The sequence below is a fragment of the Staurois parvus genome, unplaced genomic scaffold (assembly GCF_062004578.1).
Source record: "Staurois parvus isolate SC_StPar_1 unplaced genomic scaffold, SC_StPar_1.0 ptg000657l, whole genome shotgun sequence".
Lineage (NCBI taxonomy): Eukaryota > Metazoa > Chordata > Amphibia > Anura > Ranidae > Staurois > Staurois parvus.
In genome coordinates, this window is record NW_028318453.1 from 7,263,509 (window position 1) to 7,407,687 (window position 144,179).

Here is a 144,179-nt window from a genome sequence, read left to right on the forward strand (position 1 = left end):
AAGAGTAATCATATACAAAATTAAAGGGTTTGTAGTTTGAATCTGCCATCTTACCCAGCTTGATAAGCTTCAGGGCAGAGTAGTGAATAGAAGTCAGTCAAGCAAGCAGGGGACCAGCAGTCTGACACTCCCAGAAGTGTCAATTTCTCAAAATAATTTAGAAGAAGATTTCCCTTCAATAGAGTACTCTGTGGCCTCCTGAGCAATGCGAGAGGTACGTATTTACTATCTTCCTGACAAGGTTGCTTTAAAGATACATTTCAGCCAAAATATAATATACACCTTTGAGATATATACAGGGTGTACTGCTTACTTGCTTGAGGCTCAGTTTTTCATCCAGGCAACTCTAATGTATGAACAGGAGCCAGGCGCTGTGTAGTTTTGTGATAAAAGTAATACACCTTATATGGAGGTGTGCCTTTAATTCATATGGTAAAAAATAGATAACCAGCCTGTGGCATTAAAAGGTCAGGTTCCAAGTTGGATGGCCCATCCGCTCAGAGGGAAGCAGTGGAGAGTAGAATGCCTGTCAGTGCAGGGACCACGTGTATCCAACGCCCCAGCGTCCCGGGTGATGTTTATCAAGAGATTTGATAAAGTGCATGCGTGAGAAACATGTTGTCCCAGCAACAGCTTCCTTCTAAAGCTGCGGCTCCAGCGAGAGTTCCCCCCCTCCTTCTCTCCACATCGTGGTGACGTCACCTGGGACGCTGGGAAGTCGGATACACGTGGTCACACAGAACATGGAAATGCAATTATTTCAGTAAATATAAACTGCAAAATACCTTTCCTTGTCAGCAGTATATAGCAGTCTTCTGACTTCTATCAGTGTCAAACCAAGCACTGGTTAAAACTTGTAGGAGGAGTTTTCATTCTGCTCTGGAAGAATGCAGAACCCCTGACTTCTGTCTGGACAGTGCTGATGGGCCCTATGCTGATCACATGAACTCTCCCAAAAAAAAAAAAATCCTCTCTAGCAATACACACTAATCTGAACTTATGCAGCGTGATTTCACAGGATATGTCTTATCAGGAGATAAGAAGGGGGCACTGGAAGAAGGGGAGGATCAGAGAAGTCAGGATCAAACAAAATGTTTACACAATGCAGAGGATTAACCCTTTAGGTTCCACAGTGAGTATAACAAGCATGCTTTACTGTATATACAGACTGATATTACTGCTGTAGGTTTAGTAACACTATAAGTTCACGTTCTACTTTTTAGTGACCCTGTTAGGTGCTTTCTGCATTCTGGTTGCATTGCATTACATACAGTATAACTCAATTTAAGATACACTGAGTTCACTTTCTGGTTTTAGCTTATGCTGGATAGCATTTATAGCTGATTGGTTGAATTGCTTTGTTACCTGGAATTACTCTTTAGGCCTCATTCACAAGTGAAATTTGTATATGATATGTATTCCAGCAGCAAGAATCTTTTTTTTATTTATTTCAGGTACTTATATAACAATATCATTTTATGCAGAGCTTTACATATATATTGTACATTCACATCAGTCCCTAACCCTCAAAGGGCGTACAATCTAAAGCCCCTAACTTACATTCATTCATACACATACTACGGCCAATTTAGACAGGATCTAATTTACCTACCAGCATGTCTTTGGAGTGTGGGAGGAAACCAGAGTACTTGGAGGAAAGCCACACAAGCAAAGGGAGAACAAGCAAACTCCAGGCCAGTGGTGCTGTGGTTGGGATTTCAAACCAACAACCCTAATACTGCCAGGTGGAAGGACTAACCATTTATCCACTGGGCTGCCCGGAATCTGCAGATTCCTGCAACTGCAGTGAAAGGTGTGTGCAAACAGCCTAACTGTAGGTAACTGTAGGTAATTCCTGCCTGTGTGAACAGATGCTAACAGTCACTGACAGCTGAAGCTCTTTTCACACATCTGTCATTCAAGCCACAAGAGTCCTCAGATTTTTGTTGCTAGAATTTATAGTGTGAAGGAGACCTCAATGTGCATTTTGCAACATAGCTGTACTATTATATTATTACAGTACATTACAAGGGTCAAACAATGTTCTTACAGACTCCAATTTATTCAGTTTAAAGGTACAAATGTTAGAGAAAGAATCTATGCCAAGTATATTCTTGATCAACATCTTATTAAAGTACTAAAGAAGAGCTTTGTTAGCTCACAGCTCGAATACCACAGGTTGTTGCAAACCACAGGTATCTAACACACGTATGTATCATATTATCTAATTACTCTTTTCGATACAATTCAGAACTTCATCAGTTTCACAAAGGGCATGAGGATGATTAATTGCATTCTGTTTGCAAGAAGAATTATGTTTAGACAAAATACTGTGTGATATTTTTTACACTTCCACTGACGATTGACCATGACGCTACATAAAATGTAAGATATCTAATTTTTTACCATCAGGTGTTAATTGCTTGTTCAATTAATCCTCAGCTTATCAGCTGATCAGTTTTGTCCTTTCCAAAAAGTCATATGATTAAAGTATCTAAACCCTAATTGGATGACATTTAGTTTGCATACGCAATATGTACTTTGTTTTTCAGGTATAAACAAAATTATAAGCACTCAATAATCTTACATAACCTGAGAAAAAGAAATAATTAAAACTCTAAGCACTTTCCTCATCACTAAGATTGGGCTTTCACCACTAGTGATGAACAAATCTGCCTGGGTTCGATTTGTGGGCCATTCATTTTACACCAATCTGAACCCCAATGAAGTCTACTGGGTAGGGGGCAGGCCTTGAAATCGAATTTTGGAAATTTTCAAGACTAATAGACAAAGTATTGTCAAACAAAGACTATGGGGAGCTGAACACTGCTATGCAAGACATTTAAAACATTACAAGAAAGAAAAAAAAAAAGTTTAACAAGTCTTAATTTTTTGAAACTTTGAGGATTACATGGGAAAAATGACCATTCTTTTTAATGCATACGTGGAAGATACCTTCATGTTGTATGAGATGCTAATGAACAGTACGATTTTCATGGATATTATGGACATGCAATTCATTTTTTTACTGTTACATTATTGTTTGGTTTAATATAGCAGTAGCACCCCAATCTGATTAATTCAACTTGAAAAAAAGGTTTTTAGGTCATTTTGGCTGTGACAGTTGGAAGTAAAAGCCACAAAAAATAAAACTAAAGCCCACAACTTCATACTGATTGGCCAGTGGCAAAACGTCAGAGACAATAATAAAGTCGCTGAAGAGTAAGAAGACAACATAGACTGCAATTTAAAATGGAGAGACAAGGCAGTTTTTTTTATCATCAAATCAGACCAGGTCACAATTAAAGAAGAGATAACGCAAGTTTTATCATAAAATACAATTTTGAAGGTATTTCCAAGAAAAAAGTCAGAAATATTGCACAGACTCTTTTCACACTATGTCAGTCTCCTTACTAGGCTGTAATTTGAGAGGCAGTTGCCAGGCAGGTTTTATCATGCTATAAAAACTAGTGTGTGTTATTTTAAAGCAACTGCTGGAAACATTGTACAGACTTCACAAAGAGCACTGAAACCTTTAGGGTAGGCCACATTTTGAAGAGGACATACAGCATTCAGCTCTTCAGCCAACAAACCCCACATTAAAGATTAAGTTTAGCAATCAACATCCAAATCAACACAAGGGACAGTACTTACATTCAGTGGGAAGTGTCCCCTGTGCAGCAAATTTTACCTAGGTTTAAAGCGATATTGAACCCAAAATCAAAACTGTGATTTATTGCAGCTTACCGATCATCAGATGTGGTGGCTGCATTTGTTTTCTTTTTTAGGCTTTTTTTCTTTCTGTTTTCACCTTGTGATCTGATCAGTAACACACCTCCTGTATTACAGTGCCTCCATTCTGGATGAAGGCGCACAGGCATATTTGGACAGCAGCATTATCAGTTTGAGGGGAGTGTTAGAAGCACTAGCAGATTTAAATACAATAACAAATTGAAGCCAAACTTCAGCTAATACTGTATAGGCAGTTACAGCAAGCTGTTTTTTTCCTGTTGGGATAAATGTTTTACATAAATAAATAAAAGAGAATCATTGTAAGCACCATTGTCAGTGGTAAATGGTTTGTCTCACATACATACTGTACATCTTCAACAGACTTTCTGGCCAGTTCATCAGATGAAAATAAGATTAAAAAAAAAAGCCTAAAAAACAAAACAAAGCCATCACATCTAAGAACTGGTATGCTGCAATATAATAAATATTTGCTTTTGGGGTTTGTACTGCATTAATTCCACTCTAACAGCGTCTGATCTCCAGAATACAACAGAAACATTGACACACAATGCAGAAAATATTACAGTGTATGCAATCACATGATCACAATGTCAGCAAAGCTGATATGAATCAGTCTGACTCATAACAGCTTTGCTTCCTTTCACAGCTATTACATGGTACATGTGCCAATCACAGCACCCTGTACCATGTGATTAGCTGTAGCCATTCACCGATCACTATTATTTTGAACTGCCATAAACTTAAAAAATATATATACCGTATATTTAGAAAAATTTTTTTTTAAGGTTTTTTCTTTTTAACTACTTGCTGACTGCTCACCCACAATGTGCCGGTAAGCAGTGGCTCTGGGCAAAGTGATGTACCTATACATCGAAATCTATTTTAGAGTGTGTATCTCCCGCTGCCCCCTTATCAGTCCAGGTTAAAAAGAGAAAACACCACACCTTAAGTAAAGGCACTACATTTTACACATGCATGTGAGATTAATAGATTTAACCCTTTGGTCATCCCTATTAACCCTTTTATCACCCCTGTCACCAGGTCAATGCCTTTAGACATTATATAGAATTTTTCACTGATCACTGTTTTACTGCCACTAGCGATATCAGATAGAGTCCACGTCAGTTAGCGCCCCTCCCAGCCAGGATCAGCTAGCCTTAGATTGCCCGCATACTATCGCACTCATGCTATAGGTCGCTGATCACTACCATTACTAGCATAGTGTTTGTACAGATCAATATATTTTTCACAAACAGAACTATACTTGTTCCCCCATAGTATAGTGTCCCCAAAAATGCAGTGTTAGCAGGATTAGCCCGCTGTTTTTATTAGAAGATTTGTATCAATGATTATATTGATTGTGGGCCAAAGAGTTTTATATGCACAATACATCGCCGCCCACCCAATCTCAGCTCTTGCCAGACAAATTGCATGGAAACCTATTACGGTTTCTGAATTTAAAACTTTTTTGGGCACAACCCTTAACACGGGCATTACAAAAAAGAATGAATTGCAGCCATATTGGTCCACAGATCCAATTCATCATATGCCCATGTTCTCTGCTGTCATAGCTAGGCATAGATATGAAATAATAATGCATTTAATGCATATCACTGATAACACTTTCATGAAAAGAACTTTACATATATGCCTAACAAGGACAAGCAACATACTGGTACATCGCTGGACTTTAAGTAGTTATACCAGGTTAATTCCTGAAGCTGCAGGCATCATACTGCTATTGTTTATTTCAGCTGGTAGTCGGCTTTCATGTAAAAACAATCCAAGTGACTAATTAGCCACTGGATCACTTTTAAAAGCAGCAGGAAAAGACGACCCTCCTTCCGCTGCCTACCACAGCTTTTTTGGGCTCTGCCGTCCCACACAGGGAACCCGAGAATGCAGCCAGCAGTTCCACCAGCTTACCATATAGGTGAAAACATCTGATCATAGCAGTCTTGGTGTGATCAGATGCTTTAAGGGCAGAGGAGAGATCTAGAGTTGAATAGACCCCAAATTTCTCAGAAAATTTCTGTGCTGCCTATTGCTATCACCAGGAATATTTAAATTCCCTGTGATAACAATAAAAGTGATCTCAAGAAAAAAAAAATGAAAGGGACTGCATCATTCATATGAGGTATCACCATGAAAGTCAGATCAAGGGCAGTAATTGTTGCACTAGACATTCTGCGTAAAACTAAAGTGGTAAGCGGTAAAGGCTTTTACAGCGCCACCTATTGATATAAAAATGTATTGTCGCCATAGCACAGGCGTGCGCAATTTTAAAGCATGTCATGTTTGGTAGCTATTTACTCAGCATAACATCATATTTTATATTTTATGAAACAATTTGGCAATTTATTATGTTTTTGGCAATAAAATTCAAGAAAGTGTATTTTTCCAAAAAAATTGAGTTTGAAACATCGCTGGGCAAATACAATGTGACATAAATAAATAGCAACACAGTTTTATTCTCTAGGGCCTCTACTTTAAAAATGTATAATGTTAGAGGATTTAAAGTAATTTTCTAGCAAAAAAATTTTTTTTTTTCATGTAAACAAAAAAATGTCAGAAAAGGCTTGGTCTTCAAGTGCTTAGAAGAGTAGGTGATGTGTGGCTGACATGATGACTGAATGGATAGCATTACATCTGTGTTCAGGCAGCTATACTAAACGGTAGCCAATTAGTGGCTCTGTTGAGCTACAAATCCTGCTCCCTGCCATGGCTCTGTGGCTGGACCAGAGCCAAAAGGAGACAATAGCAGCTGGTAAGTAAGCATTAGAGTATTTTTTTTTTTTAGAAGTGGCGGAGGTAGGCAAAAAAGTAGAGGGGTTTGGCACCCCAAATGCATCTCTCAAATGTAGGCACTAAGTCACACGTATACAAAGAATCACCACGCAAAAAATTGTGAGATAATTCCCAAATAAATGCTGCTGCTCCTTAGTGTAAACACTAATAAAATAACAAAAAACATCAAAACAGCGCAAATAAATACTCAAAAAAATATATATGATAAATAATAAAAATCATACAAAAAACTTATAATACAGTATATACAGGTGAAACTCCAAAAATTAAAACTGCACCTTTTCATAATATTGCACCTTTTCACAATATTCTAATTTTCGGAGATTGTGGATTTGGGGTTTTCATAAACTGTAAGCCATAATCATCACAAATATGACAAATCATGGCTTGAACTATCTTGCTTTGCATGTAATTAGTCTATCTCATATATTAGTTTCACCTTTTAAGTTGCATTTCTGAAATAAATGAACTTTTGAACGATATTCTAATTTTTCGAGTTTCACCTGTATAATATTAATTGAATAGTCCCACTCCAAAAAAATATTTTTGAGATGAATATGTTGAGTAGAGTGAAATTAAAAGTCCATATTCCAAGACCCTTGACCCGTGTTCACACCCATTTGTGCTCAGATCACATATCGCACTCACCAGATTTTGGTGGAAAAACAAAACGCCTTAATTATGGGTTCTGGAATCCTAGACCCATTCAACTCAGCCTCCAATCAGCAGGTTTAGGTGGAAATCCTAGAATGCAGGTATAGATATATGCCTCAGAACCCCAAACCGTAGTTAAAATCAGCCTCCAACCTCCAGGACCACCAGAAATCACTCGCCATAAAAAGATGATCGGTACAGAGCAAAAATGTATATAGTGTAATACTGCAAGACTCAAACAGGATGAATGCAAACGTACCACGTCACTTCCGGTGAGTGGAGCGCACGCAGGCGTACGGTGCTCTCAGGGGCCATCTTGGTAGAGGGCGGATTCTTACATGCTGTCATCTACTACTGACTGGGAGATCTTTACCCTGGGGATGTTGGTGTTCTGGCTCCAGATAAACAATAAATGCTGATTATATTCTTTTAAAATGTGAGTGGTTTGGTATTTGCATTCATCCTGGTTGAGTCTTGCAGTATTACACTATATACATTTTTTCTCTGTACCAATCATCTTTCTATGGTGAGTGATCTCTGGTGGTCCTGGAGGTTGGAGGCTGATTTTAACTACGGTTTGGCGTTCTGAGGCATATATCTATACCTGCATTGGAGGATTTCCACCTAAACCTGGTGATTGGAGGCTGAGTTGAATGGGTCTAGGATTCCAGAACCCATAATTAAGGCATTTTTTTCACCAATATCTGGTGAGCGCCGTATGTGATCTGAGCACAAACGGGTGTGAACATGGGTCAAGGGTCTTGGAATAAGGACTTTTAATTTCACTCTACTCACCATATTCATCTCAAAAATATTTTTTTGGAGTGGACTATTCAATTACTATTATATATATTATACGTTTTTTTATATGAATTTTATTATTTTTCATATATGTTTTTTTAGTATTCATTTGCGCTGTTTTTATGTTTTTTGTTATTTTTGGTTTTTACTATGTCATATGGTACCACAGTATCATGTGGTTTGGTGCAGTGTGTTCTAAAAAAGTAGTTCTTGTGCTACCTTCTGCACTTTCCATTCAAATAAATGGGCTGCAAAACCATGCCCACTTTCATACGAGCATGTTCCAGGGTGACTTGACCCTAAAAGTAAATGTGTTCAGTTAAACTGCGATTGATGTCATTGCCTGTAACTAGCATGCATTCTGAAAATCATAATGTGACCTCTGCTAGGGAAAAAAACGGTACAAAGGTGTTTTGAATCAACTTTTCCTTTTTAGGAATCTGATTTTAAAAAAAAGGATTTTGCACTTTGCCAAAAAAGTGATGGTCTTTACATTTTATTTATTGTTACTTCTATTCAGTCAGAGGAGGACTGGGAGCATGAAGCTTCAGGAGCAAACAAAACCAGCTGATTTTGTATTGGTAGAGACATTTTCCTGCACCATAAAAGTGGGCTGTGGAAGTGGTAAGTGGGCATGGCAAAATTAAGAGTTTTTGCAGGACATAATTACCTGTGACACACTTGTTAGCATGCTAGATATGCTAATAAAAAGGTATCATAAATGATAAACTGTAAACAACAAGGTACATTATGAGCCAATCAAGATGACTGCTGCTCTTTAAGTATGAAATTGATATCACCACAACAAATTATTATCAATAAACTTCATTTTTCACCCTCGAGCACAGCATATTTCACTTGTTGAATGACAAAATCATGACACATAAAAAAGTATTTTTTCTAAGAAAGTCAACTATACAGAACATAGTGATATATGCAAATTCGTTTCCGATAATGACATTGTATATTACGCAGAGAGTACAATTTTTGATTTAAGCAGGCCTAAGATCAGAAAATGACTTTTTGTCCACTAGCCCTCCATGCAGCTTCCATTACAAAAATACCCACAAGCCTCTCTGTTCTAAAACCATTGCTTCACTTTCCATTACCTCTGTTGCTTAGTAAATGACCAAATCTTTGTGATGCTAAGGCTAAAATGGGTGATTCTATATCTAGGATTGTGGAAAAGAGGGAAAAGGGAAGCAGTGGGTCTGGATAGTGAAGGGGAATAGAGAAGAGGCTGATCAGCAAGAGGGAATTGTTGAGGGGCAAAAAAAATGTGTAGGTGCGAAGGAAGAGAAGAAACTGGATTGTAAAGTAGGAGAAGAGAGGAGTGTGCTAAATCAGATCCTGGAGAGGAGTTCAGTGGAGCCAAATTGCAGACTGACAGCTCATGGGGGCCCCGGGTAATAGGGTATCATGAGGCCCCTGTGTCCTTGCTCACATTCAAAGCACACCCAAAAAATTTCTATAAAAAGGTACACGGGGCATTTCATGGGGCCCCCTACTGACCTTGGGCCCTCAGGCAGTGCCCGAGTGCTCGAATGGTCAGCCCGCCCCTGCAAGCAGGTTTAATCAGTTTATTTTTTAGACAAGAACATTTCTTTAAAGAGTGGTATGATGGGAATCCCTGTTAGTGTCATTAACCAAATATAGTCATGGTCATATTTGGTCAATGGTATCAGCCAGTTTCCCTAGCACTGCTAGGGAACTGTCAGTTGAGTCAAGAGTCCATTGGGAGATGATGGACATGCATAGGTCATCATGTTTGTGTCAGCATGTCCTCTCTGCATCGCTCATTGCAACTGGCAACATGATTGACATAAAATGTACATCAAGTTTTTTAGGGTGTTGTTAATAAAATACTTTTTACATGGTGTCTCTGAGTTTATTTACATTGTTAATTTTATCTAGTGACTGTGGGATATTGTGTACCCTTACTAATTCATGTACAGAGGACTGGGTATCTGAGAGACCCCCTTTTTTTTTAAAGTGCTTCCAGATTCTGTAAGTTCCCACTGCATACCCCATCCATTATGTCAGGGATGTGGACATAAGGCCTTTGTTACTATTTTGGGGGTACCCTCTCTTTCTTGAGAGCATGTTGCTTTGTATGGTTTGTGCCTGTGCATACTCACTGCCTCTCCCTTTTCTGAACAGCAAGGATGGTATAGGTATTGGGGAAGACCTCGTGCCATTTTTTTTCATGTTGTGCTACTTACAAATCCATGCCAGACCACTATGTAGGATGAGGGTCTGTTAGTGTGTTAACTGCCACCCTGTTCCTGCACTTCTGCCAGCCTGCCATCCGCCAGCTGCTCCTACACTTCTGCCAGCGCACCATCCTCTAGCTGCTCCTACAATTCTGCCAGTGTGCCATCTGCCAGCTGCTCCTGCATCCCAGACACATGTCAATATCCATCTGCAGAAGTCCTACCAGGCACTTGTGCACCTCTGTGCTCCGGTGCTCCCTGTTACTCTGCCAGGGTCCCCTAGCCAGAGCTCTAAGGGAGGCTTTCCTCTGCACTTCAGGTGCTCCCACCAGGTGTGTTACACCGCCACCTGCCACAAGGCTCTACAGCTCAAAACACTGGTGCCAGCACACAAGTTTACTACATTTTGGGCTTCAGGACAGTGTGGATGGGCCTTAATTATTTAAAGCATAACTAAACTCTGCTCTCCTTTACAACCAAGTTAGCTGCCATCTTAGCCTCTGTTTGATCACTAGTTAACATGCCTCCACACGTGTGGTCAGTTATGACACCTACCATTTGATTGCACTTTGGTTTGTAAGGAGGTGCAGTCAGTTTTCTCCACTGTTGAGCTCAAACCTGAGTGGTACCACAGCCTTGAGAGAAAGTCAAGAGAAACACATTTTCTCTATGATTTCCTGGCTCAGTAGAGCAGTGATCTGGTTGGCTACACTGCAGCCATTTTGGGTTATTGGGGTCTATATAAGTCCCTGCCCCTGGATTTTGGCACGCTTTTCTGCAAGTGGCTAGTATAGGGAGAAAAACCCTGCTTGCCATGGAAAGTATTTAGCGGTAGGTAGAGGTTCCAGACGAGAAGGGACAGGTTAGGGACTTGCTATTCTGTAGGGATAACCTCCCCACTTGGGGCCAGACTGGCCAGGCTGCACTCCTACCTCTGAGACAGATGCTGTCGGCATCTCTCAGCCACTTTGTGGATTACACTGAACTGTGTTTCCCTAAGCGTGTTTCTTCTGCTAGCATTTTTGTAATTTTGGCACGATACTCAATAGCAGTTTCAAGTTAATTGCAAATGGACTGTGATTACTGCTGCGGCACCATGCTTCACCCCTCCACAGGTAGACAGCATAAGCAGCTGTGACAGTCATCATTTACAGCTTGCCTTGAATGTTTTGGGAATCAGTTAAATCCAGGGGTTTAGGCTGGGCATAGACAGACCATTTATTGTCCGAATTGTCTGCTGATAAATGAAAAATCGGTCATCGCCGTTGCCGATGCTGCCACCAATGTCTACGAAAAATGGCAGTTTTTCGTGGATTTTTCAGCATGACCGATAAAAAGAAACGTGAAGATCCGCGAAAAACGGCCGACAGCATTGCCCCACTAACGGCGTGAATATCAGCCGATTTGTTTGTGCAGACGAAAATTTGGCCGATAAACAACCCGTCTATGGCCTGCATAAGTTCTGCTTTTAGTAATTCATTATCAATGTAATCTATTGACTAAGGAACACCATCACCCTTGTGAATAATTAGGCATATATTTTCAGTTTCACCCACAGTACTGCTCCATGCTGTTTCTAACAGATGATAATTTCTTGCTTTCTTTTTGGTAGTCTAAAACTATCAGTAAAGCCTAGTACAAAGTATTAGAAAATCAGAAGAACGATCCACCAATTTTCCCCAAATGTTTGTACCATGCTGAAAACAAGAATTCCATTAATGGTACAAAAATTCTTGAACAGAGGAAACCTTCTCATGTAAATAGCTACATTCCAGTGTAGAATCGGCAGTGATGTAATGTGCAAGTGACCTTTTGTTGGCAAATAAATTAAGTAAAATCTAATTACAAAGAAATGTTGAATGCCATAAAAAATTAAGGAAATTCATCATAGAAACAATATTAATATTAATTATAATATTTAGCTCACTTAAGTTAATTTAAATAAAAAATAGTAACAGTAATAATAATCATAACAATAATAATAATAACTATTATAATCACTATTAATCATAATCTGAATACTGGTAAACTTGATACTGCTGTTCACTTATCACTATCAGAGAAATTTCATCTCCATAAAAAAATTATTTATTATTCTACATATGATCATTCGGGTCCAGGGGCGGACTGACAACTCATGGGGCCCCCGGGCAATAGGGGATCATGGGGCCCCTGTGTCCTTGCACAAACTCAAAAAAGCCTATGAAAAAGGTACCAGGGGCATCTCATGGGGCCCCATACTGACCCCGGGCCCTCGGGCAGTGCCCGAGTTTCCAAATGGTCAGTCCGCCCCTGTTCGGGTCATATTTTGTTTCCAATCATGTGCAGTCATGCCCATTCAAATTTTTTTTAAGAATGAATACTGTACTAACTAAAGGAGATCTATTCTGGTAACTAAAGAGAACAATTTTCTAGCTTGTCCCTTCAGAAACTTTCATCTAAACAGGCCACATAGGCTCTCAAAAGCAGTATACTAACAAATAGAAAATCAAACAATCGTTCAGAATATGGATATTTTTGCCCAATTAATAATGTGTACTAGGATTTAATATATCAGAAATTATCAGATTAAGTGATGTGGCTCAGCTTTATGATTTATGTATAGTTGTAATGTTTCCTGAATAGTGTAAGCAATTTACTGATTGACTGCAGTGACTTTATAAGTGTTATCTTTTCAATGAACAGTTACAGTACAATCTTTAAACCTTCAACTAATAATGGGCCTTGATGTTCTCCTCTACAAAAACAATACACTAAGATGGCTAAAAGAGTATAATCACATTCAAGCTAACATGTTAATTAATCTCTGACCAGTCATGAATCCAATTGTCCTTTAAGTCACTGCTTGTCAATAAACTATTAGTGCTACTACATAGTGATTCATTTCTCAAAACCTTTAAATGTTAACTATTTGCCTGGTTGCATTTTATGCAGGAAAATGGTGCTACAGTTTGGATGATAGTGCCACAGTGTGTTTTATTATTTATATAGGTCTGTCAGTATGGATCATGATTTACAGACATTATGTAATTAAATAATTCAAGAATAATGGTAAATGGTACAGTAAACAATCATTCAAGTGCAAGGAAACAAAGAGACAGTCTTATCAAGTGTAAAGAATAAACAGTGTAAAGGCAAGTTCTTAAAACAACAATTTCTAAAATAAGATATTGTTAAAAATGAACCTGGATGGCTACAAAACTAAATTTTCACCCAATTTCATAATAATTTTTAAGGTACAAAAACATTTATAGTCCGCATAAGGTAAATACAATAACCCACAGCAAAAGATTAGAAAGAAATTTCTGCTTATCTGAGTGCTATAATCCTGGATTAACTTGCTAGTAGCACACCTGATCTACGAGTCAAAGGTAGAGTGATAAAAGAATTAGCTACCTATAGTTTCGTTTGACTTCCTTGATGCTTAGGGAACCACAACAGTTGAAGGCTTCTATAGGAAGCTCTATGCAGGTAAGTCTGCCCTGCAGATTGTGAGAAAGTTAGGCTGCATTTAGGGGATGTCACAAAGCTGTCATCAGTAACATTTGGCATGTTGGCTTGGTGAGTGATAGGGATCAGGGAATGGAGGAACACAAGCAGTGAATGCCAGACCTAAGGAATCTCTATACTGACCTACTAGGCTGTTCTATTTTTCTGGACTATAGTTAACTAATATGTCTTGGCTTGTTTTTGGCGTCTGTTTCTGTCTATAAGTGTTCTGACTGGTAAGTGTTGCTGGGAAATCCATTGTTTGTTTGCGATGTGCATTACCCTTCCATGTGCACCTTACTGCTAAGGCTAGTTTTAGGTTGGGACGGTTGCCATTTTTTGTGTAGTTGGCCAATTTGAATGCAGGGATGCACTGGATGCCTTGCTGTCATTTTGGTATAGCTGGGCGTCATATGGGTCCCTGTATGTTTAAGGAGGGATGGGTTCCTCCAGGCACACCTGCCCTTAACCTATCTAGTGATATCTGTGCTCCTACTATGGTGGCTTTGGAAATTTTAGAGTTAGGTCCACAATATACAGAGGACCTTTGATGTGGGAAAGTGGCTAACACATGTATTTGCAAATATGTGCAAACAAGGCCCTCTGTTTTTATCACAAACTGTTAGACAGGGCCAAATTGGTGTTTTGCAGGCTGGCTGGTAAGTGTTGCTAGGAAATCCTTGGTTTGTTTGCGATGTGCATTGCCCTTCTATGTGTACCTTACTGCTAAAGCTGGTTATAGGTTGGGACAGTTGCCATTTTTAAGGTAGTTGGTTTCAGTTTGTAGTTTTCACAATTTTCTCAATAATTGTGTTTTTTTTTTAATTTATTAGCAGGTTTAGGGCTTTAATGTTGATCAGGGCAGCAGAAGTGGTGTTCCCACCCCTGCCCTAAAGGCCACAAAAAATAAGTCAGGGCGGTCAGTGGGGAGCATGGAGGAGAGGTCACATACCCGAACTCTCTCCAGTGCAATGAACCTGCAAGTGCTCTGCCCTGAGCACATCTGGGTTCACAGCTGTAATATGACAGCAGACTTTGTACATCACAGATCAAGGACTTTCTGTACTTGATTTTCTAAGGGAAAGTGAAAACCCCTGATGTATTTATAAAGAGGGCCTGTCATCTGCACAATGCTGTAACATAGAGGACTTGTATGTTCACTTGTGTAACGGAACCGAACCCCGACTGCACTAGGGTATTTCCGTTAGACTTCCGCTTCCCTGTCCGAACACAGATCCACGGACACCACCGCTGACCATACAAGAGGAGACAGCACCAGACTTGAAGGATTTCAGGAGATAGACTGCTTTATTTTAACACAGATACAAGATATATACACGGGGCGGGGCAATACATTTAGTAACAAGAGACACACAGCAGACACCCCCCACCAAGCCAATAGACAAACACATACATCCCATAATAGTTTGCTCCCAAGCAAGACACACAGGGACAACCACATGGCATTAAACAATGAACAACCCCCACCTATACATGTCTACACAATAGCAGGACATTCCACCCTGTACCGCTAACAGGCACAGGGTGACTTACACATAAGAGGCATATGGGTAGCTGAGACAGGGGTCTCCCCACCTCTCTAAAGGGGGCTGTGTTCCATGGGCCCCCCAGCCAAAGTGACACCCGTCACAACTTTTAATAGCAATACTGACAAGTACCTCATGTAGTGCCCACATTGCTCACTAGGTGTAAACCTTACTGATGATGTTGCTTTTTTGTGGAATTGAATTTGGATATTCTGACTTAGAATTACAAATCAATTAAAACTTCAACTTTAGTGCTAGTCATATATAAGTAAAATCTGTGTGTGTCAAAACAGTCAGAAATATAGACTCTCTGCACTAGCATCAGTCAAATGTAAACTCTGTTCTCCAACTCCTCTAATATGTAGACATGCATCAAAGTCCCAGGTACCTACCATATATATATATATCCCTTCTTGAGGATGTCCAGTCACAGATGAAATGCAGTGAGGCAGTGTTCCTCAGCTGATACGTCATGTCCGATGACATTATATCCGTTCCCTGGAGCACAAGTCGGCTTATGGTCATAGGGCGGTTGCGTCAGTCGCCTTAACCAAAAGCGCTATATATACCCAGTTCCAGTTCTTAGGTACATATACTATACATGTGAGTATGGTGTAATTATAAGACTTTATATGGTTTAATAAAGTTGGCTGCTTTGCACAATGATCTTTTTCCTGAAGTGGGAGGGTATTAACACAGAGGCAAAACCCGATGATCTCACTATGAAGAGGCTGTAGACAAGAGTATGGGGCCTGCATTATCAATTACTCTTTATGCTACCGGTAATATGAAGTTCCAGGACACATACACAACCTGCTGTGTCACTAATGTGCAATAGTAAAAAGTAACAATCTATTTTGCTTTAGGAGATAATGAAGCAGGGAACTGCTGTCCTCATCCTTAAAGTGTATTTCAACGTTTGCAACAAATTGAGATAACACCTACTTTATATTTGCTACATGCCCCCATTCACATAGCATAACTTAAAAAAATTATTTAAAATTTGCAGCTGCTGGGCTGGGTAGCTGTGTTTTCCATAATTAAGCCTGTTTGTACTATGTAGGCAATGGCATATATTATCAATTGTAACTACATCTGGTCCTAACAAAGGTGTAGAGGCTGGGCTTCTTGCATTGTATCCACTTCCTGACCGAAGGATGTCCATGGACATCCTGGGTTGAAATTGTTATACTGGGATGATGCCTGCAGCTACAGGCATCCTCCCGGTATTAAAATTTACACCAGCTGACTCTCTTCTATGCAGAAGTGATTCAAGTGGCTAAACAGCCACTTGATCACTTCTGCAGGCAGCGCAAGTGTGTTCCCCCCATGCCGCCATTGCTGCCTATCCCGAACATACCTGTCCAATAGCGGACCACTGTAACTGATGGCGACATTACAGAGGGACAGCGGTACTGATGTTATTCCTCCCTCTCTGTGACCCCAGAAACCGGAAACAACGAGATTTCGTTACTTCTGGTTTTGGCTCTTTGTTTACCTGGCCATCAGCGGCCAGGAAAGCAGCTGATCAGACCAATCTGTGTCTAATAGACTCTATATCTCTCCATAAAGAGGACCTATCATGGCCCAGGTTTTCACAAGGGATGTTGTTCATTAAATAAAAAAATTAAAGTGACACTAAAAAATAAAAATTCAAAATAAAATAAAAAATTCAATTAGAAAACAAATTTAAAGTGCTCCCCCCTGTATTTACACACACATGAGAATGCATAGGTAAGGCCTGCATGCATATGTAAATGTTGATCGCACCACACTTGTGAGATATAATCGCAAATGTCAGAGCAAGAGCAATAAGTTTAGCTCCAGAACTCCTCTGCAACTCTAAACTGGCAACTTGTAAAGGCTTTTAAAGCTTCGCCTATGGAGATTTTTAAGCACAGTAGTTTGGCGTCATTCCACGGGCGTACACAATCTTAAAGTGTGGCACGTTAGGTATCTATTTACTCGTAATATTATCTTTTATATTTTAACCAAAAAAAATTAGGTATTATATTGTGTTTGTGTGCAATAAAATTCTTTAAAGTGACTTTTTTTCCCAAAAAAATTGCATTTGAAAACTGCTGCGCAAATACTCTGTGAGATAATAAATTACAACACCCACCATTTTATTCCCTAGGGCATCTGCAAACAAATTTGTGGGGATTCTAAGGTATATTCTAGCAACAAAAAAAAGCAGATTTTTATATGTAGGAGAAAAGTGTCAGAATAGGCCTGGGCAGAAAGTGGTTAAGTTAATGAGGACAGTCCAGGGACAGTCTCATTCAAATATTGTTCAAAAAACCGTGCAGTTAGCCGTGACACATCTTCCTGAGAAACATGTAAAAGGTAAGAAATATTATACAACAATAAGCACTATGTGTGATTGGGATCACATAACAAACATACATAGTAAGTTTTTCTCAAATTTGATGCAAAAATGAAAATATGTTTTAAAGGTATTTCAGAGAGGCCCAGTTGAAGAGTATCCCCTGGAGTGCCCTCTTGATGAAAACAACGATGGCAATCAAAAACATTTGACACAGGTTCTTCTAAACCCTCTGCTAGTAAGAAAAAAAACATTTTGCTCCCTGGGTATCCACTGGAGACGTTTTCCCTACCGCTAAACACAGTCCTTGATTTTATCTCTGACTTTGAGCTCCAATACACCAGTTTTGCCATCCCACGTTTAGTAAAGGTACTTCTGCTGATATCTGACAGCTTTATTGAATTGTGAGATTATCTCTATGACATCACATGCCAGTGAGGAGGCCCTAGAGTCTATTGTGTGGGTTGGATACAGGCAGTTCTGTCCATTTTGTCAGTCCCTTTTAGCTTGTCATTTGTGGGTTGGACATAACTTTGACAGAACAGGATGAAAAGTTCTGAAAGAGTCCTTGGGGATCCTCTGCTTCTGGGGAGAATGTGGCTATTGAGGAGGTTGTATGTCTGGTTTTAGAAGCCTAGTCCTAGAGGTTATTTCTTCTATGATAACTCAGACCATGGTTCCCAAAAAATTGTCTGCTAAAGTCATTACTAAAAAAGTTACATTTAAAGCTCCTGCTTTTTGGGGCTGCACTGTCTCAGGTGAAGTTCTTTGTTATGCTATTGGATGCTATGTCATATCCAGTGACATTTAGCCAAGGAGCTGTAGGAACCCTGTGTAGATTTTGGATATTTCAACTCCAAACTATGGTCTGTCCTACCTGCCGGGTTTCCTTTACCTATAAGCCCTATAGATGGGGGTACTTGAGATGGAAGAAGTGCAGGACTTTTGCTGTTAAAACTCCCATTTAGTGGAGACTCGGGATCAGTGCATGTCACTGTAATCTCTTAAGAAAACAAAATTCCTGCAGCACAAAATTTTAGTGATTTGGCCATTTGAACGTTATCAAAGTTATTTCAGTGGCCTTAGGTTCTACAGAAAATATGCACTAGAATCATAGACAAATATGTAATATACTTAAAAAAAAGTAATAAGTAAGTTTATTTCTGCCAAAATAAAATAATTGCAAAAACAATTATGTTTATACTAAGCCTTGTGGATAATCCCTAATCCACAACATTGCGTGACTGAGTTTAAATGATCAAAAATAACACTGAACCATTATTTTTAGCCTCGTATGCAAAAATTCAGCTTTGAGGATGCCAACAACAATATTTACCTGCCAAAATTAATATTTTACATAAAGCTTTGCTTAAATGTCAATGACAACTGTGTTGTGTATTGGTATTAAAATAGACATTTAGAATTTTAAACATCTGAGTATTTTTTTTGACATATGGTTATCTATCTATTACCAAAAATGACATGCCACTCCCTCCATCCTTAGAAGACCTTCTGCCTGAACCAATAAGCAAAATGGGAACTGGCGGCCACTGCATATGCCCAATAAACTTAAAACTTTATAGATATATCCAATAAAGCCTCTGGTTGTGTTAATGGTTTTTCAAAATATAAGCATATATCCTTGTGTAACACCCCCCTAGTGTAGGTCCTAGGATTTGTATAGTTAGGATGAGTATAGTTGTGTGTTTTCTTCTTAACAGAGATCCCAGTCTAATTGGGTTCGCTGCTTAACAGAGTGCTGTGATGGATTAGTCAGGTCTGCTCATGATGTTCTGGTGCTGCAGAGTTTTCCTTGAGTTCAGGAAGCTATGGGAGCCTTCCAGAACCTGGTAGGGAACTAGGCAAATGAGCAGCATGAATATTGATACAGCCCTGGCCAATTGCAGGGGAGGGTGGCCCCATTGCATGCTGGGAGTGGTATTTATGTTCTGTGAGCACATGGGTTCAGCGTCTTTCCCGGGAGCAGATTGAACCAAGCCATGCAGGCTTGCCTCTCCTGGCACTTGCTGCCATATGGGCCTCGGGTGGGCGACCTGAGGGCCTGACGTTAGGAAGAGTGACCCTGGTTCTACTCTGAGCTGACTGAGGGGAGTTGTCTGTGAAAGATCTGTCTGGTGTCATCGAAGAGAGTTGCTTGGAAGATTGGAAAGAGGGTACCATTCTGTCCTTGGACATGTGAATACAGACGCTGACAGATCTTGGCGACTGTGCACTTTGCTACCCCGTGGTGCGGTCTAAGATAAAAAGGGAACACTGGCTGGTGTCCTGAAGAGCTTGTCCAACTGTTGCTACTGCAAAAGGACTTTGCTCAGTTCTATTACTCCTGGACTGCCGCAGTCTGCCGTAATAGGCCTGTACCTTAGGAGCTCAGCCCTGCAACTACTACTACTGCTGAAGAGACTTTGCTCACTCCTAAACTACTTGTTACTACCATTTTAAGAGAAGTCTGCTATCTGCTTTAAGCCAGGGCTTCAACAATGCTCAACTAAGAGATCAGCTAGATGTACACAGTGTGAAAAGTTCTAATAGTTCTAATTTCGGAGTATCGTACTAAATTCTCCATCCCTATCCCCCAGTTCTGCAATAAAACTCCAAAAGCAAACATCCCCTAGACTGGTCATTGAAGACAAGGAACGAATGTGTGTGTGTACCTGGCTGTGGAAAATACTGTGTGCCTGGCTGTGGGGTGAAGAAAGGGGAGATCTGGGCAAAAAATACAAGTGGCTTCTATAAGGGTAACACTACACTTGGATCAATGAACAAAAAGACTGCAACAAATCACATATATTTCTTATATTAGAGTTATGTAGTGTGTCCATACACTTAGCTGTATGACTCCCTTGTGTCCTAAGGCTGAGAGATGGGAGAGCATCATAACTAATTAGCATCCTGACCTACCCAGTATCGCCCAGCTCACTGGAGTACTTTAGCTTGCAGCAGGCTAGATCCTCAGCATACATTGCCTATTGGAGACACCATCTCTATATCCCTGCAGCCAGAGACATATCTACTGCGAGGAAAACAAGGCGTTTGCTTAGGGCGGCAATTTTTAGGGAGGTGGCACCACCCCCCAGGAAGAAGGGACCTGATGACTAGCGACAGACAGAACCATGCAGGGCCACCATCAGAGGGGTGCCACTGGTACTCCTGTAGGCGGCCTGGATTGCAGGAGGATCAGTGTGGTGGGGGAGAGCAGTTGTAGACGGATGCACTGTGTATCTCTCCCTCCAGCAGCTGAAAGCCAATTTGAGGATTCTCCCCCTTTCCCTCCCACCGGCTTTCTGCTGCTGGAGGGAGAGACAGACCTGGCCAGATGGAGAGGGTGCCCTGGTGTCCCTGAGTGAACGCTCTCCGCTGAGCTCCTGTCCCCCGCCCACACTCAGAGCTGGGACCAGGGGACAGCCTGGAGCAGGGAGAGAAGTGGCGGAGAGGAAAGAGCCCGGAGTAGGTGAGCTGGAATGTGTTCTCTGGGCTCTCCCTCCAGTCATCCATCCAGCACATGATATACTGATAGATCGTATGGGACTGCACACACATGCACACACTATGATTACCATTCCCCTTGCCACATTTCCTGCTGCCAGGAGATAAGCAGCCCCTTGAGGAGGTGGGGGGGGGGGTAATCATACTGTGTGTGTGTATACAGTCCCATACAATCTGAGAAAGAGAGGGAAGAGAAAGAGAGAGGGAAAAGAGAGAGAGAGAGAGAGAGAAGAGAGAGAGGTAAGAGAGAGAAGAGAGGGAAGAGAGAGGGGAGAGAGAGAGGAGAGAGAAGAGAGAGAGGAAAAAGAGAGAGAAAGAGAGAGGGAAAAGAAAGAGGAAAAAGAGAGAAAGCCCAGCTGAGAAAAGTCAACCAAAAGAAACCATCCAACAAACAATCCAATAAATGATTTGACAAAGAATGCAAAGTATTGAGGAACACCTTACAGTCTCAAATAACAAACACAGAGACCCCCAATAACACTGACCTAAGGATGGCCCATGGCACCCTACAGAAAAAATGCAAACAAACCCTTAAAAAGAAAAAACAAAAATTAATCTCCAACAACCTGCAACAGTTAGAAAAGGCACTTCAGGAAAACTATTTCTGGGAGATATGGAAGAATATTGGCTCAGCACCCAGATAAAATGAACTCCACGTCCAAAATGGTGAAACCTGGCTCAATCACTTTAAGCCCCTCTACAAAGATATTCCAGAAAAGGTGATAACTGAGGAACAATAAAGGCATCATCAAAAGACTAAATGATATGTAGGAAAAAAATCAAGGACTTTCAAAGCCCCCTGAATGTGTCAATTACACTACATGAAATAATGAAGAAAATTCAACAACTGAAAACTAAAAAAGCCAGCAGAATGGATGGAATCCTGCCAAAGAAGATTAAACACGGCTCCCTAGATATACATGCTGCAATATGTAAAGTTTTCAACCTAGTCCTGAGTGCAGGTCACTACCCTCAAGTATAGAACCAAGGCCTCATAACAACCATCCATAAGAGTGAAGACCAGTATGATCCAGCCAACTATAGAGGAATATGTGTCAGCAGCACACTGGGGAAACTATTCAACAGTATCTTCAACAAAAGGATCCTCAACTTCCTGATGCAACACAATGTCCTCAGTAGAAGCCAGGCAGGGTTCATGTCAAACCACCACACTACAGACAACATCTACACCCTGCGCAGTCTCATCAAGCACCATGTCCACAATAAAAAACATGGAAATATATTTGCCTGTTTTGTGGACTTTAAGAAAGCCTTTGACTCAGTGTGGCACCCAGGCCTGTTCCTGAAACTATTAGAGTGTGGAATAGGAAGGAAAACATATGACGTTATCAAGAGTTCATAAACCAAGAGTAGCTGCAGCATAGAGGTGAACGGGAAAAGAACAGAGCACTTTCAGCAGGCCCGTGGAGTCAAACAGGGGTGCAGCCTAAGTCCAACCCTCTTCAACATCTACATCAATGAACTGGCCACAGCTCTACAATCCTCCCCAGCACCTGGACTGACTCTAATTGACACCACGGTGAAGTTCCTGCTGTATGTGGATGACCTCCTATTACTGTCACCAGCAGAGAAAGGCCTACAAGACAGCCTGGAGAAATACAGTGCCACATGAGCACTACCTATAAATTCAAAGAAAACAAAAATCATGGTTTACCAAAGGAAGAACACAAAACAAACTAAGAGCCCTTCCTTTACATTAAACACATGCACTCTTGATGATTTTCACAACTACACATACCTTAGCCCTGAAATTAACCAATCAGGAAGTTTCAAGCCAGCCACTGAAGCCCTAAAAGACAAGGCATGCAGAGCCTTCTATGCCATCAGGAGACAGCTGTACCACCTAAAACCACCAGTAAGAGTCTGGCTTAAAATCTTTGACTGAATCAGCATGGACTGAGAGACCCAACACCCGCTGTGAGATGGTGCTCACCTGATCCTGCTGCATGCCTTCAATCCACCTGCCACTGCTGTGGTTGAGAGCTGTGGTTTTGGAGCTTTAGGGTGGCTGGTGATCCGGGGAGTAGAGAAGCGGTGGAGAGAAGAGGAGCTGAGGGATGGCTGTCGGTCAGTGGGAGGAGAGGGACCCAGTAGATGAGCGGAGCACTGGGAGAACCCACGAGACAACTCAGGTGACTGAGCAGGGAAGCCTGGGGGCTGACTGCCGGAGTGGGAGAACAGAGTTTCCCTGTTTCTCCCCCTAATGAGCTCCAGGTCTGTATCTCCTCCCAAGGTGGCAGAGATCTTGCTGAAGAGTCTGGTGAGACTGGTGCCAGCAGCAATACAGGACCCAGGGAAAGCACGCCACAGAGTTGGTTGGAAACTACAGAGAGAGAACTCGAGACTGGGACCACCAGGACTGGGAACCCCTAGGTGCCGAAGGAGAGCCAGCGTGTCCCAAGAAGAGAGGAGGGAGATACGGACGGCCAGCCACTGTGAACAACACATAGGACTGGGTGAGTGGCTGGGGGAGGCTATAAATCCCCAAAGTCAAACATTTGTACGCTATTGTGAAGGCTGGGGGACAAGTGGCTAAGAAATCAGTGTATTGGGGTTCTCAGAGGTGGACGGGACAGTGTACCCTTATTTCAGTCTGAATAGTAACTCTGTATTTAGAAGCAATATCTACCATATACCATGAGAAATATGAAGAGTAGATCTGTCAAGGGAGGGGGTGAGAAAACTCCTCAGCCTAACTTAAATACAAGTACTATAAAAAAAAGTATATGTCTCAACAGGAGAAAAGTTCAGAGGAATTAATATCAGAAAGCCAAAAAGAGGAAAGCGGTTTGGGAGGTCAGGTGAGATTATACTTTGAGATACTGGAAGGACATTAGCTGAAAGAAATATTAAAGTCGGAAAAAGAAATGAGAAAAAGAAAGAGGAGCAAGAAGTAAGGTCTCAAATGCCCCAAAAAGCAGAAATCGGCAACATGTTTGCAAGACTAGAAAACTCAATAAAAAGTGAAATGGCGGTGTTATACCGCGATATGGGACAAGTTCTATCACGAGTGGAGGAGACGGAAGGGAAACTGGAGAAACAATCACAAGTAATAAATAAATTGGAAGAGCAAATGGAGAAAATGAAAAGAGAACAAAGATTGTTATCCTATAAATTAGAGGATCAGGAAAACTGTGATAGAAGGAATAATTTGAGGATCAGAGGTATACCAGAAATGTTGCAAAGAGAAGATCTAAGGGATATCATGAGAAGATTGTTTAACCCAATAATGGTAAGAAAAGAAACGGAGTAATTGAAGACAGAAAGAGTGCACAGAATAGGAAGAACTTAAAAAGTATCACCAGAAATCCCTAGAGATGTGATAGTAAGACTAAACCATAATGAAGATAGAGAATGTATCTGGAAAAAGCTACACAGGATGCCAGAAATAAAATATGAATGAAATATGAAGACACGAAAGTGCCAAATTTCAAAAATATAGCACAGGAGACACTTGCAAGAAGATTACTGAAACCACTGCTAGAGAAGATAAGGAATAAAAATATCCACTATAACTGGAGATTCATGTCTGATCGGGTGGAAGGATGAAAAATCGGCGACACTGAGATTTCCAGAAAATCTAAATTACTTTTTTGAAATATTAGACTTACAGACTTTAGAAATTAAAGGGTGGTCCTTAGGAGAGAAAGAGAATATAAGTTTAGCTGAGGAGAACTGGCAAACAGTCTCTAAAAAGAGATAGGTGGGTGGGAGTGATGGCGGTGTGGGGGGAAGGTGGGAGAGGAATGGGAGATGGCAGACCCATGACGGGTGCCCCCTGTCTCTTTTAATAACATTTTTTTTGTTATCTCCTTTCTCTCACACTGTCTCCCTCACTGCCGTATTCCTCAAACACATTTGGTATCGTTGCAGAGGTGGAGTCCCCATTTTTTAAATAATTTTATATAAGGGGCTCTAGGGATAAGGAAGGCGTGTGTAGGGAAGGCAAGAAAATTGTCATAAAGAGGATTGGGCAGGGGGGGAAGAAGGTGAAGCACCGGGGTGGGTAGTGGGGAGATCAACCATGCTGTTAAACCTCAGACCCAAACAAGGGAGACTGGGGCCTGGGAGGGTGTATGTGGTAGGAGTCTTACCTAGAAGAAGGAATCAGCTGTGGCCATGGGTCACGGCTGATTCAAGGACCAAAAATAGGTCAATAGGATTCTTAGGGGGAGGGGGGGAGAGGAGGAGGAAGCGGGAAGGGGGGATAGGGAAGTATTTCATATTATAAAATCTTGTTTACTTATACCCCTACAGAGGAGGCAGGAAAGAAAAAGGTTAAAGTGGGGGGAGGGAACAATGTAAAAGGATTAAGCATTCCAACAAAAAGATAGAAGGTTTTAAAGGAAATACAGCAAAGATCTATAGAAGTGGTGTTTCTTCAGGAGACACATATATCCCAGGATTCAAGTATTAAGTTATACTCTAAATTTTTGCCAACCTGGTTTTATGCAGACTCCCCAATAAGATGGGCAAAGGGTGTGGTGATAGGTTTTGGGAAAATATAAAACTTATCCTGGAGGAAAAGATGGTAGATCCGGATGGCCGATATCTATTTTTAAGAGGAAATTTGCAGGGAAAAGAGTGTACACTGGCAAATATATACTGCCCTAATACAAAACCCGACGTTATACCTGGAAAGAATACTGGCAAAACTTTTAGATTTTAAAAGGAGTAGAGTGATAGTGGCAGGTGACATAAATTTTTGCATGCAGCCAGGGATGGATGCATATTCATGTGCCAAGAGAGAGGGAGATAGAAGTTTAAGAAATATTTAAAAAAAACTACATCAATGTCAGCTGATGGATACTTGGAGGGTTGAATAACCAAAGGAAAGGGACTATACCTTCTTCTCTGAGGTGCACAGGATGTACTCAATATTAGATTATATTTTGATTGAACACAGACTCTTGGGCCGTGGTTTACTAAGAATTGAGTTTATCAGCAGACGCTGGACATTCAGGCCGACTCAATTCAATCACTTAAGACCTTTCAGTGTTCAGAAAAGCGCCTAGCAAGCTAATTGGAAAGAGTCTACTTTATAGACACTATCCTGTTCGTAAATACGAAACCAGCTTGGGCGTATTTCTAGAAGCAATGCCTATGGTTGCTAGGTGGCGTACAATCGTGGACTTTGTCCCGTTGGCGTTTATCCGTCTGCATATGAGAATACTTATAGGTGTGCTTTTTATTTTAAATTATTTATTTTATTATTTTTTTGTTGCTGCTATCATGGTTGCCCTTTTAATTTTAATTAAATTTAATTAATTTCCTTGCCTTTTTTTCTCCAAAAATGATTGGCCAACTAATGAATTTCCTAATGAATGTTACAAAGTCATACATCCTATTTTCAAATGTCAAACATTTTCAAACTTATATCTCTAATAATTTGAATGTCTAGTTCTATTTTCCCAATATAATTATATATCTTCACTCTCTTTAATCATGTAACTATTCTACATTCCAGCTCAAACTCTGTTACAGTGGCTCAGTGGTTAGCACTCAGGGCTTGCAGCACCTGGGTCATGGGTTCGAATCCCAGTCATGGCCGCACCTGTCTGGAGTTGGCATGCTTTCTCTGTATGGGTGTATTTCTGCCAACACTCCAAAGACATTCTGCTAGGTTAATTGGGCCTAGTATATGTCTAAATTCCTAGCCATAGATTATAAGCTCCTTGACATTTGTGAATGCCCAAAATATGGAGATCAATTTCCAGGGTGCTGTCAGTGTCAGGAATATTGATCAATCAATGGGAGTGAATCTTACCTGTGTCCTGTTCTTCTGACAAGTTTGAAACTTTCAATTTTTCTTCTGTTTATATTTTATTGCAACTTTGTTTCTTTTCTCTTAAACCTCTCTCCTTATACAACTTGACCCCCACCCCCCTGTCATCACCTGTTCCATATGCAAATCTAGGTATCACCACCCCACTCTTTTTATTTAACTATTTATTTACTGATCAAGTTAATGTGTCTCATTTCCTATCACCTACAGCTCAGAACTAGCATTATTATAAGATTCCTAATTGTATCTCACCACTAGTCTGATTGAATTCACAATTCCTGGTCAGTCCCGTTCCCTTACCTATAATAACCTTTAGGGCCAGTTCACACTACATATGTTTCAGTTGCTTTTTTCTGCACCATGATGCAAACTTAATTGCACCTCCACACGTCTAGTAAACATAGATGCATTCACAGCCACCAAAACACTTGGCACCACACTACTGTGTGGTGAGCTGCAACACACTTTTAAAATAATATGCCTGCAGTATTTTTGCATGTCCCCACACATTAGGTAGTCCATTGAAATTAATGGGCTGAGGAAACAAAAGTCAAAAATGCCACATTCACACAGGTCCTCTGGCCTGTACAGCATGAATGAGTGGGTTGTTCATGGGACACAGCAGCTGTATGAACACAGGTTTTAATCTGACAGGTGTGCAGGCATGGAGAAGTGGCCCTGAATGCTCACTATCTGTGTTCAGGGCTGTACACCTACACCCATATGCTTGTCAAATTAGGACCTGCAGCATTTCTATAGTGTAACATAGGTTGCCTGCAAACGGTGACAGCCACAAAAACAAACCACTGATTCACACTCTACAGGCCACAGCACCTTTATGAATGAGCCCCAAGACCTCAATTACACACACAGTTTTATTTATTAACTCAGTACAGTTTTATCATTTAGATTTAACAGGAATTTGGTTCGGACTGCGTCCATTAATAATGTTTTTAGTGTATATTTACCATAAATATAATTTTAATATTTTCGCTGGTGGTGTGGAGCCTGTCAGGTAGGCTGTACGGGGCCCCGTGATAGCTAACAGTGGCCCTGGGTGTATGCTTGTGTCTGTGCCACCTGTATAGTTAGGAAGAACAATAACTTCTTCTATGGAATACCTTGAACCTATGTACCTCAATGCATCTAGGAATCTGACACGTTTTCAACTGAAAATACAACAATTACTAGTAATGTTTCCCCTGAGGCAAGCATGAACTAACCCCTTAGTATTATAAAGCATCCCAAATTCTAATTTTCCAGAATGTACCCAATTATGCATAGGCCAGATCTGTGTGCCCAGATAGGACCTCCCAGTGGCTATTCTATGGACAAGGTACACTTTTCTTTATGCCTGAACTTTGTTGAGCTGCATTAGTCAATACGTTGCAATGACCAGAAATATTTGGACCCAAACCACATGAGCTCAGGTATCCAAATGTGAAAGTGCCTTCATAGCAAACCTCCATTGTGTACTGTATGGGCCTGGCCCACTCAAAATTAATGCATTGTTCTGGTAGGTCCTCCTATTACAGACTTTAGCTACATGTTGAGGAAATTTCACAGACTTTTCATCAGATTGCATATTATCTGGCCATCTTAAGTCTTGGAAATAGAATCAAGAGGATATGACACTGTTTTAAAGAACCAAAAAATAGTCTTTATTCGACAAAACACAAAAAAAGGCAAATACGTGGCCTGATGGAAAGATATGGCTGCCAGCTCCCAATTTTTGTGCAAACCAAAAACTGGCTCCGCTGTTTGCCAGCACATGGCTCAAACATATCTGGAAAATATGGGGACTCCAATATAAGGTGCAAGTTCATTGAGGAACGAGAAGAAATAGTGCACCTTCAAAAGCAGCATAGAGGAACGGGATGGTCAAGTTGCTGTGCTGCTTCCAAACCACCTCTGGCATGCCAGGGTGTTTATGCAGGTCCTTGATGCCAGTTCTTGCATGGTGCCACAAAATATCCACTGGCCACAAATGAAGGTGAGTGGAGGACATGAAGGTGGCTTTCTCCAAGCTTGACCCACCAGCAGGACTACTCCTGTAAAATGAGAGCAAAGAATCATTCACATCATCATGACAATCACTTCTCAGTGCAAGCTAGCTAGAGTGTCTTTTTCATTTTTTACCATTTCAGAAGGTGAGTGGAGGCCATGAAGGTGGCTTTCTCCCAGCTTGAACCGCAAGCAGTACCACTCCTGTAAAATGAGAGCAAATAATCATTGACATTTCATCATGACAATCACTTCTCAGTGCAGGCTAGTATCTTTTTAATTTTTTACCATTTCAGGAGCTGAAGTAAACATTCTTGGAGCATTTACTGTGTTTGGAAAGGCACAAGGTCCCCCCTCCCCCAGGAACACTAATGCTTACTTGAAGTAGAGCCCCATCCTGATTCCCTGATGTGCTTGAAAAGCTTGGCTCTCTGGGCTCTGTAGCTCATGAGTGAGTCTTCTTGGGCTCACACCAGAACAAGGTGCTTGTTCTAGGGGCACTGGACAGGAGAGAGGGGCCAAGGAATGCTGGTGGGGGAGCAACGAAATGAAGGATCTGGGCTGCGCTGTGGCAAACTACTGTGCAGAGCAGGTAATGCAGGCCATAGATGGGGAGAAAAACGGCAGATTTTTCTTTTAAAAAACGAAAAATCGGTCGTTCAAGCGGCCGACGTTACCATCAATGGTAAAAAAAATCAGCCGATTTTCATCCCGTCTAGAGCCGGCAAAAAGTGTCCCTGCAGAGAGCTCTGCTATTTCTTTGACAGTTCTCTGACAGTTCCTTGACATTTACAGAGGTTGCAACATTGTATCTATTTGTTTCCATTTAGGATACAGATGTTTTTATTCGGAAACAAATAGATACAATGTTGCAACCTCTGTAAATGTCAAGGAACTGTCAGAGAACTGTCAAAGAAATAGCGGAGCTCTCTGCAGGGACACTTTTTGCCGTACTGGAATTCCTCTAATTTTTCATTCTTCTTCTTCTTCTCCTGCTTCATCATCCTCCTCTTCTTCTTCTTCTTCATCATCATCCTCTTCTTCTTCTTTTTCATCATCATCACCATCCTCTTCTTCTTCGTCATCATCATCCTCTTCTTCTTCCTCTTTATCATCATCATCCTCTTCTTCTACTTCTTCTTCCTCTTCATCATCATCATCCTCTTCTACTTCTTCTTCCTCTTCATCATCATCATCCTCTTCTTCTTCTACTTCTTCTTCCTCTTCATCCTCTTCTTCTACTTCTTCTTCCTCTTCATCATCATCATCCTCTTCTCCTTCTACTTCTTCCTCTTCATCATCTTCATCCTCTTCTTCTTCTTCTTCCTCTTCATCATCATCATCATCCTCTTCTTCTACTTCTTCCTCTTCATCATCATCATCATCCTCTTCTTCTTCTTCTACTTCTTCCTCCTCTTCTTCTTCTTCATCATCATCCTCTTCTTCTTCTACTTCTTCTTCCTCTTCATTATCATCATCCTCTTCTTCTTCTTCTTCCTCTTCATCATCATCATCATCCTCTTCTTCTTCTACTTCTTCTTCCTCTTCATCATCATCATCCTCTTCTTCTACTTCTTCTTCTTCCTCTTCATCATCATCCTCTTCTTCTTCTTCTTCCTCTTCATCATCCTCTTCTTCTACTTTTTCTTCCTCTTCATCATCATCATCCTCTTCTTCTTCTACTTCTTCCTCTTCATCATCTTCATCCTCTTCTTCTTCTTCTTCTTCCTCTTCATCATCATCATCATCCTCTTCTTCTACTTATTCCTCTTCATCATCATCATCCTCTTCTTCTTCTTCTACTTCTTCCTCCTCTTCTTCTTCTTCTTCCTCTTCATCATCATCATCCTCTTCTTCTTCTACTTCTTCTTCCTCTTCATTATCATCATCCTCTTCTTCTTCTTCCTCTTCATCATCCTCTTCTTCTTCTACTTCTTCTTCCTCTTCATCATCATCATCATCCTCTTCTTCTACTTCTTCTTCCTCTTCATCATCATCCTCTTCTTCTTCTTCTACTTCTTCTTCCTCTTCATCATCCTCTTCTTCTACTTCTTCTTCCTCTTCATCATCATCATCCTCTTCTTCTTCTTCTTCTTCTTCCTCTTCATCATCTTCATCCTCTTCTTCTTTTTCTTCTTTTTGTCTTCCTCTTGCAGGTCACTGCTCATGCGCAGATTTTTTATCGGTAAAAAATTGGCCGATTTGCCCATTATTGCCGCGAAAATCGGCCGATTTTTTTCCAACTTTACCGGAAAAAAAACCCGGCCAAAATACCGAAAAACGGCCGACCAAATCGCCCACTAATGATCCGAAAATCGGCCAATTTTATTTTCGGCCAAAAAATCGGCCGATTTTCGACCCATCTATGGCCTGCATAAGTCTTACATTATTTTATTTTGAAACAATTGTTAAGATCACTTTTCCAAACCCACCTGTGATGCCAGACAGCTGATCACAACAGGCTTCCCAGGGTCTCCCTCTGCCTTGTACTCCAGCAGTTAATCTGCTGAAAGAAAAATAAAAACATTTAGATAAATAGCAGACGTTCTTTTTTCTTCATAAATCTACAGGTGGCACAGACAATAGCCAAAACTGGCCAGCTGTTCTACTCCCATGTATTCATGTAATGTTTGAGTGGCCAGGACAACTTGTTGTCATGTTGACTACACACTGGCTAAAATGGCAAGCACTGCTTTGCACCCGCCCTATAGTTTTGGTCTAACTGCACTCTTGGTCCCAAATGTGTGGACTCTGAAGATCAACTTGCTGAATAATATCTCCCAGGATGACCCCTCCAGATAACCGCCTAAGGGTCATCCGTAATTCCTCATAAACAAAAGCTCAACATAGTGCTTTATCCTTTAAAAACTTTTATTGCACAATAAACGATAAGAAATGAACTCACATTCCAGAGGTGCATACCGCACCAGGTATGATGAACATCCAGTAATGTACTTCTTAAGGCACAAGATGGCAGTATCATCCCCAGCAGCATAGACCAGTCCAGGGTCCAAAACGCCAACACACTGTGAAATGCAAGGCAAGGGCCCATGTGATTATTGCCATCTTGTGCCTAAAGAAGTACATTACTGGATGTTCATCATACCTGGTGCAGTATACACCTCCAGAATTTGAGTGCATTTCTTATGGTTTAAAAGCATTGTACTCTAACTCACTACACTAACGCATTATACACTAACGCACTGTACACTCTAACGCATTTTACACTAATGCATTGTACATTAACGCACTGTACACTCTAACGCATTGTACATAAATGCATTGCACACTAACTCACTGTACACTTTAACGCATTGTGCACTAACGCAATGTACAGTAATGCACTGTACACTCTAACACACTGTACACTAGTGCACTGTACACTCTAACGCATTGTACACTAACGCATTGTGCACTAACGCAATGTACAGTAACGCACTGTACACTAACGCATTGTACTCTAACGCATTTTATACTAACGCATTGTACATTAATGCACTGTACACACTAATGCATTTTGCACTAACACACTGTACACTAACGCACTGTACACTCTAATTCATTTTACACTAAAACAGTAAAATGTATTAGAGTGTACAGTGCATTAGTGTAAAATGCGTTAGACTACAATGCATTTGTGTACAGTGCGTTAGAGCACAATGCATTTGTGTACAGTGCGTTGGAGCACAATGCACTGTACACCAACACATTGTACACTAACACACTGTACACTAAGGCATGGTATGCAGTATACATGTACTGTACATATATGCAGAGATTAAACATGAAGTTCTAGCTGCTGGGATGGTTAATATCGGTGATCCATCAATACCCACAAGCTAATATGCAGATAAACAGGAAGTAGCATGTGTATGCAGATGTGCACTAAGTGACATGCGCTATCCCCCCAAAATCTGCACATTACCTGTTAAACAAAAAAAAGCATAAAACTATCACATAACCCCCCCACACATGCTATGAACATAGTTGCAATGGCCACACTTACTTTGCAAATGAGGATCAGCTCCTCAGTCGAGAACAGCGATCTGGCCATGTCCAGATGTGGTCTGGAATTCCACAAAAGAATGATTAGCAAAGCCAAAAAATAGATTTGCAAATCACCACTAAACTCTCCTAACTACACTCCCATCCACTAACACTCCCCATTACCACTTCCGGGTGTGCGCGAATGTCCTTCCGCAAGCGTGATGATGTATTTCCGGTATGACAGCTTGGCGTTTATTTGTGCACCATAGCAATTTTCCATGCAGCTCCATTGTATATATAACATTCACGAATATATGTTTGCAGCTCTATTGTGTATTTGGCTTTGGCGAATATATGTTTGCCAGTAAAAGCCCAAAGTCAGCATAAATTGGGGGTCTAATTTATTACTGTTAAGAGGATTGTAGAAAAAGAATAGCTAGCTGCACATTAGACACGATCTATTCATTGGTACATAACATTGTCTTGTGGTGCAATAGGGGGCTTTTGGTTTGTTAGTTTGGACATACTTGCATATAACAAGCTAGATTTGGGCATATTATATAGGTAGCAAAAAATAAGTGTTAGAGGTGCTAGTATATTGAACTTGAAAATGAAATAATCCCCCAAAAATACACAGTCCAAACATTTACTGATCAAATACATATTCCACATTTATTTGGACAGCAGCAACAAATAGGTACAGTCAACTTCTTGGTGGGAAAAAAAAAGCATGATTGACGTTGCTAAAATAGAATGGTCCTGCTCTTACAATCCAAAAGATTATACCTTCTAATGAACAGTGATTTCACAGGTTTTCAGCAGGAAACAAACAGTTAATATGAATCAAGCAACATTTTCAGGGCCATAAAATTAACACACACCATCACTTAGTAGGATTATCTATCCACAAAACAGGCCCCAGATCAAAATATCAATATAAAAATACATAAGAAAGTGCCAAAATAACAAACACCTCCCACTTCCCCAAATCCCCCACACCTACAGTTGTGTTCAAAATAATAGCAGTGTGTTGAAAAAAGTGAATAAAGCTCAAAATCCTTCTAATAGCTTTTATTTCCATACACACAAATGCATTGGGAACACTACACATTCTATTCCAAATCAAAACATGAAGAAAAATATATCAAATTTGTGTTGTTCCTCTTTACAAACTCAAACATTCGCTATATAAACTGAAAAATGTTTGAAGATTTTGCTTTCCTTTGAATCACTTAATATTTAGTTGTATAAGCACTGTTTCTGAGAACTGCTGTACATCTGTGTTGCATGGAGTCAACCAACTTCTGGCACCTGTGAACAAGTATTCCAGCCCAGGATGATTGGACTACATTCCACAGTTCTTCTCTATTTCTTGGTTTTGCCTCAGAAACTGCATTTTTGATGTCACCCCACAAGTTTTCTATTGGATTAAGATCCGGGGATTGGGCTGGCCACTCCATACCGTCAATCTTGTTGGTCTGGAACCAAGATGTTGCACGTTTACTGGTGTGTTTGGGGTCGTTGTCTTGTTGGAATACCCATTTCAAGGGCATTTCCTCTTCAGCATAAGGCAGCATGACCTCTTCAAGTATTCTGATGTATTCAAACTGATCCATGATCCCTGGTATGCGATAAATAGGCCCAACACCGTAGTATGAGAAACATCCCCATATCATGATGCTTGCGCAACCATGCTTCATTGTCTTCACAGTGTACTGTGGCTTGAATGTTTGGGGGTCGTCTGACAAACTGTCTCCGGCCACTAGACCCAAAAAGAACAATCTTACTTTCATCAGTCCACAAAATGTTGCGCCATTTCTCTTTAGGCCAGTCAATCTGCTCTTTGGCAAATTTGGTAACCTCTTCAGCACATGTCTTTTTTTCAACAGTGGGACTTTCGGGGGCTTCTTGCAGATAGCTTGGCTTCACATAGGCGTCTTCTAATTGTAACAATACTTACAGGGTGCGACTTGACATACGATTTGCAAGTCGCATGTCATGCAAATTGCATGCCAAGTCACTGTCGATGTGACCACTATTAGAGCGTCATATCAGTGTGGTTCAAACTTGGTCGGAGCCGCAACGATTTATAAAGTAGTGAATACACTACTTCTCGTGCGATTTGCAGAGAGATCTGTGTCAAATGTCTTGCAAATCGCACTTGAAATCGGAATGTCCCCCGACTTTGAAATCATGCGACTTCACTGTAAGTCACATGCTTTAAAAGTTGGGCTTGATGTGATCGTGGTGTAAGTCGCACAATTTCAAAATCCACTTTAATGTGACCAGGGTGGCCCCCAGTCACATCGGGAGTGATTTGGCATGCGATTTGCATTCCAGGCAACTTGCAAATCATAGACCAAGTCGCAACCTATTATCCATTATAGGCTCAGTTCACATCCAATCCAATGTTGAAATCGTGCGACTTCACTGTAAGTCGCACCACTTCAAAATCCGCTTTGATGTGACCAGGGTGGCCCCAGTCACATTGGGTGCGATTTGGTATGCGATTTGCATTCCAGACGACTTGCAAATTGTAGGCCAAGTCGCAACCTATTGTCCACTATAGGCTCTGTTCACATCCAATCCAATGTTGAAATCGTGCGACTTCACTGTAAGTTGCCAATCTCCAAATCGGATTAGATGTGACTGTAGTGTTTGGCCCCGGTCACACCGGCTGCAATTTGGCATGCGATTTGCAAGTCACAGGGTATGCAAATCGCATGCCAAGTCACCAAGTCACATCCAGGCCTGCCGCGATTTCAGTTGGGAATTTAAATCATACCTGATATCGGATCTAATGAATGTGAATGTGAGTATCTCAACATACGCGACTTGCTGCAGCACGATTTCAAAAGTAGTTCTTGTCTAACTTTTTCTGCATTTTGTAGCGATTTTACATATAGACTACAATAGAAATCGCAATGCAAAACACAATTGAAAATGCAATAACTCGTTGGGAAATCTACAGAAAACACGATGAAATTGCCAACCAAAAGTGCAATTTTAAATCACATCTAGTGAGAAACAAGCAGGCAATTCAACAAAGGAAATAAATCTTTAAAGGCATGTGGTATCTGCATGCTTGGATAAGGGTCTGTTATGGATTGGGGGGGACCCCACGCCATTTTTTTAAAAATTTTGGCGTGGGGATTCCCCTCCAAATCCTTTTCTCTCTCTCAGCTCTTGGCTTGACAAACCCTTCCCAAAAGGGGGCAGAGTGCAAACCAGCATTATCAAATCAATCGTTAGTCCAGGCCCTGATCTGACCCCATCATTTGACATTCACATAAGGTGCAGCTTTAAAGGTGTTTGAAAAGGCAAGGTCTCATTCTAATTCACATTCTGGGGATCATTTAGACAGAAAGCAAAGATGCTGCCAGCACATCTATGTTAGGGCAGCCGCCTAGTGAGAACATGCAACTTTATTGCTGTGGTTGGGATTCAAACCGACAACCCTAGTGCTGTGAGGCAGCAGTGCTAACTACTTATCCACTGTGCTGTGACACCCATCCAGCCTGCATTTCTGTGGTGTGAATCAACCCTAAATCCCTGGGCAAAGACAGTGTAACAAGCCAGATATCTCAAATGTGACATAAATGTTGTGCTATGTTGCCAATTCAGATGTATGCTGGTTCTATGTATCCCAATACAAAGGATTGCTAATACTAATACAGGTGTACCTCGGTTTAAGAACACCTCGATTAACTTAATTTTCAGTTTACAAATGAAAATCCATTGAAAATAATGCCTCGGTTTACACATTTTTTCAATTATTTTTTTCGCAACACGAAGTGTATGTCAATGCTGATTTTTAAATGCAAATGCCAGATTTTTTCTTTCACTTTAGTTCACAAGGTTAGCTGTCACTTTCCCCAGAGTTACAGGAAACTGTGTTTCTTTTAAGAAACTAAAAGTAAACATTGTTTCTTTTAGGGGAAATAAACTCAAAGAAAACTTTCTCTTTTAGCTGGGGGAAAGTGACTGCTGACTTTCTGAGCTATAGTGAAGCCAAAATTAAAAAGAAATGGCATGGGGTCCCCCCAAAAGCCACCCTGGGACATCATCAGAGTAACCCTGCCCCATGTGACATCATTGATGTTACATGGGGTGGGGTCACATGCATGATGTCCCCAGGTGGCCACACCCCTTACATATTTAAGAACTCTCAACCACCGAAGCTGTCACAAGGCGGGAACCATTGTCGAGAACTGAACCTTTTTTTTTTTTTTTGTTCGGGTTGCCGGCGAGCATCGTGATTGACGTTGGATATACTTCAGGGGACATTCTTTTAGACTTTTCTTTTAATAAAGGACTTGTCAAAGACCGTGTCCTGTGGGAGCCATTGTCGGGAACTGAACCTTTTTTTTTTTATTTTTACTTTGTCGGGGCGGCGGCGGTGGTGAGCATCATGATTGACATTGGATCTACTTCAGGGGACATTCTTTTAGATTTTTCTTTTAACAAAGGACTTGTCAAAGACCGTGTCTTGTCTTTTTTTACACTACACTTTTTGTTTTTTGTGAATGAGTAGGGGTACCTTGTACCCCATATTCATTCCCATGGAGGGGCCGGGATCTAGGGGCCCCCTTTTTAAATGGGGCTTCCAGATTCCGATAAGACCCCCACAACCACCGGCCAGGGTTGCGGGGAAGAGGCCCTTGTCCCCAGCAACATGGGGACAACGTGCTTTGGGGAGGGAGCCCCCCTGCCCCAAAGCACCCCCCCATGTTGATGGCATGTGGCCTGGTATTTTTCAGGAGGGCTGCATGCTCAGATAAGGGTCTGGTATGGATTTTGGGGGGAACCCCATGCCATTTTTTTAAAAATTGTGGCATGGAAGTTCCCCTCTAAATTCATACCAGACCTGAAAGGCTTCGTATGGATAGGTGGGGGGACCCCAAGCCGTTTTTTTTTTTAAATTGCCGACATTTATTTTTAGATTCAACTGTCAAAATATATATTATCTAGATCTTCGAAATATGTAAAATCATTACAGAAATCATTATAAAGGATAAGAAACAAAAATAGAATCAATAGAACTAAGGAAATCAAATTAGAATACATAAAGGTATGCCTAGTTACAAATAGAGCTTTTTGTCAAACACAGTAGACGGGCTCGATTGCCATCTTGCAGAGGACTCCACACAGAGGTTTACTGTTAGGCAGCATCTAAAAAGAAAGCACCCACAGCAGATGGCTAAATTGTGTCCTGCACATGCGCATTTGTATCCATGTATAGACATTGGAAAAACGTCCAGTTCTTGACTGTCATGAATTCCCTTAAAAAGCAATTTTTTACCCACTGAAAAAAATGTTTTAAATGTAATATATTATTTAAAGTGAAGTCCAGATATTTAGGAAAGCAAATTTCAATGTGAACATGTCTCTGCAGTGATTTTTCGTTTTGTTAGATGTGCTTCTAGGATGTCTGTTTTTTTAAACTGATTCTTGTATTGTACCTATTAGTAAATTCACTTTCGAGTCTACTTGTTAGACTCTTTCTTTAGTAATTGTCTTTGCCATCTAAAAGTAGACGGATTTCAATGAAAAGTAGACTTTAGCCCATGGAAATGTGCCTAGATGCCGTCTAGGCACATTAGTAAATCAGGACCAGAGTGTCAGGAGGCTTACAAGGTCAGGGCATGCATTATCCCCTGTAGGGGTAGTGCTAGAGAGCTATCAAACCAAAAAAAAAAAGTTAAAGTTCCCGAACATATTATTTGAGTCAAAATCAAAACAGCCAAAATCTTTTTTTATTTTTGATAGAACGAGAAAGCATTAAAAGAGACATATGGGAAATAAAAAAACAAACTGCATACTCACATAGATGGATGCAACATCGATGTGATGCTGCATATCTCCCCAGCTGCCTTTAGCACTGAGAATCAAGTGATCAAAGGCTACTGATTGCTTGGTTCTTGGTCTTCGGTGAGCAAAGAGCCGGTGACTGTCCATCACCAGCTCTCTGCTCTGCTCCTCCAGTGCTTACTGGTGTGCCAGGCTGTGGAGGGGGTGGGAGTAGCTGGCTCAGCCTCTCAATGGCATGCTGAGAGGCTGAGCCAACTGCTGGTCCTGTCATCAGGGAAGATCCTGACTTTAAAGTCAGGATCTCTTCAGAGCCTGACCATCTCAGTGATGGCAGCCAACGGTGGATTTTAGCCTACTGTCGGCTAAATACGGGTAACAGAACCCGGTAGGGCAGTACTAAGTGTAATTCTGTGACCCGCAGTAGAAGTAGGGCCAAAAGAGATTTGGCCCTACTTCTCCTTTAAAGGTTTTTGTTGCTGTCTTTGTGTCTCTATTGGGTCAATTTTCTCATCACTTAATGCCAGGACAGAAAGTAATGGTAGTTTTTTTCATCAGCGACACAGACAAAAATAATCCCCACTTATAGTAAAGTGAGGAGGGGTTAAATGCCTGAAAATATCTTTAATGCTGTTTGTTCATTTTTGGTGGGGACAACTCCCTCCATTTTTGTATAAATGTTATGCAAAATATCCACAATGAGGTCAAAGACAGAAACAGATGCCTGAGAGAAATTATTACTCTTCTCCACTCCACCCAATAGGCTGGAGTTAGACTTTAATTATATTAACAATATTAAAGCCCAATTCCAGAAATTAAATTTTCAATAGTTTTATATAAAGTGGGTCAAGTTTAGAACCTCTCCCATAGTTTTACTACTCTCTGTGTTTTTTGAGCATTTTTTCCCCACTTTGTCATTTTCCAAGGGTTAGATTGAAGTGATAGTGAGGGTAGATCTCCCTATCAGGATATAACAGAAATAATCACAATTTTCCTAGTAGACTGGAGAATGTTTAGGACCTCTGTCAGGTATTTATTGCTCCATGTGTTCCTGTTTGGGAGATTTTGAACCACTTTCTGTCCAAGTCATAGATATCACACACTGTAGGATGTGAAGAGGAATATTTTCAATAGAAACACAAAACAACATTTAAAACCTTAAAGAGAATTGAACTCCTCGTTCTATCAAACTTTTTTTTTTGGCTGATGATATGCTTTAAAGTTTATGTCAGCTCTGCTGTAGAATAACTTGCCCCTCTGAAAATAATTAAAGAATTTCAAAAGGAAAATGACCTCTATTCAGGACTGTATACAGTATATGGGCTCTAAAGGGCGGGATTGCAGACTGCTTTTGAGTGCCAGTGCTTTTGCATGGCATCCTGCAATTCCCATTGAAAGCAGTGTTGCCAACCATCCATTATTTTACAGTACGCTTGTAAAAACCAGGCATTTTTCTCCTGTCTGTAAATGTCCTTGAAACTAAAAATATGGCTGTGACTGTTGGTACAGAACTGTGAATGCGCAGTTGGTGGACTGTCCAAGGCTCCATGTGCTGCTACTGTGTTCCAGCAGCGGTCTGGCCTAGGGGAGGTGGTGCCTCAATGTGATAAGAGAAACAAAGTGCAGCACTAAAAATAGAAACACTAAACAACCTGAATAATATTAAAAAATGCCGGTGTTAAATATACATATTGTATGTCCAAGAGATAAATGTCACAGGCAATAATAAAGTGACAAAGTGTCCAGTGAACTCAAGTCCAAATCAATAATGATAGCAGGTGTCTCAGCTATCTTATCTCTATGTGAGCAAATGGTGATCCGGTGAAGAGCGAAATGGTAAAAATGCGCACTCACCGGAAGCGCAATCTTAATGCGCATTGATCAGATCTCCTTTTGATACAGCCTGGTATAGAATCTCCTCCTCTGTAAATGGGTTGTCACTCAGAGGGGTCTGGTCAAAGGCTTCCCTCCTTGGATCTGGACAGGTCACCTGGAGTCCTGGGATGAGGTTCAATTGCTCGGTGTGGAGCAAAAGACAAAAACGCCCATAGTGTAGTAGGTTAAAGGTAATTTATTGATAAAAATATTAAAAACTAAACCCCGGACCATGAATGGTTCCAGTAAGGATATAGGCATTAGGCAGGCTATAATGGTATGGAGAACTGCTCACATAAGCATAATAGCAGCAAACCGGGCTGCTCCAACCTTTTGAACATACAATAGCACTAACCAGCTGGTTTGTTATGATGGCCGCCGGACCTCCGTGATCCGGCGGCGTGACTTCACGGCGTACAAGGGCCCCTCCTAGACTCCTCCCACCACCACCACCGCCATAAAAAAAAAAACAGGAAGCCAGGACTGTAGCAGAGCCTTGTGGTGATCTATGGATGGGAGATGGGCCGGAAATGTCTGGAGCAAAGCCCTCATGGTGGAGAGAGACTATCACTGGAGAAGGTGAGGTCCTCATCATCTGCGCTACCTACAAGTCAAATTCAATTTCATGTGTGCCCTTTTTTGCCCTCCTGTCCCTGAGCCAGCAAAGGGGGTTGCTTGGGGGCCTGGCCTGCCTGGAGACACTGAGGGGTTCAGTCACCTCTTGTATCATGTCTGCAGTCTCTGACCATCAGTTGTATCATGCCTCAATTTCCTGACCATCTTCTGTGAGACGTGTGGACTGTGGAGAGGAGCATATAGGATGAAACCAGAGCTGCCAAGCTGGAGCCTGGAGAAAGCCGTCTAACTGAGCCCTACACAGTGCACATTAGAGAAGGTCAGTGACTGCCACCAGGGCAGTCTGAGGGGAAGGGTAACTGATGTAAAGGGGGAATGAATACAGTAAGGTAAGGGGGACACTGTCATAAAGGTTCCCCCTTATATCAGTAACCCCCCCTTACCTTAGTGTATTCATTCTGCGGAAGGTAGTCTGTGATCACCAGAGTCTCCCCATCCCCCCACATCAGAGTTCCTGGTGTTCCCCCTTAAATCAGTGTCCTCAGATTTTCCCTTTACATTAGAATCTGCAGGATTCCCCCTTACAGGGAGGGAAATCTGCGGCCCTGATGTAAAGAGGAACTTTAAATGGCAGCACTGCAGACCCTGATTTAAGTGGTAAAGGGGGGCTCTGGTAACCAGAAACCACCTTATATCAGAGTTCTCCTTTACACCAAAATGTGCAGCATTTCCCCTTACATCATGATCCACAGTGTTCCTCTTTACATCAGACTTCCCCTTTACTTCAGGGTCCGCAGAGTCACCACTTGCACTTTAAGGGGGAATCCTGCAGATGCTGGTGTAAGGGGGAACACAGTTATATTAATCTGGCCTTCATGGAAAAGGATGTTTTTTGACTTTTGTTATAACTTAAACACATTGCTAATCACACTAGCTACATGTTTGTAGCTTAAATATTGATATTCACGCTGGGAACGATCATTTTATGTACTTTTTTGAAGTGTCTGTAAAAAAATTGCCTCTTTTAGTAAATTTCATGAGTTTTGCATGTAAAAAATGTTTTGTGTCCTGTCAATTAATTTCATTTCAGGAGGCTGGCAACACTGGTTGAAAGAGCAACTGCGCATGTCAGTCATTGCTACCAAGGAGTTAACATTAACCCCCCTGGCAGTATTCCAGATTGTAGCTCGGGGTAAAGTTTCAGTACCAAAAGCGGTAACCCCAAGCTACACTCGAGTTTACCATGCGGCGCTGCTCCGAGATCTCTCGATCACTTACCTTGTCCTGCGCTACCGCGATGTCCCTCCTGCAGTGTCCCCTATAATGTCCTCCGGCGGATGCCGGCATCTGTCATCTGGGTTCTGTCTCCTGCAAGCATTGGGACGTATGGGACGGAACTGTGGGAAATTTGAAAATGACAAAAAGTGACATTCACTAAATTCACTAAAATCACATAGTATAACATTACTGTATCAAACCATTTCACATATATTTTGTCCCTAGTGCTTTGTCCTGTGCCCTGCCTGCATTTTTACTGTTCTTTCTGCCTGGAAACTGAGAAATGTCCATGGCGTCCAAAAAGCATCCCTTTAGGTCAAAAGCGGTTTTAGACCAGATAGAGAACAGCGATAGTAAATCAGAACCACTTGCAGAATGGAGTGATAATGATTTGTGGGGAAATTCGTCATCAGACACTGGAAACAATTTTGCGACTTTGCTCAGTGATGTGCGCTCTATTTCAAATTTCAGTGTTTTTGGATGATTATATTATTTAATTAAATTTATTATTATTATATTATTATTTATTATTATTATTTATTAAATTATAATTTATGATTTCGTGTTTCAAATTGTAACATACCCAGAATGTTTACTAGACTCTTGTTCGGACAAATTTCAGTGAGTTATTCCTAAAAATTACAGGCCTACAATAAAAAAAATATATATATTTCCATGCAAAAAAAGTACCGCTTTGGACATAATCAGACCGCAAGTGGCAGTATTCAGTTTTTGTACTTGTACCTACAGGTAAGCCTATAATAAGGCTTATCTGTAGGCACAGTAAAAATCTCCTAAATGTGCACTGGTGCATGCACTCTGAAGGAACGTTCTAAATAAAGTGAGTCCCACGCGTATGAGAGTCACTTCATCACGGCTTGGCCATTCAAACCACTGGAGCCCGCAAACCCTGAAGAGGGACTGAGTGAAGATGGAAGCCCTGTCAGCGGTGACAGCGCACCACCAGAGGGCTTTATTTTTGAGGTAAGTTTTACATAATGTGCTAGCACATTATGACATTGCCTTGCAGGGGAATTTTTTTTTTTTTTTTTGCAGGTTTACTACCCCTTTAACAGAGTAGAAATAAAATGTTTACAGAATTAAAAGATACATAATATTAGCTTCAATTTTTAAAGCTTTAACACACTAATTTCTCAAATCCTATTGGACTCATCTAAAAAAATGACTTTTTTGAAAACAAGGATCCTTATCCTGGCATGTCAGCTTTGTAATTTAATTTCATATCTCAATTAATCTCATTTAATCTTTGTGTTATCATTTGCTATGTAGCTGCTATGTTTCTTGTTGTTATCCATAGTTACAAAATGCTGTGCTACAATAAAGCTTCATATATTTCACAGTGTACTTGTCGAATACCTGAGTGGAGCCTATTTTGCATGTTATTAGCATTAGTTGTTGTTCATTGTGGGAAAAACAATGATTAGTCCCATAATTCTTTCTTATGCATACAATTTGTCTTTGTAACACATATGAAGTTTTTTAGTCTTTTATTTTATAAACCCAGATTTTGATGGGCCCCTATCTGGATTGGAGAATTTTATTTAGGTTGTACAAAGAGCTTTTTACAAAGTGGGCCATGGTGAAAAGTGGGAGCCTGTCATAAAACTGCCTAAAAAGCCTGCCATGGGGAAAAACACTTGCATCCTGAACTGAGAGATAGGAGGAGAGACTGCCCTGAGAAGAAAAGCACTGGTCTGGAGTGTGAAGAAAAACTGCTCAAGTGAGTTCTGAGTACCAGAGCTGTATCATATACAAGGCAACCTAGGAATTAGATGAAGGCCTGGTGGATGTCAAGGGACCCCAGCCACAACTTTCATGATCTCACAGTAGACCAGAGAAATAGCACATCTGTCTGTAATATCATAATGGAGGATGCATTTATGGGTAATTGATGGGTAGAGGCCATGCCAGGACAGACAATGCAAATCAGTGTTATTCCACTAGAAAGTCAAGCAAACCTCCTTCTTGCCCTATTTCAACCCCACACTACTTTCCAAAAAATGCAAGTGCAATCTTCGATCAGCATCTTCTGCCTATATAACAGAACATAAATACCCACGCTAACGTGACAAATCATATATAAATTTCATCGGTATTATAAAATAAAATATGATGTTGCTGTTCATAAAGTGAACATCACCTTAAATAATGATAAGTCAATAATACAGCGCAAACAACTATTAATTTAAATTTGTGTGAAAAAAAAGTCCAAGACAAACAGTGCTTTAGTGCTACAATGCACTGGAGAGAAAATATAGGAAAACCAAAGTCTCAAATAAACAGTGCTTCAATAAAAAAGAATTTCCCATAATATCCAAACAGGAAGTGTTCTGCAAATGGTGTCTTCCCACAGTGCTTCACAATCACCACTTAATACAATCCACACTCACCAGATTCGTTGGACTCCCAGCTCGTACGGCATAAGAGTCAAAAAAGCTTAGACTGGTGAGATGTGTTCTTAGGCATAACCAAGACTCAGACAGGTAAAACTCAGATTCCATATGCTTCCTTAGTACTTGACCGTAATCTTCATGCATGCAGGAAAGTTATGAAAAGCAAGAGGAACACACATAGTATAACTCTGTAATACTCTTTATTTAGCAGTAACCAAATAAGTATTGCACTCACATGTTTAAAGAAATTTCAAGCTTTTAGGTAAAAAACATTGTTCCTCAATCCCCACTCAATAGACACAGAAAATAGATCCGGAGTGCCGCACACAGCATGCGCTCCACTCACCGGACGTGACGTCACAAAGTTGGACCAGATCCAGAAATTACGTTAATGCATTACACCCCTCCTCCTATATTTTCTCTCCAGTGCATTGTAGAACTGAAGCACTGTTTGTCTTGGACTTTTTTTCACACAAATTTAATGTAAAAGTTGTTTGCGTTGTATTATTGATTTATCATTTAGCATCTTCTGCTTGCATGGTGTCAGAGTATTTAATTTTTATTTTTTCTTTATATTTCTCTAGTGGTAAACCATGGGAGATTTTAAAAAGAGTAGGTTCACATGAAATGTCTCAAAGCTATGATAAAATGCCTTGTTGAGATATTGAGATACTGCTGAGCACAATATCCCAAGACAATGGAAGGAATATAAACAGTAAATAACCCAGTAGTCCTGGATACACTGAGACGGTTTCAGCCAACTGGACATAGTTTTTTTTTCTTTATTATGAACAGGACAAAAGTTGAATATTCTGGTCAATGTTTACAAAGGCCCTCAGGTTTCACCAATGTGTATTGTGAGCATTGTTCTCATGCTGAAGGTTTCTATCAGAATTTTCACCAGTAAATCAACAGTATAGAAGCTGTCTGAGAACATTTTAAGATATGAAGATTAATTAAATTAAATTAAATTAAAATATCAAGACACTTGTCAATCCATAAATGTACAGTATATCCATGAGAACATATCTTAAAAAAGGGACTCAGCCTTTATGCTATTATACAGTAGTTAGGTTGTTTGTATTCATTATCAGTATTGTTTGAAATGTATGTGTTATAATGTATCCATACTCAAATAGTTGTTTAAAGTGTTTAAGTTGTTTTTATGTGTATCATCAATATTTTAATTCATATTTTAAACACTACAGTGCCTTAAAAAAGTATTCCTACCCCTTGGATTTTTCCACATTTTGTCATGTTACAACCAAAAACGTTAATGTATTTTATTGGGATTTTATGTGATAGACCAACACAAAGTAGCACATGATTCTGAAGTGAAAGGAAAATGATAAATGGCTTTCAAAATTTTTTACAAATAAATATCATAAAATTGTGGCTTGCATTTGTATTCAGCACCCCTGGGTCAATACTTTGTAGAACCACCTTTTCTTGTTTTCCTCCTCTAAAATCTTGGTTCGTCTTTTGGTCATGTGCATCTTATGGAGCAAAAAATACGGTAAGTGTAAATAACAAGATGTATGGTATTATCAAAAATCAACACAGGAGTGAAAGAGATCATTTAACATTATAAATGAACATGCCTAGTTATTGCAAAATTATTTTCAACCTAAATTAAATTATATACTTATAAAAACACAAACTGATCAAGAAATATACAGTACAGGTATACCTCGGTTTTGGAATTTAATGCGTTCTCCGGGACGTTTCGTATTGCGAAAAATTTGTAAACCGAAACGTGGTTTCCCATAGGAATACATTGAAAATCAACTAATTCATTCCGGAGGTCAGAAAAAACTAAAAAAAAAAAATTGCTGTCACTATAGGTAAATGCCGGTTTTTAAATGTCATTACTGGCTTTTTTTTCTTCACTATAGCTCAGAGAATCAGCTGTCACTTTACCCCCCAGCTAAAAGAAAGAAAGTTTCTTTTTAGTTTATTTTCCCGAGTTAAAAGAAACAATGTTTTCTTTTAGTTTGTTTCCCGAGATAAAAAAAACAAAGTATCCTTTAGCTCCTGGGAAGTGACAGCTAATTCTGTGAGCTATAGTAAAGAAAAAAAAGCCAGCAATTGCATTTAAAACTCGGCACCGCCATACACTTCGTATTGCGAAAAAAATTTGTAAACAATTCGTAAACCGAGGCATTATTTTCAATGGATTTTCATTCGTAAACCAAAAATTATGTTAACCGAGGCATTCGTAAACCGAGGTACACCTGTATATTGCTTTACATATTTGGCAGCTTTGATGGTGATCATATAAGAGAAAGGAAATCTTGATCTACAGTAGTACACAACTGTTTTAAAATAAAATGGGTAATTTTTTATAGCACACTTTACAGTTCACTTAGCCTACATAAACTCTTTGTGAGGTTGCTACAAATTTGATAACTTCTTTCAAGAAGTGTTGTATTTCCTGCATCCTGACCATGGACATGCTATTACCTCCCCTGTCTAGATAAAGCCTCTTAAAGTGGAGTTCCACTCACTGTAAAAAAATAAAAGTCAGTAGCTACAAAAGCTGTAGCTGCTGACTTTTAAAAAACAGCCATTCACCTGTCCCACGATCCCGCGGTGCCCCCGCCACAGCCCGTTTTACAGGCCATCCTGTATTCCATCTTCAATGTGGGCACCCGGCTGTAACAGCTTGTGGCTTCACAGCAGGGTGCCCACTGCGCATGCACGAGTAGCGCTGAGCTTCCTGAATGGCCCCGTCGTCTTCTGGGACCAGTCACGTGTCCCACAAGACTATGGGGAGGGAGGGGAGGAGGACAACTTCCGCTTCCGATCGCCTAGGCCAGTGGTGGGCAACCTTTTTTTTCAACTGAGCCAAATCTCGCCAAAACCACGATTGAAATTTATTTTGAGAGCCACATTTTTAAAACTGAAAATACATCCCCCATATAGTAATTCATCCCCCATAGTAATTCATCCCCCATATAGTAATTCATCCCCCATATAGTAATTCATCCCCCATAGTAATTAATCCCCCATACAGTAATTCATCCCCCATATAGTAATTCATCCCCCATAGTAATTAATCCCCCATATAGTAATTCATCCCCCATAGTAATTCATCCCCCATATAGTAATTCATCCCCCCTATAGTAATTCATCCCCCATAGTAATTCATCCCCCATATAGTAATTCATCCCCCATATAGTAATTCATCCCCCATATAGTAATTCATCCCCCATAGTAATTCATCCCACATATAGTAATTCATCCCCCATAGTAATTCATCCCCCATAGTAATTCATCCCCCATATAGTAATTCATCCCCCCTATAGTAATTCATCCCCCCTATAGTAATTCATTCCCCATATTGTGTCAATTCACTTACCTTTGCTCCGCGTGTTCTTCTCGCCGTGTTCCCGCGCCGTTCTGGTCTTCAGGGCGGACTGTGAGAGGAGAGGAGTTCGTCACGCTGCCCCGCCTACATCCTGGCTGCCCCGCCTACATCCTGACAGCTGCAGAGTCCTGACTTTTGGGGCGGCCGCCCAAGAGGAGAGAGGGAAGCGGGCGCCCGGCACACAGAAGAGCCGCATTTAAGTTTGTAAAGAGCCGCATGTGGCTCGCGAGCCGCGGCTTGCCGACCACTGGCCTAGGCGATCACAGCGGAAGTGGGAGTGGGTACCTGTCAATTTCAGGTACCCGCTCCCCAAAGGTGCCAATCCTTAATGGGAAGCGGGGGACCAATCTTTAAAGTGGAACGTCTCCTTTTGGGTGGAACTCTGCTTTAACTGCCTTTACATTGCTTTCAAGTTGGTTGTGAGACATCCGACTACAGCCTCCAAAAGTGCAAATAGGTCCCCCATTGGATTACAGATTATTGGGTTTACAATAGGGTTTAATGTTAGGGTTAAACATTCAATAAGGCTTAGGCCTAAAATCCGGACTTCACTAGCAGACTGAAGGAATCTAATGCAGTGGTTTTAGTTTCAGATGTTTGGAACAGAACACGGGTTTATTTTAAAGGATACTTTTTACCTGCCATTGATAATGTCCTTTAAGCTTGTATCTGTCTGGCTATCTTTGAATTCAATTTCTAACCCTTTGACATAAAACAAATTACCTTAGTGTGTATGTAATTTTCAGACAGCTATTTGTGCACATTAAAATATCTACAACAGCAAAGCAGCCTTCTGTCCAGATATGATGTAAATACAGAGGTAGAAGTGCATATATCCATTATGGACATTGTGAACATGGCCTCATACTCAGCTATGTTTATGACAAAAAAAGCATTTAAAGGATAGATTCACCTTTTAAAAAAATAAAAAATAAATGCACATATTTTTGCAGGTAAAAGTGTGCATTTATTAGAAACATAGTTTAGTGAAGCTTAAGATGTGGTTGCCATCATCCCTATTTCCATAGTAGACAGAATTATATCTTACATTTGATGGGACGTCAAAATGATGGCCTCACTTCTGGAGGGGATTCATCTCCTGACATAGTGAAACATCTTCCTTTGATTATCTGTGGTGGTTATGTAAGTTATTTACCTCACATGGTTGGTTTAGCACTAAATAATTACAAAATGTTTGCTAACAACTGACTATTAATAATTATTATTATAGAGTGGTATCATATCTCTGAGGAAAAATCTATGTAAATGCATTCAAAATGCATTGGGTCCCAGGCTGAACATATCTGCAGTCAAACTTTAAGGTTGCAAGATGGATATCAGCTTTGGGGGATTCCACCGGATACATATTGTAACAACTACAATCTTGTAAAGTGGATGAGTAGTCAAAATTGCTGTGCTATATATTTGGTAATATGTAATGACCATTTTGTATGTGCTAATAAGCAAAACAAAATACATTTTAATGACTTGAATAAATAAAATGTTGATTCTTGTTTTAAAAAAATTAGGGGTTTCTTGTGTAATCTAAGGTTACGTTAAAAATCCCATCAAATATAAAATGTGCATGTATTATTTTGTTTTACTGGAGCCTGCAGAGCATTGCACCCATGATCAGCAGATCATGGGTGCAATGTCAGTCTCCTGCACAGCCTTCTTTTAGCTTTGTGCCAATATCTCTATATGGGCCTTCAGTTAAAAAGCTAAAGGAAGAATGAATGAACTACGAGCATGCTGAGCAGCATGTTTGCAGCCTGTTCAAACTGCAGTCCATCTGCTGTGGTGGCAGATTGTACTTGTAGTTTTTTTCAGTTCACAGGTCTCTGGGAATGAATGCCAAAGCTGTGTAGATGGAGCCTTGCACAGCTGCACTGTTTTCAAAAAGTGACAGAGCCTGTGGGGAGAAGATACATAACCCGCTGTTACAGAACAGGGAGTGCTGGGGTTGAGTACATAGGAGTATGTTACCCTAACTATAGGTGTAAGGTAACATGCTCCTAATGGGGAGCTTATCCTTTAAAGTGTAAATATAGCCAACACTTTTTAAAATTCTGTCTTAGTGAAATTAGTCATCAGGACAAATATAGGGGTGAATTTCCCCAGCGGGGGTCACATCCAGCATTAAAAACTTGACATTAGTTCTAACTGCTCCCTACTCTATCCAAAAGAAGAAAAAATAATGTTAGGTTATCAATACAATTTAAAGTGGTAGTAAAGGCTCAAGGTTTTTTACTTTCATGCATTCTATTCATGAAAGTTAAAAACCTGTGTGCAGCCGCCCGCTAATACGTACCTATGACCCATCTCGATCCAGCAACATGCACAAGAGCAGCAGCTCACCAGGAACTCTTCTTGCACATTGGCTGAGACATCAGCAGATGTCATTGGCTCCCGCTACTGTCAATGAGCCAATAAGGAAAGAATGGGGGGTGGGGCCAAGCCATGTTCCTTGTATGAATGGACACACAGAGCTGTGGCTCAAGAGCTATCCTGCTAGAGTGCCCGAATAGCAAGTTGCTTGCTATGGGGCACTTGGCAGAAGGAAGGGGCTGCTCTGTGCAAAACCACTGCACAGAGCAGGTAAGTATGAAATTTTTTTTAACTGCCTTTAATATCACTTTAATTTAATAAAGTACAAGTATTTCTTCACACCACTTTTTAAAAATGAACTAAAGTTTTGTAAAATGTTTACTTAGTGGAGGCAATTATCAAAAGACAGTACATGACAAATCATTTGCTAACTTGGTTTCTGATTCTTTCCCAGATTCCCTCCTGAGAATATGCTAATTGGGCATGAGCAGCTTTCCAGAGAGGTGCTGGAAACCACCTTAGCATGTGCTCTATAATCTTGGCTCACTTTCCTCTAAGCTTACTTCATGCCCGGGAGTTTTTTTTTTGTTTTGTTTTTTAAGATAAATCAGTAGATAACATCTGCGGATATTTGTGTTTTTTAGCTATTTTTATAGTGATGAGTTTACGCACATATGCTATCTATGAGAAAGTAAAGTTGAAGGAAAAATTAGTACAGTGTAAATGTTCCCAATAAAAACTTGAAATATTGCATATTATTCATTGCATATTATTCATTATGTGGGATAGATTCGTATACCACTCACAACTATGTATGTGACATTCCATACCCTATTATAAGAAGTGTACATATCATTTACTGGTATGCTTATCAGGTAATAAAAAAATGTTACGAGGGGAACTCAAAAAAACAAAAATTGATGTTTTGTTGCTCATGACAGACTGCATCATATATGTCATTTTTAATTTTGCCCACAGTTCCACTTTCACAGCGCAAAAATCTTGGGAACTACGTTGCCTTAGCACCACCTGCACAGACACTGCAATTCTTCCAGCCTAGGAGAAAAAAAAGCTGTCTTTTTTTTAAAGATATCTGCTATTGTAATTTCTTGTGATTACCTATTAAATGTGGCTCTAACTACTCTTTCCCACCTTGATATATCAATAATAATAAATACTATAAAATTATTTCCTAATCATATATGAATTAATTGCTGTTAAAATGCTCAGTGATTAATATATATCTGTAGGTATTGATAGATATCTTAGCTCAAAACCAGTTCATGCTTATATTTGTGAATAGCGTGCTGCATAAATCACCGTTTCAAACAAAACCTAAGTCCATTGTATGTAACTCTTCTGTGTTCACTCCAGCCACCACTCCATTAGATTGATACACCTCCTCCTTCACCTTGTGCCTCAATTTGTAGAGCAGTGGTCTCCAAACTACAGCTCAGGGGCTGGATGCAGCCCTTTGCTTGCCCTTATCCAGCCCTTGGGGCACTTTTTCTCCCACTGATACAAGACATTATTCCTCTCACTGACACCAAAAAAGGGGCATAATTCCTGCTACTGACAACAACAGGCACTATTTCTCCCATTGACAACTGCGATGGGGCACTATTCCTCCCATTTACACCAGCAATTGGGCACTATTCATCTCACTGAAGCAAACCATGAGGCACTATTCCTCCCACTGACACTAACAACGGGGCACCATACTTCCCACTGACACCAACGATGGAGCACTATTTCTCCAACTTACACCAAAAACAGGGCACTATTCCTCCCCCTAATGCCAAAGATGCATTGTTTACTCCCAATGATGCCACAGTCCGGCCCCCTAAAGTCTGAAAACTAGTTAACTGGCCCTTTGTTTAGAAAGTTTGGAGACCCCTGGTCTACAACAATGTTTCTCAAACTTTTTTTGGTTAAGGAACCCTTTAAAATTATGCACAATCTCAAGGCATCTCATTCTAAAATGTAAAAAACTAAACTAATAGTTTTACATAATGCAGCAACATTCACAAATGTAGGACAACCAACATTAGAGGTGATATATTTCTCTAAAGCAAATACACCTTTGCACACTGGTACTGACTAGAATTCCAGTGTTTCTCTTCTCCCTCAGTTTCTTTCCCTCACTCAGCTAATGTGATTCCAGTGCTGATATAGAGGGGCAGAGGAGGGCAAACAGGGATGCTATGCAGGCACCTGACCGCCTCCTTATTAACCGATTACATCTTTGGTTGTTAGGACGCCGGAGACTGGAAGGTTGTAGTGGTGCACAATGGAAACCTGTGACTTTGTGAAACTAAAAAGCAGGCTTCATCCACCTGCTGGCTTGTATACAATTTTTGGCCATTTTATCAAGACGCCCATGAAAAAAACCTAATGGCTTTCCAGGGCTCCTGGGCACCCTGATTGAAAGAAGTTGGTTTATAGTACATAAAATGGTTCCTGTAAATACTGTAATTTCATTTAAGAAGTTAGGTTACATCATGCACATGCACATGCAAATAGTATAGTATAGTACTACTATAGTATAGAATGGTATAGTATAGTATAGTATAGTATAGTGAGGTTTCCTTTACTAGAAACTTTTAGCCTTTTCAGACGTATGCATCTTAGGTAGTATGTAATAAATAGGAACTCATAGATTTTGTACCTTTTTTTTTTCCATAATGTTTATTAGAAACAAGAAAACAATACAAGTCAAGAGTACAGCATAAAGGGGATATCATATAGATCACAATGGTCAAGGCATGTAGAAAGGCACAAGCTTTTAGGCTATACATTTAGTCCGAAACACTCAATCAATATATAATGTGGAGAGAGGATGTAGACTGCAAGAGATTACATCCAGACTAGTGGAAGAGCAAATCCAAACCAAGATTTGGGTGTAGGGCTCTGCGTAAGGGTATAGATGTCCATCTGATCTGAAAGCCTGATAAAATATCCAGGATTCATATGAGGATCAATAGGGGATGAAGAGTGGCACGAAACCAGGTAAGTATACATAGGAGGGGAATGCAGATCAGAATTTCTAGAAACTGTATGTCAAGCCAAGGGGTACATATTATGTTTTCAGAAATGATATGTGTGCCTGGCAATATGAAACGGAAGAAACTTTTAAAAAGTGTATACGGGAGGAAGCTAACGATGGTGTGATTTGTAGGGCAAGAAAAAGAGAAGAGAAGAAGAAAAGGGAAATACCAAAGAGAGGGAGATGGGGGAAAGCATCACCAACAGGAGGCAAGTAGGGGAGGGGTAGGGGGAGAAAGATGGGGCAAAAGTAGGGGAGGGGTGAGAGAGCAGGGGAGGGGGATAAGGAGAGCAACAGGGAAGGGCGAGGATACAGAGAGGAGGAGACAAATAAAAAAAAAAGGGGGGGGGGAAGAAGAACCCCCGGGGGGGTTGGGGGGGGGTGGACAGGGCCTAGGGAACAACTCAAGAGGGTCGAGACTGGGATCCAGTCATCAGGGGCCTAGTAATAAGGCAAATCGCAATTCCTCTGAGAATGAAGAGAAGGGCGTGTAGATCCAAGGGGGAAGGTTGGGTAGAACATGCACTCAAGCAAGTGATAATGGGCTTCAGGAGCGGTGGCTGTCAGGGAGGGAGGCCCATGATGGAGCGATACTCGGGAGTCATTTGGAAGTGGATCCAACAGGCCCAAGTGTGTGAGAATTTAGTCAGATTATCGCATGAAGATTCGATGAGTTCCTCCATTTCTGCTACTCTATTCAAACGGATCATCCAATCTCGAATCGATGGGGTCGGGATGATCTCCATAGGACAGGTATGCTTAATTTAGCTGCGTGTAACATATGCATAGCTAGCAATTTGAAATAGAGGTGCCTAGGGATAGAGTTATGGTGGAGTAGACAAAGGGCTGGGGAAAATTCGAGAGGTAGCGAGGAGACTGACGAGGTTATGCGATGAACCTCTTTCCAGAAGGGTTGGATGGCCGGGCAGGACCACCAAATATGAAGGAGGGAACCTTCCTCAGAATCACATCTCCAACAAGAATTGGGTAAGATCGGATTAAAGCGATGAAGTCTGGAGGGGGTCCTATACCAGCGGGAAGCCAATTTATATCCATTTTCTTGGGTTGAACCTGTATGCACAAAAGTGAATATTTGGTCCCAATCTGAAGAAGATAAATCGAGCTCCAAACCTCTCATCCATGCTCAGCAGGCCGGGAGTGTGCAAGGGATTTGGCCTCCAAATAGAAGATATGTGGTGGAAACCAAGTGCCATTGGGGTTCCGTTTTGGAACAAATGGTTTTGAAGGGGGTGAGAGGGCGAGTACAATTGTTGTGGTGGGCTTTTGAGTGGAGAAAATGTCTCATTTGGAGATATGCCAAAAGGGGAAGGTGCGATCCTTCATGGAGGGGATAAGTGAGGCTAGGGTCTTCAGTTGGCCTTTACAAAAGAAGTGTTCTGCACGCACATGTTGGTGAGGCCAATGCTCAGCTAGAAAAGATGGGTGCAAGCCCGGTAGGATATCCGGATTCATGCGTAGGAATGTAAGAGGATAAGAGGCATCTGAAATGCAAGCGGACTTGCACGCCAACCGAAAGATTTTCAAGTTCACTCCTCTTTGCACCTTAAATAATTATACCGTTTATTAATACTTTCTACAATGTACAAAGGCATCATCAATAATACAAAATGATTAATTTTTATGCGGCATATACAGAGGGTTTTGGAAATTTTTTATACCAAGCCATATTTCAAATTTTTTTTACACATTCTCACATATTAGGCCTCATGTACACTGGAACTGCTGCAGACGTTAACTCTACTGGCAGCAGAAAAATGCTAAACTCAGCAAAAACGCTGGTAAACAAGGTACTGCATTTAAGAAAAAGAGAAGAGGTCCCGTTAACTGTATATTGCAACTTGAGTCCTGTGGTGCTTAACCGCTTGCCAACCGCCCGCTTACAATGTACTGTGGACAGGTGGCAGCTACAGGCAAAGCGACGTATCCGTATTTCACTCTGGCTGTAACACAAGTGGGCACTCAACGCTCCCCATCCATGACTGCTGTGTCCAAGAGACACATCAGAATGAAGATCCCGGTGACAGGAAGATCCTGGGACCCAGTGATCATGTGATCACGATCACATGATCACAATGTAAGCAAAGCTGTTATGAATCATTCTGATTAATAACAGTTCTGCTTTTCTTCCTGGTGAGCTGTGATTGGCTCACAGCTGTCATATGATACATGGTGTAATGACTTTTGGGGACTGTTTATTAAGAAAAAGATATTATCCCAAAATTGGGAATCCCAGCTGACTGTCATGGGTTAACATCCTCAGTTAATTTCAAGTGACCTTCCAAAAAAGTTATACTAAACAAAGAGTGAAAGAGACTTGTTTAAGAGACAATGAGAGTCAAACACCACTATTTGGAGGTCTGCAGGTGAGCATATACGAGGTCGGGAAGTGACAATAAGGTAACCAAACCTGATTGTCTGAGAGCTCACACAAAACCTTGGAAAGTGTGATGAACAAAGAATCTTCTTGAAATGTGACAATATGCTATTGAATAATGAGTTTTAACTCCAGTCCAGTCTATTTACCCTAATTCCTACACAATAGGGCAGGTAAATAAAGGTTTTTTTCCCAGTCATGTGAACCTTGCGGTGAGAGCTGGGTCATTGAAAATATAAAGTTTGATACATATCAACAGAGACATTATCAAAAGGCATATTACCAACACTTTTTATCAAGGGAAAATATCTTTGAGAAGGTTAGCTATTGCATCCCACTCAACTAAGTTTGAAATAATGAATAATGATTTGTGAATTGGGGTAAATTGTACATTTCCAAAAGAAATCAGCTATTCCAATACAGTTTAAATATCAGGAAAATGAGTAACCAAATGTATTTACATCTTTCTATGGTCCTTATCCAAGAGTTAGTAGTAAAATAAACTATACTTGAATAGGACATATATATTTGATACCTAAAGACATTTTGTTTCAATCAAAGTATGAGTCATCGTTAAGACCACCAATTTTTTTTTGATACCTGACTGTCCCCAGTGGACAGCTGAGAAATATTTCTAGGTACGCACACTTCTCGACCAGCCAATCAACAAGACTGTTGGGAGGGTCCCTTGAATCAAAGGATTGTATGGTATAAATATGCCATACACCTCAGGGAAAAAAAGAGACTTCTACACTTCTTCTATGACACTTCTGATCTAGACTTCTGATTTAAACTTCTATCAACTCGTCTATGACTATATTGAACTACTTCTTCTGATATACTTTACTTATATAATAGCTACACTCTACTCTAAACACTACAATCAAGACTGCTATAACTTCCAAAATATATATCTATCCTATTGCTAACACCTACTGCACTATCCCTCACTTGCTACCTGCGGCCATTTTGCTGAAGGAGTTCCAGCTGCCATTTTGTCTTGAGGACCATTTGAAGGCCCAACTGCATCCCACTAGGGAGGCTTCAAAATCAAGGTTTTGGGAGTGGTGAGACTGCTAGGATATTGTATTTTATTTGATATTTCCAATTTTCCAAAGACTTATAGCATTTGTATTGTGTGTTTAGGAATATATTAAGGTTATACATATATAATTATCACTAAAATTGTTTGATTTTGGTATCGAGATTATATATTGCATATTAACTGATTTGTAGTTTTGTTGTAGTGCAATTTATCAGAGAATACTTTCTTATATTCCTATGGCCACGGAATATGAGAAATAATTTCTGAGGCACTATAAGGTTACAACTTATACCTAAATTTGGTTTTTCCTATATTTACCGTTATCTGTAAGCGTCTATTGTTTGATAACATAGAAATTAGAATATCATATTTTTGATTGTGTGTACAAGTATACATTTATCACCAGTATTTTGCGTTTGTATTAATATATATATAAATTTTGTATATAAATAAATTTATTTATTTATTTATCAAAAAGGCAATTTTTGTGTATATGGTACGAAATCATACTGGCTAAAAGGACTCAAGGTATATTATTAAGTGGTGATCAAATTATTAAGGTGTCCAAATTATTGGTTCATTAAATATTTGCCGTATTTTAACGGCTGGAGGCACTGCAATATTTTATTTAAGGGAGAGGACACCGCCCTACGTATTTAGAATAAATTATTACATAAACCACCACAATGGGGCCAATGACAGATCCCTGTACCATGTGACCAGCTCTAGCCAATCACAGATCACTATTATATTGAACTGTCATGAATCTAACTCATTCATGACAGTTCAAAACAAGATTTGCATTTCAGACCAATGATCTTCATTGCTCATGCAATGCAAAGAGTATAAAAAAAATCCCTGATCACCCCCCCCCCCCCCCCGACACACACACACACTATGGTAACACTGCACTACTTTGATAAAAGTATAAAAAAATAATAATTTAAAAAATTTAAAAAAAAATACTCCCCTTCCTGTGCTTATGCGCAAAGGCGAAAGCAAGCAGTAGTCCCATGTCGGTATGTAAACGGAGATTGCACCATGCATGTGAGGTATCACCACAAACATCCGATCAAGGGCAGTAATTCTAGCACTAGACCTCCTGTGTAAATATAAAGTGGTAACCTATAAAGGCTTTTAAAGCATCAGCTATCGATATTAAAAATGTACGTAGTTTGTTGCCATTGCATGGACATGTGTAATTTTAAAGCATGTCATGTTTGGTATCTATTTATTCACTGTACCAACATCTTTTAAATTTTATCCAACAATTGTGCAATATATTGTGTTTTTGTGCATTAAGATTCAAAAAATTAGCGTTTGAAAAATCACCGCGCAAATACCAAATAAAAAATTGTAATACCCACCACTGTATTCTCTAGGGCCATTCCTTTAAAAAAAATATATAATGATTGGGGTTCAAAATAATTTTCTAGCAGAAAAATGGTTTTTCATGTAAACAAAAGGTGTCAGAAAAGACTTGTTCTTCAAGTGGTTAGAAAAGTGGGTGATGTGTGGTAGAAGCTTCTAATGTTGGCCCTGAAATGCCAAGATAGTAGAAGCAACCCTTCCCCCCTCAAATGATCCCTTTTTGGAAAGTAGACACTCTAAGATATTTGCTAAGGGACATGGTGAGTATTTGTTGCCACATGTTTTTGAAAAATGAAGAAAGAAAACAAAAATTAATTTTTTCTTTCCTTTTTTTCTTTTTTAAAACCCTGTGGCAAAAATTATATCTGCAAAAAAATACTCACCATGCCTCTTATCAAATTCCTTGCATTGTCTACATTCCAAAAAGGGGTCATTTGGGGGGGGGGGGGTGTTTGTACTATCCTGGCATTTTAGGTAACCTTATCTCCACCGATCTCACTTGATTAGTGGACCCCCCTCTGGACTTTTGGGTTGGCCTTCAACTCTGCCACTTCCTCCACAAGCACTCCAAATCTACAATATTCTCATACCTTCATACCGAATTGTAGAACCTGTTTCATACCTCTTTAATTTATCCAATTTCTCTACGAAGTCTCTCTGGTTCTCTAAACTAAATGAACTCAAGGGCATGAAAGATCTTACATCTTACAGCTATTCTGCATAATATGGAAGAGACTTTGCGGGGATAAATGGAGACCCTGCCAACACTTTGTTTACACTGAAGATTATTTTGATGAGCTCACAGAACCTGAATGATTTTCTATGTTCTTTATTCCTCCCTTCTGTTTCTCTGTCCTCCATCTTTCCTTCACTATTCCCCCTTCTTCTCCTTCCCCTCTTTCTGTCATACCTTTCCCCTCCTCCCACGTACCCAAATCTGTCCCTTCCCTTTCTTTCCATTGTCTCCCTTTGTTGCCCCTACCTCCTCCAGCCCTATAGTCTGACCTTATACTCTAAACATCTTCACCAACTTTTTTTACCTTTTTGGCAGCCTTAGCTGGCATCACCAAGCCCTGGTCCCCTATTGCTTCTCATTATGAAAATCCCATCATATCTTGGCATGCATTTCATCTTGAGAATGTTACTCCATTTACTTTGTGCAAGTGTACTGTTATTTTTTCTTTTGTTGCCGAAACCTCTGAATATGGAAATGTACCACAAATTCTTGCTTGCCTTGGGTGTTGTTCCTGTTATATGTTCTCAATACTGAGACTGATCTATGTCTTAGCACACTGTGTTCTATACATCAATGCACAGTGACTAATTTGGGTAAATAAAGGAATTATAAAAAAAAATAATAATTTTGCAAAAATGACACAATAGTGCAAGAGAAAAAAAAGACTGTGTTTTAACGGATGATTTAAGTTAGTTTTCACCTCATGTCAGAGTTTTGCCTCATTCTCCAAGTTATATGAAAATTCCCTTGCAAAGTGAAAATTTCCCTGCAAAATGAACAACCTATTTACCTTTAATAAATCAACCCCACTACCACAAACACCTACCTTGCCAATAACAATTTCTGAAAGTTTACTAATACTACAGTTTGGGGTAGTATGCTGCCTACTTACAGTGTTTGTTGTTTCACTTGGTAGCAGCATAGTTTAGTTTATTAGTTTCTGTTCTGACAAGGGTGGTCAGGGTTGCTGATATATAGTCAACAATCAAATTTGTGATAAGGATAATTGCCATTGCCCAGAACAGGTTAGTACTGTATGCCCATCCTACATGGCCTATCACATAAGTAAAAATCACATTGTATTATTTAATTAGGCCACAACAAAATTATTTTGTGTGAGAACGGTATATTAGGAAAAACGCATCAGAAAACTAGTTTTGTCCAAAACTTTACAATTATCTGAAACAAAATATTTAATGTAATTACCCCTCTTTACTTTTCATTGATAATCAGACCAAATGGTTAATTCTCAACTAAATAAAGCTTCTTTTTTTTTTTTTTTTTTTTGAAGACTTAAAAAAATAAACAATTTTATTTTCTAACTGTCCATTTATTGTTGTTGGTGAACCAAGAGGTATCTTTATAAAGCAGTGAATATGACATTCACCAAACATGCACTATAGGTGATTCGTCCTGGTATATCTGTGTTAAATTACAAGAAATTTTACACCTGCAGTGAATGTTTAGTGTACAGTATGTCACATTTATGGCTTTATAAATATAAGAGCTTCAAGTCATACTCCTCAAAGAAAAATTCCAAATTCAGTAGAGTTAGAAGTAATTATTTTCTTGAAAAAAAAAAGCATTGGATAAGACTTTCATGTATTATCCAACTAACTCATTTCTGAATTGTGTTTTTTGTATAAAAGAAGGTAATAATTAGGTGTATTTATCACATTTCACAGATTTTTTGGCTTTTTTATTTAGAATAACAAATCCATTTAACTGAAACATAGCAGCATAGGGTACAGCAAATGTCGTACGCAAAAACAAAAAGTCAAGTAGAGGTAAACTGAACTCACTGGGCCCAAGTGTAGACAGTGCTAGATACAATTATTGAACAGTTTCTTGTGTACACAGCAAAAATATACCGCTTCCTCATTTGTTTTTTCCTTTTAAGGGGGGAGGCAACACTAAATTCTAGTGGAAAAACATAAAGTGGGAGGTTAAGGGATAATGAGGGGAATAGGGAGAGAAAAAAATTCAAGTATTTAAGGCTTGCATTGGCTTTCCTGTTACTTCATGAAAGGTCTGATTTGCATCCTTTAAAATAAAGCAGCAAAGCAATCTGCTACGTATTGATTGGCAACGTAAATGCAAACCACACTACAAACACATTACCTGTGTAGTATAATCAGCCTTTTTAAATGGAATAATGCTTGTTTCAGTTTCCCCTGACTGAAGCTTATAGATAAGGGCATTGAAGAATCCTTAATGAGGAAATTATTTATAAGTGTCATCATAAGCAAGAAATTCCCAACACATTAGCATTTGGCGATTTCAATATGAAAAAAAGAGACAAGTTAACAATAAGAAAATGTCTATATGAAATGTCACCATATAAATAAAAACATAGAAAGGCTGTTTGTATTTTGTTCTGCTGTTTCATTTAAAAGAAAAGACAAAAAGATTTGTGATGGCACGTGGGTGGTTTTTCAGAACACTTTTCCAATTTCTACAAACATGGAAGAAATCTGGAAAAATCTAATCTATAAAACATGCATATTACCCATCAAAATTTAACATTGAGTAAATTGAAATGTACAAATAATAAGTCAGTCTTCTATTTTTATTACATTTAATGAGATCTAATAAAGTCCACAACACAGCTATTTTCTGTTTTATTCCCTACACCTCTCTGATCTACAAGAGCTATCAAAATAATAAGATAAAATAAAAATCAATTATGTTTTACATTTAAATATTTGTAATTTTTGCTTTCCAGAGTATAAGAATTAGCAAAAGTAAAATCTTACACTGTCATATTGAACTATATTCAACTATATACTGAAAAAAATAATTTTCACGAATATGAATCTTAGCGAAAAACTATTTTATTAGTGTTGGGTAGTATTTTCCTTTCTCCAATGGGAAGGTTAAACCTCTCTGTGGTCATTGTCACCTGGACTTGAAGTGAGAGAAAATTTAGGATTTTGAGTTATCACCTGAACAGAAAGAGAAAGGTAACCTTCCAAATTAAATATTTGTTTCAAAACCAATGGTCTAATAGGGCATTGCCTTAACTTTTGAGAGAAACCTTCCATTGTGTTTATGGGGCCGTAAAGGGAAAGTAGACCTTCTCAATAAGAATTTTAACCAATTCTCTGTTTAAAACAAAATTTGGCTTCAGAGACACATTAAACTGTGTTTTATATGGGCCTTAAAGATAAGCGCAAGCCTGTACCTTCATTCTAAAGAAAATTAAATTTACATTGCCCAACCTGCCTGGAGTTTATTACCTCTGCTACTCCCAATTCACTTTTAAATACTGTGCACACATTAGGTTGAAGAGATCTACGACCATAAAGAATTTTGGCATTTGCCCGATACATGCACCAAACTAAACATTGGAACTGCTGTTATACTGTTGATCACTTAAATATGCACCTTTTATCCTACCTCTGCATGAACCATAGGCAGGTGCACGCAAGAATACATGTGGTTGTACACATGTGAGTGCTCAGACCTGCGTGCACACCCAGAGTCACCATTGGAACCAGACAGCCTATTTAAGGGATGGTCTAGCTCAATGTCAGAGCTGGTCTTCAGCATGTTCCTTGTTCCCTGACTTTTGTTCTGCATGTGCTTTCCTTTTCAACCTTATTTCCTCCTGACTTGATTTAGATACTGCTCTGCACTTTTAAATTCCTGACCTCAGCTTCATCCCGACCTTGATCCAGCTCCTGATTTAGTATTTTGTTGCCTGCTTAGTGCTGACCTTGGCTTGATCTTTGACTTCACTTTTGCCTCCAATTCTGTTCCACACCATCGTCGCATGACTTAATTCCTTATGTGCAGATGCAGCTGCCTGCTTCTATGCATAGTCCCGCTCCAAGCCTACTGGAATCATCCGTGAGCACTGTCATTCTGCATTTTCAGACAAGACACAATTCTCTTTTAACTTCTGTTGATTCTCATGCTGAATCTTTGCTTGACACTTCTGCTTGCACGTTCCGCAGGATCTTCCTGGTTGACATCTCAAATTTGAGGTTTTGCAAGCTAAATTCTCCAGCACTTTTGTCCCTCCTGTTCCTTTGCACACTCACCTTCAGGGATGCTTGGGCAGGAGATACAAGAGGGGCTGCCCTCATCATCTCAGCCTCCTATCAGGTATGTGACAACACCTATCCTTTAAAGTGGACCTATAAGGACAGTTACCATGTTCATAAAACATATAGTAGTATGTGTAGAAGACTCTTTCTCCCATATTGCACAATTATTATGAGCTTCAGCTATTTGTACACTATATATCCACAAACAACAAAGCTAAACAAGAGATGCTACAGAGCTTAAAGTGTATTTAAAGGCAAAACGTTATTTTAAGTATTGAATAAAGTAGGAAATGTTTAGGACCCCTGTGAGTTTTTTGTCCATCAGGAAAGATTTTCTTTACTTCCTGTCCCAGTCCCAAAAATACAGCAGAAAGCAATCTCTCCAAAGTTAAAGAATATCTCCTCTTAGACCGTTGTCACTAAACAGGTGTCCCTTTTCAAAGATCACCTCCCTCCACTTCTGGTTCGTATGACAATTCAAAACATTTTTGTTTGATGATTACTTTGTACTACTTGAGACAGTGGTCACCAGAACAAACAGTGAGGATGAATGCTTCTAGCTGGACATACGTTTTTAACTCTTTCCTACTCTATCCAAAACAAAAACTAAAAAAAAAAGTTTTGACTTTACATAAACTTTAAAACTTAACTATAGCCATCCAGAAATGGACATGGATGTCATGGTAACTTTTTAAAAATGACTGATTTTGTTAAAAATCTGTGTATCCAGGTGCTGGACTACGGCAATATAGAGAAGGAGGCTTTTATTCTTCTCTCCCTCTACTGAGATACTGATGTTATGCTGCACCATTCTACTCCAACCAACATAGGGAGAGCTAAAGCCAAGCAAGCCCATAGACATCTATGCAAAGTGCTAAGACTCCCGGGATTTTTAGTTTAAGATGACAGCAAAATAGTGGGACAAGCAGACTCTTTACACTACTGATACCAACAAGCACTGTGCAGTAGGAGTAGTGGAGAGAATATTTTTATTAAAACTGCCCGGGAAAGTTTTATCTCTTGGAACCAAGGGAGTAAGAGAGTACCTCTGTCTGGATATTCGCCTTGCAGAAGGAGACCATACCAGAAGAGAACCAAGCTTGAGACTGGGAGTGAGGACATCTGGGGGCAGTGTAGCATTACCAACATCATCTGCACAGCAAGAGGTCACCGCAGCATCCCAGAGAATGGTGAGACACCAAGTGTACCCAATCCATATCACACCCATATTGAACTCTGTACTGCACTTATTCCAAACCTATACATTACCTATACCAACCCTGTACCGCATTATACTGAACCTTTACCACATATGAACCCCATCTACCTTGCGCCTGTGCTGAGACTATACCATACCTATACTGCATGCAGGTTAACTGAGACTGTAGTTAAGTGCACTAACGCTCTTGAAGAACCCCACTGTTAGCCAGCAGAATAGCCTCTCAAACAACTGTCTGTCACATAATAAATATTCTCCATGCCCTCTTTGCTCCCCTGCTCACTCCACTACCATCTTCCTTTTCTTTTGAATGGTGCATATCTAGTCAGTCTAGGACTAACATTGCTGCCATAAATGTGCTCTGGCAGTAAAATTCCAGCACTCGGTATATTAAAGTTTACTACTACTCACTGCTGTACTTGAGGTGGACTTGCAACTGTTGCATAGTTACTATTGATAATCACTTTGTATGCTATGCATGTTATTGCCATTGGAAATCCATTTTATAATTGCCTAGTCACCAATTATACTTTGTGACCATATATTAAGTTTGTCTTTATACCTGGTTTGGTGCCTGTTTTCTTTTATACAGCACTACAATTGGGTACTACATATTACTTTCAGTGAATTCCTGAGATATTGTATGTTTGTAGACTCAACCTGGTGTACCAGAGGGGCTGAGGTTCTTTAGAAGGTCAAGGCAAAGAAGAGAGTGGGTAACGCTACATCTGGCTAAACTGCTTAGATGTTATCAAGCCCTGAAAGTACCATATCTGTTGGTAAAAAAAATATTTTCACTGCTTGCAAACAAATTTTACAGAAAAACCTATTTTAGGATGATTTTATTCAGAGCCATTTTTTAAAAATGCCAAATCCAACCCAAACATCTTCTCTCATTCTCCAAATTGTAATTGATAATTTAAACTATAATTTCACTTTCATTTTGATAAATACATTAAGACAAAAGTAAGGTACCTGAAAGCTGAAACATGATCCATCTATATTGCTTACGTTGCATAAAGCATGTCCCCTTTTGTAATTGAATAATTTAAGAAAGTACAAGGGTACAGTGAAAGTACACAGACTTGTTTGGGTATATTACATATATGAGAATATTAAATTCACAATTTTCCAGTACATTATTCCCTGAGGGAAATTGTGAGAAATGTAACCATGTGTGGAAACATACTTCAATGATTATATTTGTGTCTTATTTATGATCTCTGTCGGTATCACAATTCCAGCCCACAGACTCTATACAGACTTCTATAACGATCCCATTCACAGTAAGGCTCCTCTAATAGGACAACTAATCTACTTATTTGACCTGCATAAGTGACTGATTATCATATTTATTCTGCAGTTACTGAATGTATTAACAGTTTCATTGAAAAAAAAATGTATAAAGCAAGTGCTTGCACTGATATAGTAACAATATCCAAAGAAAAAAAAATGCTGAATATCAGAATAATTTATTGCTACTGTTAACATAACGTGTGGTCATTTCCACTCCTTTGATGACTAATGGCCATCAATGCAAATCAGTTAGAAGCCAGGGGAGACACAATTGAGAAAATGTCCAGATAGCTATTTATTATAAGTACATTTTTTAAGTACACCACCAGGTACCAGTATTAAAAAATAGCTATTGGTCTGACTGTGAGTTGTATGAAGAGGTGCCAGTTTTTAAAGAGAAACTCCAGGAAAAAAATAATAATTTTTTTGTTCCAACAATATTTTATTGGATAAATAAAACATGTTACAATTGCAGTATATGAAAAACAAGACAATACATAAAGCATTTATATCAAGATTAAAGTATTTGTATTATGACTTATGATCAGCAATAGGTCCTCGCATCCAGAGAGAACCCATATTGACTTATATAGAAGAGGTCAGATATCAGGGTGATCAATAGAAGTCTTATGCTTGGTAAAGGCTGGAGCCTCATTCCTGTAACGCATGGAAGAGTAGCAATATGGGAAATTAGATCTGCCAGCTAAAGCATGGATCAAGGAGGTAATCCACCTCCTATATGTAGACGGTTCTGGAGGAAAAGGCCTAATGCCAGCATATGGAAAAGAAAGAAAGAACAAGAAAGAAAAAAAAGGGGGGGTAATAGAGGTAAAGGGATGGCAATCCTCCTCAGCCTCTTATCCCAGTAGGGAATAAAAATGTTTTACAGTAGATACTACTGTATGTATTAGAGGTATCTTTGTGTAAAAGAGGGTCATACAGTATATGTCAAATTGGCATTTCTCCTAAGCATGGTCCCTCCTCTACTATTCCCTAGGGTAAGAGCGTAAAGTCACCTATTCCAAGGTAAAGGTGTTGTAGAAATGTGGTGCTCTTTGCTGAGTTATTGGATACTCGAGGTGCTCAATCAGGAGGACAGTCCTATGAAGAATTTGTACCATGTCCGTTGTTTGGAAATGGGTCCAACATGCCCAGGTGCGGGAAAATTTAGAGTGGGCATCTCTAGATATGCAGATCAGTTCCTCCATCTCTGCAATCCTATTAATACGTGCAATACATTCTGACATGGACAGTATATGAGGCAAGCCCCAATGCACAGTTTGGCAGCGTTGATCATGCGAATGGCTAATGATTTGCGATAGGACTGCACAGGTAAGGAGGAATGATGTTGAAGAAACTGTGCCGGGATGTGTTCCTGAGAGTATGTGGAAACTTGCGAGGTTATTTCGTGGACTTGAGACCAGAACTTTTGGAGAGATGGGCATGTTCACATGATATGCAGGAGTGAGCCCAGTTCTTTAGAGCAATGCCAACTTGGACATGGTAGGATTGAATTTTTGAAGCATAGTAGGAGTTCTATACCATCACAATAGTGTCTTGTAGCGTGATGTTGATGGAGCCTTTATGGGTAGCAAGAAGGATGCGTTCCCTTTGTTCTGTTGCTCCAGTTGCAGATCCGTTTCCCATACTTGACATGCTTTACCAGAGTTAGGGAGTTTGGATGCAAACAACATATTATGACGGCAGAGATCACATGCTGTTGGGACAAAGATCTGGAACATAGAGTTTCAAAATGAGTGAAGGAACAAGAGACTGAAGAGGAACAATCAATGTCATGAATGAAGTGGTGGATTTGCAAATATGTCCAAAAAGGAATCTTGTGCCCTTGCATATGGGTGGACGAAGTGTTGAGATCTAATAGTTTACGGTCTTGGAAGAACTAATGAGCTAGTACACTTGACTTGGCATGATGCCAATTCTCTACAAGTAATTGGTTGGACATACTGGGGGGGGGAGTCTGGGTTAAGTCGCACAGGTGTCAAGGGCCCTGTGTAGGAAGATAAATGGAGTTTTGTACAGACTTCTGTAAAACTTCTTAGGGTAGAGCCAATGAGAGGGTATTCTTTAAGTGCAATAGGAATGTGGCGGTATAATATCCAAGTGGTTTTTCCAAGGGGGAAAAGGGAGAAAGAGCTTTTGAGACTCACCCAATCTTTAAGTCGCTCATGCACTTTCCAGTCTACAATCCTGGAGAGGTGGCATGCCCAATAATAGTTGCGCAGGTCAGGCAAGCCAATCCCCCCCTTTCAACTTGGGTATAGTAAGTTGTCTGTAGATTATCTGTGAATGTTTCTGTTGTCAGAGAAATCAAACGCAGGAGTGTTTATACATCTGAAAAAAGGTAGGGGGGAGGCGAATTTGCATCATCTTTAAATTGTATTGAAGACGTGGTAGTTACATAGTTAGTATGGCTGAAAAATAGACAAAAAAAAGTTAAAACCCTATACCCCATAATTGATCCAGAGGAAGGCAAAAAACCAAGCAAAGCATGATCCAATTTGCTCCTGCAGGAAAAGAAAATCCTTCCTGATACCCTGAGAGGCAATCAGATATTCCCTGGATCAACTTTACCTAAAAATGTAACCAGCTATATTCTGTGTATCCAAGAAAGAATCCAGGCTTTTTTTAAAGCAATCCACTGAGCTGGCCAGAACCAACTCTTGAGGGAGTCTATTCCACATTTTCACAGTTCTCACTGTGAAGAAACCTTTCCGTGTTTGGAGATTAAATTTACTTTCCTCCAGACATAAAGAGTGGCCCCTTGTCTTCTGTGATGACCTCAGGGTGAATAGCTCTACACCGAGTTCACTATGTGAACCACTGATGTATGTTGATCATATCGCCCCTTAACCTCTTCTTCTCAAGAGACAATAAATTCAGTTCCTCTAATCTTTCCTCATAGCTGAGCTCCTCCATGCCTCTTATCAGTTTGGTTGCCCTTCCCTGTACTTTCTCCAGTTCCCCAATGTTCTTTTTGTGAATTGGTGCCCAAAACTGAACTGCATATTGCAGATGAGGTGTTACTAATGATTTGTACAGGGGTAATATGATATCTCTCTCTCTGGAGTCTTTACCTCTTTTAATACAAGAGAGGATTTTGCTAGCTTTAGAAACCACAGCTTGGCATTGCATGCCATTATTAAGCTTGTGATCTACCAGAACCCCCAAATCCTTCTCCACCATTTATTCCCCTGCTTGTACGCCCCCTAATATGTATGATCCATGCATATTCTTAGTCCCCAAGTGCATCACCTTACATTTATCAACATTAAACCTCATTTGCCACATAATTGCCCAATTAAACAGTGCATTGAGGTCAACTTGTAAGTTGCAGACATCCTGTAAGGACGTTATTCCACTGCACAGCTTGGTGTCATCTGCAAAGACTGAAATGGTATTTTTAATCCCAGACCCTATATCATTTATAAATATATTAAAAAGTAAGGGAAAATATTTTTTTCCAGCAAGAACTCATCTATGTGGTCTTTTATTAAACTCTCCAGTATCTTCCCAATTATAGAAGTTAAACTAACAGGTCTATAATTACTTGGTAAAGATTTTGACCCCTTTTTAAATATAGGCACCACATTGGCCTTACGCCAATCCAGTGGTACTATGCCAGTCATTACAGAGTCCCTAAAAATGAGAAACAATGACTTTGAAATGACAGAGCTCAATTCTTTAAGGACTCGTGGGTGTATGCTATCCGGTCCAGGTGCTTTATTCACCTTTATTCTGTCTAAATATTTTTGGATCATATCAATTGTGAGCCAATGTGGATCATCTGGAGCTGTGTCAATACCATGCTCATTATGGACAATAGCTCCCCCATGCTCCTTTGCATACACAGAGCTGAAGAAGGTATTTAATAAATTTGCCTTCTCTTTGTCCCCATTCACCCACTCTAGATTATTTTGCAAAGGGCCTACATGCTTGGAATGGACCTTTTTACTATTAATATATTTGAAGAATTTTTGGGGGTTTGTCCTGCTATCTTTTGCAATCTGTCGCTCGTTTTCCATTTTTGTGGCCTTTATTTAGGTGATAGCATTCCTTCATTTGTATATTTAATAAAAGCTCTTTTCTTATTATCTATAGGTTTTTTAACTTTGGCCGTAAGCCACATAGGTTTGATTTTTAGCCTTTTAAACTTGTTGCCCATGGGAATATATTTTGCAGTGTGTTCAAATACAGTCTTTTTGAAGAACTCCCATTTCTGTGTTGTGTTCATTGATGCCAATATTCCCTCCCAGTCTAAGTCTTGGAGAGCATCTCTCAGCCTTGGAAAATTAGCTCTCTTAAAATTAAGCATTTTTATTTTTGCTGCATGTGCTTGCTGTTTACAGCTAACAATAAATGAAATCATGTTATGGTCACTGCTACCCAAATGTTCTTTTTTTTGGACATTCGTAATAAGCTCTGCATGGTTTGAGATTAACAGGTCCAGCAGAGCATCATTCCAAGTTGGGGCCTCTATGAACTGTATCATAAAACTGTCCTGTAGTAGGTTTAAAAATGTTTGCCCTTTAACTGTTCCTGCAGTACAGTAGGATATTCATTTTTAAAATTGCCACTCTTCCAAATCATCAAAAGAAGGGTTTGTCCCACTTACGTAGGTGTTCGAAAATGAAGCAGAAAATGGACAGGTGGTTTTTAGATTAAAGGTCTAATAGGCGGGTAGGTAATTGGATGCCTAAGTATGTGATCGCATTTGACTGCCAATTGCTTTGGCATTGGGCAACCGCCACCGCAGGGAGGGTGATGGTTGAACGCATGCGATTTTTCAAAGTAAATTTTTAAGTTGGATTAAAGACGGAAAAATTCTAAGTATTTTAGGAGGTTCAGGAGGGTCGTGTGAGGTCCCCTGAGAAAGAGTAATATGTCATCGGTGAATGCCACTAATTTGTAGGTGCCATTTACAACAGTCAATCCCTGTATATCTGGTTTGGCTCGAATACGATGTAGGAGCGGCTCTAGAGTAAGTACAAACAGAATCGGCAAAAGTGGACATGCCTGCTGTGTGCCGTTATGGATGTAGAAGGCATTTAACAGGCAGCCGTTAACTCATACTTTAGTAGTTGGTGTATCATAAAGGGACATAATAAAGTTGAACATGTGGCTTTTGATCCTGATGGAGTGAAGGACAGCCCCCATGTAGTCCCAGGCCAACATGTTGAATGCCTTCTGTGCATCAGGGGACAGGCAGAAAGCACAGTGCTTCGATGAGGTAAGCCAATGGTGTAGATTCAAAGCCTTGATAGTATTATCCTTGGCTTCATGTCCAGGGATAAGGCCTACCTCGTCCCTTGCAATCAAGGAGGGAAGCAACGTCAACAGGCGATTAGCCCGTATTTTAGCGAATAGCTTAATATGTAAATTTAGGAGTGATATTGGCCTATAATTAGCTACAGATGTAGTGTCTTTCCCTTCTTTTGGAATAATCGTGATATGGGCTTCCAACAGTCTGTGAGATGGGAGCCCCAAGGAGGACAGAGAATTGAAAGCTCACAAAAAAGGCCCAGACAGTGTGTCCAGGAAAGTTTTATAGTAAACTGCTATTAATCCATCAGGGCCAGGACTTTTGCCTGTTTTAAGTTGTTTGATAGCTTGTTTGAGTTCTTCTTCTCTAATGGAGTTCTCTAGTTGTCGTGCATCAGTTCTGGAGATGAGTTTAGGGCAGTATTCCTTCAAGGAGTCTCGTATTACTGTAACCCTAGAATGACTGCCCTCAAGCGAGCCTGGTGTCTGAGGTAAGTTGTATAGATCAGAGTAAAAACATTCAAAGTGAGATGCAATGTCGGTAGTAGCTACACTGGGTCAGCCTTGGGAGTCTTTGATAAGTTGTATGGTTGAATTTGCTTTTTTCGCTTGAAGAACTCCGGCTAGAAGTGTTCCACACTTGTTGCTGTGCTCATACAAGAGCTTTTGAGAAAAAACAAATTTACGCCTCACCTTCCATCCAAGTTCCTCAAGTAAAAGTATCTGAGCCTGGAGGAGGTCTAGGTATGTTTGTTGGGCTTGAGATTGTTTATGGGCCAGTTCTGGGGACTTTATTTTACTAAGAAGGTAAGTTGGGCCTGATGTATCTTTTTCCGTGCTGCCATCATCACCAGTAACTTGCCTCTAATAACACACCTGTGTGCTTCCCATTGGGTAAGAGGAGCTACATCAAGGGTGCCATTGTTGGCAAAAAAGTCTTGCAAGCAAGTGCGTATGTGGTTGAGTCATCTTCTGAGATCAGCAGGGATCAGTGTAGCTGCCAAATTTTTGGGTAAGGAAGTTTCTCTGGGAAGGTCAATGTAAGTGTAGCTGCATGGTGGTCTGAGAGGAAAATTGGTTCAATAGTAGTTGCAGTTAAAAAAAGGGAGATCCTTCTGTGACAGAAATAGATAGTCGATTCTTGAATATCTATCATATGGGGCTGAGAAAAAAGTGAAATCCTTATCATTTGGATGTAGGGTGCACCAGGTATCATGAAGAAGAAGATCTTGGATTTGCGTTTTGATTTGGAGAAGTGCTCTGCAAGGCAGAGAAGAGACACCAGAGAAGGTATCTAACAGAGGGTGAAGGGGAACAGTGAAGGCACTCCCTAATATAACTAGCCCTGTTTGAAAGCCTGCCATTAGTTGTGAAACCTTTCTAAAGAATCCTGCTTCTGCAGTGTTAGGGCTATAGATGTTGGCTAATGTCACAGGCTGTCCCTGGAAATGCCCTTTTACAGAGAGCTAACGTCCTTGTTCATCAGCAAGAAATTCCGTAAGCTGCCATTGAAAGTGCTTGGAAAGAAGTATTGAGACTCCTTTAGATTTAGACGGTGTGTAAGTAGCAATGATAAAACATTGGATAGAAAGGGTTGCTGAGCTTGGGGATAGCATTTAAGCAGAAATGTGTTTCCTGTAGAAAGATTTTGTCGGCTTTGAGGCTATGCATAGAGGATAGTACTTTACTACGTTTCTCCAGTATGTTAAGGCCTTTGGAGTTTAATGAGATACCTTTGAGTGTGGCACATCTAACAGTAGTTTTAGGGGAGGCCATGATAACCTGGGTTTAGAGATGTTTGGGAAAGAGAGTATATGAGGCAATGCAGAATTATGTAGATGGGTGTAGTGTCTCGGAGGCGTTGATGGTGGAATTTTATGTCCCTAGGGGATAATGGGGCTGAGGCATGGGGGAGAGCAAAGAAATGAGGGGGAGAAAGAGAGGGAGGAGGATGGGAGTGAAAGGAGAGGTGGGGGGGAGGTGCAGAGGAAGGGGAGCGGGAGGGGGAGCGAGGGGAAGAGGGGGGAAGAGAAAAAAAGGGGGGGAAGGAAAGAAAAGGAAGGGGTAGGGTAAATGGTGATTATTAACCGGTGGCAGGAATAGACCAGTTGACCTGCCCTAAGAGGTAGGTCAAAGTCCGGATAGGTTCAGTAGGACCACATAAAATCCTACTGTGTGGAGGTGAGTGAGAAAATATTTTTTTTTGGGACCTGGGTACAATCAAGTTGCCTCTAACGTTACTAATCCTCAGTCTGGATCAGTGCTGTGAAAAGTAAAAATAATAGTTTTATTCATGACAGGGAATACAGCCATCACCAATTGTGGTATGATGGAACTTTAAACAAGCCTTTAAAATTCTGAATTTTCGGATCAGAAGTCCCATTAAAGTCAATGAAAATCTGAAACAGGCACTAAAAAAATGTGTATTGTGGAGCAGCAAATGATACAAAATTGTACAGAATGGTTTGGGAAGATCCTGAAAGCCCACTCTGATGAGATGATAGGCCAAAATACAGCCTGAGCCACTTCCTTTAAAAATTCTACCAGGGATACTAAAATAGAAGGGTGGGGCCCAATGGCACTCCCAGTTAATCTAAGGGTTCATGTAACATCAAAAGCAGATATAAGGCAGACACAGCAGCTCAAGCAGCTTTTGGTCCTTAAAACACTGAAATGGTGGATTCGATCATCCAAATCCTTGAAATTCAATCTGAATATAACGTGTAAGAAAAGTCTAACTATAACTTTTTTCAAAAATGTTCCCTCCCCCCCCCTCTCCTACCTCACCTACCCACCCTGTATAAAAAAAGATTTGTGTAAAATTTGTATGTAAAACTACATAACACCTCCCACTCTTATTCTAACTTACTGGGAGGTATTCTGCAGTTCAAAGAGAGAGCTGATAACAGCTGTGGGCTGTATGGTCCTAATTTGGACTACAGAATACCTTCTCATCTCATAATTTATATAACATAAAGAACAGGTGCTCTGTAGTCCACAGAAGTAGATTGGGCAGGGATGAAAACACTTTTTGAGATTTTAGTGCAGCAGAATCAGGGAGAACAAAACCCACGCACAGCTCACAACATTTCTGTCATGATCAACAAGTATTTTTTGGCATTTGTTAATCAGATACAACAAAAAAAGCTTTCAATTAAATATATAACAGACCAAAAGGAAGCAAATGAGAGAAGGTAAAGAGTGTGTATAGACTTTAACCTGGCACATTCCTACGCAAAAGCATAAGCTGTTATCTTCGTATTAGGAATTATTTTCTGATAAACTTTTTAGAACAAGGACAAGTGGAGGTCATTGAATATTGTCTGATTTGCCCATAAAGTGATAATAAAGGATCATTTTTGTCTTACAATAAAAAAATTGTATACTTTCCTGCTCTGTGCAATGATATTGCACAGAGCAGTCTTTTACCTCATTTTTGACAGTCCCCTGCCACTGCTGTCTGCTTCTCCTTCCTCTGGGTGCCTTACTTGTCAAGCCCGGTGCTTGACAAGTGTGGCAATCCTCTTTCTCTATCTCCCATTTTCTCTTCTGCATTGAGGAAACCCATTCTGTTAAATGTCATTTAGCTATTGCAGGGGTGCATGCATGCAGGAGGAAGTGGCAACAAAAAGGCTGCAGCAGATTAACAGCACTGAGATACACCAAACTATGAAAAAGGAGGCCAAAACAAGTATTTTATTTAAAAACATGGCGATTGTTTATGATACACAGTGCTTTACTCTGATGCATACTCAATGGAAAACAAATTTTGCTATTTTCTATGTGTAGCCCATAGTAGTAACTTTACTGACAGAAGAGAAACAGTTGTAGCCCTCCTTTACATGCAGCATACAGACAGTCCTAGCAGAGTCTTTTACTTCATTCTTGCCTCCATCCATTAGAGGGCACCCAGGGACACATGTATTACAAGAGACTCTGAGAATGATTGTAATGGATTGTGGGAAGTTTAGTTCGGAGGAGGACCTGATCTGGCTGGAAAAACTTCCACTACATAGACATTTAATGGGAGGGGCAGGAGTGATTTTCCTGAGTTAGAGGAGGAAGGCTCGTGGTGAGACCTGGACTGACCCACCTGTGCACAGTGTGAGCAGAGAGTGGGAAATCGTTATCTAGGAGCAGGGGGATTCTATCCTTGAGCTTTGGACCATGACTCAGACTGTGGGGAGCCTGCTGTGAAGCCAGAAGACACACACTGAGGACACCACCAGAGAAGCCCCTTTTAGTCTTTCACTCTGTACACAGGACTTTTGAGCAGCCACTGGCCAATCATACACTGCGACTGCTAGCACAGAGTCAGATTTACCAATTAGAAATACTTTCTCATTGCATGCAAAACTTTCAAAGCGACAGTAAATCAAGTACGCCAATACAAAGTTTCTGGGCCCCATCTAGCTGGCCAGCAGAAGGTGCAGAACAATCCTTTCTTTATAACTGATTGGAACTGTGGAAATTCTCTATAGGTCAGGGCTACCATAGCAGGTGAAAGAAAAGATACGCCCTTGGACATTTACTGTTTTCTGCCTGATAATCAAATTGCTCAGCTGTTACACAATAACCATCTGATAGTGTTTGATTGCTGCTGTTATTCTTTACTTGTGTATTTGAGGTGGTGCAGAAGAACAGAGGGTTCAATACATCAAGTGGGCTCTTAAGAGGGTAAGCGCTACATATGGCAGACTACAAAACGAAGACTGAAATCTGGTTGGTTGTTGTGAACACAATTCACATTCTTAAATTCTTTAAATATTATTTAAATGAGGAAAAATACCTTAATTATCCACATCCTACAAAATAGTATGTGAACATTAAGGGTTAATAGAAGAAGATAATTTGACTATATGTAGCCTAAATATACTGCATATTTTTGTTTAGAGTGTGTTTAAAAATTCCCTGTAACATCTCCATTACTGTTTAATATTAAATTAAAGCGTCATCTGGCACATTTTGACAAAAGTTAATGAATAACTTAACCAATCTCTAGACTAATCAAAAATTACCCTTGAGGACTGTGAACGCTGGTTTAATGGACTTATCTTAAGCAGACTGAATATTTGAATTGAAATGATGTGTATCAATTGAACATCCTTGAGGAAATCATTAAATTAGAAAGTAGAAATGAGAAATCCAAGGATAGCACAATGTACTTTTCACAGAATATTTCTAGGTGCCTTGGCATATACCCTGGAAAATATAAATTAGTAAATGACAGTGTCAATATTCACCTAAGCATGATGTTATTATTCACGCTGCTTTTGATGATGACAAATATCTGCAGAGAGAAAATGTGGCAAATAATGAAGTGTTTAAACATCACAGTGTAAACCCATAAATGGGACATAAAGATTTAAATGTGTACGGATAAGTAAAAAAATAAAACAGGTGCAGTGTGGTGCTTGAAGTAAATACACAGAGTCTAGTTGTAGCAAAACTTGGAACTATTATTCAGCTGAATGCCATCATTACAAACACCCCAGTGGGAGAGCGAAACATAGGGACATAACTCACAGTTCAATTAACCACATGCCGCCCAGCCACTGTAGAAATATGGCAGCAAGGTAGCATGGCTGGGCAAAAGCACGTTTTAAAACGTGTTTTGAAAACAGGTAGGGGGCGATCGGCGGCAATCGCTGACAGAGAGCACAGCTGCAGTAGCTGTGCTTTCTGTCAGTTCCCTGACAGCTCCAGGACACGCTGATTGGGACAGAAGAGTTTCTCTGTCCCGATCAGAGGTGTTCCCTGCAGTACACACCCCCGCCCCCTAGTAAAACACTCCCCTCACACAGTTAACCCTTTCCCTGAATAATAAACTTAACCCCTTCCTCCCCAGTGCCATTAGTACAGTGTCAAAGTTTATTTTTTTGCATTGATCACTGTATTGGTGTCACTGGCGATGTCAGTGACCCCAAGTCAGTACCCCCCAATGTCAGAATGTCCGCCACAGTCCCGCAGTCCTGCCATAAGTCGCTGATCGCCGCCATAAGTCACTGATCGCCGCCATAAGTCGCTGATCGCCACCATTATTAGTATACAAAAAAACTAAAAATTCCAGTATCTTTCCCGCCATTTGTAAATGCTATAACTTTCACGTAAACCAATTAATTTACACGTATTGGGGATTTTTTTTAGCAAAGACATGTCGCAGAATGCATTTTGGCAGAAATTTATTTTTTAACTGGACATGTTTTATAGCAAAAAGTCCAAAATATTGTTCTTTTTCCTCAAAATTGTCAGCCTTTTTTTTATAGCGCAAAAAATAAAAACTGCACAGGTGATCAAATACCACCGAAAGAAAGCTCAATTTGTGGGAATGAAAAGGATGTAAATTTTATTTATGTACCATATTGCATGACCGCGCAATTGTCCGTTAAACTAGCGCAGCGCTGTATAGCAAAAAATGGCGTAAATTGCAGTATCTATACCATAGTTTGTAGACGCTATAACTTTCACACAAAGCAATCAATATACACTTATTGGGATTTTGTTTACCAAAAACATGTAGCAGAATACATTTTGGCCTAAATTTATAACCAACTTTGAGTTTAATATATATTGTTTATAGCTGAAAGTAAAAAATATTGTTATCTTCAAAATTTTTGGCCTTTTTTTGTTTATAGCGTGAAAAATAAAAAACGCACAGGTGATCAAATACCACCGAAAGAAAGCTCTATTTGTGTGAAAAAAAGGACGTAAATTTTGTTTGGGTGCAGCATTGCATGACCGCGCAATTATCAGTTGAATTAGTGCAGCGCCGAGTAGAAAAAAGAGGCCTGGTCATTAAGGGGGTAAATCCTCTGGAGGTCAAGTGGTTAAGTCACAGATGCAGCTGAGGAAAGGTGCCAGCATCTGTTCCAGAGGGAGAATTGTGGCCTGGCTGGTTCTGGTCCCAAGAGAGGAGACAGCTTCCAGGATAGCAATTTCCTATCCTTTCCCTCCTCGTCAGGAACCTTTCTCTACCACTAGGTATTCTCCCTAGCAAGCAGGGTCTCTTCCCTTACACTAACCACTCATACAAAGCAAGACAAAACCTGGGGCAGTGACTTAAATAAACCGTTCTGATGCAAGAGGGCACATGGCTGCAGCATAGCCAACCGAAACGCTGCTCCATTGACCCAGAAAACCATAGAGAAAACAGGTTTCCCTTGGACTTTCTCTCCAGACCGTAGTACCACTCAGTTCGAGCACCACCTACAATGGAGAAAACAGACTGCACCTGCCTACAGGTAGATCAGATGGTTTCTCCATATTCTACAACTGGCTCTTGTGCTTGCAGAGGCCTATTTTAATTCCCTTCCTCCCTTCCGTCTGCAGGATCATAGCCTCCCTAGCGGTCTGATTATGTCCATATTTCTGTGCTCAAAGCGGTACATTTGTTTGCATGGAAATATGTATTTTTTTATTGTAGGCCTGTAATTTTTAGGAATAACTCACTGAAATCTGTCCGAACAAAAGTCTAGTAAACATCCCGGGTATGTTAAAATTTGAAACACAAAATCGTAAATTATAATTTAATAAATAATCATAAAAAATAATAATATAATAATAATAAATTAAATAATATAATCAAACCAAAAACACTGAAATTTGAAATACAGTGCCAAGTTTGCACATCACTGAGCAAAGTTGTAAAATCTTTTTCAGGGTCTGATGACGAATTTCCTCACGAATTCATTATCACTCAATTCTGCAAGAGATTCTAGTTTACTATCGCTGTTTTCTAGCTGGTCTAAAACCGCTTTTGACCTAAAGGGATGCTTTTTTGACGCCATGGACATTTCTCAGTTTCTAGGCAGAAAGAACAGTAAAAATGCAGGCAGGGCACAGGACAAAGCACTAGGGACAAAATGTATGTGAAATGGTTTGATACAGTAATGTTTTAACTAGAGATGAGCGAATCGAAGTAGGCAAAGTGGAATTCGAGTCGAATATTGGAAAATTTTCGATTTTCTCGCCGAATCCGAAAAATAGCCTACTTCGGACGCGCGAATCGAAATTTTTCCTAAAATGGCGGCGGACATGTGCGGCGACGGAGCGGGGATGTCTGGGAAGGCGCGCAGACAAGGCGCGCTGACCCATAATGCATTCCTTAATGACATGTGATCGCATTAGCCAATCAGCAGCCAGCCAGCCAGCCAGCACTGTGTAATGGTCGAGCTATAAATAGCGGCCATTTTAGAATTCTTCATTTGCCTCCAGTCATTCAAAAGAGGCAGACCGCTCTGTATTAGGGACAGAGTTAGGGCCACAGAAACGTTACTTGGGGACAGAGAAACGTTACTTAGGGACAGAGAAGCATTACTCAGGGACACAGAATTGTTAATGAGGGCCACAGAATCGTTACTTAGGGCCAAAGAAACGCTAGTTAGGGCCACAGAATTGTTACTCAGGGACAGACAGAATTGTTACTGAGTGCCAGAGAATTGTTACTTAGGGCCACAGAAACGTTAGTTAGGGCCACAGAATTGTTACTCAGGGACAGACACAGAATTGTTACTGAGGGCCAGAGAACTGTTACTTAGGGCCACAGAAACGTTATTAGGGCCACAGAATTGTTACTCAGGGACAGACAGAATTGTTACTGAGTGCCAGAGAATTGTTACTTAGGGCCACAGAAACGTTAGTTAGGGCCACAGAATTGTTACTCAGGGACAGACACAGAATTGTTACTGAGGGCCACAGAACTGTTACTTAGGGCCACAGAAACGTTAGTTAGGGCCACAGAATTGTTACTCAGGGACAGACACAGAATTGTTACTGAGGGCCACAGAACTGTTACTTAGGGCCACAGAAACGTTAGTTAGGGCCACAGAACTGTTACTTAGGGCAACAGAAAAGTTAGTTAGGGCCACAGAATTGTTACTCAGGGACAGACACAGAATTGTTACTGAGGGCCACAGAACTGTTACTTAGGGCTACAGAAACGTTAGTTAGGGCCACAGAATTGTTACTCAGGGACAGACACAGAATTGTTACTGAGGGCCACAGAATTGTTACTTAGGGCCACAGAAACGTTACTCAGGGACACAGAATTGTTACTGAGGGCCACAGAACCGTTACTTAGGGCCACAGAATTGTTACTCAGGGACAGACACAGAATTGTTACTCAGGGACACAGAATTGTTACTCAGGGACACAGAATTGTTACTGAGGGCCACAGAACCGTTACTTAGGGCCACAGAAACGTTACTCAGGGACAGACACAGAATTGTTACTGAGGGACACAGAATTGTTACTGAGGGCCACAACTGTTACTTAGGGCCACAGAATTGTTACTCAGGGACACAGAATTGTTACTGAGGGCCACAGAACCGTTACTTAGGGCCACAGAATTGTTACTCAGGGACAGACACAGAATTGTTACTGAGGGACACAGAATTGTTACTGAGGGCCACAGAACCGTTACTTAGGGCCACATAATTGTTACTCAGGGACAGACACAGAATTGTTACTGAGGGACACAGAATTGTTACTGAGGGCCACAACTGTTACTTAGGGCCACAGAATTGTTACTCAGGGACACAGAATTGTTACTGAGGGCCACAGAACCGTTACTTAGGGCCACAGAATTGTTACTCAGGGACACAGAATTGTTACTGAGGGCCACAGAACCGTTACTTAGGGCCACAGAATTGTTACTCAGGGACACAGAATTGTTACTGAGGACCACAGAACTGTTACTTAGGGCCACAGAATTGTTACTCGGACAGACACAGAATTGTTACTCGGACAGACACAGAATTGTTACTCAGGGACACAGAATTGTTACTGAGGGCCACAGAACCGTTACTTAGGGCCACAGAAACGTTACTCAGGGACACAGAATTGTTACTGAGGGCCACATAACCGTTACTTAGGGCCACATAATTGTTACTCAGGGACAGACACAGAATTGTTACTGAGGGACACAGAATTGTTACTGAGGGCCACAACCGTTACTTAGGGCCACAGAATTGTTACTCAGGGACACAGAATTGTTACTGAGGGCCACAGAACCGTTACTTAGGGCCACAGAATTGTTACTCAGGGACACAGAATTGTTACTGAAAGCCACAGAACCGTTACTTAGGGCCACAGAAACGTTAATCAGGGACACAGAATTGTTACTGAGGGCCACAGAACCGTTACTTAGGGCCACATAAAAGTTAATCAGGGACACAGAATTGTTACTGAGGGCCACAGAACCGTTACTTAGGGCCACAGAATTGTTACTCAGGGACAGACACAGAATTGTTTCTTGAGGGACACAGAATTGTTACTGAGGGCCACAGAACCGTTACTTAGGGCCACAGAAACGTTAATCAGGGACACAGAATTGTTACTGAGGGCCACAGAACCGTTACTTAGGGCCACGTAAATGTTAATCAGGGACAGACACAGAATTGTTACTGAGGGACACAGAATTGTTACTGAGGGCCACAGAACCGTTACTTAGGGCCACAGAATTGTTACTCAGGGACACAGAATTGTTACTGAGGGCCACAGAACCGTTACTTAGGGCCACAGAATTGTTACTCAGGGACACAGAATTGTTACTGAGGGCCACAGAACTGTTACTTAGGGCCACAGAATTGTTACTCGGACAGACACAGAATTGTTACTCAGGGACACAGAATTGTTACTGAGGGCCACAGAACCGTTACTTAGGGCCACATAAACGTTATTCAGGGACACAGAATTGTTACTGAGGGCCACAGAACCATTACTTAGGGCCAAAGAATTGTTACTCACGGACAGACACAGAATTGTTTCTTGAGGGACACAGAATTGTTACTGAGGGCCACAGAACCGTTACTTAGGGCCACAGAAACGTTAATCAGGGACAGACACAGAATTGTTACTGAGGGACACAGAATTGTTACTGAGGGCCACAGAACCGTTACTTAGGGCCACAGAATTGTTACTCAGGGACAGACACAGAATTGTTACTGAGGGACACAGAATTGTTACTGAGGGCCACAGAACCGTTACTTAGGGCCACAGAGTTGTTACTCAGGGACACAGAATTGTTACTGAGGGCCACAGAACTGTTACTGAGGGCCACAGAATTGTTACTCGGACAGACACAGAATTGTTACTCAGGGACACAGAATTGTTACTGAGGGCCACAGAACCGTTACTTAGGGCCACAGAATTGTTACTCAGGGACACAGAATTGTTACTGAGGGCCACAGAACTGTTACTTAGGGCCACAGAATTGTTACTCGGACAGACACAGAATTGTTACTCAGGGACACAGAATTGTTACTGAGGGCCACAGAACCGTTACTTAGGGCCACATAAACGTTAATCAGGGACACAGAATTGTTACTGAGGGCCACAGAACCGTTACTTAGGGCCACAGAATTGTTACTCAGGGACAGACACAGAATTGTTACTGAGGGACACAGAATTGTTACTGAGGGCCACAGAACCATTACTTAGGGCCACAGAATTGTTACTCAGGGACAGACACAGAATTGTTACTCAGGGACACAGAATCTTTGAATTAAAGAGTATGTCAGACAACATGCAGAGGAGTGGCAGAGGAGGCAATGTTTTAGGAGCGAGCAGACGTGGCAGCAGAGGAAGGGGTCGAGGCAGCACTATTCGCAGCCAGAGGCCAGTGCTCCCGGTGTCATCCAGCGGTCGTGTCTCCACCGACAACCCTGCCATCATCGATTGGTTGGCTCGGTCGTCTTCCTCTTCCCAGGTCACCTCTGACACCTACAGCCAACGGTCGGTGGGTACGTCAGACACAACCGTTAGTTGGCATGGCCCGGGACCAAGCCCACTGAAATCACGTGTCCTCTACCTGCCCCTGTCCTTTGGTGTTCCCTCACCAAGCGAAGTATCGCATGCTGTGGGCTCAGCCCCACTGTACAGTGAGGAAGAGCTAACAGAGGGCGGTCAGGAACGGGGGGAGACATCCGCCTTTTCAGCAGCCAGGCGAAAAAGTAGTGGCGAGGAGAGTGGCTCGGTAGCCGGTCTAGAGACAGGTCTGTCTCCTGACCCAGACGCAGCCGAGGGGGCTAGTAGTGAGGCGGAGACCCTACTTGATGATGAGGAGGTTGATCGCACTTGGCAGCCTCGTCGTCATCAGGCAATTTCTTCCGCATCATCAGGAGAAGAGGGTGGCAGCTTGGCAGCGAGCGAAACAGTCGGTGGGTTGCCCAGGAGGCAGCAGGGTCGCAGCAGTGTCAGTGGAGGCAAACGGCCATGGAGTAGAGCACCAGCTCCACTGCAGCCTACCACCACGGCCAGTAGTAGTGCCGGTGTGCACGGAGGAAGCAGCAGTCAGCCAGTGAGGAGTATCGGGGGCAAAGTTTCCTACTCGGCGGTGTGGCAATTTTTCGTCAAGCCGCCCGAGGAAGTAAACGTAGCCGTATGTCGACTATGTGGCCAGAAAGTCAAGCGTGGCCAGGGGGCCCATGTTGGGACTACAGCGTTGCGGCAGCATATGCAGCGTCGCCATTTGGTGGTCTGGGAAAACCGTGATAAAGATACGGCGGTTCTGCCCGCCCCAGCCCCCGCTCCATCACCCGCTCCGTTACTTGCTCCGTCACCCGACGTCAATCGCCCTCCATCAGCCAGTCAAGGCTCCAACACCTCTGCTGAGGGGAGTTGTCGCTCGTTGGCATCTTCCGCTCGTTCAGATGCTCCTTCTCCTGCTACTCCTCTTCACGGATTCCGTCAGCAGTCTTTCTTGGAATCCGTTTCCAAGAGACAACAGTTTGCGAGCACGCACCCGACGGTGCAAAAGCTGAACGTCCTCCTGTCCAAGTTGCTGGTGCTGCAGTCCCTCCCTTTCCAAGTGGTGGACTCAGCACCTTTCCGAGAAATGATGGCTTGTGCCGAGCCGCGGTGGAGAGTGCCAAGCCGTCATTTCTTCGCCAAAAAGGCAGTGCCAGCCCTGCATTCACATGTAGAAGAGATGGTGGGCCAGTCTTTGAGCATGTCGGTCTCTGCCAAAGTGCACGGCAGCGCCGACGTGTGGAGCTGTAACTACGGTCAGGGACAGTACATGTCATTTACGGCCCACTGGGTGAACGTGGTGCCGTCACAGCCGCACCAGCAACTTGGACAGGTCACGCCGCTTTTGCCTCCACGTTTGCACGTCCTTGGTCCGGCAAAGATGTCCGCCTCTACCACCTCTTCTTCCGCCGTGTCCTCAGCCGCCACCCCCGTGCCAAGTCCCATTACCCGACCGGCATATCACATGTGCAGGGCGCAACGGTGTCACGCTGTGCTGCACCTGGTATGCCTTGGCGAATGTAGTCACACTGGGGAGGAACTTCTCAGTGTAATGAACAGAGAAATCGACAGATGGCTGTCTCCGCGCAAACTGAAAATCGGAACCATGTTGACCGACAACGGAAAGAACATGGTGTCTGCTCTGCGTCAAGGAAGGTTGTGCCATGCGCCATGCATGGCTCATGTGTTCAATCTGGTTGTCAAGCGGTTCCTAAAATCCACCATCCCACTGCAAGACATCCTTAAAATGTCACGTAAACTTTGCATGCATTTCAGCCATTCCTACACCGCAAAGCACACCCTCCTTGAGCTGCAGCGGCAGAACGGAATTGCACAGCATCGCCTGATCTGCGACGTTGCAACAAGGTGGAATTCAACCCTACACATGTTAGACCGCCTTTACGAACAGCGAAAGGCCATCACCGATTTCCTGATGTTACAAGCGGATAAAGGTACTCCCCTGTGTAACTTCGATGTCAGCCATTGGCAGCTCATGCGTGACACCTGCCGCTTGCTCAGGCCCTTTGAGGAGGCCACGCTATTCGTGAGTCGGCAGGACTATGGGATGAACGACGTCATTCCTTTGTTGCACGTCCTGGAACAAATGCTGTTAACAATGGCTGGTCAGGGTGCGGTAGACGTGGCGCACAGATCTCAACGCCACATGACCCCTGTGGGGGCAGGACAGGAAGAAGAGGAGGAGGTAGAGGAGGACATTTGTGCTCAGGAATTATTGAGTGAAATGGGTGGTTTTTCCACTCAGCGGACAGGAGTGGAGGAGCAGGAGCATCTGGTAGAGGAGGAGGAGGAGGAGACAGAGGACCCAGACGCACCGTGGCAGTATGCTGTGGAGATGGAGGCAGGGAGTCCCTCGCATTCCTTGGCACAAATGGCCCATAGCATGCTCGGTTGCTTGCGTAGCGACAGCCGAATAATAACCATCAGACAGAGGGATGACTTTTGGCTGTCCACCTTGTTGGACCCTCGCTACCGTTCAAAAATGGTGGCCTTTTTCACACCTGCTGAGAGGGAGGCCAAAATACCGTACTATAAAAACCACCTATGTAGTCAGTTGGTCTCTGCCTTTGTGCGCCAACGTCCATCCTCAGACACTGTGGGCCCTGTGCGCTCGCGTTCCGCTGCCATGGCAGCAGGGGAGGGGTGGGGTGGTAGGAGCAGTGGCAGCTCCACCAGCAGCGGCTGCCTCAGTCTGCAGTCGATGATGAGTAGCTTTCTTCACCAGCGCAGTGAGGAAACTACTAACCAGCCGCAGCAGCAGCAGCATCAGGTGGACCTGGAGCAGGACCTCAAACAACAGGCTTGGGCCTACTTGGACAGCACCCTGCCAACCGAGGTAGACAATCCCCTTGACTACTGGGCAACGAAACTTGACCTTTGGCCCCAACTAGCTGAATTTGCCCTTGAAAGGCTGTCATGCCCGGCCAGTAGCGTGGCATCGGAGCGCGTGTTTAGTGCGGCAGGAGGTATTGTAACTCCGCGGAGGACACGACTGTCCACCTAAAGTGTGGAGAGACTCACGTTTGTGAAAATGAATCAGGCGTGGATTAGTCTGGATTTCAAACCACCAGTTCCTGACACAACTGACTAATTCCGCCATGAATCATGCCTCAAACATGTGCCACTTTCAGGTCTCCTCACACACTGCTGGTGTGTTCCATTTTTTGTCATAGGGTGCTGGCAGATTACGGGCCTCCCATAGCTGCTGCCAGGCACCTAATTTGCCATGGGCCCCTATACCGCCTCCTCATGCTGCTGCCAGGTCCACAGTCTCTTATGCCATGTGCCACTTTCAGGTCTCCTCACACTGCTGGTGTGTTCAATTTTTTGACATAGGGTGCTGGCAGATTACGGGCCTCCCATAGCTGCTGCCAGGCCCCTAATCTGCCATGGGCCCCTGTACCGCCTCCTCATGCTGCTGCCAGGTCCACAGTGTCTCATGCCATGTGCCACTTTCAGGTCTCCTCACACTGCTGGTGTGTTGAATTTTTTGACATAGGGTGCTGGCAGATTACGGGCCTCCTATAGCTGCTGCCAGGCCCCTAATCTGCCATAGGCCCCTATATACCGCCTCCTCATGCTGCTGCCAGGTCCAGAGTCTCTCATGGGTCCCTGTACGGCCTCCCATTGCTGCTGTCTCCATCGCCACACTCTGCCATGTGCCACTTTCAGGTCTCCTCACACACTGCTGGTGTGTTGAATTTGTTGACATAGGGTGCTGGCAGATTACGGGCCTCCTATAGCTGCTGCCAGGCCCCTAATCTACCATGGGCCCCTATACCGCCTCCTCATGCTGCTGCCAGGTCCAGAGTCTCTCATGGGTCCCTGTATGGCCTCCCATTGCTGCTGTCTCCATCGCCACACTCTGCCATGTGCCACATTCAGGTCTCTTCACACTGCTGGTGTGTTGAATTTTTTGACATAGGGTGCTGGCAGATTACGGGCCTCCCATAGCTGCTGCCAGGCCCCTAATCTGCCATGGGCCCCTGTACCGCCTCCTCATGCTGCTGCCAGGTCCACAGTGTCTCATGCCATGTGCCACTTTCAGGTCTCCTCACACTGCTGGTGTGTTGAATTTTTTGACATAGGGTGCTGGCAGATTACGGGCCTCTTATAGCTGCTGCCAGGCCCCTAATCTGCCATGGGCCCCTATATACCGCCTCCTCATGCTGCTGCCAGGTCCAGAGTCTCTCATGGGTCCCTGTACGGCCTCCCATTGCTGCTGTCTCCATCGCCACACTCTGCCATGTGCCACATTCAGGTCTCTTCACACTGCTGGTGTGTTGAATTTTTTGACATAGGGTGCTGGCAGATTACGGGCCTCCCATAGCTGCTGCCAGGCCCCTAATCTGCCATGGGCCCCTGTACCGCCTCCTCATGCTGCTGCCAGGTCCACAGTGTCTCATGCCATGTGCCACTTTCAGGTCTCCTCACACTGCTGGTGTGTTGAATTTTTTGACATAGGGTGCTGGCAGATTACGGGCCTTCTATAGCTGCTGCCAGGCCCCTAATCTGCCATGGGCCCCTATATACCGCCTCCTCATGCTGCTGCCAGGTCCAGAGTCTCTCATGGGTCCCTGTACGGCCTCCCATTGCTGCTGTCTCCATCGCCACACTCTGCCATGTGCCACTTTCAGGTCTCCTCACACACTGCTGGTGTGTTGAATTTTTTGACATAGGGTGCTGGCAGATTACGGGCCTCCTATAGCTGCTGCCAGGCCCCTAATCTGCCATAGGCCCCTATATACCGCCTCCTCATGCTGCTGCCAGGTCCAGAGTCTCTCATGGGTCCCTGTACGGCCTCCCATTGCTGCTGTCTCCATCGCCACACTCTGCCATGTGCCACTTTCAGGTCTCCTCACACACTGCTGGTGTGTTGAATTTGTTGACATAGGGTGCTGGCAGATTACGGGCCTCCTATAGCTGCTGCCAGGCCCCTAATCTACCATGGGCCCCTATACCGCCTCCTCATGCTGCTGCCAGGTCCAGAGTCTCTCATGGGTCCCTGTATGGCCTCCCATTGCTGCTGTCTCCATCGCCACACTCTGCCATGTGCCACATTCAGGTCTCTTCACACTGCTGGTGTGTTGAATTTTTTGACATAGGGTGCTGGCAGATTACGGGCCTCCCATAGCTGCTGCCAGGCCCCTAATCTGCCATGGGCCCCTGTACCGCCTCCTCATGCTGCTGCCAGGTCCACAGTGTCTCATGCCATGTGCCACTTTCAGGTCTCCTCACACTGCTGGTGTGTTGAATTTTTTGACATAGGGTGCTGGCAGATTACGGGCCTCTTATAGCTGCTGCCAGGCCCCTAATCTGCCATGGGCCCCTATATACCGCCTCCTCATGCTGCTGCCAGGTCCAGAGTCTCTCATGGGTCCCTGTACAGCCTCCCATTGCTGCTGTCTCCATCGCCACACTCTGCCATGTGCCACATTCAGGTCTCTTCACACTGCTGGTGTGTTGAATTTTTTGACATAGGGTGCTGGCAGATTACGGGCCTCCCATAGCTGCTGCCAGGCCCCTAATCTGCCATGGGCCCCTGTACCGCCTCCTCATGCTGCTGCCAGGTCCACAGTGTCTCATGCCATGTGCCACTTTCAGATCTCCTCACACTGCTGGTGTGTTGAATTTTTTGACATAGGGTGCTGGCAGATTACGGGCCTCCTATAGCTGCTGCCAGGCCCCTAATCTGCCATGGGCCCCTATATACCGCCTCCTCATGCTGCTGCCAGGTCCAGAGTCTCTCATGGGTCCCTGTACGGCCTCCCATTGCTGCTGTCTCCATCGCCACACTCTGCCATGTGCCACATTCAGGTCTCTTCACACTGCTGGTGTGTTGAATTTTTTGACATAGGGTGCTGGCAGATTACGGGCCTCCCATAGCTGCTGCCAGGCCCCTAATCTGCCATGGGCCCCTATACCGCCTCCTCATGCTGCTGCCAGGTCCACAGTCTCTTATGCCATGTGCCACTTTCAGGTCTCCTCACACTGCTGGTGTGTTGAATTTTTTGACATAGGGTGCTGGCAGATTACGGGCCTCCCATAGCTGCTGCCAGGCCCCTAATCTGCCATGGGCCCCTATATACCGCCTCCTCATGCTGCTGCCAGGTCCAGAGTCTCTCATGGGTCCCTGTACGGCCTCCCATTGCTGCTGTCTCCATCGCCACACTCTGCCATGTGCCACTTTCAGGTCTCCTCACACACTGCTGGTGTGTTCAATTTTTTGACATAGGGTGCTGGCAGATTACGGGCCTCCTATAGCTGCTCAGGCCCCTAATCTGCCATAGGCCCCTATATACCGCCTCCTCATGCTGCTGCCAGGTCCAGAGTCTCTCATGGGTCCCTGTACGGCCTCCCATTGCTGCTGTCTCCATCGCCACACTCTGCCATGTGCCACTTTCAGGTCTCCTCACACACTGCTGGTGTGTTGAATTTTTTGACATAGGGTGCTGGCAGATTACGGGCCTCCCATTGCTGCTGCCAGGCCCGTAATCTGCCATGGGCCCCCGTACCGACTCCTCATGCTGTGACGTTGCAACAAGGTGGAATTCAACCCTACATATGTTAGACCGCCTTTACGAACAGCAAAAGGCCATCACAGATTTCCTGATGTTAAAAGCGGATAAAGGTACTCCCTGTGTAACTTAGATGTCAGCCATTGGCAGCTCATGCGTGACACCTGCGCTTGCTCAGGCCCTTTGAGGAGGCCACGCTATTCGTGAGTCGGCAGGACTATGGGATGAATGATGTCATTCCTCTGTTGCACGTCCTGGAACAAATGCTGTTAACAATGGCTTGTCAGGGTGCGGTAGACGTGGCGCACAGATCTCAACGCCACATGACCCCTGTGGGGGCAGGACAGGAAGAAGAGGAGGAGGTAGAGGAGGACATTGGTGCTCAGGAATTATTGAGTGAAATGGGTTTTTTTTCCACTCAGCGGACAGGAGTGGAGGAGCAGGAGCATCTGGTAGAGGAGGAGGAAGAGGAGACAGAGGACCCAGACGCACCGTGGCAGTATGCTGTGGAGATGGAGGCAGGGAGTCCCTCGCATTCCTTGGCACAAATGGCCCATAGCATGCTCGCTTGCTTGCGTACCGACAGCCGAATAATAACCATCAGACAGAGGGATGACTTTTGGCTGTCCACCTTGTTGGACCCTCGCTACCGTTCCAAAATGGTGGCCTTTTTCACACCTGCTGAGAGGGAGGCCAAAATAACGTACTATAAAAACCACCTATGTAGTCAGCTGGTCTCTGCCTGTCTGCGCCAACGTCCATCCTCAGACACTGTGGGCCCTGTGTGCTCGCGTTACGCTGCCATGGCAGCAGGGGAGGGGTGGGGTGGTAGGAGCAGTGGCAGCTCCACCAGCAGCGGCTGCCTCAGTCTGCAGTCGATGATGAGTAGCTTTCTTCACCAGCGCAGTGAGGAAACTACTAACCAGCCGCAGCAGCAGCAGCAGCAGCAGCAGCATCAGGTGGACCTGGAGCAGGACCTCAAACAACAGGCTTAGGCCTACTTGGACAGCACCCTGCCAACCGAGGTAGACAATCCCCTTGACTACTGGGCAACGAAACTTGACCTTTGGCCCCAACTAGCTGAATTTGCCCTTGAAAGGCTGTCATGCCCGGCCAGTAGCGTGGCATCGGAGCGCGTGTTTAGTGCGGCAGGAGGTATTGCAACTCCGCGGAGGACACGACTGTCCACCCAAAGTGTGGAGAGACTCACGTTTGTGAAAATGAATCAGGCGTGGATTAGTCTGGATTTCAAACCACCAGTTCCTGACACAACTGACTAAATCCGCCATGAATCATGCCCCAAACATGTGCCACTTTCAGGTCTTCTCACACTGCTGGTGTGTTCCATTTTTTGTCATAGGATGCTGGCAGATTACGGGCCTCCCATAGCTGCTGCCAGGCCCCTAATCTGCCATGGGCCCCTATACCGCCTCCTCATGCTGCTGCCAAGTCCAGAGTCTCTCATGGGTCCCTGTACGGCCTCCCATTGCTGCTGTCTCCATCGCCACACTCTGCCATGTGCCACTTTCAGGTCTCCTCACACTGCTGGTGTGTTCAATTTTTTGACATAGGGTGCTGGCAGATTACGGGCCTCCCATAGCTGCTGCCAGGCCCCTAATCTGCCATGGGCCCCTATACCGCCTCCTCATGCTGCTGCCAAGTCCAGAGTCTGTCATGGGTCCCTGTACGGCCTCCCATTGCTCCCACTCTGCCATGTGCCACTTTGAGGTCTCCTCACACTCCTGCTGTTTTCCATTTTGTCATAGGTTGCTGGCAGATTACAGGCCTCCCATAGGTGCTGCCAGGCCCCAAATCTGCCATGGGCCCCCGTACCGCCTCGTCACGCTGCTGCTGGGTCCACAGTGTGACATGGGTCGCTGTACCGCCTCCCATTGCTCCCACTCTGCCATGTGCCACTTTGAGGTCTCCTCACACTCCTGCTGGTTTCCATTTTGTCATAGGTTGCTGTATGGCCTCCCATTGCTGCTGCCTCCACCGCCACACTGTGGCTCCAAACACTGGTTTTGGCCCCGTGACTGGCCAAATGAGTGAAGTGTGCGGTGATTCTAAGATCGACGGCACTCATCTGCTGTCATACTGACTGACAGTATTATTTCTCTTCCCCAGCAGACTCCAAGGGCATTTAAATTAAAGGTACAGTGTTCTGCACTAATATTAAGTCTCTCTGAAGCCTAGAAACACCCTTTTTTAAGTTAAATTCACAGCGAATATATTCGACTCGAATCGAATATTGTCCACGAATTCGTCGAATCAGTCTAATCGAATTTTTGAATACTTCGCTCATCTCTAGTTTTAATGAATGTCACTTTTACAACTTTCAAATTTCCTGCCAGTTCTGTCCCCGTACGTCCTGACGTCGCAGGGAACGAAACCCAGAAGACAGATGCCGGCATCCTCCGGAGGACATTGCCAGGGACACTGCAGGAGGGACATCGCAGGAGCGTAGGACAAGGTAAGTGATCGACGGATCCCGGAGCAGCGCTGCAGGGTATTCCCAAGTGTAGCTCGGGGTTACCGCTTTTGGTACTGAAACTTTACCACAAGCTACACTCGGGAATACTGCCAGGAAGGTTAACTCCATGTTTTTAGTGAAGTGTGAATTAAACCTCAAACTCCTCCTCAAGTACAAACTAGGAGGGTGCCCCTGGGTATCTTGGACTGATGACGTCATGCAACGAAACATGTAGAACGGGGCTTGATAGCGCCACACTTGTCCTCTGAGATGGAATTGCTTTTTGCTGGGATTTAAAGTGCCATACACATGGTTTTTATGTAAGTGCAATTTTAAATGTCTTTTACCTAATAAATACGGTGTTACGCTATGGAAGTTTTCCTTTGATATTTTTAAGGTGGTGGAGGAGTACTGTGGAGGAGTTTTGTCGCAAACGATTGGTCTAGAGGTGTTTCCACTATGGAGTCTGTCAGCGTATAGAGGTGTCAAGACCACACAGCCGGCCAACTTTCCTGCAGGAGAGCGCTGCAATATTTGACCTACCATTCCAGGTGGTCAATTATCTGTGGTGAGTGGGGCTCTGGAGGGGGAGCACTAATTGGAGCACTATGCACAGAGAATTGCTATGGATAAGAAGATTTACTACTGTATCACTTAATATTCAAACCGGATGTGGATGGGGTTTCTTTGGAACTTTTATATGTTTGCACAATTATTGGGACTTTTATATATATATATTGTTTTATACAGTTTCACTGTATACACAGTTTCATGGCATTGTATATGTGCTATTCTCAGCACTATTGTCGTTTAAGCACCTTGTATTTACTTTCTGGTTTATTTGGGATTTAGTCACTTGGGAGGAGGGATATAATTGCCAGCCCACAGGGCATTATAGCACATGCACATTTGTGGGGGCACCTTGTGTAGTAGGGAGTTCATTTATTTATTTAATTAATTAATTAATGTAGTTTTTGGGAGAGGCAGCGCAGCAATTTTAACTTTGCTATATGGGACTGTCTCTTTGGTGGATGGGGTTGTCTCTTTGGTGGATTGGGATGTCTCCTTGCTCTATGGGGATGTCTCATTGCCGAATTGGGCTGTCTTATTGCTATATGGGGATGTCTCTTGGTTGGATTGGGTTGTCTCTTTGCTATGTGGGTATGTCTCTCTGCTGGATTGGGATGTCTCTCTGCTGGATTAGGATGTCTCCTTGCTGGACTGGGATGTCTCTTTGCTGGACTGGGATGTCTCCTTGCTCTATGGGGATGTCTCATTGCCGAATTGGGCTGTCTTATTGCTATATGGGGATGTCTCTTGGTTGGATTGGGTTGTCTCTTTGCTATGTGGGTATGTCTCTCTGCTGGATTAGGATGTCTCCTTGCTGGACTGGGATGTCTCTTTGCTGGACTGGGATGTCTCCTTGCTGTATGGGGATGGCTTTTTTCTAGATGGGGATGTCTCTTTTCTAGATGGGGATTTCTCTTTGCTGGATTAGGATGTTCCTTTGCTGAATATATAAGTATGTCTCTTTGCCAAAGGTAGAACTGTAACTTAAAAAAAATAGGTTGCGCTAAAATACATGCAAAAGTATAACAAAACAATAAAAAACAATATTATAAATCAAAATAAAATCCAGCAAAAACAAAAAAGTACAAAAGTTCAAATAATCAATAATGTCCAAAATAATTCATCACCAAGTAAATCAACCACCAAAAATGGTTAAATAGAACTCACCAGAGTAATATGCTGATTGTTGAAAAACCAGCATATAGTTCTTGTTATTCTGGGAGAAATGAATAATATGGTAAGGTAGAACTGTGCAGGGGAGGTAGAGAGTAAAAGGGGGCACTCTGATTAGAGAGAAGGGGCACTGGGATGGGGAGGGGGCTGTGATTCTGTGATTGCTAGGGGCACTGTAATGTAAGGGGGACTGCACTGTAGAGTGGCACTGTAATCAAAACAGTGCCCCTCTACAGTGCAGTCCCCTTTTATATCACAGTGCCTCTTTACATCACATTCCAGAGGACTGCAGCCCCCACAGCCCAAATTGTTCTTCTTCTACATATTATTTATACAGTTGTCCCTGCCAGCTGCCTGTCAGACCTGTAGCACAGATTTGAGTTTGAGGGCACTTAGCTCTGTGCTACAGGTATGGCAGACAGCAGGCTGGCAGGGACACAAGCCAGCAGCTGACATGTTGCAAAAGAAAAAACATGGGTAGTTGCAATATTGGCACCCAGGGCACTAACCTGAAGATGCAATGCACTGCCAAGGTCTGCTGAGTACATTTCTAGGAGGAAAGTGTTGGGAAAGCATTGTGCCAGGGTTCTGGAGGTATTTATTGAGAGGAGGGGAAATTCTTTCTTGAGACACATTCTCATTGCTAACCCCTGTGCATTACCTACTGATGACTCTGTGCATCACTCTTGACCCCTGAAGCATTTCACACTCCTGACTCCTGCACTCTGCGTATTACCTACTCCTGACCTCTGCACTTTGTAAATTACTTACTGCTAACCTCTACACTCTGTGCATTGTATACTTTGACCTCTGCACTCTGTGCATTACTTACTTTGACTCCTAACCTCTTGAGCGCCCCTCTGAGGTCCTGCTATAGTGTGTCTGTACCTAATGTTCTAGCCTTTTTTTTCTTATTTTATGTGTTCATTTCATGATTTGTGGTCTTTTTAGGACAGCATGCTGGAGATTCTTCTTTGTGAGGCTGCTGGAGGCTTATCTCTCTAGCACATTTTTTGTTGAAAGAATCTTGGGTGATGAATATCCTTTAATGTGAAATGTATAATGGTTAGTTTACTATTTTGCTGATCTTTGCGGGATCCACATTATAGCTATCTTTGGTATTCATTTATGGTTGTTGTTGCCATTTGTTTGCAGTTGACATGACCTTTGGGTGTATTATTGGTTGTATCAGAGGCATTGTAGGATGCTAGAAGTCTGGTAGTGTGGGTAAGTATTCATATATCCCCACCTATCTTTGTTTATACAGTAGATAGGGCATGTGGGCGTTAGCTTTGGTTTACCTATCTTTGATGATATATGATTGTTCACCTTTAGAACTACTATGGTATAACCACACTATAGAGCTGGAGATTTTCTTTTTTGGATGGTGTGGTCTTTCCCTGTTGTCTATTTCTAAACCTTTCTGCAGCCTGGAGGGGCAAAGCCAAGTTACCTGGTTGATTGATAAGTACTTTCTGGGGATGTGTTTTTGTTTTCTTCTGGCTTGGTCCTTATTTTCTTATTGGACAGAAAAAAAAATATATATGTAGATCCTTTTTATGCAGAATTTGGTGTATTGACGTTCATGTATTTTCAGATATTGTTGCATTCTAAATGGATGTTCGTTTTCTTTGATTGTAGACTTAGATATGTATTTAATATACGCATGTTCCTGAATGTTGTCCCAAAGAAGAAGATAACCTGTGAAACACGTAGGCATATGAGGACAAAGCATTTGGAATATTACATTTTTTTATGTATTTTTTATGAATATGGGATACTTTTAACTCCTTGCCACTGGCCACATATATGCGGCCTCTTGGCGAGTGGGTCTTAACACCGAGAGGCCGCACATATGCATACCTAAAGGTAAACATCCTGTGTGTTCTCCCGACACAGTTACCGGAAGCTAACGAAAAGCTCCCAATCTCTACTTGCGATTGGGAGCTTTCCAATCATTTGACTGCTGTGACAGACAATCACAGCGGTCACATGATCAGAAACCCTACCCTGAGTCCCGATAAAGGGCCAGGAGACTCCGGCAGCAAGATAATGGTACATAAGTGAGTGGGATACCGCTCAGTTACAGCATAGCAGCAAACACACCAAACAGCTGAAGCCCACTGCCAGCATTACAGTATCTGAAATTTCCAAGAAATCACTATTGGAAGGACTACAAGGATGTGGGTCACAAGATAAAGAAAAATAGTTGCGGCTGATTGACGGTCTTCCTAATGTCTATAGTGGATGTAAACCAGCAACAATGAAACAGATGTGGTATAAATAGGGTTCACATCAAGATGAGTACCATTGATATAACTCGGAACTGGAAGAGCAGAGAATAAAAGGAATAAAGAGGTGAGTAGGTAAGTAGAAAGACAAAGAACAGGAAGAAGGAAACTGAAGGTGAAGTGGAGGCTGAGATGAGAGAAGTTGGTTCCCTGAAGGTAGTGAGGCCCTAGGTACCAGGATACCTAATAATGGTGAATAGGGGAGGACATTACCAAAGCATTAGCAGTGAATCTTCAAAGTCAAGTGGTAGACAATGCTTAATCCAAGGCTGAGATGAGAGAAGTTGGTTCCCTGAAGGTAGTGAGGCCCTAGGTACCAGGATGCCTAATAATGGTGAATAGGGGAGGACATTACCAAATCATTAGCAGTGAATCTTCAAAGTCAAGTGGTAGACAATGCTTAATCCAAGGCTGCCAATTTTTTTTAAATTTACGAACTTTGTCGCATCCAATGGCTTTCAGTTTAGCATGAACCAGAGCCTGATTAATTTTATATTTAGCTTTGGCTACAAATAAAGATGGAGATTTTAAGCAAGATAAAAGAATATCTGGAATCTGCTGCACTCCTCAATCTTTATTCGTTATTGATAAAATCCATATCACAGACAGTGTCAGGGACAAAAAGGTTCATGTTTTTCACGCTGAAAACTAGCACTTATTCATAACCACTAAATAACACAAACAACTACACCACATAAATATCCTGTTTGTGATTAAGGTGAGCCTCTCTGGCAACCCAGAAAACTGCTCCCAACCAAAACATCAGTGTGGGAGGAAAACAGGTAACATAGGGTTGCATCCCAATCACACACACAACATAAACACCACAATAAAAATTAGAAAATTAATAATGTAGTAATTTTAGTAGTACGATTTTTATTGTGGTGTTTATGTTGTGTGTGTGATTGGGATGCAACCCTATGTAGCCTGTTTTCCTCCCTCACTGATGTTTTGGTTGGGAGGAGTTTTCTGGGTTTTCGGTCAGGGCAGTACCTTTATCATACACAGGATATTTATGTAGTGTAGTTGTTTGTGTTATTTAGTGGTTATGAATAAGCACTAGTTTTCAGGGTGAAACACGTTAACCTTTTTGTCCCTGACACTGTCTGTGATATGGATATTATGAATATGGAATAAAGATTGAAGAGTGCAGTGGATTCCAGATATTCTTTACCTTGCAGTTTCACAGACGAGCTGTGCTTTCACCTTCACTCTAATGGTCAGTGGATGATTCATACTACTCACCTGGAGCGGCTTTGCTATGCGGCTATGGAGATTTTCAGGCTTTGGCTATGGTTTGTTTTGTCGCTGCTATGAGCTGTATAAAAAGTTTAAATTGGCTACATGTTAAGCTAGCTGTTTTTTTGTTCAGGAGAGCTATTGAAGGGTCAGGTTGAATGCTAACCCCAAGTACCTCTGAGGCTAAAGCAAAGACAGCCTTCCAAAAATCTCCCTCCAGGTGTGGAGTGCTACATTGGCATGTCCGATCAGTCAGGCTTTGCACCCCAACAACTTGTAGATTGTAAACAACAACACATGCAGCGCTACAAAGAGGTAATAAATACTGTATAAAATAAGTGATAAGCTACTGGTGCTTAAAGTGATTAAAAAACACTGTCCTCATAACATAATCAATCATCCATGTAAAAACAGTGCAGAGGTTGTCGACTCCGTGCTGAAAAGTGTGTAAATTTTATGCACTCACCAGAAAGCGCATAATAAGCGCATTTGAGTTGTCAGACCACTCCTGGTACTAGAAAGCTGAGGATCATCTAGCAGGCTGTCACTCTGGTAGGGATCCACCTTTCACTAACCAGCAGAGGGATTCCAGACCTCCAGAAAAGTTTGGTATGACCAAATCCAGATTCCTCAACCCGGGCACTCATACAGGGTATCCACCTTGAGAGAGGGGGGGCTTAACCAAATAGCCCACCCCAGAAAACACTGATAGTATGTTCCAAAGAAGAATCTTTATTGCAGAGTAAAGCAAGCAACTCACAGGGTATCCCAGAAACAAAGATGGCCGCCGGCCTCCACGAGGTGCGGAACGGCGTGACGTCACCGGCTAGGCTCCACCCTGACGCGTTTCGTGCGGACGAGCACGTTATCAAAGGGAGCGAGCACTAGCCGGACAAGAGTATATATAGTAATTTCCGCGCATGCGCGGTAAACATAAAAAAGCCGGTGACGCCATCTTGGCCCGCTTGCGCATGCGCAATGCATACGACAGCGGCCATTTTCTTGGTTATCGCGGCTCAGGATAGACAATTGTCATGTATATTGGTACATTCATCTCACAATTACTATTTAATAAAAACCAGTATTCAGGAGGCCAAAGACTTCCATATTAGAGTGGATACTGGCACTCAAAAGTGTTATTTTATCTTATTACAATATCCTTGACCCCATTATAGTGGAGTCTAATGCGGGTACAAACGGATTTGTCACCCCATTATTAATGCACAATAAGTGCAAACTTGAATATAATTTTAATTAAATAGCAAATAACATCAAAATATAAATATATTTATAAGTAGGATCATAACAAAAATTGAAATAAAAGATAAAGATATTTATGAATAATAAAACCATGACTAAAAACTACCACATGAGCCAGGATAACTTACATTCCAAATGATATATAAAACAAGTAAAATATGTGACATATATAACCCACACGATCCACATATAAATAAATCCAATATTAAAATCATAAACAACATTAATGTATTTCCCAATCCCAGACCCCATAACCTATGCAATCAACTCATATACTGGGGTTATCATCATAATCCTTATCGTGCATATATGATAAAGATAGAAACTATAAATAAATAAAATGTATATAAAAATAGTGGGGGAAAGGGAAAACCGGCTAAAAAGAAAATAAGCCCTGTAAATCATTAAAAATGGCCTAAACGCATCAACTTGTATCAATAAAACAGTTGATATCAAGGTCTGTATTCAGACCTTGAGGGAAAAAAGACTGGAGCTCATAAATCCACTTAGTTTCCAACCTAGCAACCGATCTCTTTTTGTAAATACCCCTCCAATGTGGTTTAATGATGTCTATAGCGGCAAATTTCAAACATTTGGGATTGTTGTTATGGCATAGCCGGTAATGTAAAGATAATGAATGATCTTTGAAACCTTTTTTGATATTTTTAAGGTGCTCACGTGGTCTGTCCCGTAACCTTCTTGTCGTCCTCCCAACATATTGCTTCCCACAGCCACACTCTAGTAGGTAAACAATGTGTGTACTATTGCAGGTAATGGTGTTTTTGATTTCATAGGTCCTATTAGTAGTATTGGACGCAAAGGTCTTCACCGGTCTCTTGTGTATACCATTTTCAAACACAAATCATACACCTATTGCAAGGATAAAAACCCTTGTGTCCAAGATTAAATGTTAAAGTTTTTGGGGGGTTCACTATGTTGGGGGCTAGAGACAGCCTAAGGGGGGGTGCTCTGCGGAAGATGATCTCTGGACGGTTGGGTAGTGCTTTTCCCAATACTGGGTCATTTAGGAGGATAGACCAATTCTTCTTAATGATTTTACAGACATCTTTATATTGGGTATTGAAGTTTGTGACAAAGGGACAAATAATATTATTACTATTGGCAGCTGTGGTAGGTTTAAGTAACTCATTTCTATCTATGCTTTGTACTTCCTCTATTACTTTGGTCAAAAATGGTTCATCATACCCTTTTTCTAAAAACCTCTCTTTTAAAATTAAAGATTGTCTATAAAAATCCTCAGTATTATCACAATTTCTTTTTATCCGAAGAAACTGGCCTTTTGGGATATTCCTTAGCCATTTCGGGTGATGACGACTGTCCAGTGGGATAAAACTATTGCGGTCCGTCTCTTTAAAAAATGTTTTGGTTAAAATGTCCATTCCTGATACAAAAAGTGTAAGATCTAAAAAGTCAATTTGCTTAAGGTCATAATGATAAGAAAGTTTAATATTTAATTCATTAAAATTTAGTGTGGTAAAAAAGTTTTTAAGAGTGAATTCATCCCCCTGCCACAATAAGAACACGTCATCAATATACCTCCTGTAGAACAAAAGACTAGGCCATTCTCTAGAGTAGATGAGATCTTCCTCCCATCTTGCCATAAATAAATTTGCCAGACTCGAGGCAAACTTGGCGCCCATAGCGACACCTGTAGTTTGTAAATAAAATTCATTCCCAAACCAAAAATAATTGTGTGTCATGGCAAATTTAAGAAGGTCTAAAATCAATGTTCTTTGTATTGGGGGGATATCTGTGGCCATATTAAGATAAAAATCCGCTGCCGCCATTCCATCGTCGTGTTTGATACTACTATAAAGAGCTGACACGTCTGCCGTGACCAAATATGTAGGAGAATCCAACTTAATAGTTTTAATATCTGCAAGCATTTGTTTCGTGTCTCTTAAAAACGCCGGTGTCTTGGCAACAAGTGGCTGTAAAAATTGATCAATGTATTCGCCAATTATTGAGCTTAAAGAGCCAATGCCTCTCACTATGGGTCTCCCAGGAGGATTGGTCAGATCTTTATGTATCTTTGGCAGGCAGTATAAGACTGGTAATTTCGGTGAGATAGGACACAGGAAATCTTTTTCCTTTTTAGTTAAAATACCCATATCATAACCCTTATTTATAATACTCCTCAAAGATCTCTTATACGGGACCAGAGGATTCCGATCAAGAGTTTGATAGGTATTTTTATCATCTAAGATAAGATACACTTGCTTTAAATAATCTGTCTTGTCCATAATAACTACACCCCCGCCTTTATCCGCTGGGCGTACTACCAGATCTTTTTCTTCCAGTAACGACTTTACCAGGGAATCTCTAAGTTTATAGTTATCTCTGTTTCTGACCTTGATACTTTCTAAGTCCTTTAATACTAAACTCTTAAAAACATTAACATATGCGAGGCTTACCATACTGGTTTTTATTAAATAGTAATTGTGAGATGAATGTACCAATATACATGACAATTGTCTATCCTGAGCCGCGATAACCAAGAAAATGGCCGCTGTCGTATGCATTGCGCATGCGCGAGCGGGCCAAGATGGCGTCACCGGCTTTTTTATGTTTACCGCGCATGTGCGGAAATTACTATATATACTCTTGTCCGGCTAGTGCTCGCTCCCTTTGATAACGTGCTCGTCCGCACGAAACGCGTCAGCGTGGAGCCTAGCCGGTGACGTCACGCCGTTCCGCACCTCGTGGAGGCCGGCGGCCATCTTTGTTTCTGGGATACCCTGTGAGTTGCTTGCTTTACTCTTCAATAAAGATTCTTCTTTGGAACATACTACACTATCAGTGTTTTCTGGGGTGGGCTATTTGGTTAAGCCCCCCTCTCTCAAGGTGGATACCCTGTATGAGTGCCCGGGTTGAGGAATCTGGATTTGGTCATACCAAACTTTTCTGGAGGTCTGGAATCCCTCTGCTGGTTAGTGAAAGGTGGATCCCTACCAGAGTGACAGCCTGCTAGATGATCCTCAGCTTTCTAGTACCAGGAGTGGTCTGACAACTGAAATGCGCTTATTATGCGCTTTCTGGTGAGTGCATAAAATTTACACACTTTTCAGCATGGAGTCGACCACCTCTGCACTGTTTTTACATAGACGATTGATTATGTTATGAGGACGGTGTTTTTTAATCACTTTAAGCACCAGTAGCTTATCACTTATTTTATACAGTATTTATTACCTCTTTGTAGCGCTGCATGTGTTGTTGTTTGTATTGTGAAGGTTTGGGGTTTGTGCCTTTCATGCTAGCTGCTTACTATCCATCTCCGAGCGCTCATTAATTATTTTTTACTGCTTTGACTAATACCTACCAACCTGGTTATACTGAGCTGCTGGAGTATTACCCTTTTAGTAGGTTTATATACCTACTTTTATTCCTCTTTTTTTCCATTTTTCTTTTTCCATTTTAAAATGGAAGAGGATATTTTTGAGTTTAGGTCTAAAAGACCGGTATTATCTGAGGAGGTATTTACCCAAGATGACTCGGATGGCCTTCATGGGTTATTTTTGCATCTGTCTAACCATACCACCTCTGAGATTAGAACCCTTTGGGATATCACCTTTTTAGAAAAATACATTAAAGAGGGTATGGTTCCCAGATCTTTGAGGTGGGAGGTCCCCCCAGAAATCGGAGATGTCAACAGTGAAGTAGAATGGTTCTCATTTTTTAATAACAAAGGTTTAGATCTGTTGACTTTTTTGGTGGCCAGGAAGAAAAAGAAACTAATATATCTAGACAATGAGATAAATAAGACCAAGGAAAGATTACAACCATATAAAGGGAAGGATGAATATAAAACAGAATCTAATCGGTTAAAAATTCTCCTTGACAAAACTGAAAAGGAGCAGAGGACAAAGAAAAAATATGGGAGAGACTGTAAAGATTATGCGAATAAAGAAACATTTAAGTGGCAGACCTCCACTCCTCTCCATCCTTCCCAGACTGCCACCCAGGTGGAAGGTAATTTTTCTAGACCTTACATTCATCCTAACAAGGGCAATGCCCCTCAGAATAATCCCCAAAAATCAGTGGGGACACCAAAGAGAAATAACCATAGGATCAATAATGATCGACCCCCTACCACACTGAATTTTGTGCAAGATCAATATAATATACCCACCTTTAATAGATATCAGGGGTTTAACCAGATGCATACACCTTTTTATGGAGACAGGAACTTTAGGCCACATCCTAACTATTATTACAACAATAACAGACCAGTTGGTAACCAAAATGGGAATGGAGGGCACCCGCATAAACCACAACAAGGGGGTACCTGGAGGAAAACAAAAAATGATAATCAAGGGAACTATGGGAATAAGAATTATCATAACCAACAAGGAGGGAGAGGTGATTGGACTCCAGTAAGGTATCAATACAACTCGAGTCAGAACTGGGGTTCATCACCAAGGAGGTATCCTTCCAATAATTATGGCCCCCAATACCGGGACCACCCACAAGCTTCCACACAAAGAATTGATAGTTACCCCAATTCTAATTTTAACCAACAATACTCTCATCCACAAAGTCATTTTTTAGGGACAGGTCCGGCAAGGAAAAGAAGCATACGGTCAGAGGAAGAAGAGGAGGAAAGAGGGTGCATAGACAACAAAAAAAGAAAAATTTAGATTCTAAAGGTATTTTTAATCTAAGTAAACAAACACTAACCGAGAATGAACTAGACCTCTTGAATAAAGGGCTGAAATTTGCCCCAAAGGCTAAGCTCAATAAATTTGACACATATATTGACATTCATAAATTCACGAGGAAATTAGCCATGAAAAGGTATTTCCTGAATGCTCCCTCTATGAGCATCCCCTCTCACTCCATCAATAGCATCTTTAAAGATTCAGGCCTTAAGAATGCTTCCCTGTTCAATCCCCCAGCCCATTCATATGTTAATGTTTTTAAGAGTTTAGTATTAAAGGACTTAGAAAGTATCAAGGTCAGAAACAGAGATAACTATAAACTTAGAGATTCCCTGGTAAAGTCGTTACTGGAAGAAAAAGATCTGGTAGTACGCCCAGCGGATAAAGGCGGGGGTGTAGTTATTATGGACAAGACAGATTATTTAAAGCAAGTGTATCTTATCTTAGATGATAAAAATACCTATCAAACTCTTGATCGGAATCCTCTGGTCCCGTATAAGAGATCTTTGAGGAGTATTATAAATAAGGGTTATGATATGGGTATTTTAACTAAAAAGGAAAAAGATTTCCTGTGTCCTATCTCACCGAAATTACCAGTCTTATACTGCCTGCCAAAGATACATAAAGATCTGACTAATCCTCCTGGGAGACCCATAGTGAGTGGCATTGGCTCTTTAAGCTCAATAATTGGCGAATACATTGATCAATTTTTACAGCCACTTGTTGCCAAGACACCGGCGTTTTTAAGAGACACGAAACAAATGCTTGCAGATATTAAAACTATTAAGTTGGATTCTCCTACATATTTGGTCACGGCAGACGTGTCAGCTCTTTATAGTAGTATCAAACACGACGATGGATTGGCGGCAGCGGATTTTTATCTTAATATGGCCACAGATATCCCCCCAATACAAAGAACATTGATTTTAGACCTTCTTAAATTTGCCATGACACACAATTATTTTTGGTTTGGGAATGAATTTTATTTACAAACTACAGGTGTCGCTATGGGCGCCAAGTTTGCCTCGAGTCTGGCAAATTTATTTATGGCAAGATGGGAGGAAGATCTCATCTACTCTAGAGAATGGCCTAGTCTTTTGTTCTACAGGAGGTATATTGATGACGTGTTCTTATTGTGGCAGGGGGATGAATTCACTCTTAAAAACTTTTTTACCACACTAAATTTTAATGCATTAAATATTAAACTTTCTTATCATTATGACCTTAAGCAAATTGAATTTTTAGATCTTACACTTTTTGTATCAGGAATGGACATTTTAACCAAAACATTTTTTAAAGAGACGGACCGCAATAGTTTTATCCCACTGGACAGTTGTCATCACCCGAAATGGCTAAGGAATATCCCAAAAGGCCAGTTTCTTCGGATAAAAAGAAATTGTGATAATACTGAGGATTTTTATAGACAATCTTTAATTTTAAAAGAGAGGTTTTTAGAAAAAGGGTATGATGAACCATTTTTGACCAAAGTAATAGAGGAAGTACAAAGCATAGATAGAAATGAGTTACTTAAACCTACCACAGCTGCCAATAGTAATAATATTATTTGTCCCTTTGTCACAAACTTCAATACCCAATATAAAGATGTCTGTAAAATCATTAAGAAGAATTGGTCTATCCTCCTAAATGACCCAGTATTGGGAAAAGCACTACCCAACCGTCCAGAGATCATCTTCCGCAGAGCACCCCCCCTTAGGCTGTCTCTAGCCCCCAACATAGTGAACCCCCCAAAAACTTTAACATTTAATCTTGGACACAAGGGTTTTTATCCTTGCAATAGGTGTATGATTTGTGTTGAAAATGGTATACACAAGAGACCGGTGAAGACCTTTGCGTCCAATACTACTAATAGGACCTATGAAATCAAAAACACCATTACCTGCAATAGTACACACGTTGTTTACCTACTAGAGTGTGGCTGTGGGAAGCAATATGTTGGGAGGACGACAAGAAGGTTACGGGACAGACTACGTGAGCACCTTAAAAATATCAAAAAAGGTTTCAAAGATCATTCATTATCTTTACATTACCGGCTATGCCATAACAACAATCCCAAATGTTTGAAATTTGCCGCTATAGACATCATTAAACCACATTGGAGGGGTATTTACAAAAAGAGATCGGTTGCTAGGTTGGAAACTAAGTGGATTTATGAGCTCCAGTCTTTTTTCCCTCAAGGTCTGAATACAGACCTTGATATCAACTGTTTTATTGATACAAGTTGATGAGTTTAGGCCATTTTTAATGATTTACAGGGCTTATTTTCTTTTTAGCCGGTTTTCCCTTTCTCCCACTATTTTTATATACATTTTATTTATTTATAGTTTCTATCTTTATCATATATGCACGATAAGGATTATGATGATAACCCCAGTATATGAGTTGATTGCATAGGTTATGGGGTCTGGGATTGGGAAATACATTAATGTTGTTTATGATTTTAATATTGGATTTATTTATATGTGGATCGTGTGGGTTATATATGTCACATATTTTACTTGTTTTATATATCATTTGGAATGTAAGTTATCCTGGCTCATGTGGTAGTTTTTAGTCATGGTTTTATTATTCATAAATATCTTTATCTTTTATTTCAATTTTTGTTATGATCCTACTTATAAATATATTTATATTTATATGTTATTTGCTATTTAATTAAAATTATATTCAAGTTTGCACTTATTGTGCATTAATAATGGGGTGACAAATCCGTTTGTACCCGCATTAGACTCCACTATAATGGGGTCAAGGATATTGTAATAAGATAAAATAACACTTTTGAGTGCCAGTATCCACTCTAATATGGAAGTCTTTGGCCTCCTGAATACTGGTTTTTATTAAATAGTAATTGTGAGATGAATGTACCAATATACATGACAATTGTCTATCCTGAGCCGCGATAACCAAGAAAATGGCCGCTGTCGTATGCATTGCGCATGCGTGAGCGGGCCAAGATGGCGTCACCGGCTTTTTTATGTTTACCGTACATGCGCGGAAATTACTATATATACTCTTGTCCGGCTAGTGCTCGCTCCCTTTGATAACGCGTCAGTGCGGAGCCTAGCCGGTGACGTCACGCCGTTCCGCACCTCGTGGAGGCCGGCGGCCATCTTTGTTTCTGGGATACCCTGTGAGTTGCTTGCTTTACTCTTCAATAAAGATTCTTCTTTGGAACATACTACACTATCAGTGTTTTTTGGGGTGGGCTGTTTGGTTAAGCCCCCCCCCTCTCTCAAGGTGGATACCCTGTATGAGTGCCCGGGTTGAGGAATCTGGATTTGGTCATACCAGACTTTTCTGGAGGTCTGGAATCCCTCTGCTGGTTAGTGAAAGGTGGATCCCTACCAGAGTGACAGCCTGCTAGATGATCCTCAGCTTTCTAGTACCAGGAGTGGTCTGACAACTCAAATGCGCTTATTATGCGCTTTCTGGTGAGTGCATAAAATTTACACACTTTTCAGCATGGAGTCGACCACCTCTGCACTGTTTTTACATGGACGATTGATTATGTTATGAGGACGGTGTTTTTTAATCACTTTAAGCACCAGTAGCTTATCACTTATTTTATACAGTATTTATTACCTCTTTGTAGCGCTGCATGTGTTGTTGTTTGTATTGTGAAGGTTTGGGGTTTGTGCCTTTCATGCTAGCTGCTTACTATCCATCTCCGAGCGCTCGTTAATAATTTTTTACCAACTTGTGGATTGTACATTATTTTGGATATTTACCTAGTGGTCACCTTCAAAGCCCCTTGTCTTTCTTACCTAAATAACCCAAGTTATTTTCCCTTTTAGCTGTTTATGATATCCCCCACAATATATACCTTTTATAATGGTGCAGTTATGACTAATGAAAAGACAAAAGCTGATTCAGAAACTTGGTATAATTACCTACTCAGCCATGTACAGTATGTATTAAAAAGCTAGAATATGTAGTTAAAGCTAAATTCTGGTCAGAGAAAAAATGGATAATATGCATAGCAGGTTTCCTATCTTACCTGGTCTCAGTACCAGGGATGTTGAAGTTCTCCTCACCTTTTCAGTCAAGGAAGCTGCCATCTTAGCCTCTGTTTCATCTGAAATTGCTGTTCATGTGATCATTTATGCCCCCCGCCATTTGATGGTTTGACAGTTTGGTTGAAAGCATAAGCAAATGTGACAGTTAGCATTCAAGGATGCCATACATCATCACTGCCTTCTATAGGAGTTCGCTGCAGGTCTTTCCCCATCCTTCTGCACTTGATTCTAATTGGCTGGTTTCAGCCACTCTGTACAGTATTCTCTACACCACATCTAAGACAGAAGCAATGGATTGAAGATCATATGTGTTTCCTTCTGATGTCAGCGCAGAATGGGCAAGGTGGATAAATGCTTAAACCATACATTTAAAACAATATCTTGCCCAAATATATACTGTGTATTGGTAGGAGATCAGGCATTTTATTTTATTGTTCAGAATTCAGCTTTACATTGACATTATTATTATTATTACAACAAGTTTATATAGCGCCAAAGGGTTTGCTCAGCGCTGTACAATAGAGGGGGGGACAATACATGAAACAGTACAGCAACTACAAACAGCACACGAGGGGTTAGAGGGCCCTACTCTTTCGAGCTTACAATCTAGAAGACACATAAATACATTGATATTGCAACCAATTAAAGTTTAAATCTTTTACTACAGTCAATCTTACATAATAAATTTAAATTAAAAACAATAATGAAAGCTGTCTTTTTTAAGAGAATTAAATATTTAATGGATAAAAAATAATTAAAATGATCAATTCTGACTTGCTATCCCCATAGGAATTTACTAAACCACCCATTATCTTCATGAAATATTAATGCGATGTTTAATAATTGACTGAAATAATCCTAATAAAAGAAAACATTTTTAATAAGATAGAATTGGTATAGTAATTGAATTGGTCGCATTCTATTTCCAGCAATATTATGATCTGAAGAATTGTGCTGCTTAATTTGACCCTCTTGCATTTGTTAGCCCTTTAAACAGCATCTGTCAAATTCAATACAATTCACCAAAATTGTTTGACACTTTTTAAATCACTATTTTTGTATCTATAGCTTTATTAGTGGAGACATTCTTCATTATCCATAATACTGCATATGGTGGTCTTTCTTTCTAAAATACGGCCAATCAGTGTGTATTTGTCCAACTGATATGTAATTAAATATTAGAATGCATTGTTTAAAAAATTGGATAACTGGTCATTTTACAGATGCTAGATGTTGTTTCGCTAGGCCACCTCCTGACCACCAAAGCCAGTCCCCCAGATCTAAACTCACATATGAGTCATTCAAAGCTTCAGTAATGTTACGGCTACAAATCATACTTACAAAGGTAAGGCTGGAGTATAGCTTTTAGTAATCCTATGGCTACTAATCATATTGCCAAGATCCAGTGCTGTCAGGAGATCCAGACTTTTCATATTATTAGCTGCTGGAATAAAGAGGGGAACAGGAAAGTCATTTTTATTTTTAAATACCCTGAGTATTTATTTTATTTTATTACAATTGATGAATTACCTGCTATTTCTTTTGTCACACTTTACCCTATTTCACCATATTTTTTAAATTTTTTTAAAAAACCTGACATAGAAATCTGTAATATCAAAGTGCAATGAAAAATGGCAAAAATTCAAACAGTTGTTGAAAACTAGTGAAACCACACATAGTTAATGTTATAGATATTATTATAATTTAAAAAAAATATAAAATTGATTTATGTCTTTTTAGTCAGATACATTTAAAGTATTAAGTAATGAACTAGAATATTTTATATTTACTGATTTCAGTCAGCAGGTGGTCAACTCTAAGCAATGGTAGCAGCCTTTTGGAACACTGCTGTTGTCAAATAAACCTGAAAATCAGCGAGATCAGATTACAAATTTCACCCCTTCTCAGCTGTAGTGCTAAACATTCCTATTGTAATACTAAATAAAATAATCACAACACATTTGGAAAAGGTAAAACTATAGGTACTTTTTTTTTCATTTTAGATACAGTAAGGGAGAGTTATAACCCCTGTTAGTTTTTGTTTTTGCCATTGGGGAGATTTCCCTTCACTTCTTGTCCCATATCCAAAACAGGAAGTTAGAGGAAATCCTTGCAAATTAAGGGAATCTCTTGGGACCCCCTAGGTCACCAGAACTAGTGTCCCCACTGGGAGTTTTACCCTCTATGGCTATTCAGTGGACAATCTAACATTTTGGGATTTTTTTTTACGTTCACTTTCAATGATAATGGTAAACAGCACAAATAGAGAGGGTGAATCTCCCTAACATGGAGAGAGGTAGCAATAAAGCCCAATAGGTATTCCAATCCATCTCCAATTTGTCCAAAACAAAAAAAAATTACCTTTAGTTAAACTTTAACCATTTCAAGAACAGAGGCTAATGGGAACTCTGACTTTTTCATTTGACAACACAGATCACAGGCACAATGTACAGAATGTATCTATATATTTTGATCGCTGTGATAGCCAATCACAGTAATCACAAATGTAAACACCCTTTTGGAATACCAGATCATTTTCAGATCTATGTGAACCTTTACAAACATCTTAGAGTTCAGAAAAAAAGGGATGGAAAGCTGAGATTACCCACTGTAGAGCTCAGCGAGGAGAGCCCTGAGAGCTGATTGAAGATAAAAGACACCCACCCCCCCTTCAGGCAGCTTTCAAGAACAGAACAGAGGCTGTCAATCTGCTGGAGGTCCCTCCCCTCCCATCATTTTTCTCTTGGTGTCAAGAAAATTTGTCAGAAGTGATTCATGCTGATAGCAGAGGAATGCGGCAGTAGACAGAAATGACACTGTGCTCCAAATTGAGATAAGTACACACTATAGAGGGATATGATTTTTCACATTTCATGTCTGAGGTTTACAACCACTTTAAATGAAACACTTGCCTACCAAGCACCTATACCCCCTTCCTGCCCAGGCCAATTTTCAGCTTTCAGCACTGTCGCACTTTGAGTGACAATTACGTGGTCATGCAACACTGCACCCATATGAAATTTTTATAATTTTCTTCACAGAAATAGAACTTTCTTTTGGTGGTATGTACTCGCCGTTGGGTGTTTTTATTTTTTGCGCTATAAACAAAAAAAGAACAAACATTTTGAAAACAAAAATATTTTTCTTTTTTTCTATTATAAAATTTTGCAAACAGGTAATTTTTCTCCTTCACTGATGTGCGTTGATGAGGCTGCACTGATAGGTAGCACTGACGGGCACTAATAGTGGGCACTGATGAGCTGGCACTGATATGCAACAATGATGGGCACTGATAGGCGGCACTGATAGGCAGCATAGCTAGGTGGCACCGATGAGTTGGCACTGATATGCAACAATGATGGGCACTAATAGGCGGCACTGCTGGGCACTGATGGGTGGCACTGATGGGCACAGGTGGATAGCACTGATTGGCACAGCTGGGTGGAACTGCTGGGCACTTGTGGGAGGCACTGCTGGTCACAGATGAGTGGCACTGGTGGGTGGCACTGCTGGGCACTGATCATCCAATCCCTCCCCTGACAATTGCCAGTTATCGGCAGTACTTTCCTTACGCTGTGACAGTGTGAGGAAAGTGCAGCCAACAATCGACAACTGCATTTACCGGTGATCTGCTGTGTCATTGGACACGGCTGATTGTGTGGTAAAAGGCCACTGTGATTGGCCTTTTACCACATCACGTGATCAGCTGTGTCCTTAGGACACAAAGATCATGGAGATCGCCGGGTGTGCGCCCCCAGGGGCGCATGGGAGGGCGCGTTCTTGGAAAACAGCTTATGACGCTCTCCCAGAACTGGCCGGCCGCAGTGAAGCAGTCATTTGGCTATCTGCGGTCGGCAAGTGGTTACATTTACTTAACAGCTTTAAGGCAGGTGCGGTTAGTTTGTCTGCTGCTAGGTGGTTCTGTCCTAGAGCAGTGTGTGGTGGCAAAGAATAGTGTAATTAGGTCCCTTTTACCTACAGCCCCCTGTAGTGATGTCATGGGTGAGTCAGTGACCATATATAAGCCAGGTTGGGAGGAGACTTAGTGCAGTTGGGGCATGGGAGCCAGGGACCCAACCAGCATGCAATAGTCAGCTAAGTGGAGGCCCACGACAAGGCTTGAGGACTCAAGTGGTGAAGGCTAGAGCCAGTTGCAAAAGGCCTTTTAGGTCATGCCAAGTGTACCTGAAATGAGGTTATCTCCCTAGAGGACCTAGGAAAATGTACTAAAGTAGAGGTGAACTGCAGTGATCTTGTCTCAGGAACTACATGCAAGAAGTTGTGAGCTGGACACAAATAGCCTAAGGCAAGTCACAGCCCTCTGAGTGAGTACTAATGACCCTGGGAAGGAGAGAGACTAAGTAGAGGAAGATGGCTTACTAGAAATGTGCCGTGTGCTACTTTCCATGTGACTGTTGTTGACTGTCCTCTATATGTGATTGACAAAATACAGCCAAGTGACCCCGAATAGTAAGTCAATGTGATGTGGCTGTAAATGCCATCTTGAAGTAACATCAGTAAAGTGCAGCAACTCTATATTTTTGTGTGGACATTCTTTGGTTCAGGATATACTGTAAAGTCTAATGGCCAGGGATATCATGGGGAGGCCTCTGGCATGGAGATGGGCACATTATGATGGAGGGTTAAGGCTTCAAGCTGAAGGGTTGCTGCTCTAGCAGGAAGTACCAATTCACAGCCATTCACATGCCCCCAGCATTTTTCAGTATCGACTGATATTTTTTCAGTTATCTTTGGTATTTGCTGTAAATGCTAAGCCATTTCACCTTAGCCAGCACATTATTATTGTAATGTTAAATTGCAATATAATTATTGGTGCTCCTATGCCTAATTACTCTATTTTGCAAGTTTACATATCTTTTCAGTTTTTAGGAGACATTGTGAAATTTGTTAGCATCAGGAAGATTAAATAGTTTTAGAGGACAGGCTAGGTTGACAGAAGCTTTGTAGTCAATAAGTCAGTCAGTCTTGAACTCTTGGTGTTGGGCTTCTACCTAGCTTTTTATCTTTTATTCCAAAATACACTTTGCCAATAAAACAAACTCTGAAATTTAAAATAATGATTTTTCTTTGTTGGAGTTGATTTGCTAAAGGCAAATATGTTTTTCACTCTGCAAGGCAATTTTCACTCAAAAGATAATTTTCTCTTATCTTAGGCTAGCCATTCATGGTTCAGTTTTTTTCATGCATCGGGGGCTGAACAAGAAAAACCAAACCAATTCGATGTGGATGGGGGAATCCTTCCCACTGAGCTATTGTATTCTGACAGCGGGGAGACTCCTCCTCTGTCTGAATACACAATAGGCACTGCACCCTATTGCCTGCAGGGCTGATTGAGCAGATTTTATCCAATAGATCAACTTCTGTTCAACCGCATTAGCCAAAAATGGATTGATGATTGGCTGGTCCCTTCTGAACCTGACACATTTTGATCCATGTATGGCCAGCTTTAGTGAATGAGGTGGAGCTCTACTGACTTCTGTCATCTAATCATGTGCAAGTAAAAATCTTTTTTTTTTTTAATTTCCTTTCTTTTGCAAAGTGATTTTTCATCACAATCACTAACCTCTGGGGAAAATGCCCTTGCAAATGGAACTATTTGCCTTTAGTAAATCAACCTCACTGTCACTGCTGCTAAGTTACTGTACTGCACTGATATGTACAGCATAAACAGGTAATAGGCAAATATGGTTATCTTTCATGTATAATTAAGAATTTTAGGTAACAATTTTGTTTCTCAGATTAACACCCAATGTTACATTTAATATTAAGTTGATCACATTTGCACATGTAATCACCTCCCACAACAGTGTGAGGGAGTAGGCTGTTTCGGCTGATATTTTATTATATAATGTAATTGCATTAGGGATTGCTTTTAATTATGCATAATTCAAGTGAGATTACACTATTTCTTGGGTCTTCCTTTTTTTTTATTTATAATAGCTGGTATGTTGGAAAGGAGGAGGTGAGGAGGATACTGATTTAGTTTGGATTGAAGACTATTACCCAGTTCACCTATTGTTAACGATCGAGGCTGGAGAGATGACTACACGAGGAGTCCTTGAATAATTAGAATAAGTGCTGGTAGACCCACTTATTAAATGAAGGGGTCTGCAAGTTTTGGTGAATGTTTGAGACACAGGGTGAAGAGCACCAAGTGTGGACATGGCACCATAATAAGTGGAAATTAATGAAGCCTTAGTATTTAACTTTGGGTTATTATTTTTACTGAGGGGGGAGATGCTCTACAGTGCAAATGGAAAAATATTTATTTTTATGTCCATGTGGGCACAACACTATTATAAGTTGAAAAACAAGGGATTTTGATGTCTGGATTGTATTTTTGCAGTATGGTTAGTGAAAAGGGGGGGGGGGTGCATTACAGAAGTGAATATTGATTTTATTAAATGATCACTTGGGTTGAGCACTATTTATGTTATAAATTATTAAGTTCATGCTCCTTTGTTTAATTCACATGTGAAAGTAAGGGGTTTTTATAGCGCAGCACTTTTGTTGTTTTTGTGATATTTATACATGTGACTAAGCATTAAACTATTGTAAATTGCACTGAAAGAGACAATGCTACCTTGACTATTCAAGGCAAAGTAACATTGCCTTTCCAGACCAATCCCCCTCCCCAAGTCTCTTATAGTTTGCTTGGTAGTGCTCCTCCACCATTCCTTCTGACCTCTCTCCTCTCCTACAGGCCTGGGAAACTATCTGGTATAGAGGAGCATTGGTCTAGCAGCCAATCCCTAGGCCCAGGCACAGTCACATGACAGAGAGAGTGATGTCACTACTTCCTTTGGTGTGCGACACTAAATTGATAATGGGGATTTTAGTGCTGGCTGCAACAGAATATAAGGATGCCAGGGTGTGGAGGCCTAAAGACTGTTTAGTTTTTAATAGTATAATCCTAATGACCCCATTCCCAGTGCAAACTAAACTTTCTTGTATTTACCTTAGATTTGCAGGTTATGCATCCAGGAGCCTACAACATATTGGGTGTCACTCTTCTTAGTCCTTCTTAAAAGCCTCCCTGCAGGCTTACAAATAGACCTTTTGCATTAGGGCCTGTAAAGTACTAAGCACCCCTGATACTGCCCCTTCTTACCACCCAGCACACTTGATATTGCAATTCTCTGTCACTGCACCCTTGGCATTGCACCTTTCTGCCGAGTACTGACTTTTCACCACCCTGCTCCTGTACCTCCTGTCTCTCATCAGCCTCACTACTTTGCATCCTTGCATCCTAGAATTGCAACCTTTTGTCACACAGCAACTCCTCCTGGTCACTGTGACCCTGTTGTCAATTTACAGGGATATGCATAGAAGAGGAGAGGCTGAGCCTGGAATTTCTGGGTTCTCTGCCCACTTCCTCTCTTGAAATCACCTTATTCCAAGCTCAGACTGTAGCTTTAATTGGCCAGAGACTCTGGAGATGTTCTTCAACTGCAAGAGGAGCTCTAAACAAGGTTTAGAGTTTGATTCCTGATTTTCCACGGTACGTTGACAGCTATGTGTTTTGGATTGACAGCTCAACTATTGAGGGTCACTCCTACATATTTCTAGAAAAAGATTAGAGAACTAGAGGGAAATGAATGTCATAACAATTAATGCAACATACATTTTTTTCCCTGATGAAAAGGACTGTTAAATTCTCCTAAGGTATTTAATTGCAAAATTATGTAAATAGATGTAGGGAGGTAATTTTTCCCAATGATCACAAATATAAGGAGAATTCTTCCCACTGACCATCACACTAATGTATCATGAGTTGTAGATATAGTAATTTTCAGCAGGTGTTCCCTGAGACCCAAAATTTATTTCAAGGGTTCCTCTGTGTTGAAAAGGTTGAAAAGGCTGACCTAGACTAACACCTGTAATCCAGCTTCCTGTGAATGGTTTATTTCTCCTTAGACAGAAAAGCCCTTTGGACCAGTCATTTCTATGCACTGAACCCTTTATAGGCATGTATGGGACCATTGTGGACACTAAAAGTCTATAAGGTCTCATAGACCTAGTGGAAGAATGGATTATTTGCCCAATGAGAAACAAACAATGCACAGGAAGCTGGAATACAGGTGTTAGTTTAGGTCAGTCTTCCTGTTTCTTCTACAGGGGTAAGTAAGAAATTGGAATGGAAGGTGTTAGTTCAGGTAAGTTCAGAAGGGGAGTAAGCCTTAGACCAGCCATAGACAAGTTGAAAACCAAACTTTCTGTCGGTCAAAACTAAAATGACACTTATGACTGTGCCGTCATTTGTTTTGTTTTTCTTTAAAAGAAAATCCAGCATGTTGGATCAGGCACTTCCAATCGGGGCACGAAAAAAGCGTGTCACAGATGGCACGCTAATAACTTTGACTATCTATGGCCTGCTTTAGAGAGGTTTAGTATAAAAGTACAGTTTTCTGTTTGATGTTTTCTTTTAATTATTTAGTTTGTATTTTTTATAAATTACTTTTGCTGTGTAACACTTGGTTATCAAATCATAGGAGGGCTTTATTGTTCTAGCAAGCAAAACATTCCTATCCTTAACCACTTGCCATCTGCCCTATAGCAGAAGTACTGCTAGAAGGTGGCACACCTGCGCAAGATCATGTATATATGTGATTTGCATTTCTGGGTAGGGGGCACATGAGCGCGCCGCCCTACCCGTGCCGCTATTGGCAGCAGGGGATGTCAATCACCGGGTCCTGACCTGCGATTCCCGGCCAGCACTCAGTGATCATCGGCAAAGCTGACAGGGGATAGACCTGTGTGTAAGCAACAGCATGGACATGCTGCTTTGTATCTCTCTGCACAGCAGAGAGATACAAAGCAGCATGTCAGCCTAGTAAAACAGAACACAGCACACAATGTAAAACACACACAGCACGCAGTTAACGAAGTTAAAAAAATTTTAATTAAAATTCCAGTATATATACCGCAATTTGTAAAAAAATTTTAATGGATATGTTTTATAGCAAAAAGTCGAAAAATATTTATTTATTTAAAATTTTCGGTCTTTTTCTGTTTATAGCGGAAAAAAATAAAAAGGGCAGAGGTGATCAAATACCACCAAAAGAAAGCTCTATTTGTGGGGAAAAAAATTAAATAAATTGAATTTATGCACAGCGTTGCATGACCAATTGTCAGGTAAAGAAACCCAGCGCCGTATCACAGGAAGAGGGGTAAATCCTCTGGAGGGCAAGTGGTTAAAAAAACATACATTTTTAGGTGCAAGCTTCAGTTTAATTAGTTTCCATCAGATAGCACATAGGGTTTTATTTACTAAAGCTGGTGAGTGCAAAATCTGCTGTACTTCTGCATAGAAACTAATCAGCTTCCAGGTTTTATTGCCAAGGCTAAATTGAACAAGCTGAAGTTAGAAGCTGATTGGCTACTGTGACAGACCCAACCAGGACAGGGACTTTTGGTGGGAACTAGGGCTAGCCTTCTACCCACTGATTATTGCCCATGGAGGATACCGGGGATTTTGTCTGGTCAGAGCATAGAAAAGAACTCAGCTCAGCCTCTGATCACACGGTCTGTGATGATGGATAACAATGTGATGATTTCTCTGAATAAAGACAATAAAGCTTCCCTTCTGGACTAGATGGAAAGGTTTAGTATTGGTTTGGTACAGGTTAATGGTCAGAGGAAATATGGTGGCCCTCCTGCAGATTGGGTTGGAGAAGCTCCACCATCTGGGACAGAAATATTTATCACCAATCTCCCTCAAGAAATCTATGAAGATAAATTAATTTAACTTTTTCAGACTGTTGGGATATTGTATGAGTTTTTGTCTTATGATGACTTTTCTAGTGGACAAATTATACAAGTGAATGGCAAGCACCTGAAAGACAGCATGTGTAATGTACTTTGTATATCAAGGGGTGCGTGCTTCTTGCCGGGCTGTCTGGGGTGGGCTCCTGGCTCTGATGAAAGCACCCCGGCGGGGTTGGCAGGTGGTCCATCGCAACTACCATGCACACCTGCACCAGATTCCAAGTGCACCAGCCTTAGTAAACATATGGGGTAGTTTTACCATCTGAAAGTTTTTCTAACGCAAAACCAGCTGTTACTGAAAAAGATGTGTGTGAGGCCCTTGGGGCCCCAAATCCCAACAGGCAGAAGTATTGCTAGTTCCTGGGCAAGATGTGTGAGGATGCACTGGTCTAGAAAATACCGTAAAGAAAAATATTTAATATCCTAAAGATTTGTGATATTCATTTCTTATATATCAATTAGTTTTACTTAAAATTTTAATATTTGAAAATGTATACACCCTGATTTTAAAAATTGGAGTTTGTTTTTTTTCTTAATGGAGTTGCTTTTCTAAAATAGGATTTTAGTGCTTGTGGACCCTGCCAGTAGAGCAATAGGAAAAACCTGCTGCACAAATTCATTGTTGGATGAATATCATTTTCACCATGGAAAAATAACAGATCTACTGCCAAGATCAACAGAGAATAAAATTATATTACAGAGAGCCAGAAATAAAAAAAAACTGATGTATTGATGGTAGTTATAGACTGCATCACATATGACAATTTTTAATTTTGCCAATAGTTTTACTTTAACCACTTGCCACCCAGCCACCGCATATAAACGGTGGCAGGGCGGCACTCGTAGGCAAAAGCAAGTTTTAAAACGGCTGCCTTCAAAACAGGTAGGGGGCGCGCGCGAGGCGCACGCCCGCCCTACCTGTCCCGCGGGTGTCAGCAGTGGGTGTCAGCCGACGGGTCACGGCCAGTTTTTACCGGCCGTTTTCCCGCGATTGACGGTGATCGCTGACACAGAGCAGGGCTGCATTGTTTACACACAGCCCTGCTCTGTGTCAGTTCTCTGACAGCTTGTGAGAAGCTGCAGAGTTTCTCTCCCTCGATCAGCTCCCCCCTCCCTCCCCCCGTCCAGTACACACCCCCGCCCCCTAGTAAAACACTCCCCTTACACAGCAAATTCTAAAAATGTTAACCCCTTCCTCCCCAGTGACATTAGTACAGTTTCAGTGGTTTTTTTTCACTGATCACTTTATTGGTGTCACTGGGGATGTCAGTGACCCCAAGTCAGTTCCCCCCCAGTGTCAAAATGTCCGCTGCAGTCCCGCAGTCCTGCCATAAGTTGCTGGTCGCCGCCGTATGTCGCTGATTGCCGCCAAAAGTCGCTGATCGCCGCCATTATTAGTATAAATAAAAATTAAAAATTCCAGTATCTTTCCCGCCATTTGTAAACGCTATAACTTTCACGTAAACCAATTCATTTACACGTATTGGGATTTTTTTTTAGCAAAGACATGTCGCAGAATGCATTTTGGCAGAAATTTATGACTAAATTTGATTTTTGCATTTTTTTTTTACTGGACATGTTTTATAGCAAAAAGTCCAAAATATTGTTTTTTTTTCCTCAGAATTGTCAGCCTTTTTTTATAGCGCAAAAAATAAAAACCACACAGGCGATCAAATACCACCGAAAGAAAGCTCAATTTGTGGGGAAAAAAAAGGATGTAAATTTCATTTATGTACCGTTTTGCATGACAGCGCAATTGTCCATTAAACTAGCGCAGCGCTGTATAGCAGAAAAATGGCATAAATTGCAGTATTTATAGCATAGTTTGTAGACGCTATAACTTTCACACAAAGCAATTAATATACACTTATTGGGATTTTTTTTACCAAAAACATGTAGCAGAATACATTTTGGCCTAAATTTATAACCAACTTTGAGTTTACTATATATTTTTTATAGTTGAAAGTAAAAAATATTGTTTTTCTTCAAAATGTTTGGCCTTTTTTTGTTTATAGCGTGAAAAATAAAAAGCTCACAGGTGATCAAATTACACCGAAAGAAAGCTCTATTTGTGTGAAAAAAAGGACGTAAATTTCGTTTGGGTGCAGCATTGCATGACCACGAAATTATCAGTTGAATTAGTGCAGCACCGAGTAGCAAAAAGAGGCCTGGTCATTAAGGGGGGTAAATCCTCAGGAGCTCAAGTGGTTAATGGAATAGTTTGAAAGAAGAAAAATAAAATAAAATTGGTGCTTTAAACGTACATACTCTAATCTAAAGCAGATTGCTGTAAAAGGTTACAAAGTTGTTCCATCTTATTGCATTTTATGCATTTATTTAAACATTATAAAGACATGATCTTTGACTTTTGGCCTTTTCAGGGATAAAAACAGGAAAATAATTAGTTTATCTGTTAGTAATTTGACAGGTATTAATGGAACCAGTCAAGGTAGGTGGTAAAAGACAATACGTCAAATTGCTTGTGTGATGTGTCTGATTAATGAGCTCTACACAATGCAATATATAATGGCTAAATGTAACTGTACATTTTATTGCATTTAAAATACAGTATGACAGTGTTGCATGCCATTGTTAACATTATTCTGAGGGAGGAATGCACAAACTAATCCTATCATTAATTGACTATAAAAAAAAAACACCAAAAAGAGCATATGCTGCAATACTGAGTTAGCATTGATTTAATACAGTATAAACTGAAAAAAGGTTAATTAATAAATGTGATCACGTTATTTGATAAAAGGGACAACATGAGGATGGTAATCAAGTCAAAATACTTTACCTTATGGGGGGGGGTTATGTTATATTTATTTTCGAAAATTCCACCACCCACTAAACAAAAACTGTGGTTTATTAGAACTCTACAACACCAGGCTGAAATGGTGACATGGAGCACACAGTATAATAATGATACTGTAGATGTGCTTGGAAAGTGTGTGGCTACTCAGACTGGGGTTTTCTTAACAACTACAAGGCAAAAACATGGAACCACAGAACAGTGGGAAGAAGTAGAATATACAAATTAATATAACCATTCTGTATGCAGCAAAATGTGGAAACAAATCTAAAGTATTTAGACCAAATGTGATATATTTGTGTTTTTTTTAAGTCCAGCTACACACTGAGCCAGACACAATCAAATGACCAATGGTCAAATTAAGTGAAGTAATCTAGTGTATGCAATCCAATATAGTGAGGAATACATAGCCGTGTACATTAGGGAGACCAAACAGCCACTCAAGAAACATGGTCCAGCATTGGAGGGCGAAATCTACAGGTCAGGACTCTTTCTGCAAGTCAAGAAAAGAGGACATTCATTGGAGGACAGTGAAGTGTGCATTTCAGACAGAGAGGACAATTGGTTCTCAAGAGGCAGACTGGAACAACCATCTGCAAACACCACCTGCACCCAAATATAATGCAATTTTAACAGATTGACAACAATTTATACTTTCTGCTATATAACTTAAACAGATACCATCTATCCCAGACTTTACTGTTCCGGGGTGACTGGATTATGTCAATTAGAACAAGTTCTCGGACTGTCAACATTTGCATTGACAAGTTTTTCTGACAAAACGTTGTTTGGACTAGAGTGATTGATATGCCCATGTAGGTTATTAATGTTGTGGAATGATCCCAATACTTATTTGATCTGAGGAAGTAATGAATTGTCTTCAACAATACTAAAAAAGACCCGTTAATTGTGGCCTTCTACTAATGGGTAAAACAAGACATGGATACTTAAAAACCTTCACCTTTTTTTTTGGAACAGAACATGGATGCAAGTATAGATTAAAGATTATTTTTTTGTTTAAAAAAGTTAAAGTTTGACGTTTAGGAATGGCAATATTTACATACAGTATATACATTGGTCCAGCTTGGACAAGGTGCCAATTGGGACATCATTGCCCCGCCCTTCCACCTTGTCAAATCAGTGAATGCTTTCCATTCATTGAGAAGATGCAAAGTGTTTCCTGAATGGTGGCCTTGCACGGGACCTGCAAGCTAGTGGAAATCACTGTAGTAGTGGGATCTCACAGGTGTGGCACATACATAGTTACACTGGTCCAAGCTGGACAAATGTAACTATAAAAAATTTGCCATACCAAATCTTCAGATTTAAAGCACAACTCTGGGAATTTGAAAATTATCCCTTGCAGTGGGGTTGCGTCTGCACTACAAGGGTTAACTGCTTGATTATCCTATGGGAGAGGAAAAGCACTTTAACTTATCTGATCCTCCACCTCCCCAGTAGATGGCACTCCCCCATGCTTTGGAGGTGGTCTGCCCCCGGCATCATCATGTCTGATGCATCATTATAGACCCTACGTTGATCTTGATGACATCAGAACCTTAAACCGCTGGAGCATAGGGAAGAAGACACTGTGGGGACAGGTCTAGCAACCTGGATTATTGGAAGAATGTGAAACTAAATCTTCTATACCAAGTCCCCTAGGCCTAAACAACCACGTCACCCTTGCAGTGCAGCTGCAGCCCCAATACAAAGGATACATTTTTAATTTTACTACAGCTGAGCTTTAAGAATTTTTTTAAAGGTTAAAAACAGATAAAAGACCATAGACCTGTGAAACAATGCTTGCTGCTACTGGTAAAGAGCCATTGGCGAAGATCACCACCAGTCTATCCAAAGAACCTATTAAGGGTTTTCAAAAATCTTACCTAAAATTATAATTTCCCATATTCTTTTACATAATGATAGAATGGTCAATCACGTGCGAAGATATGTCAGAGTGTTCAGTGACGTGTGAAGATGTGTCATTGAAAATACTAACTAGCAGTATCTTCCTACATTTTGCACATCATGCAATCTTTAAGTTAAAATCTGCAAAGACTTTATTAATTTTGATAAGAAGAAGACAATAACGACTCATTAATTTGTAATTAACACAGCTAATGAGGGCAGAATAAACATTTATCCTCTACACTTGGGTTTCTAATTGCCAACTAGCAGCAGTGGATTGATCTCCTAATAAGCTGACATTAGGATGATTACATTCTATCCCAGTGTAATAAATGTGTATAGGACCATAGAAGCTGTGGTTCTTTGCTGATCACGTTCCGTAAGGAACATATGCTTTTATAATAGCTATGCAAGCACATCCCTCCCTCTTACGTACATGCCATAATCTACCCTACCACAAGCATATAAATTAGATTAAAATGTGAACAGAAAGCCTCTAACATAAAATAATTAGTCCACGTAAGAAAAAAAAAACAAATTGACATTAAACATGGTGTTTTATGACAGATCTTATATTTGTACTGCATTATGAGTCATAGATTACCACAACAATCCTTAAGGGTTTTTGCTAATATGTTCCCAAGAGATGGGAGAATGGTAATCATTGCTGTGTGGTGTTATTGCGCCCTCAAGTGGTAAGTAATAAGAATGTTAGAAAGTTCATTCTGGTTTCATTTAGGGATATACAATAACCTAAACATTTTTTAAAATCCATTTTTTATTTATTTCTTTGGTAAATTGGTTCAAGGAGCATAGCACAGTACTAATTAGAACCTATTTTGATCTGGTCTCACACCACAAAAGTGGTTGCATTAATGAACAAGCCCTAATGGATTCGATTTTTACAAAATAGAGTACCTGTTTTTATAATAGATCTCCAAAAGTAATTTGACATTTGGCTTTGGAAAGCAATTGAACCTCATGTCTCGTGTCATACTTATTTATGAAATATTTAATTTAAAAAAAACCAAATGAATTCAATGCTATGCATTCCCATGCCTACTGATTTACAGTAAGTATTGTCATCCTGAAAAAAAAAAAGAACAGACTTAATAGCTGTGACATATGCAATCCACACACAGACTTGAAGAGGAATTTTCTGGATATGCTGGAATATATTACTCATGGTCAATCACAAGTGTCCCTAAGTAACATTTCTTCAAGGAGATTAAGTTTTAGTATGGCTAAATGTAGAGAAAACCTGGAATGCTATAAAATTCTGTATTGAATTTTGTTGAAATTCCTTTACTGCTAAGAAAAATGCTTCATTATCTAAGTGTACGTTATAATAATAAAGTTTTCACAAATGTTCTTGGGTGAAGATAAAACAAGGACCGTGAATGGGTTTATGCAAGATGCTCCATTTTTCATTTTAATGTACTTTTACATTATCCCAAGCTTCAGCGGGTGTATAACAAGATGAAATGATGGAGCCCTGTAATGTTAACATTCCTCTTACAGCAGAACTCCAGCCAAAGTAGTAAAAAACAACTTTTGCTGCAATACTGTCAATTTGAAGCTGTCCCTGCATTAGCTCTTTTCCACCATTAGATGTCCTCAATTTTTCTGTCTTGAATGATGACGCAATATAAGTCAGTCAACCTACTTCTTTGGAGCCCAGACATTCATGGGCCCCGCCACAGCCCGTGACTAGACAATGAAGAGGAAGCAACACAGCAACAAGCCTATTTCTCTGTCATTGTGCTTTCTCCTATCAGCATGCATCTTGTCAGCACATGAACTGATTGGTTTCTTGCGCTGCTTCTTTTCCCAGTCTTAGCTCTGCTCTACAGGGACTTCAAGAGGCTGATACCAAATGGAAACCAGGTACTTACATCTTCATAAAAAATACATTATAACAAAGTATGGGTTTTGAAAAATAAACAAACATACATACTCCATACCCCACCACCTCTAATACCAGGAACTGAGCAATCAAAGACCACTGATCGCTCAGTTCTCAGTCTTCAGTGAGCCAGTGACTGCCAGTCACAACACTCTTCCCTGCCCCTCCAGTGCTCACTGGAGCACCAGGCTGTGCAGGAGTGGCATGCTCAGGGTCACAGGGACACAATGAGAGGCTGAGCCAGCTGCCACTCAGGCATCTGGGTGGATCCCGACATTAAAGTCAGGATCCCTCCAGGGCCTAGAATGGCTGAGTGACATCAGCTGACAGCAGACTTTAGCCCGCTGTTGGTTGAGTATGTGTCAAAGGAGTGCAGAACGATTGGAAATAATAATGTAATTAAATTAGGGGCGGAGCATTCTATTAAAATGGGTGTGGTTCTAAAACAGGCTTATCATTAACCTAATGCCATGCTTTAATTAACCACTTCCTGTCCGGCCATGTACATAAACGGCCGGACGGGAGCAGTGCCGAAGCGGGTGGCCATTTATAAACGGCCCCCGCATTCAGTGCCTGTGCACTCTTCCTGGGAGCACGAGGCACCGCTATCCGGTGCCACTGTGTCCTCCAGACACAGGGGAACACCAATCGCTGTACGGGGCCTCTGATTGGCCAATCAGTGATCATATGAATAGTAGTAAACAAGATGTCACATCCTGACATCATTGCTTACTACTTGTAAGGTCACATGGCACAAGGCTATTCACAACAGCCTTGTACCATGTGACAAGCTGTGACAAACCACAGCTCTCACAGTTTTTCTCAATGGCTGCAAGAATTTACCAAAGAGGAGAAATGATTGCCATTACAGACTTTATGGGTGTAAAAGCAATCAGTATAAAAAAAAAAAACTCTTCATCACCCCCCACAAGTAGTACAGTGTCACTATGGTGACACTGTACTACTTGTGGTACAGTGTCACTATGGTGACACTGTCCTGCTAGGGTGACAGTATGTAAAAAAAAATTAAAAAAATTATCATTTTTGGTTATAAACTAATTTGAGTAATTTTTTTTTTTACTAAAAAGATAGCTGAATAAATGTTGGCCAAGATTTATAAAGAAAGATTATTTATATGCAAACTTTTATAAGAAAAACACTTTTTTTTCAAAATGTTTGGACTTTTTCATTTATATAGCAAAAAAAAATCCCAGTGGTGAATAAATACCACCAAAATTAAGTTTTATCTGTCACAAAAAAATGCTAAAAAATTCACATGGGTACAGTGTTGCATGACCGTGCAATTGTCATTCAAAGTGTGATAGTACTGAAATCTGAAAATTGGCCTGGACAGGTAGGGGGTGAAAGTGTCCGGACTTGAAGTGGTCAAACATAGATAAGAGATCTGTTGTCATCACAGTTAAAAATAAATAAATAAAAAAGGAGTCAGGTTTACATACCCCATTACTGCAAGGACCGCAGTGCACAGACCTGCTTATAGGCACCGGTCATAGGTGGAGCCAAGTTCAAAATCAGTGACTACATTTGTTGCAGGACTGACACAAAAATAGTGACTGTTGAGAATCCCAGTGGAGTATGGGGTGTCCAGGATGGACCACAGGCTTGAGTTAGTACAAGAGATTTTTGGTTTAGATTTACCAAAAACCATATAATAGGTCAAACCTAACAACACTTTCAATTGTATCCAATTAGGCAGGCTCTTGCACTACATAGTTGAAGGTGAATCTAAAGGAAATTGGACAGAAATTGGACAGAAAATTGTATAGTGTATGGCCAGCCTTACTGACCTTCCATGTTGCAAGTGCACTCTCTGAAAGGGCCTTCAGGGCATTAGGAAGACTTATCACAGAGAAGAGCCAAATCCACCTTGTTTCCTGACATAGGCCAGCTGGCATTCATAAAAATGAATAAGTAATGAATAAAACTTTCATTTCAATGCTGCTTAAATTGAAAAAAGAATCTCTTGCTGCCACCATTGAAACCTGTCATCTATCCTCCATCTTTTTTTTTTTTTTCCATTGCAGGAAAATGCCTGCATTATGAATCGAAAATTGCAGCCTACTTAACCACTTCAATACACACATTCACCCCCTTCCTGCGAAGGCCAATATTTAGCAGACACTGCTGTTGAATTTTGGAATGACAATTCAATTGCGCGGTCATGCATCACTATACCCATATGAAATTGGTTTTTTTTTTCACACAAATATAGCTTTATTTTGATAGTATTTAACACTGTTTTTATATTATTTGCTAAATACGCAAAAAAAGACCAAAAAAGTTTCACAAAAAGTGTTTTTCTTCATTTCTGTTATAAAATTTTGCAAATAAATAATTGTTCTTCCTATATTTAGCCCAAAATGTATTCTGCTACATTTCTTTAGTGAAAATAACCCAAATCAGTGTTATTCAGTTTGTAGGAAAGTTATAGATTTCACAAACAATCCTGATGTACTGATGGCCTAATTTCTTGAGGCCCAAAAATGTCAACACAGTACAGATATCCCCCAAATGACCCCTTTTTGGAAAGTAGACAATTCAGGGTATTTAGTAAGAGGTATGGCGATTTTTTGAAGTTGTAATTTTTTGGAAAAATGAAGCAATTGAAAATAAAAAATTTTTTGACAATTGTTTTTTTTTTTACATACTATCACCTGTGAAATATAGTGTTATCATTTAACTGGCATGGCAGTGATTATGAACACTTACTAAAAATTAATTTCATTTGAATTAAACAAAAAAAATATAAATTTTTTTTCACTTTTAAAGATTTTTTTTAAACACACCTTTTTTTTTTTTTTTTTTAACCACTTGAGCTCCAGAGGATTTACCCCCCTTAATGACCAGGCCTCTTTTTGCTACTCGGCACTGCACTAATTTAACTGATAATTGCGCGGTCATGCAATGCTGCACCCAAACGAAATTTACGTCCTTTTTTTCATACAAATAGAGCTTTCTTTCGGTGGTATTTGATCATCTGTGCGCTTTTTATTTTTCACGCTATAAACAAAAAAAGGCCAAAAATTTTGAAGAAAAACAATATTTTTTACTTTCAGCTATAAAAAATATATAGTAAACTCAAAGTTGGTTATAAATTTAGGCCAAAATGTATTCTGCTACATGTTTTTGGTAAAAAAAATCCCAATAAGTGTATATTGGTTGTTTTGTGTGGAAGTTATAGCATCTACAAACTATGGTATAAATACTGCAATTTACGCAATTTTTCTGCTATACAGCGCTGCACTAGTTTAACGGACAATTGCGCGGTCATGCAATACGGTACATAAATGAAATTTACATCCTTTTTTTTCCCCCACAAATTGAGCTTTCTTTTGGTGGTATTTGATCGCCTGTGCGGTTTTTATTATTTGTGCTATAAAAAAAAGGCTGACAATTTTGAGGAAAAAAAAACAATATTTTGGACTTTTTGCTATAAAACATAAAAAAAAAATGCAAAAATAAAATTTAGTCATACATTTCTGCCATTATGCATTCTGCGACATGTCTTTGCTAAAAAAAAAACCCAATACGTGTAAATTAATTGGTTTACGTGAAAGTTATAGCGTTTACAAATGGCGGGAAAGATACTGGGATTTTTAGGTTTTTTTTTATGGCGGCGATCAGCGAATTATGGCGGCGATCAGGGACTTATGGCAGCGACCAGCGACTTAATGCGGGACTGCAGCACTGCAGCGGACATTCTGACATTGGGGGGTACTGACTTGGGGTCACTGACATCCCCAAAAACACTAATACAGTGATCAGTGCAAAAAAAAAAAAACTGACACTGTACTAATGGCAATGGGGAGGAAGGGGTTAACTTTATTTTTCAGGGAAGGGTTATAGGAGTGAGGGGAGTGTTTTACTAGGGGGCGGAGGTGTGTGCTGCACTGGACAAGGCTGATCGAGAAAGAGAAACTCTTCTTTCTCGATCAGCTCATCCTCGAGCTGACAGGGAAGTGACAGACAGCACAGCTACTGCAGCTGTGCTGTCTGTCACTGTTTGCCGCCGATCGCCGGAACATAGCCGCTAACGAGCGGCTGTGACCCGGCAACTGACATCTGCGGCGGTGATCCGCAGGACAGATAGGGCGGCGGCGCACCTCGCACGCACCCCCTATTTGTTTACAAAACACACGTCTTAAAACGTGGTTTTGCCTGCGAGTGACGCCCTGCCGCCGTATATGTACAGTGGCTGGGCGGCATGTAGTTAAACATTATGATTGCTAATAGAAGATCATTTCACTGCTATAAGCAAGCATTTTTACCGATATAGATTAATTCAGTTTGTATTGTTGTGATTAGCTGTGTTTGGCCCTATCTGTACCATGGGATCACTGCAATCCAATCGCAGTTAGCAACACAATTGTACACAATGAGTGGCATGAATCAAAGCCATTTGTTTATTACAATTGTCATGTGATCTGCTGTGATTGATCACAGTGATCACATGGTACCAACAGCAAGTGGATACAGTGATCTGTCATTGGCTATGTCCGGTGGACAGAGCCAGTGATAGATCGTGCATGCAATGCAGCAGCACGAGATGCATTCTAGGATATGACGTCCACACGGAACTACGAAAGTCCCGCCCAGCTGTCATTTTGTAATAGGCCGGGTAAGAAGTGGGTAAAGCAGATTTAAACTGTATCTGAGCATCAAAAACTTAAAACACTGTTTAATTCATTTTTATTGTTCACAGCAAACTCACCCAATCTATGTCTCCATATTTTATTTTGTTGAGAAATCACTTTAAAAAACACCTCCCTAGCATATCTATCCATGGCCATTTTGAGTAAGGACAGATGATTCATGTAACATTTACTTCCTGGAATCCATCTGCCCAAGCTTAGCTGAGACAAACCCCCTTCCACTCCTGAAGACTCCTGGGATGTATGACATCATTTTGGCCTAGGCCAGAAACCAGGAAGCAACTGAAGAAATTAAAAAAAGTATATATAAAAACAAGTAAATATAGTGGCAAGAAAAAAGTATGTGAACCCGTTGGAAATAACTTGTTTTCTATGGCCATTTGCCATAAAATGTGATCTGATCCTCATCTAAGTCACAACAATAGACAAGCACAATAGGGTAGATTTACTAAAACGGGAGCACTCAGAATCTAGTGCAGCTGTGCATGGTAGCCAATCAGCTTCTACGCCAATCCAATTAATCTTTAGCAATTAAACCTGGAAGCTGATTGGTTTCTATGTAGAAATGATCCTGATGTTGCACTCTCCAGATTCAGTAAATAAACCCCAATCTGCATAAAGCAGAACTTCACTCTCTCAATCAACATTGACTATTTTTAATCCTTATACTGCTAGCATTAGTAAATAGATAGGAAAGTATATCATATTTGCTTCTTTTCTTCACATTTGTTCAGTTACTTCCTGCTTTCCATGCCTAGGCAATGATGTCATATATCCCAGGAGTTTTCAGGAGGAGAGGAGGGGTTTTCTCAGCTAAGCACACCCTTCTGCCTGCATGTCTGGGCTAAGGGTAGATTGATTCCAAGAAATAAATGCTAAATGATTCATCTGCCCTTACTCAAGATGGCCACAGCCATAAATGTTAGGAGGTGTTTTTCAAACTAATTTCTTAGCAAAATAAAGCATGGAGACATAGACGAATGGGTGATTTTGGTTTGAGCATTAAAAATTAATTAAATAATGTTTTTGGTTTGTGGTGCTCAGATCAGGGATGGACTGACAACTCATGGGGCCTCCGGGCAATAGGGGATCATAAGGCCCCTGTGTCCTTGCCCACACTCAAAGCACACCCAAAAAAGCATATAAAAGGTGCCAAGGGCACTTCATGGGGCCCCCTACTGACCCCAGGCCCTCAGGCAGTGCCTAAGTGCTTGAATGGTCAGTCCGTCCCTGGCTCAGATGCAGTGTAGGTCTGATTTAAGCTGATAACGCACAAACAATTCTAATTTCTCGTGTCTTTATTTAGTACACCTATTAAACATTCGCAGTGTTGGAGGAAAAAGTAAGTGAACTTTTTGAGTTAACTGGTTGAACCTCCCTTGGCAGCAATGACTTCCAGCAAGCGCTTTACAAAACTGCTTTGGATCAGAAACATTTGTAGTATGTCTGGTGTGAACGGCTCATTCCACAGCATCTCTATGGGGTTAAGGTCTGAGCTCTGACTGAGGTGCATTTTCTTTTTCTGAAGCCAGTACATGGTGGATTTACATCTATGCATTATCCTACTGCACCAAACTTCTACTAAGCCTCAGCTGGTGGACAGCCACTCTGTCATTATCCTGTAGGATATTTTGGTAAACTTTGGAATTCACTTTTGCCTTGACTATGACAAATGGTCCAGATCCTGAGGCAGCAAAGCAAGCCTGGTTCATGATGTTCCCACCACCAAAGCTGTGCCCTTTTTGTGCTATAAATAGTGCTGAGTATTCTTCAAGAACAAATCAACTTTCGTTTTTTCAGTCCACAAAACTGCATTGAGGTTTACCAAGGTGTTCCTTGGCAAGCTTCAGGCGTACATCAATGGGGTTTTTTTTTGGAGAGCAGCAGTTCTCTCTCCTTCGTGGTGTTCTGCGATGGACAGCCTGCCTGTTCAAGAACCTACTTATGGTACACTCATGAACCGGCATGGTTCCCATCATCTAGTGATTCTTATAAACAGTAATCTTAAAATGTTTGAGTGTTTTTTTATCAATCATAGTAGCTCTAAACCACACCTACATACTCATTTCATTACTGGACTCCAGGTGTGCATGGGGTGAAGTGTTCCAGAAGACTGCAGGGGGAAGGAGAGGGGCTGAAATTCCAGGTCAGTTCACTGCGGTGAACTGAGCCAGAAGTGGGAGTGGGCACCTCTCAAAACCAGGTACCCTCTCCCCCTCAAAAGGTGCCAAATGTGGCAGCGGAGGGGGAGGGGAGGCAGGCAAGTGGACCTTCCCTATTTGGGTGGAACTCTGCTTTAACCACTTGCCTACCAGGCACTTATACCCCCTTATTTACCAGGCCATCTTTCAGCTTTCAGCGCTGCCGCACTTTGATTGACAATTGCGCGGTCATGCAACATTGTACCCATATGAAATTTTGATCATTTTTTTCTCACAAATAGAGCTTTCTTTTGGTGGTATTTAATCGCCACTGGGCGCTTTACTTTTTGCGCTATAAATAAAAAATTGCCAAAAATTTGAAAAAAAAAAAAAAAGTTTCTTTGTTTCTATTATAAAATTTTTCAAACAGGTAATTTTTCTCCTTCGCTGATGTGCGTTGATGAGGCAGCACTGATGGGCACTGATAGGCGGCACTGATGGGCACTGATAGGCAGCACTAAAGGGCACTGATAGGCAGCACTAATGAGTTGGCACGGATAGGCGGCACTGATAGACAGCACTAATGAGGTGTCACAGATAGGCGGCACTAATATGCGGCACTGATAGGCGGCACTGATAGGTGACACTGATGATGGGTACTGATAGACGGCACTGACTGGCATCACTGCTGGGCACTGACTGGCGGCACTGATTGGCACAACCGCTGGGCACTGACTGGTGGCACTGACTGGCAGCACTGCTGGGCTGCACTGGTGGGCGGCACTGGTGGGTGGGCACAGGTGGGTGTCACAGGTGGGTGGGCACAGGTAGGTGGCACTTCTGGGCACAGGTGTGTGAAATTGCAGAGTGGCACAGGTGGGTGCACTGCTGGGCACAGGTGGGTGATCTGCTGGGCACAGGTGGGCGGAGCTAGTGGGCGCACTGCAGGGCACAGGTGGGCGGAACTTGCGGGTGGCACTGCTGGGCACCGATCATCAGGGCACTGATCATCAGTGCCCTAATGATCGGTGCCGATCCCCGCTCTGACAACTGCCGGTTCTCGGCAGTACTTTCCTCACAATCTGACAGCGTGAGGAAAGTGCAGCCGAGAACCGGCACTTGCATTTCCCTCTGATCAGCGTGTCATTGGACACCGCTGATCACGTGGTAAAAGGCCGCTGTGATTGGCCTTTTACCACATCACGTGATCAGCTGTGTCCGTAGGCGCGCAGGAGAGCGCGTTCTGGGGGGACGTCATATGACGTCCACTCAGAACTGGCCAGCCGCAGTGCAGCCATCATTCGGCTATCTGCGGTCGGCAACAAGTTAAAGTGATACTAAACCCAGGACCCTGCATTCACTATATTCAGTCTCCCACACTGCACACAACATGGAAATGCAATTATTTTAGTAAATATTAACGTTAGTTATCGTCCTTACAGGATGTCTTCAACTTACAAGCCGACCTTAATGCACTGTGTAATTGGGCAACTATGTGGCAAATGAGGTTTAATGTTGATAAATGTAAGGTTAGGCACTTGGGGGCTAAGAATATGCATGCATCATACATACTAGGGGGAGTACAACTGGGGGAATCAATGGGGGAGAAGGATCTGGATCTAGGAGTTCTGGTAGATCACAAGCTTAATAATGGCATGCAAGGCCGAGCTGTGGATTCTAAAGCGAGCAAAATCCTCTAATGTATTAAAAGAGGTATAAACTCCAGAGAGAGAGATATCCTATTACCCCTGTACAAATCATTAGTAAAACCTCATCTGGAATATGCAGTTCAGTTTTGAGCACCAATCCACAAAAGAACATGGGGAACTGGAGAAAGTAGTGAAGGGCAACCAAACTGATAAGAGGCATGGAGGAGCTCAGCTATGAGGAAAGATTAGAGGAACTGAATTTATTCTCTCTTGCGAAGAGGAGATTAAGGGGGGATATGATCAACATGTATAAATACATCAGTGGTTCACATAGTGAACTCGGTGTAGAGCTATTCACCCTGAGGTCATAACAGAGGACAAGTGGGCACTCTTTACATCTGGAGGAAAAGAAATGTAATCTCCATACATGGAAAGGTTTCTTCACAGTGAGAGCTGTGAAAATGTAGAAAAGACTTCCTCAAGAGTTGGTTCTGGCCAGCTCAGTGGATTGCTTTAAAAAAGACCTGGATTCTTTCTTGGATACACAGAATATAACTGGATACTAACATTTATAGGTAAAGTTGATCCAGGGAATATCCGATTGCCTCTCGGGGGATCAGGAAGGAATTTTTTTCCCTACAGGAGCAAACTGGATCATGATTTGCTGGGTTTTTTTTGCCTTCCTCTGGATCAACTGTGGGATTATAACTTTTTTTTTTTTTAATAGTTGAACTGGATGGACTCTTGTCTTTTTTCAGCCAGACTAACTATGTAACTATGTTATATAAACAGCTAAATACCTTTTCTCATCAGCAGTTAGAGCACTCTTGTGACTTCAGCAGAGCACTGGTTAAAGCTTGTAGGAAGAGTTTTCTTTCTGCTCTAGGAGGATGTGAAACCTCTGACCCTTTGTCTGGACAGTGCCGATTGGCCCTATGTTGATCACATGTGTAGCAAAAGCACGCATCAGAGATGGACGCGGTTCAACCATTTTGGTTTCAACCTCCATCTTGGCGAAGGGACTAACCATCCTAAAATATATTTTCCTGCGTCCTCCCCCCTTTCCTCTCTGTTCAGCCACAGCGACATCTGGTTGTGGGTCACTGGCAGGCTAGAGCAGCAGGGGGCCCAGAGCTACAAAGCCCCCCAAGAGAGACAGAGCCTCTCTGCCCAAGAACCTGTGTAATTTCTCACCTCGTAACAGAGTTAAGGCAGATTTCCCAGGAATTGAAAGAGATTGTAACCTCATAAAACCGAGCAGCGAAAGGTGACAGAATTAAATGAACATTCCTCAAATCAATTTTTATCCTATGTCTCAAATCTTGGAATATGAGAGACATACATAAAAGCTGGACATATCATCGGATGGACGATGAGCAGGCGAATCGTTTAATAGGTAACTCAATTTGTCTCACACGCTCAGGGAAGCAGAAGCATAGATCTCATGAACCGTGCAGCATATAATTTCATAATTCATATCTAAATAATCCTCAGACTTGTCGGTGTAATAATATACCTGCGAGGGGACTATCGCTCGTGCAGCTGAGAAGCTATAGACCCAAATATGAATTACGAAAGATGTTGGTTCTAATTTAGGGTTCCACCCGACGATCCCTCCCTAAACAGAGTATTGGTCAGTTACTCAGAGCCACCCCCCTGCTGGGACATTTTAAAAACAGGCTAGCAGACCTCAGTAGTTAAGTTAAAGACATCTCCCATTTTAACATCAATACCACCTGGGGAGACCCTTTCGCTCTGCAACTTGGATCTGCTTACAAGCCAAGGCGTACTGGCAAGTAACTTAACCCTTTAACTTCCTCATTTTTATTGCATGGGCTAACCTGCATTGTGTGACCAAAATTGTGGCTTATTCTAGAGTTTCTTATTGGAAGTGAATGGAATAAGCCCTGGTTCACACCAAATGCGACTTTGGAATTGCACTACTTCAGCGCAATTTCAAAGCTGCCTATTAGTGCAACTTCATGCACAGATGTCAATGCAAGTCGCACGCGAAATCACAAAAAATAGTGAAGGAACCTTTTTAAGCCCTGGTTCACACTGATGTGGTGCGGAATTCGCAGCGTTTTCAGTGCGAATTCCGCACCGCATCACAATCGTACCCCACTCATACAAACTGATGCGGGTGTGTATGTTAAGTTAACAACACCCTGACATCAGTCCACAAAACGCGGTGCGATGTGCAGAATCGGATCGTATAGGTGTGAATAACTATGCGATCCGACTCTATTCCTCACAAATTGCATGTGATTTGTACAGGAATGCAGTACGGTTCCTGTGCGAATCACATGGGATTGGATTTACCGCACCGCTGTAGTGTGAGGCTAGGCTCAAAGTTGGTTGAGTGCAATTGAGTTGCACCAATTTTAACGGTTCCATAGCCGGCAATAGGGTGCGACTTTTCCTGCAACTTTGATCTGTCAAGTCATATGACAAGTTACAGCAATGTGATCTTACTTTTTTCTACAATCTATGCAGTGAAGGAACTGTTGTAGGGGGTGTATATATGGAATCTACTGTGAACCAAGTGTTCATAGTTTGAGCAATACTGGACTTTTAATAGTCATAGTAACTACCTGGGGTTCTTGGGAATGTGGGGATGTTTTGTGTGAGAGCAAGTGCAAACTGAGAGGTGAAGAGGAGTTATTTTATATTGGTTGTGGTTTTATCATACTTGGAGTGGTTTAAAATGACAAGGGCGCCATCTTCAGGAAGCAGACTGAAAGTGACATTACTGACAGTAATATAGAATCATTTGAAATAATATTTTTATATTATTCTGTAAAATATTTTTACTAACAGGAATGTAATATATAACAGTCTTTTCAGAGGGAAATACGCCTGTAGTGACCGCACATCTTAAGTGACAAGGGTTATATGGAATTGTTCAGACAAGACGCATGGCTGATAAGTAACAACTATATTGTGTATAGAGATGAGCGAAGAAATGAAAAATTCGATTCGACTGATTCGGCGAATTCGTGGACAATATTCGATTCGAGTCGAATAAATTCGCTGTGAATTTAACTTAAAAAAGGGTGTTTCTAGGCTTCAGAGAGACTTAATATTAGTGCAGAACACTGTACCTTTAATTTAAATGCCCTTGGAGTCTGCTGGGGAAGAGAAATAATACTGTCTGTCAGTATGACATGCAGATGAGTGCCGTCGATCTTAGAATCACTGCACACTTCACTCCTTTGGCCAGTCACGGGGCCAAAACCAGTGTTTGGAGCCACAGTGTGGCGGTGGAGGCAGCAGCAATGGGAGGCCATACAGCAACCTATGACAAAATGGAAACCAGCAGGAGCGTGAGGAGACCTGAAAGTGGCACATGGCAGAGTGGGAGCAATGGGAGGCGGTACAGGGACCCAGGTCACACTATGGGCCCAGCAGCAGCGTGACCAGGCGGTACGGGGGCCCATGGCCGATATGGGGCTTGGTGGCACCTATGGAAGGCCTGTAATCTGCCAGCAACCTATGACAAAATGGACAACCGCAGGAGTGTGAGGAGATTTCAAAGTGGCACATGGCAGAGTGGAAGCAATGGGAGGCCGTACAGGGACCCAGGTCACACTGTGGGACCAGCATCAGCGTGAACAGGCGGTACGGGGGCCCATGGCCGATTTGACCTCATTCATCCCATAGTCCTGCCGACTCACGAATAGCGTGGCCTCCTCAAAGGGCCTGAGCAAGCGCAGGTGTCACACATGAGCTGACAATGGCTGACATCTAAGTTACACAGGGAGTACCTTTATCCGCTTTTAACATCAGGAAATCTGTGATGGCCTTTAGCTGTTCGTAAAGGCGGTCTAACATATGTAGGGTTGAATTACACCTTGTTGCAACGTCACAACATGAGGAGTCGGTACGGGGGCCCATGGCAGATTACATGTCTGGCAGCAGCAATGGGAGGCCCGTAATCTGCCAGCACCCTATGTCAAAAAATTTAACACACCAGCAGTGTGAAGAGACCTGAAAGTGGCACATGGCAGCAGAGTGTGGCGATGGAGACAGCAGCAATGGGAGGCCGTACAGGGACCCATGAGAGACTCTGGACTTGGCAGCAGCATGAGGAGGCGGTATATAGGGGCCCATGGCAGATTAGGGGCCTGGCAGCAGCTATGTGAGGCCCGTAATCTGCCTGCACCCTATGTCAAAAAATTTAACACACCAGCAGTGTGAAGAGACCTGAAAGTGGCACATGGCAGCAGAGTGTGGCGATGGAGACAGCAGCAATGGGAGGCCGTACAGGGACCCATGAGAGACTCTAGACTTGGCAGCAGCATGAGGAGGCGGTATATAGGGGCCCATGGCAGATTAGGGGCCTGGCAGCAGCTATGTGAGGCCCGTAATCTGCCTGCACCCTATGTCAAAAAATTAAACACACCAGCAGTGTGAAGAGACCTGAAAGTGGCACATGGCAGCAGAGTGTGGCGATGGAGACAGCAGCAATGGGAGGCCGTACAGGGACCCATGAGAGACTCTAGACTTGGCAGCAGCATGAGGAGGCGGTATATAGGGGCCCATGGCAGATTAGGGGCCTGGCAGCAGCTATGTGAGGCCCGTAATCTGCCTGCACCCTATGTCAAAAAATTTAACACACCAGCAGTGTGAAGAGACCTGAAAGTGGCACATGGCAGCAGAGTGTGGCGATGGAGACAGCAGCAATGGGAGGCCATACAGGGACCCATGACAGACTCTGGACTTGGCAGCAGCATGAGGAGGCGGTATATAGGGGCCCATGGCAGATTAGGGGCCTGGCAGCAGCTATGTGAGGCCCGTAATCTGCCTGCACCCTATGTCAAAAAATTTAACACACCAGCAGTGTGAAGAGACCTGAAAGTGGCACATGGCAGCAGAGTGTGGCGATGGAGACAGCAGCAATGGGAGGCCATACAGGGACCCATGACAGACTCTGGACTTGGCAGCAGCATGAGGAGGCGGTATATAGGGGCCCATGGCAGATTAGGGGCCTGGCAGCAGCTATGTGAGGCCCGTAATCTGCCTGCACCCTATGTCAAAAAATTTAACACACCAGCAGTGTGAAGAGACCTGAAAGTGGCACATGGCAGCAGAGTGTGGCGATGGAGACAGCAGCAATGGGAGGCCGTACAGGGACCCATGAGAGACTCTAGACTTGGCAGCAGCATGAGGAGGCGGTATATAGGGGCCCATGGCAGATTAGGGGCCTGGCAGCAGCTATGTGAGGCCCGTAATCTGCCTGCACCCTATGTCAAAAAATTTAACACACCAGCAGTGTGAAGAGACCTGAAAGTGGCACATGGCAGCAGAGTGTGGCGATGGAGACAGCAGCAATGGGAGGCCGTACAGGGACCCATGACAGACTCTGGACTTGGCAGCAGCATGAGGAGGCGGTATATAGGGGCCCATGGCAGATTAGGGGCCTGGCAGCAGCTATGTGAGGCCCGTAATCTGCCTGCACCCTATGTCAAAAAATTTAACACACCAGCAGTGTGAAGAGACCTGAAAGTGGCACATGGCAGCAGAGTGTGGCGATGGAGACAGCAGCAATGGGAGGCCATACAGGGACCCATGACAGACTCTGGACTTGGCAGCAGCATGAGGAGGCGGTATATAGGGGCCCATGGCAGATTAGGGGCCTGGCAGCAGCTATGTGAGGCCCGTAATCTGCCTGCACCCTATGTCAAAAAATTTAACACACCAGCAGTGTGAAGAGACCTGAAAGTGGCACATGGCAGCAGAGTGTGGCGATGGAGACAGCAGCAATGGGAGGCCATACAGGGACCCATGACAGACTCTGGACTTGGCAGCAGCATGAGGAGGCGGTATATAGGGGCCCATGGCAGATTAGGGGCCTGGCAGCAGCTATGTGAGGCCCGTAATCTGCCTGCACCCTATGTCAAAAAATTTAACACACCAGCAGTGTGAAGAGACCTGAAAGTGGCACATGGCAGCAGAGTGTGGCGATGGAGACAGCAGCAATGGGAGGCCGTACAGGGACCCATGACAGACTCTGGACTTGGCAGCAGCATGAGGAGGCGGTATATAGGGGCCCATGGCAGATTAGGGGCCTGGCAGCAGCTATGTGAGGCCCGTAATCTGCCTGCACCCTATGTCAAAAAATTTAACACACCAGCAGTGTGAAGAGACCTGAAAGTGGCACATGGCAGCAGAGTGTGGCGATGGAGACAGCAGCAATGGGAGGCCGTACAGGGACCCATGACAGACTCTGGACTTGGCAGCAGCATGAGGAGGCGGTATATAGGGGCCCATGGCAGATTAGGGGCCTGGCAGCAGCTATGTGAGGCCCGTAATCTGCCTGCACCCTATGTCAAAAAATTAAACACACCAGCAGTGTGAAGAGACCTGAAAGTGGCACATGGCAGCAGAGTGTGGCGATGGAGACAGCAGCAATGGGAGGCCGTACAGGGACCCATGAGAGACTCTAGACTTGGCAGCAGCATGAGGAGGCGGTATATAGGGGCCCATGGCAGATTAGGGGCCTGGCAGCAGCTATGTGAGGCCCGTAATCTGCCTGCACCCTATGTCAAAAAATTAAACACACCAGCAGTGTGAAGAGACCTGAAAGTGGCACATGGCAGAGTGTGGCGATGGAGACAGCAGCAATGGGAGGCCGTACAGGGACCCATGAGAGACTCTAGACTTGGCAGCAGCATGAGGAGGCGGTATATAGGGGCCCATGGCAGATTAGGGGCCTGGCAGCAGCTATGTGAGGCCCGTAATCTGCCTGCACCCTATGTCAAAAAATTTAACACACCAGCAGTGTGAAGAGACCTGAAAGTGGCACATGGCAGCAGAGTGTGGCGATGGAGACAGCAGCAATGGGAGGCCGTACAGGGACCCATGAGAGACTCTAGACTTGGCAGCAGCATGAGGAGGCGGTATATAGGGGCCCATGGCAGATTAGGGGCCTGGCAGCAGCTATGTGAGGCCCGTAATCTGCCTGCACCCTATGTCAAAAAATTTAACACACCAGCAGTGTGAAGAGACCTGAAAGTGGCACATGGCAGCAGAGTGTGGCGATGGAGACAGCAGCAATGGGAGGCCATACAGGGACCCATGACAGACTCTGGACTTGGCAGCAGCATGAGGAGGCGGTATATAGGGGCCCATGGCAGATTAGGGGCCTGGCAGCAGCTATGTGAGGCCCGTAATCTGCCTGCACCCTATGTCAAAAAATTTAACACACCAGCAGTGTGAAGAGACCTGAAAGTGGCACATGGCAGCAGAGTGTGGCGATGGAGACAGCAGCAATGGGGGGCCGTACAGGGACCCATGAGAGACTCTAGACTTGGCAGCAGCATGAGGAGGCGGTATATAGGGGCCCATGGCAGATTAGGGGCCTGGCAGCAGCTATGTGAGGCCCGTAATCTGCCTGCACCCTATGTCAAAAAATTTAACACACCAGCAGTGTGAAGAGACCTGAAAGTGGCACATGGCAGCAGAGTGTGGCGATGGAGACAGCAGCAATGGGAGGCCGTACAGGGACCCATGACAGACTCTGGACTTGGCAGCAGCATGAGGAGGCGGTATATAGGGGCCCATGGCAGATTAGGGGCCTGGCAGCAGCTATGTGAGGCCCGTAATCTGCCTGCACCCTATGTCAAAAAATTTAACACACCAGCAGTGTGAAGAGACCTGAAAGTGGCACATGGCAGCAGAGTGTGGCGATGGAGACAGCAGCAATGGGAGGCCGTACAGGGACCCATGACAGACTCTAGACTTGGCAGCAGCATGAGGAGGCGGTATATAGGGGCCCATGGCAGATTAGGGGCCTGGCAGCAGCTATGTGAGGCCCGTAATCTGCCTGCACCCTATGTCAAAAAATTAAACACACCAGCAGTGTGAAGAGACCTGAAAGTGGCACATGGCAGCAGAGTGTGGCGATGGAGACAGCAGCAATGGGAGGCCATACAGGGACCCATGACAGACTCTGGACTTGGCAGCAGCATGAGGAGGCGGTATATAGGGGCCCATGGCAGATTAGGGGCCTGGCAGCAGCTATGTGAGGCCCGTAATCTGCCTGCACCCTATGTCAAAAAATTTAACACACCAGCAGTGTGAAGAGACCTGAAAGTGGCACATGGCAGCAGAGTGTGGCGATGGAGACAGCAGCAATGGGAGGCCATACAGGGACCCATGACAGACTCTGGACTTGGCAGCAGCATGAGGAGGCGGTATATAGGGGCCCATGGCAGATTAGGGGCCTGGCAGCAGCTATGTGAGGCCCGTAATCTGCCTGCACCCTATGTCAAAAAATTAAACACACCAGCAGTGTGAAGAGACCTGAAAGTGGCACATGGCAGCAGAGTGTGGCGATGGAGACAGCAGCAATGGGAGGCCATACAGGGACCCATGACAGACTCTGGACTTGGCAGCAGCATGAGGAGGCGGTATATAGGGGCCCATGGCAGATTAGGGGCCTGGCAGCAGCTATGTGAGGCCCGTAATCTGCCTGCACCCTATGTCAAAAAATTTAACACACCAGCAGTGTGAAGAGACCTGAAAGTGGCACATGGCAGCAGAGTGTGGCGATGGAGACAGCAGCAATGGGAGGCCGTACAGGGACCCATGACAGACTCTGGACTTGGCAGCAGCATGAGGAGGCGGTATATAGGGGCCCATGGCAGATTAGGGGCCTGGCAGCAGCTATGTGAGGCCCGTAATCTGCCTGCACCCTATGTCAAAAAATTTAACACACCAGCAGTGTGAGGAGACCTGAAAGTGGCACATGTTTGAGGCATGATTCATGGCGGATTTAGTCAGTTGTGTCAGGAACTGGTGGTTTGAAATCCAGACTAATCCACGCCTGATTCATTTTCACAAACGTGAGTCTCTCCACACTTTGGGTGGACAGTCGTGTCCTCCGCGGAGTTACAATACCTCCTGCCGCACTAAACACGCGCTCCGATGCCACGCTACTGGCCGGGCATGACAGCCTTTCAAGGGCAAATTCAGCTAGTTGGGGCCAAAGGTCAAGTTTCGTTGCCCAGTAGTCAAGGGGATTGTCTACCTCGGTTGGCAGGGTGCTGTCCAAGTAGGCCCAAGCCTGTTGTTTGAGCTCCTGCTCCAGGTCCACCTGATGCTGCTGCTGCTGCTGCGGCTGGTTAGTAGTTTCCTCACTGCGCTGGTGAAGAAAGCTACTCATCATCGACTGCAGACTGAGGCAGCCACTGCTGGTGGAGCTGCCACTGCTCCTACCACCCCACCCCTCCCCTGCTGCCATGCCAGCGGAACGCGAGCGCACAGGGCCCACAGTGTCTGAGGATGGACGTTGGCGCACAAAGGCAGAGACCAACTGACTACATAGGTGGTTTTTATAGTACGTAATTTTGGCCTCCCTCTCAGCAGGTGTGAAAAAGGCCACCATTTTGGACCGGTAGCGAGGGTCCAACAAGGTGGACAGCCAAAAGTCATCCCTCTGTCTGATGGTTATTATTCGGCTGTCGCTACGCAAGCAACCGAGCATGCTATGGGCCATTTGTGCCAAGGAATGCGAGGGACTCCCTGCCTCCATCTCCACAGCATACTGCCACGGTGCGTCTGGGTCCTCTGTCTCCTCCTCCTCCTCCTCTACCAGATGCTCCTGCTCCTCCACTCCTGTCCGCTGAGTGGAAAAACCACCCATTTCACTCAATAATTCCTGAGCACAAATGTCCTCCTCTACCTCCTCCTCTTCTTCCTGTCCTGCCCCCACAGGGGTCATGTGGCGTTGAGATCTGTGCGCCACGTCTACCGCACCCTGACCAGCCATTGTTAACAGCATTTGTTCCAGGACGTGCAACAGAGGAATGACGTCGTTCATCCCATAGTCCTGCCGACTCACGAATAGCGTGGCCTCCTCAAAGGGCCTGAGCAAGCGGCAGGTGTCACGCATGAGCTGCCAATGGCTGACATCTAAGTTACACAGGGGAGTACCTTTATCCGCTTGTAACATCAGGAAATCGGTGATGGCCTTTCGCTGCTCGTAAAGGCGGTCTAACATGTGTAGGGTTGAATTCCACCTTGTTGCAACGTCGCAGATCAGGCGATGCTGTGGAATTCCGTTCTGCCGCTGCAGCTCAATGAGGGTGTTCTTTGCGGTGTAGGAATGGCTGAAATGCATGCACAGTTTACGTGACATTTTAAGGATGTCTTGCAGTGGGATGGTGGATTTTAGGAACCGCTTGACAACCAGATTGAACACGTGAGCCATGCATGGCGCATGGCACAACCTTCCTTGACGCAGAGCAGACACCATGTTCTTTCCGTTGTCAGTCAACATGGTTCCGATTTTTAGTTTGCGCGGAGACAGCCATCTGTCGATTTCTCTGTTCATTACACTCAGCAGTTCCTCCCCTGTGTGACTACGTTCGCCAAGGCATACCAGGTGCAGCACAGCGTGACACCGTTGCGCCCTGCACATGTGATATGCCGGTCGGGTAATGGGACTTGGCACGGGGGTGGCGGCTGAGGACACGGCGGAAAAAGAGGTGGTAGAGGCGGACATGCTTGCTGGACCAAGGACGTGCAAACGTGGAGGCAAAAGCGTCGTGACCTGTCCAAGTTGCTGGTGCGGCTGTGCCGGCACCACGTTCACCCAGTGGGCCGTAAATGACATGTACTGTCCCTGACCGTAGTTACAGCTCCACACGTCGGCGCTGCCGTGCACTTTGGCAGAGACCGACATGCTCAAAGACTGGCCCACCATCTCTTCTACATGTGAATGCAGGGCTGGCACTGCCTTTTGGGCAAAGAAATGACGGCTTGGCACTCTCCACCGCGGCGCGGCACAAGCCATCATTTCTCGGAAAGGTGCTGAGTCCACCAGTTGGAAAGGGAGGGACTGCAGCACCAGCAACTTGGACAGGAGGACGTTCAGCTTTTGCACCGTCGGGTGCGTGCTCGCAAACTGTTGTCTCTTGGATACGGATTCCAAGAAAGACTGTTGACGGAATCCGAGAAGAGGAGTAGCAGGAGAAGGAGCATCTGAACGAGCGGAAGATGCCAATGAGCGACAACTCCCCTCAGCAGAGGTGTTGGAGCCTTGACTGGCTGATAGAGGGCGATTGACGACGTCGGGTGACGGAGCAAGTAACGGAGCGGGTGATGGAGCGGGGGCTGGGGCAGGCAGAACCGCCGTATGTTTATCACGGTTTTCCCAGGCCACCGAATGGTGACGCTGCATATGCTGACGCAACGCTGTAGTCCCAACATGGGCCCCCTGGCCACGCTTGCATTTCTGGCCACATAGTCGACATACGGCTACGTTTACTTCCTCGGGCGGCTTGAGGAAAAATTGCCACACCACCGAGTAGGAAACTTTGCCCCCGCTACTCTTCACTGGCTGACTGCTACTTCCTCCGTGCGCACCGGCACCACTACTGGCCGTGGTGGTAGGCTGCAGTGGAGCTGGTGCTCTACTCCGTGGACGTTTGGCTCCACTGACACTGATGCGACCCTGCTGCTGTCTCCTGGGCAACCCACCGACTGTTTTGCTCGCTGCCAAGCTGCCACCCTCTTCTCCTGATGATGCGGAAGAAATTGCCTGATGACGACGAGGCTGCCAAGTGCGATCAACCTCCTCATCATCAAGTAGGGTCTCCGCCTCACTACTAGCCCCCTCGGCTGCGTCTGGGTCAGGAGACAGACCTGTCTCTAGACCGGCTACCGAGCCACTCTCCTCGCCAGTACTTGTTCGCTTGGCTGCTGAAAAGGCCGATGTCTCCCCCCGTTCCTGACCGCCCTCTGTTAGCTCTTCCTCACTGTACAGTGGGGCTGAGCCCACAGCATGCGATACTTCGCTTGGTGAGGGAACAGCAAAGGACAGGGGCAGGTAGAGGACACGTGATTTCAGTGGGCTTGGTCCCGGGCCATGCCAACTAACGGTTGTGTCTGACGTACCCACCGACCGTTGGCTGTAGGTGTCAGAGGTGACCTGGGAAGAGGAAGACGACCGAGCCAACCAATCAATGACGGCAGGGTTGTCGGTGGAGACACGACCGCTGGATGACACCGGGAGCACTGGCCTCTGGCTGCGAATACTGCTGCCTCGACCCCTTCCTCTGCTGCCACGTCTGCTCGCTCCTAAAACATTGCCTCCTCTGCCACTCCTCTGCATGTTGTCTGACATACTATTTAATTCAACGATTAGGTGTCCCTGAGTAACAATTCTCTGGCACTCAGTAACAATTCTGTCTGTCCCTGAGTATGAATTCTGTGGCCCTGAGTAACAATTATGTGTCTGTGCGAGTAACAATTCTGTGTCTGTGCGAGTAACAATTCTGTGTCTGTGCAAGTAACAATTTTGTGTC

The 144,179-nt window shown here is 42.1% G+C and overlaps 2 long non-coding RNA genes across 2 annotated transcripts; both read right to left on the reverse strand.

The window, feature by feature from the left end:
* Positions 1–28,535: 28,535 nt before the first annotated feature.
* LOC149448797 (uncharacterized) lies at positions 28,536–108,450 on the reverse strand. The gene is made up of 4 exons (XR_016315499.1): positions 108,326–108,450; positions 31,338–31,411; positions 29,041–29,109; positions 28,536–28,952 (listed from the first exon to the last, which is right to left on the reverse strand). It is a non-coding gene; the product is annotated as an uncharacterized LOC149448797 (long non-coding RNA).
* Positions 42,439–49,299, reverse strand: LOC149448798 (uncharacterized). Its single transcript, XR_016315498.1, has 3 exons — positions 49,262–49,299; positions 46,287–46,339; positions 42,439–42,548 (listed from the first exon to the last, which is right to left on the reverse strand). It is a non-coding gene; the product is annotated as an uncharacterized LOC149448798 (long non-coding RNA).
* Positions 108,451–144,179: the final 35,729 nt, after the last annotated feature.